General features: G+C 44.1%; 1 protein-coding gene across 5 annotated transcripts; it reads left to right on the forward strand.

Moving 5' to 3' along the window:
* The first annotated feature begins 3,288 nt into the window (after positions 1-3,288).
* nhsa (Nance-Horan syndrome a (congenital cataracts and dental anomalies)) lies at positions 3,289-116,034 on the forward strand. 5 transcript variants are annotated; one of them, XR_011667924.1, is made up of 9 exons: positions 3,289-3,765; positions 32,976-33,128; positions 48,302-48,435; positions 51,017-51,085; positions 68,123-68,300; positions 83,372-83,503; positions 99,343-102,212; positions 103,253-103,373; positions 109,944-110,080. XR_011667924.1 is itself a non-coding variant. In XM_071342242.1 (9 exons), the coding sequence occupies exons 1-9, from the start codon at positions 3,486-3,488 to the stop codon at positions 110,509-110,511; spliced, it is 4,743 nt and encodes a 1,580-aa protein (XP_071198343.1). In that variant the 5' UTR covers positions 3,292-3,485; the 3' UTR covers positions 110,512-116,034. The 5 variants fall into 5 exon arrangements, 4 of the variants coding, with proteins under 4 accessions (XP_071198343.1, XP_071198345.1, XP_071198347.1 ...); XM_071342242.1 differs by having other exon boundaries at positions 3,292-3,765; positions 99,343-102,450; positions 109,944-116,034; XM_071342244.1 differs by having other exon boundaries at positions 3,293-3,765; positions 99,343-102,333; positions 109,944-116,034.
* The last annotated feature ends 28,145 nt before the right edge of the window (positions 116,035-144,179 follow it).

Raw genomic sequence — 144,179 nt, forward strand, 5'->3', positions numbered from 1 at the left:
CGTTACCCATCGCTCCACAAAGGCCGCGGCCCTTGCAGAGCAAGGGGCAACCCTACTTAAGTCTCAGAGCAAGTGACGTAACTGATTGAAATGCTAGTAGCGCGCACCACCGCTAACTAGCTAGCCATTTCACATCCGTTACACTCACCCCCCTTTCAACCTCCTCCTTTTCCGCAGCAACCAGTGATCCGGGTCAACAGCATCAATGTAACAGTATAACTTTACGTCGTCCCCTCGCCCCGACACGGGCGCGAACCAGGGACCCTCTGCACACATCAACAACGGTCGCCCACGAAGCATCGTTACCCATCGCTCCACAAAGGCCACGGCCCTTGCAGAGCAAGGGGCAACACTACATATTGGTTTCAGAGCAAGTGACGTAACTGATTGAAATGCTACTAGCGCGTACCCGCTAACTAGCTAGCCATTTCACATCCGTTACACCAGGTCAACAACCTCTCCCTCAACGTGATCAAGACAAAAGAGATTATCGTGGACTACAGGAAAAGGAGGATCGAGCACTTCCCCATTCTCATCAACGGGGCTGCTGCCGTCCTAAACGAGTTCCTGAAGAAACTCTGCAAAGACAGGAATGTCTCCTATTGTGACAATTTTGACTTCCTGTGGGAGCAACCAAAATGCAAGCTAGTTTAGCCTACTCATAAACCCAGCTCAAACATGAAAAAAAATTGTCCTTCCTCATCATAAACGGCACTGACCGCCACTGATGTACACGGAGGTAAAGTGTCAGTCTCTCCTGGCTCAAAGTTGAGGAGAGATTTACTGCATCACTATTGGTCTTTGTGTGAGGTGATGATGTGTTGAAGATACTGAACTGTCTGTTCAAGCAGTTGGCACACAGTCCAGACACTCATCAGTACAAGACAAGACATGGAACCAGAGGTTTTTTCACAGTCCCCAGGTCAAGAACCGAGGCTGGGAGACAGTATTAAATAGAGCCTTGACTACATGGAACTCTCTGCCACGTCAGGTAACTCAAGGTAGCAATAAAATCAGTAAAAAAAAAAATGGAGGCTATGTGTGACGTTTTAAATGTATATGAGTCCTTGAATAATAATGTTCTGCACTATGTATTGTATTATTTTGGGCTCCCAAGAGGCGCAGCGGTCTAAGGCACTCCCAGCTAGCACAGTGGATCTGTGGCGCAGCGGTCTAAGGCACTCCCGGCTAGCACAGTGGATCTGTGGCGCAGCGGTCTAAGGCACTCCCTTCTAGCACAGTGGATCTGGGGGGCGCAGCGATCTAAGGCACTCCCAGCTAGCACAGTGGATCTGGGGGGGCGCAGCGATCTAAGGCATTCCCAGCTAGCACAGTGGATCTGTGGCGCAGCGGTCTAAGGCACTCCCAGCTAGCACAGTGGATCTGGGGGGGCGCAGCGATCTAAGGCACTCCCAGCTAGCAAAGTGGATCTGGGGGGCGCAGCGGTCTAAGGCACTCCCAGCTAGCACAGTGGATCTGTGGCGCAGCGGTCTAAGGCACTCCCAGCTAGCAAAGTGGATCTGGGGGGCGAAGCGGTCTAAGGTACTCCCAGCTAGCACAGTGGATCTGGGGCGCAGCAGTCTAAGGCACTCCCAGCTAGCACAGTGGATCTGTGGCGCAGCGGTCTAAGGTACTCCCAGCTAGCACAGTGGATCTGTGGCGCAGCGGTCTAAGGTACTCCCAGCTAGCACAGTGGATCTGTGGCGCAGCGGTCTAAGGCACTCCCAGCTAGCAAAGTGGATCTGGGGGGCGAAGCGGTCTAAGGTACTCCCAGCTAGCACAGTGGATCTGGGGCGCAGCAGTCTAAGGCACTCCCAGCTAGCAAAGTGGATCTGGGCGATTCCGGCTGAGAGTCAGACTCGGCCGATGTCATGTAGCCCGAGTCTGGGCCGCCTTCGGCAGTATTACTTATGACTAAAATGTGGAGATTGAGCTTGGCCCGATTCTGGTGTGAGTTATCTGGACCAAATGTATTACCTGGGGCTCGGGCTGATTGGGGCTACTCTGGCAGATGATTACACAGGCTGCTTTATATAATTAACATTCCAATATTTATTTTATCATATTTTCTCATTGTTTCTGTGATCAAATTAACATACAATTAACTTTTCAATTAAATTATTTTAGAGTTCTGTGCAGTATTTTAGTATTTTGATACTTGGTGCAAGGCATTTGATAACCATTAAAAACTTTATGGCTGGAACCTCCCGAGTGGTGCAGCGGTCTAAGACACTGCATCATAGTGTAAACTGCGTTGCTACAGATTCCTGTTTGAGGCTCACGCCAGCCGCGCCCGGGAGACCCATGAGGTGACGCACAATTTGCTCAGCGTCGTTCGAGTGAGGGGAGGGTTTGGCCCGCCGGGATGTCCTTGTCCCATTGCGCTGTAGCGACTCCTGTGCATGAACACTGACATGGTCAGTATGGCGTTTCCTCCGACACAAAATGTTTTTTTGTGGATGGGTATAATTTGTATGTATAAAATGTATAATAGTAATATTTAAAATGAGTAAATCGGGTAATTTTGTATACATTTATTTAAATTTGTATCGGGTCGCTTCTGGGGGGATTCTGGTAAGATGCCGGCAAGTAGGCTGAATTCCGGTAGAGGGAAACGGCCCGATGTACTTGGGCCGATTCTGGGCAGTCATTCATTTTGATTACGGGCCGAGTCCGACACACGATTCCGGGCCGATTCAATTAGTTCCGCCCCCCCGGAAGAGGGCCGCTTCTGGGTCGATTCCTCATTGCTAGCTGGGCTGCATCTCAGTGCTAGAGGTGTCATTACAGACCCTGATTCGAATCCAGGCTGTATCACAACCGGCCATGATTGGGGTCACATAGGGTGGCACACAACTGACCCAGCACCGTTATGGTTTGGCCGGGGTAGGCCGTCATTAACTGACTTGCCTGCCTAGTTAAATAAATATATTGTTTCATGTGGGCCCCTGGAAGAGTAACTGATGCTTCTACACACAGAGAACAGTTTAATACACTTGAACACATAGGCTACAGGCATCTTATGACACTACAACTCTCTATATCAGCCTCTTATATAGCCGTTTAAAGTGATTATTATTATCGAGGAACTCTTCCACACCAAGAATCCTCTGTTGTGGTAATAGTGCACGCACTCAGTCTCGGCGGCGCGCTTGATTGATGCTCCATGGACACAGACAGCCTCGCGCTTCGCTCCGAGTCCAGATCCGGGAAATGAGGGAATTCCGCGCCAGGTTTTGGGGTGATCTTTTTTAAAAGCGCCTCACTTTTAAAGCTCTGAAAAACATCGGTTACTACCTACGGATAGATAGGCAGCTGATGACCAGAGGGGCAGCGGGAGGCGAGCACTCGGTCTGTAGAGAGTGAAATGATGCCTGAAGAACCGCGCAATCAGGGACAGTTGGATTAATGGGGGCAGCTATTGTTTTGAAAAGAATTTATTGGTTCAGGTTTTTGTGTGGATTTCTAATCGGGTCCATGTCAAAATGCCATTTGCAAAACGGATCGTGGAACCCCAGTTACTGTGCAGGCATTCAGTCCCGAAAGAAGAGAGTTTGGTTTTCGAGGATCTGTGTACCGTCAACAATGTGGCTCTGTCCCGGACCCTACGGCAGCTCTCCGACCTGGCCCGGCACGCCTGCTCTCTCTTCCAGGAACTGGAGAGTGATATCGTGTTTACCAACCAACGGGTCCGGGGACTGCAGAGTAAAGTCGGTAAACTTCAGCAGTCTATCTCTGGGTTAGACGCCAAGCAGGAGACAGTACGTGAGTACACCACTTTCTACTACAGCTCAACTTGTTCTCCTTTCAGCCACAGCGTGCCATGTGTTCTCTGCGGTGCTGCGTAGCCAGCACATGGTCTTCTAATATAAGCTACAACTCAGATTGGTGCTATAAATATTGAATCTGAAGCGTTGATACGGAATAGTAGTCAATAGGACACAGTGACTTCCATCATGTTCATGTTGCGACTGTATTGGTTTATTAAAAGCTTGGGTCTACGATATGTCTGTTTTTATGTGTTCATGTGTTTCAATTCTATTCTAAGCGCAATTGGTCGCTAGAGTGGCATGTTGACTGTTTCACGGTTATCATCATTGTAGGCAATGGCACCAGTTTATTGATAACTGGCGTGGTGTAATCGCCATTTCAATGTTTTCATAATCCATACATACTATGCTTTCAATCTAAATGCGACAATGAGGTTAGTTTGCTGTCCTGTATTGGGGTTAGGTCCATGGTAACATAATGAGGGCATGTGAAGGGTTAGAGGGCTGAATTAGGGTTGGGTCCATGGTAACATAATGAGGGCATGTGGAGGGCTGGAGCAGCAGATGGGTCTTTTTGTTTGTTTTGTTTATTGTGGAAGATGCATTTTTCAGTTTAATTGAAGATTAGATTTAAATGTGTTTGATTCATGTTTTGTCAGTAATTTCAGTCCCAACCTATTGCATTTCTTCAGTCCTCATCAACATGTCAATGCAGGATGGAAAAGAAGGGGTGTGAGGGAGTAACCAATCATTTCCCTGATACTGGCACAGCATGATGCTGTTAGCTGGCTACTTTAGTTTCTACACTCTAAATAATTCTGGGTTGTTTGGATGCCCCAACTGCTGGGATGTAGTAGGGTCATGCCTTCATTAAAAAGATCAAGTTTGGGGTGTTTAATGCTGGGTTATTCAGCTATGACGACTCCAACACCATAAAGTTTGCCGATGACACAACGGTGGTAGACCTGATCACAGACAACGATGAGAAAGCCTATAGGGAGGTCAGAGACCTGGCCGTGGGGTGCCAGGACAACAACGTCTGCCTCAATGTGAGCAAGACAAAGGAGATGATTGTGGACTGCAGGAAAAGGAGGCCCGAGCACGCCCCCATTCTCATCGACGGGGCTGTAGTGGAGCAGGTTGAGAGCTTCAAATTCCTTGGTGTCCACATCACCAACAAACTAACATGGTCCAAGCACACCAAGATAGTGGTGAAGCGGGCACGACAAAGCCGATTCCCCCTCAGGAGACTGAAAAGATTTGGCATGGGTCCTCAGATCCTCAAAAAGTTCTACAGCTGCACCATTGAGAGCAGGTTGCATCCCTGCCTGGTATGGCAACTGCTTGGCCTCTGACCGCAAGGCACTACAGAGAGTAGTGTGTAAAGCCCAGTACATCACTGGGACCAAGCATCCTGCCATCCAGGACCTCTATACCAGGTGATCCAAGGAAGGCCCTAAAAATGGTCAGACTCCAGCCACCCTAGTCATACTGTTCTCTCTGCTACCACGCGGCAAGCGGTACCGGAGCGCCAAGTCTAGGTCCTAGACCTGAACAGCTATTAAAATGGCTACCCAGACTATTTGCATAGTCACTTTAATAACTCGACCTACATGTACATATTACCTCAACTAACCGGTGCCCCGCACATTGACTCTGTACCGGTACCCCCTATATATAGAGTAAATGTCATTCTGGTTAATCTGTTCTGTTGTTTCGTTAAGATTGAACACTGACACTTTTGTAGCTTTAAAGGTATACTTCAGGATTGGCAGTGAAGCCAGGTCTACCTACGGTGGCCTCTCTCAATAGCAAGTCATTGCTCACTGAGTCTGTACATAGTCAAAGCTTTCCTTAATTTTGTGTCAGGTATTCTGCCACTGTGTACTCTCTGTTTAGTGCCAAATAGCATTCTAGTTTGCTCAGTTTTTTTGGTAAATTCTTTCCAATGTGTCAAAGTAATTATCGTTTTGTTTTCTCATGATTTGATTGGGTCTAATTGTGTTGCTGTCCTGGGGCTCTGTGGGGTGTGTTTGTGTTTGTGAACAGAGCCCTAGGACCAGCTTGCTTAGGGGACTCTTCTCCAGGTTCATCACTCTGTAGGTGATGGCTTTGGGGTGGAAGGTTTGGGAATCACTTCCTTTTAGGTGGTTGTAGAATTTAACAGCTCTTTTCTGGATTTTGATAATTAGTGGGTATCGGCCTAATTCTGCTCTGCATGCACTAGTTGGTGTTTTACGTTGTACATGGAGGATATTTTTTCAGAATTCTGCATGCAGAGTCTCAATTTGGTGTTTGTCCCATTTTGTGAATTCTTGGTTGGTGAGCGGACCCCAGACCTCACAACCATAAAGGGCAATGGGTTCTATAACTGATTCAAGTATTTTTTTAGCCAGATCTTAATTGGTATGTTGAATTTTATGTTCCTTTTTATGGCATAGGAGGCCCTTCTTGCCTTGTCTCTCAGATCGTTCACAGCTTTGTGGAAGTTACCTGTGGTGCTGATGTTTAGGCCGAGGTAGGTATTATTTTTTTGTGTGCTCTAGGGCAACGGTGACGAGATGGAATTTGTATTTGTTGTCTTGGCAGCTACCCTTTTTTGGAACACCATTATTTGTGTCTTACTAGGATTTACTGTCAGGTCCCAGGTCTGACAGAATCTGTGCAGAAGATCTAGGTGCTGCTGTAGGCCCTCCTTGGTTGGTGACAGAAGCACCAGATCATCAGCAAAAAGTAGACATTTGACTTCAGATTCTAGTAGGGTGAGGCCGGATGCTGCAGACTTCTAGTGCCCTCGCCAATTTGTTGATAAACAGTGCCGGAAAGTATTCAGACCCCTTGACTTTTTCCACATTTTGCTACATTACAGCCTTATTCTAAAAATGATTAAATCAGTCTACACACAATACCCCATGATGACAAGATGACAAGGCAAAACCAGCTTTTTAGAAATTTTAGCAAAATGTATAAAAAAAAAGCGGAAATATCACATTTACATACGTTTTCAGACCCTTTACTCAGTACATTGTTGAAGCACCTTTCGCAGCGATCACAGCATTGAGTCTTCTTGGGTATGACGCTACAAGCTTAGCACCCCTGTATTTGGGGAGTTTCTTCTCTGCAGATCCTCTCAAGCTCTGTCAGGTTGGATGAGGAGCGTCTCTGCACAGCTATTTTCAGGTCTCTCCAGAGATGTTAGATCGGGTTCAAGTCTGGGCTCTGGCTGGGCCACAAGGACATTCAGAGACTTGTACCGAAGCCACTCCTGCGTTGTCTTGGTTGTGTGCTTCGGGTCGGTGTCCTGTTGGAAGGTTAACCTTCGCCACAGTCTGAGGTCCTGAGCGCTCTGGAGCAGGTTTTCGTCAGGGATCTCTCTGGAGCAGGTTTTCGTCAGGGATCTCTCTGGAGCAGGTTTTCGTCAGGGATCTCTCTGGAGCAGGTTTTCGTCAGGGATCTCTCTGGAGCAGGTTTTCGTCAGGGATCTCTCTGGAGCAGGTTTTCGTCAGGGATCTCTCTGGAGCAGGTTTTCGTCAGGGATCTCTCTGGAGCAGGTTTTCGTCAGGGATCTCTCTGGAGCAGGTTTTCGTCAGGGATCTCTCTGGAGCCAAAATGTTATACATTTCTCTACTTTATGCATATTGTTTTTATACAGAATTATCAGATCTTCAACCAAAAGCTACTTTTAGAACGGGAACTAGAAAATCAAACTCTCTTTAACTTGAAATATAAACATTAGCTGGCTAATCACTTGTTGATGAGACCTGTGTTCATTTTCTATAGCCTAATGCCTGCTACAATAAGTTAGTCATTATTAGTGAATGTGCATTATGCATGCTTCTATTTACATTTGTAACAAAGGTTATTTTCATAGTCTGATCATTGATTATTCCCCCAAAAACGCATGTTGAACTATTTTTTATAAAATAATAAAAAAAAAATGTGGGTCTTATGGTTGTTGAAGGCTTATATTTAGCTAAGGTATAATTTTACAAACTTGGAAGTCATTATATTATTGCTGACTGTTTGAAATGCATTGTATTTGATCTTTTAATGGTACAAAGCTTATTTATAGAGAACATAAACATTTTTAGATATATTGTGAATCGCCCATAAGTTAAAAAAAACCAACAAAAACAACAAATGAAATCTGATTTTAGACCATATCACCCAGCTGTACTGGGAGGCTTATTAGAAGTAGACATGAAAGTGATTTTTATGTTTGAGCTGTTAGTGCAGGGTGAGCTGCACACAGCGGACTTCCTACTAGGGCACACCGCCTCAGTGCTAACAGTGTAACTCTGGTTCATAGGCTCATGATTACTGCATACAATAGCTGTAGGATCAACAGAGGAATTCAGGGCAGCAGATGGGCAGGCAGGGTTAGGGAGACCGGGGAGCAGGTGTGCCGGCAGCTAGGGGGGCAGGGGAGCAGCCTACCTGACCCTAACCACTCCCCTGCCTCCCTGACCATGCCTGCTCCTCTGGGATGATGCGGTACCCCACAGATATTCCTCACATGGGAGGGGAAGACCGGGGAGATTAGGAAGAGTAGAGAGGTTGCAGGTGGCAGGGCTTGTTTATGAAAGTGTTTAGTTTATATGTGTAAGGGTTTAGCTGGAGGACATGTTAGTCATTACTGCTACATTCCCGAGGCTCCTGGCAGACGGGTGAGCAGAGCTGCTGCATGGTCCTCCTCCTAGAACCTGGTGTATATCTTCAGGACACAATCTGTAGCAAATAATAATTGGGAGATGAACATGTTTTGTCCAGCAGGTTATGGTTCACCTCATGTATATAACAGACATGACTGTTCCTAATGCATGTTGAAGACCTTTCATACTATCACTTCAGCTCTGTTTGTTCTGTCTCCACGGAGACTGGAACACCTATTTGTTGTTGTTGATTGTTATTTGGGGGGGGGGGCTGTTTGCGCTGATCTTAACTGTTTTGTACATAATGTTTCCCCCATCGTTTCCTATGACTGAAAAGTGCTTCTGGACATCAGAACAGCGATCACTAACCATGATCTGGATGAGGAATTCTACTTCAATAACTCAGGAGACGTGCAGGATATCCTTCTCAACTGGGCCCTGATCCCCGACACTCGGAAGAGACCGTGATATGGAGGCCGATGTGCGGGTACCCTGATGAAACTACAGAGGAGAGTAAATAATCTACCCTCTGTTCTATTGGCCAATGTACTGGAGAACAAACTGGCCTTCTAGGCAGAGTTGCAAAGAAAAAGCCATATCTCAGACTGGACAATAAACATTAAGACGGGCAGAATAATACAGACACTGGACTTGAGGAGCTCTGCCTGGAAGGCCAGCATCACGGAGTCACCTCTTCACTGTTGACGTTGAGACTGGACAGAGGAACTCTGCCTGGAAGGCCAGCATCCCGGAGTCATCTTCACTGTTGACGTTGAGACTGGTGTTTTGCGGGTACTATTTAATGAAGCTGCTAGTAGAGGACTTGTGAGGCGTCTGTTTCTCAAACTAGACACTCTAATGTACTTGTCCTTTTGCTCAGTTGTGCACCGGGGCCTCACACTCCTCTTTCTATTCTGGTTAGAGCCAGTTTGCACTGTTCTGTGAAGGGAGTAGTACACAGCGTTGTACGAGATCTTTAGTTTCGCAAGGAATAGCCTTAATTTCTCAGAACAAGAACAGACTGACGAGTTTCAGGAGAAAGTTATTTGTTTCTAGCAATTTTGAGCCTGTAATCGAACCCACAAATGCTGATGCTCCAGATACTCAACTAGTCTAAAGAAGGCCAGTTCTTCTTTAATCAGAACGACAGTTTTCAGCTGTGCTAACATAATTGCAAAAGGGTTTTCTAATGATCAGTTAGCCTTTATAAAATGATTAACTTGGATTAGCTAACACAACGTGCCATTGGAACACAGGAGTGATGGTTGCTGATAATGGGCCTCTGTACGCCTATGTAGATATTCCATTAAAAATCTGCCGTTTCCAGCTACAATAGTCATTTACAACATTAACAATGTCTACACTGTATTTCTGATCAATTTGATGTTATTTTAATAGGCAAAAAATTTGCTTTTCTTTCAAAAACAGGGACATTTCTAATAAGTGACCCCGAACTTTTGTGTGTGGAAAAAATATATTTTTACACACACACACACACCACTACATTGACACTCTCACACACAGTCCCATACAATATGTTTTATTAAACCTTCATTTAACCAGGTAGGCCAGTTGAACAAGTTCTCATTTACAACTGCGACCTGGCCAAGAAAGTAAAGCACTGCAACGACAAACAACACAGAGTTACACATAAAGGGATAAACAAACGTATAGTCAATAACACAATAGAAATGTACAGTGTGTGCAAATGTAGTAGATTAGGCAGTAAGGCAATATAGAGGAAATAATTACAATGTAGCATTAACACTGGAGTGATTGATGTGCAAGTAGAGATTCTGGGGAGAAAAAAATAAATAACAATATGGGGATGAGGTAGGTGGGTGTGCTATTTACAGATGGGCTGTGTACAGTGATCAGTAAGCTACTCTAACAGCTGATGCTTAAAGTTAGAGGGAGATACAAGGCTTCAGTGATTTCTTTAAAAATATATATATATATTTTTTAGTATTTCGTTCCAGTCATTGGCAGCAGAGAACTGTAAGGAAAGGCGGCCAAAGGAGATGTTGGCTTTGGGGATGACCAGTGAGATATACCTGCTGAGGCGTGGGCTACGGGTGGGTGTTGCTATGGTGACCAGTGAGCTGAGATAAGGCGGGGCTTTACCTAGCAGAGGCTTATCGATGACCTGGAGCCAGTGGGTTTGGTGACGAATATGTAGCGAGGGCCAGCCAACGAGAGCATACAGGTCGTAGTGGTGGATAGTATATGGGGCTTTGGTGACAAAACGGATGGCACTGTGATAGACTGCATCCAATTTGTTGAGTAGAGTGTTGGAGGCTATTTTATAGATGACATCGCCGAAGTCAAGGATCGGTAGGATAGTCAGTTTTACGAGGGTATGTTTGGCAGCATGAGTGAAGGATGCTTTGTTGTGAAATAAGAAGCCAATTCTAGATGTAATTTTAGATTGGAGATGTTTGATGTGAGTCTGGAAGGAGAGTTTACAGTCTAACCAGACACCTAGGTATTTGTAGTTGTCCACATATTTTAAGTCAGAACCGTCCAGAGTGGTGATGCTAGTCAGGCGGGCAGGTGCGGGCAGCAATCGGTTGACGAGCATGCATTTGGTTGTACTAACATTTAAGAGCAGTTGGAGGCCACGGAAGGAGTGTTGTATGGCATTGAAGCTTGTTTGGATGTTTAAGTGTCCAAAGAAGGGCCAGATGTGTACAGAATGGTGTCGTCTGCGTAGAGGTGGATCAGAGAATCTTGAAAATAAAGGAGAGCCGCATACTCTAGGAGCTCAGATGCAAACATGTAATATCCAACGTTTCGACAGCCAAGCTGTCTTCATCAGGGTATAATCACAAACACTGCGGGATGACTCGTTTATATAGTGTCAAAAGACACACAGGTGTCTGTAATCATGGCCAAGAGTGGCCTAATATCATTGGTTAATTCTCAAATAATCAGAGAATCACCAGGATAAAGAGCAACATCGTTGATATATTTACAGAGAAGAGAGTTGGCCCGAGAATTGAACCCTGTGGTACCCCCATAGAGACTGCCAGAGGTTCGTAAAACAGGCCCCCAGATTTGACACACTGAACTCTATCTGAGAAATAGTTAGTGAAACAGGTGAGGCAGTCATTTGAGAAGCCAAGGCTATTGAGTCTGCCGATAAGAATGTGGTGATTGACAGCGTCAAAAGCCTTGGCCAGGTCGATGAATACGGCTGCACAGTATTGTCTTTTATCGATGGCGGTTATGATATCGTTTAGGACCTTGAGCGTGAGGTGCACCCGTGGCCAGTTCTGAAACCAGATTTCATAGCGGAGAAGGTACGTGGGATTCGAAATGTTCAGTGATCTGTTTGTTAACTTGGCTTTCGAAGATTTTAGAAAGGCAGGGCAGGATGGATATACAGTTGAAGTCGGAAGTTTACATACACCTTAGCCAAATACATTTAAACTCAGTTTATCACAATTCCTGACATTTAATCGTAGTAAAAATTCCCTGTCTTAGGTCAGTTAGGATCACCACTTTATTTTAAGAATGTGAAATGTCAGAATAATTGTAGAGATTTATTTATTTCAGCTTTTATTTCCTTGTACTCCCTCTATATAGCTCCACATTGATCTGGTACTCCCTGTATATAGCTCCACATTGATCTGGTTCTGGTACTCCCTGTATATAGCTCCACATTGATCTGGTACTCCCTGTATATAGCTCCACATTGATCTGGTTCTGGTACTCCCTGTATATAGCTCCACATTGATCTGGTACTCCCTGTATATAGCTCCACATTGATCTTGTTCTGGTACTCCCTGTATATAGCTCCACATTGATCTGGTACTTCCTGTATATAGCTCCACATTGATCTTGTACTTCCTGTATATAGCTCCACATTGATCTTGTTCTGGTACTCCCTGTATATAGCTCCACATTGATCTGGTACTTCCTGTATATAGCTCCACATTGATCTTGTACTTCCTGTATATAGCTCCACATTGATCTTGTTCTGGTACTCCCTGTATATAGCTCCACATTGATCTGGTACTTCCTGTATATAGCTCCACATTGATCTTGTTCTGGTACTCCCTGTATATAGCTCCATATTGATCTGGTACTCCCTGTATATAGCTCCACATTGATCTGGTACTCCCTGTATATAGCTCCACATTGATCTTGTTCTGGTACTCCCTGTATATAGCTCCACATTGATCTGGTACTTCCTGTATATAGCTCCACATTGATCTTGTACTTCCTGTATATAGCTCCACATTGATCTTGTTCTGGTACTCCCTGTATATAGCTCCACATTGATCTGGTACTTCCTGTATATAGCTCCACATTGATCTTGTTCTGGTACTCCCTGTATATAGCTCCACATTGATCTGGTACTTCCTGTATATAGCTCCACATTGATCTGGTACTTCCTGTATATAGCTCCACATTGATCTTGTTCTGGTACTCCCTGTATATAGCTCCATATTGATCTGGTACTCCCTGTATATAGCTCCACATTGATCTGGTACTCCCTGTATATAGCTCCACATTGATCTTGTTCTGGTACTCCCTGTATATAGCTCCACATTGATCTGGTACTTCCTGTATATAGCTCCACATTGATCTTGTACTTCCTGTATATAGCTCCACATTGATCTTGTACTTTCTGTATATAGCTCCACATTGATCTGGTACTCCCTGTATATAGCTCCACATTGATCTTGTTCTGGTACTCCCTGTATATAGCTCCATATTGATCTGGTACTCCCTGTATATAGCTCCACATTGATCTTGTTCTGGTACTCCCTGTATATAGCTCCACATTGATCTGGTACTTCCTGTATATAGCTCCACATTGATCTGGTACTCCCTGTATATAGCTCCACATTGATCTGGTACTCCCTGTATATAGCTCCACATTGATCTTGTTCTGGTACTCCCTGTATATAGCTCCACATTGATCTGGTACTTCCTGTATATAGCTCCACATTGATCTGGTACTCCCTGTATATAGCTCCACATTGATCTGGTACTTCCTGTATATAGCTCCACATTGATCTGGTACTTCCTGTATATAGCTCCACATTGATCTTGTTCTGGTACTCCCTGTATATAGCTCCACATTGATCTGGTACTTCCTGTATATAGCTCCACATTGATCTTGTACTTCCTGTATATAGCTCCACATTGATCTTGTACTTCCTGTATATAGCTCCACATTGATCTGGTACTCCCTGTATATAGCTCCACATTGATCTGGTACTTCCTGTATATAAATCAAAATTTATTTGTCACATACACATGGTTAGCAGATGTTAATGCGAGTGTAGCGAAATGCTTGTGCTTCTAGTTCCGACAATGCAGTAATAACCAACAAGTAATCTAACCTAACAATTCCACAACTACTACCTTATACACACAAGTGTAAAGGGATAAAGAATATGTACATAAAGATATATGAATGAGTGATGGTACAGAACGGCATAGGCAAGATGCAGTAGATGGTATAGAGTACAGTATATACATATGAGATGAGTAATGTAGGGTATGTAAACATATTAAGTGGCATTGTTTAAAGTGGCTAGTGGTACATTTTTACATAATTTCCATCAATTCCCATTATTAAAGTGGCTGGAGTTGAGTCAGTATGTTGGCAGCGGCCGCTAAATGTCAGTGGTGGCTGTTTAACAGTCTGATGGCCTTGAGATAGAAGCTGTTTTTCAGTCTCTCGGTCCCTGCTTTGATGCACCTGTACTGACCTCGCCTTCTGGATGATAGCGGGGTGAACAGGCAGTGGCTTGGGTGGTTGTTGTCCTTGATGATCTTTATGGCCTTCCTGTGACATCGGGTGGTGTAGGTGTCCTGGAGGGCAGGTAGTTTGCCCCCGGTGATGCGTTCTGCAGACCTCACTACCCTCTGGAGAGCCTTACGGTTGTGGGCGGAGCAGTTGCCGTACCAGGCGGTGATACAGCCCGACAGGATGCTCTCGATTGTGCATCTGTAGAAGTTTGTGAGTGCTTTTGGTGACAAGCCGAATTTCTTCAGCCTCCTGAGGTTGAAGAGGCGCTGCTGCGCCTTCTTCACAACGCTGTCTGTGTGGGTGGACCAATTCAGTTCGTCCGTGATGTGTACACCGAGGAACTTAAAACTTTCCACCTTCTCCACTACTGACCCGTCAATGTGGATAGGGGGGTGCTCCCTCTGCTGTTTCCTGAAGTCCACAATCATCTCCTTTGTTTTGTTGACGTTGAGTGTGAGGTTATTTTCCTGACATCACACTCCGAGGGCCCTCACCTCCTCCCTGTAGGCCGTCTCGTCGTTGTTGGTAATCAAGCCTACCACTGTAGTGTCATCCGCAAACTTGATGATTGAGTTGGAGGCGTGCATGGCCACGCAGTCGTGGGTGAACAGGGAGTACAGGAGAGGGCTCAGAACGCACCCTTGTGGGGCCCCAGTGTTGAGGATCAGCGGGGTGGAGATGTTGTTACCTACCCTCGCCACCTGGGGGCGGCCCGTCAGGAAGTCCAGGACCCAGTTGCACAGGGCGGGGTCGAGACTCAGGGTCTCGAGCTTGATGAAGAGTTTGGAGGGTACTATGGTGTTAAATGCTGAGCTGTAGTCGATGAACAGCATTCTCACATAGGTATTCCTCTTGTCCAGATGGGTTAGGGCAGTGTGCAGTGTGGTTGCGATTGCGTCGTCTGTGGACCTATTGGGTCGGTAAGCAAATTGGAGTGGGTCTAGGGTGTCCGGTAGGGTGGAGGTGATACGGTCCTTGGCTAGTCTCTCAAAGCACTTCATGATGACGGAAGTGAGTGCTACGGGGCGGTAGTCGTTTAGCTCAGTTACCTTAGCTTTCTTGGGAACAGGAACAATGGTGGCCCTCTTGAAGCATGTGGGAACAGCAGACTGGGATAAGGATTGATTGAATATGTCCGTAAACACACCAGCCAGCTGGTCTGCGCATGCTCTGAGGACGCGGCTGGGAATGCCGTCTGGGCCTGCAGCCTTGCGAGGGTTAACACGTTTAAATGTTTTACTCACCTCGGCTGCAGTGAAGGAGAGCCCGCAGGTTTTGGTAGCGGGCCGTGTCAGTGGCACTCTATTGTCCTCAAAGCGAGCAAAAAAGTTATTTAGCCTGTCTGGGAGCAAGACATCCTGGTCCGCGACGGGGCTGGTTTTCTTTTTGTAATCCGTGATTGACTGTAGACCCTGCCACATACCTCTTGTGTTTGAGCTGTTGAATTGCGACTCTATTTTGTCTCTGTACTGGGACTTAGCTTGTTTGATTGCCTTGCGGAGAGAATAGCTACACTGTTTGTATTCGGTCATGTTTCCGGTCACCTTGCCCTGGTTAAAAGCAGTGGTTCGCGCTTTCAGTTTCACGCGAATGCTGCCGTCAATCCACGGTTTCTGGTTTGGGAATGTTTTAATCGTTGCTGTGGGTACGACATCGTCAATGCACTTTCTAATGAACTCGCTCACCGAATCAGCATATTCGTCAATGTTGTTGTTGGACGCAATGCGGAACATATTCCAATCCGCGTGATCGAAGCAGTCTTGAAGCGTGGAATCAGATTGGTCGGACCAGCGTTGAACAGACCTGAGCGAGGGAGCTTGTTTTAGTTTCTGTTTGTAGGCTGGAAGCAACAAAATGGAGTCGTGGTCAGCTTTTCCGAAAGGAGGGCGGGGGAGGGCCTTATATGCGTCGCGGAAGTTAGTATAACAGTGATCCAAGGTTTTACCAGCCCTGGTAGCACAATCGATATGCTGATAGAATTTAGGGAGTTTTGTTTTCAGATTAGCCTTGTTAAAATCCCCAGCTATGATGAATGCAGCCTCAGGGTGTGTGGTTTCCAGTTTACAAAGAGTCAGATAAAGTTCGTTCAGGGCCATCGATGTGTCTGCTTGGGGGGGAATATATACGGCTGTGATTATAATCGAAGAGAATTCCCTTGGTAGATAATGCGGTCGACATTTGATTGTGAGGAGTTCTAGATCAGGTGAACAGAAGGACTTGAGTTCCTGTATGTTGTTATGATCACACCACGTCTCGTTAATCATAAGGCATACACCCCCGCCCCTCTTCTTACCAGAAAGATGTATGTTTCTGTCAGCGCGATGCGTGAAGAAACCAGCTGGCTGCACCGACTCCGTTAGCGTCTCTTGAGTTAGCCATGTTTCCGTGAAGCAGAGAACGTTACAATCTCTGATGTCTCTCTGGAATGTTACCCGTGCTCGGATTTCATCAACCTTATTGTCAAGAGACTGGACATTGGCGAGTAGTATGCTAGGGAGTGGAGCGCGATGTGCCCGTCTCCGAAGCCTGACCAGGAGAACGCTACTTTTGCCCCTTTTACGGCGTCGCATAGGGTCGCCGGCTGGGATCAGATCCATTGTATTGGGTGGAAGGCAAAACACAGGATCCGCTTCGGGAGAGTCATATTCCTGGTTGTAACGATGGTGAGTTGACGTTGCTCTTATATTCAGTAGTTCCTCCCGACTGTATGTAATGAAACCTAAGATTACCTGGGGTACCAATGTAAGGAATAACACACAAAAAAAACTAAATACTGCATATTTTCCTAGGAACGTGAAGCGAGGCGGCCATCTCGGTCGGCGCCGGAAGAGATCGACACATTGATCTGGTACTGGTACTCCCTGTATATAGCTCCATATTGATCTGGTACTTCCTGTATATAGCTCCACATTGATCTGGTACTGGTACTCCCTGTATATAGCTCCATATTGATCTGGTATTTCCTGTATATAGCTCCACATTGATCTGGTACTTGTCCTCCCTGTATATAGCTCCACATTGATCTGGTACTCCCTGTATATAGCTCCACACTGATCTGGTACTTCCTGTATATAGCTCCACATTGATCTGGTACTCCCTGTATATAGGTCCACATTGATCTGGTACTGGTACTTCCTGTATATAGCTCCACATTGATCTGGAACTCCCTGTATATAGGTCCACATTGATCTGGTACTGGTACTTCCTGTATATAGCTCCACATTGATCTGGTACTCCCTGTATATAGGTCCACATTGATCTGGTACTGGTACTTCCTGTATATAGCTCCACATTGATCTGGTACTCCCTGTATATAGCTCCACATTGATCTGGTACTTCCTGTATATAGCTCCACATTGATCTGGAACTTCCTGTATATAGCTCCTCATTGATCTGGTACTCCCTGTATATAGCTCCACATTGATCTGGAACTTCCTGTATATAGCTCCACATTGATCTGATACTCCCTGTATATAGCTCCACATTGATCTGATACTCCCTGTATATAGCTCCACATTGATCTGGTACTCCCTGTATATAGCTCCACATTGATCTGGTACTCCCTGTATATAGCTCCACATTGATCTGGTACTCCCTGTATATAGCTCCACGTTGATCTGGTACTGGTACTCCCTGTATATAGCTCCACATTGATCTGGTACTCACTGGTACTCCCTGTATATAGCTCCACATTGATCTGGTACTCCCTGTATATAGCTCCACGTTGATCTGGTACTGGTACTCCCTGTATATAGCTCCACATTGATCTGGTACTCCCTGTATATGGCTCCACATTGATCTGGTACTCCCTGTATATAGCTCCATATTGATCTGGTACTGGTCATACGTCATACGCTGGCCCTGGCGCCATACGCCTGCCCCAGCTCAGTCCATGCACTATGCGCCTGTACTATACGCCAGTCCCAGCACTATACGCCAGTCCCAGCACTATACCCTAGCCCCAGCACTATACCCTAGCCCCAGCACTATACCCTAGCCCCAGCACTATACGCCAGTCCCAGCACTATACCCTAGCCCCAGCACTATACCCTAGCCCCAGCACTATACCCTAGCCCCAGCACTATACCCTAGCCCCAGCACTATACCCTAGCCCCAGCACTATACCCCAGACTCTTAGGCCTGGGGCTATGAGCCCAGACTATAGCTGGGCAAGCCTGGTTGTCCAGGCAACCTGACATCTTAGAGAGAAAGACCATTTTAAAGTACATGCTTAGTTTTCAGTCATTAATATCACTTTAGTACAATCAACTGTTTTCTCCAATGAGCAAATAACTTAAGAGCCAAAACAGTATTGCCCTGGACAGTTGAGTTTACATCACTTACCATTGTGTTGCTCATCTAGTTCTGTTTAGTAGAGACACGGTGGGACTAAGAAAAGTGGGACAATAAACGTTTGACTACAGGATATTCTACCTGAGTGAACAGTACCTCAGTGATTCTTCTGTTACCTGATTCTTCTGTTGGAGGGAATGTTTCAAGATGGAGGGGTGATTGTCTGAGAACTTAGCGCTTGAAATTATGCCAGTATTGTACAGCTTATTCTCCAGAGTTATTTTGGCAAACAGAGTCAGACTTTGTGCACCAGCGAGGATCAGGGAAGAATGGTTAAATAACCCCGCTACTCAGCCTGTCGCTAAGAGAACAGAGGTGGGTTTAATGGCCTGTGACGGCTCTGTCCTATGAGATGATAGCTCTGTCCTAGGTAGAGAACAGTATTGTTAAGATGAGCTGGACCTAAGACGGACCTTGACATTGTTTTCATATACTCCGGGGGAAAATGATATCAACCAATGAGTGACTAGTTTTATACCAACTGATTTCCTGAATGTGTTGCTATATAATCTCTAACAGCAGTTCATATTGAGTTAGTGTGTTTTGGTTTATTGCACATCAGAGAAGCATGAAATCTAAAACTGAATGGAGACTGTATCTGCCTTCTAACCAGGACCATCTGTGAGGTGTAAGAGTTAAAGAACAGCCCTGATAAAGAGGCTTTTTGCACCCCAGTCTTCTCTGTGCTTTAATAGAACGCTGTCTACTATTCATTTCATGTTGTGAGATTTACTGTTCTCTGGAGCTTCATTGGGGTTTCAGACATTTGTTTTCCGAGTCACCCAGGAGAATATGTTATTGGAAACGTTTGTTTCCTGATGTTGACTCATTTCTGGGAACTGTGGTACTGTTGACCTGTTGCGTCACAGGGCTGACGGAGGGGCCGGGCCGAGGTCGGCCTCACTCTTTCTCCAGAGAGAACTCCTGCAGTCAAACTCTGAAAAAGATGCTAGTTGGACACAGGCTGCCTTGGAAAGTACCTGGGGGTGTGGTGTTGTGTAGTTAGAGCTACATGTTAGTTCCCCACGTGGGCCTCTGTGGAGAAACAGATAAACCTGGCAGATGTCCCAATATGGTGCTGTGTTCCACCCAAACAGAGCACTGAAATGCTAAAACACTGAGACGGGTTCTTTCATTATTAGCAGGACTTTCATTTTGTTCCAGCCCTCATTATCTCCACAATACCACTGAAGAAGAACTAGACCAGCCCTGTGTCTTTGTTATTATGGTCCTTCTTAACCCCTGGCTACTGCTTGGCCAGACATCTTTATGATTTCATACTGGGTAAAAGGCCTGGATGTTTCAGCTATAGAGATTGTGTCATGAAGATGACAATGGTTCCAACATCTGCTGACTCAGCCGCTTTCCGTCTTTCTCTATACATACTGTAGCGAACAACATATCAAATAGACCGAACAAAAATAGAAACACAACATGCAATCATTTCTAAGATTTACAGTTCATAAAAGGACATCAGTCAATTGAAAGAAAATCATTAGGTCCTAATCTATGGATTCTCACGACTGGGAATACAGATATCTATTTATTCACCAGCCTCAACCCTTTTAGAGTTCCCATCCTTCACCTCAACCCATTTACTCAGCAGCCTCAACCCATTTAGTCAGCAGCCTCAACCTCCTCAACCTATTTGGTCAGCAGCCTCAACCTCCTCAACCCATTTAGCCTCAACCTCCTCAACCCATTTAGCCTCAACCTCCTCAACCCATTTAGTCAGCAGCCTCAACCTCCTCAACCCATTTAGTCAGCAGCAGCCTCAACCTCCTCAACCCATTTAGTCAGCAGCAGCCTCAACCTCCTCAACCCATTTAGTCAGCAGCAGCCTCAACCTCCTCAACCCATTTAGTCAGCAGCAGCCTCAACCTCCTCAACCCATTTAGTCAGCAGCAGCCTCAACCTCCTCAACCCATTTAGTCAGCAGCAGCCTCAACCTCCTCAACCCATTTAGTCAGCAGCAGCCTCAACCTCCTCAACCCATTTAGTCAGCAGCAGCCTCAACCTCCTCAACCCATTTAGTCAGCAGCAGCCTCAACCTCCTCAACCCATTTAGTCAGCAGCAGCCTCAACCTCCTCAACCCATTTAGTCAGCAGCAGCCTCAACCTCCTCAACCCATTTAGTCAGCAGCAGCCTCAACCTCCTCAACCCATTTAGTCAGCAGCAGCCTCAACCTCCTCAACCCATTTAGTCAGCAGCAGCCTCAACCTCCTCAACCCATTTAGTCAGCAGCAGCCTCAACCTCCTCAACCCATTTAGTCAGCAGCAGCAGCCTCAACCCATTCAGCATACATACAGTTGAGGTCGGAAGTTTACATACACCTTAGCCAAATACTTTTAAACTCAGTTTTTCACAATTCCTGACATTTAATCCTAGTAAAAATTCCCTGTCTTAGGTCAGTTAGGATCAACACTTTATTTTAAGAATGTGATATGTCAGAATAATAGTTGAAAGAATTATTTATTTCAGCTTTCATTTCTTTCATCACATTCCCAGTGGGTCAGAAGTTTACATACACTCAATTAGTATTTGGTAGCATTGCCTTTAAATTGTTTAACTTGGGTCAAACATTTTGGGTAGCCTTCCACAATCTTCCCACAATAAGTTGGGTGAATTTTGGCCCATTCCTCCTGACAGAGCTGGTGTCACTGAGTCAGGTTTGTAGGCCTCCTTGCTCGTACACACTTTTTCAGTTCTGCCGACACATTTTCTATAGGATTGAGGTCAGGGCTTTGTGATGGCCACTCCAATACCGTAACTTTGTTGTCCTTAAGCCATTTTGCCACAACTTCGGAAGTATGCTTGGGGTCATTGTCCATTTGGAAGACCCATTTGCGACCAAGCTTTAACTTCCTGACTGATGTCTTAAGATGTTGCTTCAATATATCCACATAATTTTCCTTCCCCATGATGCCATTTTATTTTCCTTCCCTCCTGCAGCAAAGCACCCCACACCATGATGCTGCCACCCCCGTGATGGTGTTCTTTAGAAAAAGTACGATCTTTGTCCCCATGTGCAGTTGCAAACCGTAGTCTTGCTTTTTTATGGCGGTTTTGGAGCAATGGCTTCTTCCTTGCTGAGTGGCCTTTCAGGTTATGTTGATATAGGACTCATTTTACTGTGGATATAGATACTTTTGTACCTGTTTCCTCCAGCATCTTCACAAGGTCCTTTGCTGTTGTTCTGGGATTGATTTACACTTTTCGCGCCAAAGTACGTTCATCTCCAGGAGACAGAACTCGTCTCCTTCCTGAGCGGTATGACGGCTGTGTGGTCCCATGGTGTTTATACTTGCGTACTATTGTTTGTACAGATGAACGTGGTACCTTCAGGCGTTTGGAAATTGCCCCCAAGGATGAACCAGACTTGTGGAGGTCTACAATTGTTTTTCTGAGGTCTTGGCTGATTTCTTTTGATATTCCCATGATGTCAAGCAAAGAGGCACTGCGTTTGAAGGTAGGCCTTGAAATACATATACAGGTACACCGCCAATTGACTCAAATGATGTCAATTAGCCTATCAGAACCTTCTAGAGCCATGATATAATTTTCTTGCATTTTCCAAGCTGTTTAAAGGCACAGTCAACTTAGTGTATGTAAACTTCTGACCACTGGAATTGTGATAGATTATTTCACTTATAATTAATTGTGTCTAAACAATTCTTGGAAAAATGATTTGTGTCATGCACAAAGTAGATGTCCTAACCGACTTGCCAAAACTATAGTTTAACAAGAAATTTGTGGAGTGGTTGAAAAACGAGTTTTAATGACTCCAACCTAAGTGTATGTAAACTTCCAACTTCAACTGTACATATACATATTTTTTTAATGATCAGAACATTAACCATGTGTGTTCACTTGTTTTCTGCTGTTCTGTAGTTGTTTCGACCCAATGATTCATCTGACAAACAAATAACTTTGCGTCCTGCAGGCCCAGGCATGGATCAAAGCTGGCGAGACATTCAATGTCAGCTTCACAGACGAATCAACCGTGGCCCTTGAGCAATATGCTCAAAATTGCAAAAAAAAAATTTTAAGTAAGAAGATCAAGCAAGCCGAGTCCCAAGCATCCGCTCAAACTCCATGTGTGGCAGGATGTTCTGTTATTTTATTCTGTGTATATCAATTTAAAAAATCATGTTTCTAGTCTATTGCATAGTTGCAATGTGTAATCATTGATGTCGCAGGAGTGGAACACTGTTGAAGTGTATAATTGTAATACATACATGCAGACACAGCACCATTCACAGAATGGAGTTTGATACACCTGGATATGACAGAAAGAAAGAAAAAACACTTGCAAAATAGCGATTTTCATAAATTAAACTTTATGACAAAAAATATGCACAATCGTTTGTCTCTACTTTAACTAACATATTCCTCAATTGTACATGTTTTGCTTGACTCGTTATGATGTAATAACTACTTACATTTGCCTCCCCGTAATGTTTTGTCAGCCATCTTTGCTGAAAGCCACAAGGGAGGGGTGGCTCCGCATTAAATTCATCATTGGAACCACTCGACATGATTGGTCATATCAAAACCTTGGGACCCAAATGCATAATGAGTGCTCTAACTGCCCCTTGGGTTGTCTGGAGCGATGAAGCAGTGACGCTGGGTACCTCTAAGTCCCGCGGTGTAAGCTCACAACTTTTAAAGGCGGAACCATTGTACCAGACGAGCTAAATGCCCTTTATACTCGCTTCGAGGGAAGCAACACTGAAGACTGCACGAGAGCACCAGCTATTCTGGATGACTGTATGATAACGCTCTTGGTAGCCGATGTGAGCAAGACCTTTACACAGGTCAACATTCATAAAGCCGTGGAGCCAGATGGATTGCCAGGGCCCCGTAGCACTCACGTCGATAGCCATGAAGTGCCATGAAAGGGTGGTCATGACTCACATCAACATCATCATCCCGGAAACACTAGACCCACTCCAAACCGCCGCCCTAACAGATCCACAGATGACGCAATCTCAATCGCACTCCACACTGCCCTTTCTAACCTGGACAAAAGGAACACCTACGTGAGAATGCTGTTCATTGACTACAGCTCAGCGTTCAACACCATAGTGCCCACTAAGCTAAGGACCCTAGGACTAAACACCTCCTTCTGCAACTGGATCCTGGACTTCCTGACGGGCTGCCCCCAGGTGGGTGCAACAACATGTCTGCCACACTGATCCTCAACACAGGGGTCTCTCAGGGGTGTGCCCTTAGTCCCCACCTGTACTCCCTATTCACCCATGACTGCGTGGCCAAACACGACTCCAACGCCATCATTAATTTTGCTGACGACACAACAGTGGTAGGCCTGATCGACAACTATGAGACACCCTATAGGGAGGTGATCAGAGAACTGGCAGTGTGGTGCCAGGACAACAGCCTCTCCCTCAATGTAAGCAAGACAAAGGAGCTGATCGTGGACTACAGGAGAAGGCGGGCCGAACAGGCCCCCATTAACATAGACAGGGCTGTAGTGGAGCGGGTCAAGAGTTTCAAGTTGGTGTCCACATCACCAACGATCTATCATGGTCCAAACACACCAAGACAGTCGTGAAGTGGGCACGACAAAACCTTTTCCCTCTCAGGAGACTAAAACGATTGGGCATGGGTCCCCAGATCCTCAAAGTTCTACAGCTGCACCATCAAGAGCATCCTGACCGGTTGCATCACCACCTGGTATGGCAACTGCTCGGCATTTGACCGTAAGGCGCTACAGAGGGTAGTGGGTACAGCCCTGTGCATCACTGGGGCCAAGCTTCCTGAAAGCCCATAAAATGGTCAGACATAAAATGGTCAGTCACCCTAGTCATAGACTGTTCTCTCTGCTACCGCACGGCAAGCGGTACCGGAGCGCCAAGTCTAGGACCAAAAGGCTCCTTAACAGCTTCTAACCTGGACATGAAATACAAATACAATAAATGTGCAGCGTACAGTAAAGACCAGCAGTCAATTTATTTAAGAATTGTTTTTAGTTTATTAGGTCTACATTAAAGTATGGTAGCCTACTGTACCTGTTCATTTTCCTGGGCTTTCGAGTTTGGCGTAGAACAGGCATCTGATGGTAGTGTTTGCGAATAGCACTGTTCGTGACCAAAATCCCCAAGTCTACCAGTATTTTTAAAATGTCTCCAGTAGATTTTCCGTTCCTCCGGAATGCCCTAGTCTGCTCAATTAAATGGATAGAGATCCTGGTCATGGTGCTACAGTATAATCAAAGTGAGGACAAACGGCAATCTGCTGTATACTTAAAGCCTATTGTAACCTGAAAGTCACACCTTTCATCACCCCGCCCAAAACTCCACCCTTAACACAGTTACCATTCAAAAACGAGCTGTTAATCAAAAAATAATCACATTGCGACCAAAAAAACCAGACGAAATAGACATCGTTTTCATCAAACCAGCTTCTTTCTATGGTGCTACCCGTTCCAGGGTTAGGACTGTAGCCACCAGCTTCTTTCTATGGTGCTACCCGTTCCAGGGTTAGGACTGTATCCACCAGATTCTTTCTATGGTGCTACCCGTTCCAGGGTTAGGACCGTAACCACGAGAGGACTTGAAAATGAGCCAGAGCTGAGAGGATCACCAAAACTAAAGGTATTTTGGTTTCAAAGCATTTTATATTCAAAAAAAATCGGAGGGATGTAACCTTTCAATGTGTAGGCATACTGTATAATTAACTCGATAATTGTGCACCTAAAATGTGAATGTGTTTTTGCAGAGCTTACAACCATCAGGCAACCATCCGTGGAGATCAGTGGACAAAGGGATGGACAACATCAGACAACCATCAGACAACCATCCGCGGAGATCAGTAGACAAAGGGCTGGACAACATCAGACAACCATCAGACAACCATCCGCGGAGATCAGTAGACAAAGGGCTGGACAACATCATACAACCATCAGACAACCATCCGTGGAGATCAGTGGACAAAGGGCTGGACAACATCATACAACCATCAGACAACCATCAGACAACCATCCGTGGAGATCAGTGGACAAAGGGCTGGACAACATCAGACAACCATCAGACAACCATCCGTGGAGATCAGTGGACAAAGGGCTGGACAACATCATACAACCATCAGACAACCATCCGTGGAGATCAGTGGACAAAGGGCTGGACAACATCATACAACCATCAGACAACCATCAGACAACCATCCGTGGAGATCAGTGGACAAAGGGCTGGGCAACATCAGACAACCATCAGACAACCATCCGCGGAGATCAGTAGACAAAGGGCTGGACAACATCATACAACCATCAGACAACCATCCGTGGAGATCAGTGGACAAAGGGCTGGACAACATCATACAACCATCAGACAACAATCAGACAACCATCCGTGGAGATCAGTGGACAAAGGGCTGGACAACATCAGACAACCATCAGACAACCATCCGCGGAGATCAGTAGACAAAGGGCTGGACAACATCATACAACCATCAGACAACCATCCGTGGAGATCAGTGGACAAAGGGCTGGACAACATCATACAACCATCAGACAACCATCAGACAACCATCCGTGGAGATCAGTGGACAAAGGGCTGGACAACATCATACAACCATCAGACAACCATCCGTGGAGATCAGTGGACAAAGGGCTGGACAACATCAGACAACCATCAGACAACCATCCGCGGAGATCAGTAGACAAAGGGCTGGACAACATCATACAACCATCAGACAACCATCCGTGGAGATCAGTGGACAAAGGGCTGGACAACATCATACAACCGTCAGACAACCATCAGACAACCATCCGTGGAGATCAGTGGACAAAGGGCTGGACAACATCATACAACCATCAGACAACCATCCGTGGAGATCAGTGGACAAAGGGCTGGACAACATCATACAACCATCAGACAACCATCAGACAACCATCCGTGGAGATCAGTGGACAAAGGGCTGGACAACATCAGACAACCATCAGACAACCATCCGCGGAGATCAGTAGACAAAGGGCTGGACAACATCATACAACCATCAGACAACCATCCGTGGAGATCAGTGGACAAAGGGCTGGACAACATCATACAACCATCAGACAACCATCAGACAACCATCCATGGAGATCAGTGGACAAAGGGCTGGACAACATCAGACAACCATCAGACAACCATCCGCGGAGATCAGTAGACAAAGGGCTGGACAACATCATACAACCATCAGACAACCATCCGTGGAGATCAGTGGACAAAGGGCTGGACAACATCATACAACCATCAGACAACCATCCGTGGAGATCAGTGGACAAAGGGCTGGACAACATCAGACAACCATCAGACAACCATCCGCGGAGATCAGTAGACAAAGGGCTGGACAACATCATACAACCATCAGACAACCATCCGTGGAGATCAGTGGACAAAGGGCTGGACAACATCATACAACCATCAGACAACCATCAGACAACCATCCGTGGAGATCAGTGGACAAAGGGCTGGACAACATCAGACAACCATCAGACAACCATCCGCGGAGATCAGTAGACAAAGGGCTGGACAACATCATACAACCATCAGACAACCATCCGTGGAGATCAGTGGACAAAGGGCTGGACAACATCATACAACCATCAGACAACCATCAGACAACCATCCGTGGAGATCAGTGGACAAAGGGCTGGACAACATCATACAACCATCAGACAACCATCCGTGGAGATCAGTGGACAAAGGGCTGGACAACATCAGACAACCATCAGACAACCATCCGCGGAGATCAGTAGACAAAGGGCTGGACAACATCATACAACCATCAGACAACCATCCGTGGAGATCAGTGGACAAAGGGCTGGACAACATCATACAACCATCAGACAACCATCAGACAACCATCCGTGGAGATCAGTGGACAAAGGGCTGGACAACATCAGACAACCATCAGACAACCATCGCGGAGATCAGTAGACAAAGGGCTGGACAACATCATACAACCATCAGACAACCATCCGTGGAGATCAGTGGACAAAGGGCTGGACAACATCATACAACCATCAGACAACCATCCGTGGAGATCAGTGGACAAAGGGCTGGACAACATCAGACAACCATCAGACAACCATCCGCGGAGATCAGTAGACAAAGGGCTGGACAACATCATACAACCATCAGACAACCATCCGTGGAGATCAGTGGACAAAGGGCTGGACAACATCATACAACCATCAGACAACCATCAGACAACCATCCGTGGAGATCAGTGGACAAAGGGCTGGACACCATCAGACAACCATCCGCGGAGATCAGTAGACAAAGGGCTGGACAACATCATACAACCATCCGTGGAGATCAGTGGACAAAGGGCTGGACAACATCATACAACCATCAGACAACCATCAGACAACCATCCGTGGAGATCAGTGGACAAAGGGCTGGACAACATCATACAACCATCAGACAACCATCAGACAACCATCCGTGGAGATCAGTGGACAAAGGGCTGGACAACGGGCCGCACTGAAAAAACACATGGTTGCCAAGAAAGCGGTTTGTTAAGCTAGATTCTTAAAATGTGTACAGCATTTGTGTGTTGGAGTCACTTGTAATTCATAATTGATCTACTGTTTCTATCATAGGCCACTGTAATAGATGGGGGCGGTACCATTCTGCTCATCTGAAGGTGCTCATGGATCAGATTCAAACTTTGAAGACTGATATGAAGTCATTGATGGCAGACCAGCAGATGGAGAAATGTACTGCTGATGTATTGGTCCAGAGCCAGGGGGTATTGGCGGAGAGTCACTCCTCATTAGCGGAGAGTCGGGTGGAGAGTCGGGTGGAGAGTCGGGCGGAGAGTCGGGTGGAGAATGACCCATTGAAAAGGGAGAGGAACCAGATGGAGTCAGAATCCACGCCAGGCACACCTGTGAGCTCTGGAACTCCCCCTCCGGCAGGCAGAGTCAACATACGTGGCGGGTTCATCAGGTCGTCGGTTCACCCTGACATTTCTATTCCTCCTCTGACCACAGAACTTGACCACCTGCTCACCAGGCACAGCAAGGGCCGTCCGGACCGTTATCCTGTTCTGCTATTCCAAGGTTCTGTAACCGAAGAGATACCACGAGTGGGCACAGAATACAAACTGGGATGGATCCCGAGGCAAATGTGGCTTACCAGTGAACCTCCGTGTGTTCATCAATAATACGGTGTCTCAGAAGATACCGTCCATGACTGATGCAACTCCAAAAAGCATTAAAGACCGAGTTAATGAGTACTTGAGGTCACCGAGAAAGTCTGGTCATGGCCTGCTCTCCCTTATGTAAGGAATTGGGCACTTTCACATGTTTACTACAGTATGTACTGTAGGCTATGTTTACTTGTCAGACTGCACAGTAGCCTAATAAACAAATGCAGGTGGCTTATCTTCAAAATGCTTTATTATCCAAATGTAAAAGCATATACTGTACAGTCCTGTATTTCTTCACCAGCATCTTTATGCTTTCGTTAATAAAATGATGATAAAAATACTATTTCAAAATGTCCATAATGAATTACTTGTTCAAATAAGCCACGATATTCTTGAGATGTTGACTGACTATAAGCAAGTGACGTCTGCTTTTTTTGCCCTTTTCTCGCTCACTCTATGTTAAATGAAAACGAAATCTCCAAAATATCGTTACTTTTTAAACAAAGTGATTATTATTAATTAATTTAGAATGCTATAAAAGCCCCTGAGAATATCTAACGGAAAATGCCCTTAGATATTAATTTAGAGTCCTCCAATCCTCTAAATTGATTTTGACGGAGAGTCACACCATTTAAAAATTTTTTCTCGATATACTGTAGGCCCATAGGTGAAATGAGTCTCACTAGTGTTGAGTAATGTCTGTCTAATTCTGTAGTAGACTTCACAACTATGTTGTGTAGATATCATTACTATGTTGTGAAGACATCACAACTATGAAATAACACATGGAATCACATACAGCGCCATATTTTCCATTCTATCAGAAACGGAGGGTTTTTAGTTTTTCATGGAACAGAAACACCATAATATTAATCTAATTATTTAAGCAAGTACCAGTCAAAAGTTTGGACACCTACTCATTCCAGGATTTTCTTTATTTTGACTATTTTCTACATTGTAGAATAATAGCAAAGACATCACAACTATGGAATCGGTTAAGAATAAATTCTTATTTACAAGGACAAATTAATTTATTTCCTTCCTCCCCAACGGGGATTTGAACCTCGGTCTCCCACTTACCCCGCATTCTGTAGTGCAGACATGGCCTGCTCTCCCTTATGTAAGGAATTGGGCACTTTCCCATGTTTACTACAGTATTTATTGTAGCCTAATAAACAAACACATTTTGTTAATAAAATAATCATAAAAAAATACTCTTTCAAAATACAGATGTTGATTTAGTTATGGATCCATAACGAATTTCTATGGGAATAAATATCACTGCTTTTACAGAAATATTGGAACAAAGTTGTCTAAGGCAAACAATTTAGTATCCTCCGATCCTGTAGCCTACTCACTGCTGGTGACACACTTCTGTGTATGGTGCCCCTCTTCCCAGCCGGGGGGGGTATATGGTATTATTCAGTGTTAGCACCCCCCCAGTGCTCCTACATCTTTTGTTTTCCAGTAACTGACCCCGGCCACCTGTCAAATGTGTTGTTATTCAAATATCTGCCTTGTCATGCCCAGCTACACTTCATAAGAAATATGGGTCATCTAAATTGAAGTAGGACCTCTTTCTAATTCTGTGAAATGCAGACTGTGGAGAAACGTCAATGATGCAGAGAAACAAACAGCATGTTGTGGACATAAGGGCCAGTCATAATCTACATGGTCCCATTCTGGGTCAAATCCCTGGAATCAGAGGGGATTGAATTCAAACTGAAATCCCTGCCTTTAATCTGGCTGTGTATACAATAACACAATAACACAGTACAATAGACAATACCTTGGACCAGTTACAATATGAGGATGATTTCATCTTAATACCATGACTTTCTACAGATCCTAATGTTTTGAAAGTCTTGTAACTGAACTTCATACTCCTGAAGTTTACAGCGTAACGCTCAAATGCCCCAGCATTTACCATAGCACGACCAGAATTATTACAGGAAGCTCAGTAACAGCACTTTGAGTAAGCATACATTCTTCTTCTGGGCTTTTCTTGCTTGCTTAAGTGCGTGCATGGCACACCTATCATTTTATATTACTGTACTTACAAAGCTCTGTAGCAGTAGCGTCAGGCTAGCCTGGTTATATACAGCTCTGTAGCAGTAGCGTCAGGCTAGCCTGGTTATATACAGCTCTGTAGCAGTAGCGACAGGCTAGCCTGGTTATATACAGATCTGTAGCAGTAGCGACAGGCTAGCCTGGTTATATACAGCTCTGTAGCAGTAGCGACAGGCTAGCCTGGTTATATACAGATCTGTAGCAGTAGCGACAGGCTAGCCTGGTTATATACAGCTCTGTAGCAGTAGCGACAGGCTAGCCTGGTTATATACAGCTCTGTAGCAGTAGCGTCAGGCTAGCCTGGTTATTTACAGCTCTGTAGCAGTAGCGACAGGCTAGGCTGGTTATATACAGCTCTGTAGCAGTAGCGACAGGCTAGCCTGGTTATATACAGCTCTGTAGCAGTAGCGTCAGGCTAGCCTGGTTATATACAGGTCTGTAGCAGTAGCGACAGACTAGCCTGGTTATATACAGCTCTGTAGCAGTAGCGACAGGCTAGCCTGGTTATTTACAGCTCTGTAGCAGTAGCGTCAGGCTAGCCTGGTTATATACAGCTCTGTAGCAGTAGTGACAGGCTAGCCTGGTTATGTGATGTGATTTAGCTGGTAGACCAGGTCGTGTGGATGTGATTTAGCTGGTAGACCAGGTCGTGTGGATGTGATTTAGCTGGTAGGCCAGGTCGTGTGGATGTGATTTAGCTGGTAGACCAGGTCGTGTGGATGTGATTTAGCTGGTAGACCAGGTCGTGTGGATGTGATTTAGCTGGTAGACCAGGTCGTGTGGATGTGATTTAGCTGGTAGACCAGGTCGTGTGGATGTGATTTAGCTGGTAGACCAGGTCGTGTGGATGTGATTTAGCTGGTGGACCAGGTTGTGTGGATGTGATTTAGCTGGTGGACCAGGTTGTGTGGATGTGATTTAGCTGGTGGACCAGGTCGTGTGGATGTGATTTAGCTGGTGGACCAGGTCGTGTGGATGTGATTTAGCTGGTGGACCAGGTCGTGTGGATGTGATTTAGCTGGTGGACCAGGTCGTGTGGATGTGATTTAGCTGGTGGACCAGGTCGTGTGGATGTGATTTAGCTGGTAGGCCAGGTCGTGTGGATGTGATTTAGCTGGTAGACCAGGTCGTGTGGATGTGATTTAGCTGGTAGGCCAGGTCGTGTGGATGTGATTTAGCTGGTAGACCAGGTCGTGTGGATGTGATTTAGCTGGTGGACCAGGTCGTGTGGATGTGATTTAGCTGGTAGACCAGGTCGTGTGGATGTGATTTAGCTTGTAGACCAGGTCGTGTGGATGTGATTTAGCTTGTAGACCAGGTCGTGTGGATGTGATTTAGCTGGTAGACCAGGTCGTGTGGATGTGATTTAGCTGGTAGACCAGGTCGTGTGGATGTGATTTAGCTTGTAGACCAGGTCGTGTGGATGTGATTTAGCTGGTAGACCAGGTCGTGTGGATGTGATTTAGCTGGTGGACCAGGTTGTGTGGATGTGATTTAGCTTGTGGACCAGGTCGTGTGGATGTGATTTAGCTGGTAGGCCAGGTCGTGTGGATGTGATTTAGCTGGTGGACCAGGTCGTGTGGATGTGATTTAGCTGGTAGGCCAGGTCGTGTGGATGTGATTTAGCTGGTGGACCAGGTTGTGTGGATGTGATTTAGCTTGTGGACCAGGTCGTGTGGATGTGATTTAGCTGGTGGACCAGGTCGTGTGGATGTGATTTAGCTGGTGGACCAGGTCGTGTGGATGTGATTTAGCTGGTAGACCAGGTCGTGTGGATGTGATTTAGCTGGTAGGCCAGGTCGTGTGGATGTGATTTAGCTTGTAGACCAGGTCGTGTGGATGTGATTTAGCTGGTAGACCAGGTCGTGTGGATGTGATTTAGCTTGTAGACCAGGTCGTGTGGATGTGATTTAGCTGGTAGACCAGGTCGTGTGGATGTGATTTAGCTGGTAGACCAGGTCGTGTGGATGTGATTTAGCTTGTAGACCAGGTCGTGTGGATGTGATTTAGCTAGCGTAATCACAACCCTATAGGTCATGCCGAGTTCATTTTATTCTCTGGTAGTCCTTATGTTCACAGAACTCATGGAGCCTTTCACCTCAGATTGGTTTCATACAGATCATTCGGAACCCTGCTCTGCCTAAACACCACCCATCCTCCTGTTCTCATGCATCTCGCTCCTCTCCCCCCTCCACAGCGGTATCAGATCTGGATGTAGAGTGTAAGTTATCAGACCACTACGTGTCTCCATGGCTTCTCCAGAGGAATGTGTTCCTGCCCTCCACCAGACCACCATGTCTCCAGGAGCTGCACCACACCGCAGAGCAGAGCCTCCGGGCCAGCCACAGAGGTACGCACACATGATAACACCCCTGACACACGACAACACACGACAACACCCCCGACACACGACAACACCCCCTGACACGACAACACCCCCGACACACGACAACACCCCCGACACACGACAACACCCCCGAGACACGACAACACCCCCGACACACGACAACACCCCCGACACACGACAACACCCCCGACACACGACAACACCCCCGACACACGACAACACCCCCGACACACGACAACACCCCCGACACACGACAACACCCCCGACACACGACAACACCCCCGACACACGACAACACCCCCGACACACGACAACACCCCCGACACACGACAACACCCCCGACACACGACAACACCCCCGACACACGACAACACCCCCGACACACGACAACACCCCCGACACACGACAACACCCCCGGCACACGACAGCACCCCCGACCCACGACAGCACCCCCGACCCACGACAGTAGATATAGTACAGTAGTGTCGTACAGTATATATAGTACAGTAGTATGGTGACAGTATATATAGTACAGTAGATATAGTACAGGAGTATGGTGACAGTAGATATAGTACAGTAGTAAGGTGACTAGATATAGTACAGTAGTATGGTGACAGTAGATTTAGTACAGTAGTATGGTGACAGTAGATATAGTACAGTAGTATGGTGACAGTAGATATAGTACAGTAGTATGGTGACAGTAGATATAGTACAGTAGATATAGTACAGTAGTATGGTGACAGTAGATATAGTACAGTAGATGTAGTACAGTAGATATAGTACAGTAGTATGGTGACAGTATATATAGTACAGTAGTATGGTGACAGTAGATATAGTACAGTAGATATAGTACAGTAGTATGGTGACAGTAGATATAGTACAGTAGATGTAGTACAGTAGATATAGTACAGTAGTATGGTGACAGTAGATATAGTACAGTAGTATGGTGACAGTAGATATAGTACAGTAGTATGGTGACAGTAGATATAGTACAGTAGTATGGTGACAGTAGATATAGTACAGTAGATGTAGTACAGTAGATATAGTACAGTAGTATGGTGACAGTAGATATAGTACAGTAGATGTAGTACAGTAGATATAGTACAGTAGTATGGTGACAGTAGATATAGTACAGTAGTATGGTGACAGTAGATATAGTACAGTAGATATAGTACAGTAGTATGGTGACAGTAGACATAGTACAGTAGTATGGTGACAGTAGATATAGTACAGTATATATAGTACAGTAGTATAGTACAGTAGATATAGTACAGTAGTATGGTGACAGTAGATATAGTACAGTAGTATGGTGACAGTAGATATAGTACAGTAGATGTAGTACAGTAGATATAGTACAGTAGTATGGTGACAGTAGATATAGTACAGTAGTATGGTGACAGTAGATGTAGTACAGTAGTATGGTGACAGTGGATATAGTACAGTAGATGTAGTACAGTAGTATGGTGACAGTGGATATAGTACAGTAGATATAGTACAGTAGTATGGTGACAGTGGATATAGTACAGTAGTATGGTGATAGTAGATATAGTACAGTAGTATGGTGACAGTAGATATAGTACAGTAGATATAGTACAGTAGTATGGTGACAGTAGATATAGTACAGTAGTATAGTGACAGTAGTATGGTGACAGTAGATATAGTACAGTAGTATGGTGACAGTAGATATAGTACAGTAGTATGGTGACAGTAGATATAGTACAGTAGTATGGTGACAGTAGATATAGTACAGTAGTATGGTGACAGTAGATATAGTACAGTAGTATGGTGACAGTAGATATAGTACAGTAGATGTAGTACAGTAGTATGGTGACAGTAGATATAGTACAGTAGATATAGTACCATAGTATGGTGACAGTAGATATAGTACAGTAGTATGGTGACTAGATATAGTACAGTAGTATGGTGACAGTATATATAGTACAGTAGATATAGTGACAGTAGATATAGTACAGTAGATATAGTGACAGTAGATATAGTGACAGTAGATATAGTACAGTAGTATGGTGACAGTAGATATAGTACAGTAGATATAGTACAGTAGATATAGTACAGTAGATATAGTACAGTAGTATGGTGACAGTAGATATAGTACAGTAGTATGGTGACAGTAGATATAGTACAGTAGATGTAGTACAGTAGATATAGTACAGTAGTATGGTGACAGTAGATATAGTACAGTAGTATGGTGACAGTAGATGTAGTACAGTAGTATGGTGACAGTGGATATAGTACAGTAGATGTAGTACAGTAGTATGGTGACAGTGGATATAGTACAGTAGATATAGTACAGTAGTATGGTGACAGTGGATATAGTACAGTAGTATGGTGATAGTAGATATAGTACAGTAGTATGGTGACAGTAGATATAGTACAGTAGATATAGTACAGTAGTATGGTGACAGTAGATATAGTACAGTAGTATAGTGACAGTAGTATGGTGACAGTAGATATAGTACAGTAGTATGGTGACAGTAGATATAGTACAGTAGTATGGTGACAGTAGATATAGTACAGTAGTATGGTGACAGTAGATATAGTACAGTAGATATAGTACAGTAGTATGGTGACAGTAGATATAGTACAGTAGTATGGTGACAGTAGATATAGTACATTAGTATGGTGACAGTAGATATAGTACAGTAGATATAGTACAGTAGTATGGTGACAGTAGATATAGTACAGTAGTATGGTGACAGTAGATATAGTACAGTAGTATGGTGACAGTAGATATGGTACAGTATATATAGTACAATAGTATGGTGACAGTATATGTAGTACAGTAGTATGGTGACAGTAGATATAGTACAGTAGATATAGTACAGTAGTATAGTACAGTAGATATAGTACGGTAGATATAGTACGGTAGATATAGTACAGTAGTATGGTGACAGTAGATATAGTACTGTAGATAAAGTACAGTAGTATGGTGACAGTAGATATAGTACAGTAGTATGGTGACAGTAGATATAGTACATTAGTATGGTGACAGTAGATATAGTACAGTAGATATAGTACAGTAGTATGGTGACTAGATATAGTACAGTAGTATGGTGACTAGATATAGTACAGTAGTATGGTGACAGTAGATATAGTACAGTAGATATAGTACAGTAGATATAGTACAGTAGTATGGTGACAGTAGATATAGTACAGTAGTATGGTGACAGTAGATATAGTACAGTAGTATGGTGACAGTAGATATAGTACAGTAGATGTAGTACAGTAGTATGGTGACAGTAGATATAGTACAGTAGATATAGTACAGTAGTATGGTGACAGTAGATATAGTACAGTAGTATGGTGACTAGATATAGTACAGTAGTATGGTGACAGTATATATAGTACAGTAGATATAGTGACAGTAGATATAGTACAGTAGATATAGTGACAGTAGATATCGTGACAGTAGATATAGTACAGTAGTATGGTGACAGTAGATATAGTACAGTAGATATAGTACAGTAGATATAGTACAGTAGATATAGTACAGTAGTATGGTGACAGTAGATATAGTACAGTAGTATGGTGACAGTAGATATAGTACAGTAGATGTAGTACAGTAGATATAGTACAGTAGTATGGTGACAGTAGATATAGTACAGTAGTATGGTGACAGTAGATATAGTACAGTAGTGTGGTGACAGTAGATATAGTACAGTAGATATAGTACAGTAGTATGGTGACAGTAGATATAGTACAGTAGTATGGTGACTAGATATAGTACAGTAGTATGGTGACAGTAGATATAGTACAGTAGTATGGTGACAGTAGATATAGTACAGTAGTATGGTGACAGTAGATATAGTACAGTAGTATGGTGACAGTAGATATAGTACATTAGTATGGTGACAGTAGATATAGTACAGTAGATATAGTACAGTAGTATGGTGACAGTAGATATAGTACAGTAGTATGGTGACAGTAGATATAGTACAGTAGTATGGTGACAGTAGATATGGTACAGTATATATAGTACAATAGTATGGTGACAGTATATGTAGTACAGTAGTATGGTGACAGTAGATATAGTACAGTAGATATAGTACAGTAGTATAGTACAGTAGATATAGTACGGTAGATATAGTACAGTAGATATAGTACAGTAGTATGGTGACAGTAGATATAGTACTGTAGATATAGTACAGTAGTATGGTGACAGTAGATATAGTACAGTAGTATGGTGACAGTAGATATAGTACATTAGTATGGTGACAGTAGATATAGTACAGTAGATATATTACAGTAGTATGGTGACTAGATATAGTACAGTAGTATGGTGACTAGATATAGTACAGTAGTATGGTGACAGTAGATATAGTACAGTAGATATAGTACAGTAGATATAGTACAGTAGTATGGTGACAGTAGATATAGTACAGTAGTATGGTGACAGTAGATATAGTACAGTAGTATGGTGACAGTAGATATAGTACAGTAGATGTAGTACAGTAGTATGGTGACAGTAGATATAGTACAGTAGATATAGTACAGTAGTATGGTGACAGTAGATATAGTACAGTAGTATGGTGACTAGATATAGTACAGTAGTATGGTGACAGTATATATAGTACAGTAGATATAGTGACAGTAGATATAGTACAGTAGATATAGTGACAGTAGATATAGTGACAGTAGATATAGTACAGTAGTATGGTGACAGTAGATATAGTACAGTAGATATAGTACAGTAGATATAGTACAGTAGATATAGTACAGTAGATATAGTACAGTAGTATGGTGACAGTAGATATAGTACAGTAGTATGGTGACAGTAGATATAGTACAGTAGTATGGTGACAGTAGATATAGTACAGTAGTATGGTGACAGTAGATATAGTACAGTAGTATGGTGACAGTAGATATAGTACAGTAGATGTAGTACAGTAGATATAGTACAGTAGTATGGTGACAGTATATATAGTACAGTAGTATGGTGACAGTAGATATAGTACAGTAGATATAGTACAGTAGTATGGTGACAGTAGATATAGTACAGTAGATGTAGTACAGTAGATATAGTACAGTAGTATGGTGACAGTAGATATAGTACAGTAGATGTAGTACAGTAGATATAGTACAGTAGTATGGTGACAGTAGATATAGTACAGTAGATGTAGTACAGTAGATATAGTACAGTAGTATGGTGACAGTAGATATAGTACAGTAGTATGGTGACAGTAGATATAGTACAGTAGATATAGTACAGTAGTATGGTGACAGTAGATATAGTACAGTATATATAGTACAGTAGTATAGTACAGTAGATATAGTACAGTAGTATGGTGACAGTAGATATAGTACAGTAGTATGGTGACAGTAGATATAGTACAGTAGATGTAGTACAGTAGATATAGTACAGTAGTATGGTGACAGTAGATATAGTACAGTAGTATGGTGACAGTAGATGTAGTACAGTAGTATGGTGACAGTGGATATAGTACAGTAGATGTAGTACAGTAGTATGGTGACAGTGGATATAGTACAGTAGATATAGTACAGTAGTATGGTGACAGTGGATATAGTACAGTAGTATGGTGATAGTAGATATAGTACAGTAGTATGGTGACAGTAGATATAGTACAGTAGATATAGTACAGTAGTATGGTGACAGTAGATATAGTACAGTAGTATAGTGACAGTAGTATGGTGACAGTAGATATAGTACAGTAGTATGGTGACAGTAGATATAGTACAGTAGTATGGTGACAGTAGATATAGTACAGTAGTATGGTGACAGTAGATATAGTACAGTAGATATAGTACAGTAGTATGGTGACAGTAGATATAGTACAGTAGTATGGTGACAGTAGATATAGTACATTAGTATGGTGACAGTAGATATAGTACAGTAGATATAGTACAGTAGTATAGTACAGTAGATATAGTACGGTAGATATAGTACAGTAGATATAGTACAGTAGTATGGTGACAGTAGATATAGTACTGTAGATATAGTACAGTAGTATGGTGACAGTAGATATAGTACAGTAGTATGGTGACAGTAGATATAGTACATTAGTATGGTGACAGTAGATATAGTACAGTAGATATAGTACAGTAGTATGGTGACTAGATATAGTACAGTAGTATGGTGACTAGATATAGTACAGTAGTATGGTGACAGTAGATATAGTACAGTAGTATGGTGACTAGATATAGTACAGTAGTATGGTGACTAGATATAGTACAGTAGTATGGTGACAGTAGATATAGTACAGTAGATATAGTACAGTAGATATAGTACAGTAGTATGGTGACAGTAGATATAGTACAGTAGTATGGTGACAGTAGATATAGTACAGTAGTATGGTGACAGTAGATATAGTACAGTAGATGTAGTACAGTAGTATGGTGACAGTAGATATAGTACAGTAGATATAGTACAGTAGTATGGTGACAGTAGATATAGTACAGTAGTATGGTGACTAGATATAGTACAGTAGTATGGTGACAGTATATATAGTACAGTAGATATAGTGACAGTAGATATAGTACAGTAGATATAGTGACAGTAGATATAGTGACAGTAGATATAGTACAGTAGTATGGTGACAGTAGATATAGTACAGTAGATATAGTACAGTAGATATAGTACAGTAGATATAGTACAGTAGTATGGTGACAGTAGATATAGTACAGTAGTATGGTGACAGTAGATATAGTACAGTAGATGTAGTACAGTAGATATAGTACAGTAGATATAGTACAGTAGTATGGTGACAGTAGATATAGTACAGTAGTATGGTGACAGTAGATATAGTACAGTAGTGTGGTGACAGTAGATATAGTACAGTAGTATGGTGACAGTAGATATAGTACAGTAGTATGGTGACTAGATATAGTACAGTAGTATGGTGACAGTAGATATAGTACAGTAGTATGGTGACAGTAGATATAGTACAGTAGTATGGTGACAGTAGATATAGTACAGTAGTATGGTGACAGTAGATATAGTACAGTAGATATAGTACAGTAGTATGGTGACAGTAGATATAGTACAGTAGTATGGTGACCGTAGTATGGTGACAGTAGATATAGTACAGTAGTATGGTGACAGTAGATATAGTACAGTAGATATAGTACAGTAGTATGGTGACAGTAGATATAGTACAGTAGTATGGTGACAGTAGATATAGTACAGTAGTATGGTGACAGTAGATATAGTACAGTAGATATAGTACAGTAGATATAGTACAGTAGATATAGTACAGTAGTATGGTGACAGATATAGTACAGTAGTATGGTGACAGTAGATATAGTACAGTAGTATGGTGACAGATATAGTACAGTAGTATGGTGACAGTAGATATAGTACAGTAGTATGGTGACAGTAGATATAGTACAGTAGTATGGTGACAGTAGATATAGTACAGTAGATATAGTACAGTAGATATAGTACAGTAGATATAGTACAGTAGTATGGTGACAGATATAGTACAGTAGTATGGTGACAGTAGATATAGTACAGTAGATATAGAACAGTAGATATAGTACAGTAGTATGGTGACAGTAGATATAGTACAGTAGTATGGTGACAGTAGATATAGTACAGTAGTATGGTGACAGTAGATATAGTACAGTAGATATAGTACAGTAGATATAGTACAGTAGTATGGTGACAGTAGATATAGTACAGTAGTATGGTGACAGTAGATATAGTACAGTAGTATGGTGACAGTAGATATAGTACAGTAGATGTAGTACAGTAGTATGGTGACAGTAGATATAGTACAGTAGATATAGTACAGTAGTATGGTGACAGTAGATATAGTACAGTAGTATTGTGACTAGATATAGTACAGTAGTATGGTGACAGTAGATATAGTACAGTAGATATAGTGACAGTAGATATAGTACAGTAGATATAGTGACAGTAGATATAGTGACAGTAGATATAGTACAGTAGTATGGTGACAGTAGATATAGTACAGTAGATATAGTACAGTAGATATAGTACAGTAGATATAGTACAGTAGTATGGTGACAGTAGATATAGTACAGTAGTATGGTGACAGTAGATATAGTACAGTAGATGTAGTACAGTAGATATAGTACAGTAGATATAGTACAGTATTATGGTGACAGTAGATATAGTACAGTAGTATGGTGACAGTAGATATAGTACAGTAGTGTGGTGACAGTAGATATAGTACAGTAGATATAGTACAGTAGTATGGTGACAGTAGATATAGTACAGTAGTATGGTGACTAGATATAGTACAGTAGTATGGTGACAGTAGATATAGTACAGTAGTATGGTGACAGTAGATATAGTACAGTAGTATGGTGACCGTAGTATGGTGACAGTAGATATAGTACAGTAGTATGGTGACAGTAGATATAGTACAGTAGATATAGTACAGTAGATATAGTACAGTAGTATGGTGACAGTAGATATAGTACAGTAGTATGGTGACAGTAGATATAGTACAGTAGTATGGTGACAGTAGATATAGTACAGTAGATATAGTACAGTAGATATAGTACAGTAGATATAGTACAGTAGTATGGTGACAGATATAGTACAGTAGTATGGTGACAGTAGATATAGTACAGTAGATATAGTACAGTAGTATGGTGACAGATATAGTACAGTAGTATGGTGACAGTAGATATAGTACAGTAGTATGGTGACAGTAGATATAGTACAGTAGTATGGTGACAGTAGATATAGTACAGTAGTATGGTGACAGTAGATATAGTACAGTAGATATAGTACAGTAGATATAGTACAGTAGTATGGTGACAGATATAGTACAGTAGTATGGTGACAGTAGATATAGTACAGTAGATATAGAACAGTAGATATAGTACAGTAGTATGGTGACAGTAGATATAGTACAGTAGTATGGTGACAGTAGATATAGTACAGTAGATATAGTACAGTAGTATGGTGACAGTAGATATAGTACAGTAGATATAGTACAGTAGATATAGTACAGTAGTATGGTGACAGATATAGTACAGGAGTATGGTGACAGTAGATATAGTACAGTAGATATAGAACAGTAGATATAGTACAGTAGTATGGTGACAGTAGATATAGTACAGTAGTATGGTGACAGTAGATATAGTACAGTAGATATAGTACAGTAGTATGGTGACAGTAGATATAGTACAGTAGTATGGTGACAGTAGATATTTATAAAAAATAAAATTATTTATTAAAATTATTTATTAAAATCAATATAATGTTGTACAATTCATCCTTGTACAACAGTGAACATGAGTTCCTCTGTTATAAAGTACTGCGACTCTCCCTCACTGTAATCAAATCGATTCAGACTAATATATATACACACACATACATTCAGATTGACATTTAGAAAACGCTCAGAGAACTCTACAGCAAGGAATTACATAGGGAAATAGAGCTTAAATAAATGAACATGCTTAACATCTTTTTCCCTTGATTTATTTGCAGTAAAAACTTAAATGTAATATGTTTCAATTAAGAAGTAGTAGTATGGTGACAGTAGATATAGTACAGTAGTATGGTGACTAGATATAGTACAGTAGTATGGTGACTAGATATAGTACAGTAGTATGGTGACTACTGGTGACAGTAGATATAGTACAGTAGTGACAGTAGATATAGTGACAGTAGATATAGTACAGTAGTATGGTGACAGTAGATATAGTACAGTAGATATAGTACAGTAGATATAGTACAGTAGATATAGTACAGTAGTATGGTGACAGTAGATATAGTACAGTAGTATGGTGACAGTAGATATAGTACAGTAGATGTAGTACAGTAGATATAGTACAGTAGATATAGTACAGTAGTATGGTGACAGTAGATATAGTACAGTAGTATGGTGACTAGATATAGTACAGTAGTATGGTGACAGTAGATATAGTACAGTAGTATGGTGACAGTAGATATAGTACAGTAGTATGGTGACAGTAGATATAGTACAGTAGTATGGTGACAGTAGATATAGTACAGTAGATATAGTACAGTAGTATGGTGACAGTAGATATAGTACAGTAGTATGGTGACCGTAGTATGGTGACAGTAGATATAGTACAGTAGTATGGTGACAGTAGATATAGTACAGTAGATATAGTACAGTAGATATAGTACAGTAGTATGGTGACAGTAGATATAGTACAGTAGTATGGTGACAGTAGATATAGTACAGTAGTATGGTGACAGTAGATATAGTACAGTAGATATAGTACAGTAGATATAGTACAGTAGATATAGTACAGTAGATATAGTACAGTAGTATGGTGACAGATATAGTACAGTAGATATAGTACAGTAGATATAGTACAGTAGATATAGTACAGTAGTATGGTGACAGTAGATATAGTACAGTAGATATAGTACAGTAGATATAGTACAGTAGATATAGTACAGTAGTATGGTGACAGTAGATATAGTACAGTAGTATGGTGACAGTAGATATAGTACAGTAGATGTAGTACAGTAGATATAGTACAGTAGATATAGTACAGTAGTATGGTGACAGTAGATATAGTACAGTAGTATGGTGACAGTAGATATAGTACAGTAGTGTGGTGACAGTAGATATAGTACAGTAGATATAGTACAGTAGTATGGTGACAGTAGATATAGTACAGTAGTATGGTGACTAGATATAGTACAGTAGTATGGTGACAGTAGATATAGTACAGTAGTATGGTGACAGTAGATATAGTACAGTAGTATGGTGACAGTAGATATAGTACAGTAGTATGGTGACAGTAGATATAGTACAGTAGTATGGTGACCGTAGTATGGTGACAGTAGATATAGTACAGTAGTATGGTGACAGTAGATATAGTACAGTAGATATAGTACAGTAGATATAGTACAGTAGTATGGTGACAGTAGATATAGTACAGTAGTATGGTGACAGTAGATATAGTACAGTAGTATGGTGACAGTAGATATAGTACAGTAGATATAGTACAGTAGATATAGTACAGTAGATATAGTACAGTAGTATGGTGACAGATATAGTACAGTAGTATGGTGACAGTAGATATAGTACAGTAGATATAGTACAGTAGTATGGTGACAGATATAGTACAGTAGTATGGTGACAGTAGATATAGTACAGTAGTATGGTGACAGTAGATATAGTACAGTAGTATGGTGACAGTAGATATAGTACAGTAGTATGGTGACAGTAGATATAGTACAGTAGATATAGTACAGTAGATATAGTACAGTAGTATGGTGACAGATATAGTACAGTAGTATGGTGACAGTAGATATAGTACAGTAGATATAGAACAGTAGATATAGTACAGTAGTATGGTGACAGTAGATATAGTACAGTAGTATGGTGACAGTAGATATAGTACAGTAGATATAGTACAGTAGTATGGTGACAGTAGATATAGTACAGTAGATATAGTACAGTAGATATAGTACAGTAGTATGGTGACAGATATAGTACAGTAGTATGGTGACAGTAGATATAGTACAGTAGATATAGAACAGTAGATATAGTACAGTAGTATGGTGACAGTAGATATAGTACAGTAGTATGGTGACAGTAGATATAGTACAGTAGTATGGTGACAGTAGATATAGTACAGTAGTATGGTGACAGTAGATATTTATAAAAAATAAAATTATTTATTAAAATTATTTATAAAAATCAATATAATGTTGTACAATTCATCCTTGTACAACAGTGAACATGAGTTCCTCTGTTATAAAGTACTGCGACTCTCCCTCACTGTAATCAAATCGATTCAGACTAATATATATACACACACATACATTCAGATTGACATTTAGAAAACGCTCAGAGAACTCTACAGCAAGGAATTACATAGGGAAATAGAGCTTAAATAAATGAACATGCTTAACATCTTTTTCCCTTGATTTATTTGCAGTAAAAACTTAAATGTAATATGTTTCAATTAAGAAGTAGTAGTATGGTGACAGTAGATATAGTACAGTAGTATGGTGACTAGATATAGTACAGTAGTATGGTGACTAGATATAGTACAGTAGTATGGTGACAGTAGATATAGTACAGTAGATATAGTACAGTAGATATAGTACAGTAGTATGGTGACAGTAGATATAGTACAGTAGTATGGTGACAGTAGATATAGTACAGTAGTATGGTGACAGTAGATATAGTACAGTAGATGTAGTACAGTAGTATGGTGACAGTAGATATAGTACAGTAGATATAGTACAGTAGTATGGTGACAGTAGATATAGTACAGTAGTATTGTGACTAGATATAGTACAGTAGTATGGTGACAGTAGATATAGTACAGTAGATATAGTGACAGTAGATATAGTACAGTAGATATAGTGACAGTAGATATAGTGACAGTAGATATAGTACAGTAGTATGGTGACAGTAGATATAGTACAGTAGATATAGTACAGTAGATATAGTACAGTAGATATAGTACAGTAGTATGGTGACAGTAGATATAGTACAGTAGTATGGTGACAGTAGATATAGTACAGTAGATGTAGTACAGTAGATATAGTACAGTAGATATAGTACAGTAGTATGGTGACAGTAGATATAGTACAGTAGTATGGTGACTAGATATAGTACAGTAGTATGGTGACAGTAGATATAGTACAGTAGTATGGTGACAGTAGATATAGTACAGTAGTATGGTGACAGTAGATATAGTACAGTAGTATGGTGACAGTAGATATAGTACAGTAGATATAGTACAGTAGTATGGTGACAGTAGATATAGTACAGTAGTATGGTGACCGTAGTATGGTGACAGTAGATATAGTACAGTAGTATGGTGACAGTAGATATAGTACAGTAGATATAGTACAGTAGATATAGTACAGTAGTATGGTGACAGTAGATATAGTACAGTAGTATGGTGACAGTAGATATAGTACAGTAGTATGGTGACAGTAGATATAGTACAGTAGATATAGTACAGTAGATATAGTACAGTAGATATAGTACAGTAGATATAGTACAGTAGTATGGTGACAGATATAGTACAGTAGTATGGTGACAGTAGATATAGTACAGTAGATATAGTACAGTAGTATGGTGACAGATATAGTACAGTAGTATGGTGACAGTAGATATAGTACAGTAGATATAGTACAGTAGTATGGTGACAGTAGATATAGTACAGTAGTATGGTGACAGTAGATATAGTACAGTAGTATGGTGACAGTAGATATAGTACAGTAGTATGGTGACAGTAGATATAGTACAGTAGTGTGGTGACAGTAGATATAGTACAGTAGATATAGTACAGTAGTATGGTGACAGTAGATATAGTACAGTAGTATGGTGACTAGATATAGTACAGTAGTATGGTGACAGTAGATATAGTACAGTAGTATGGTGACAGTAGATATAGTACAGTAGTATGGTGACAGTAGATATAGTACAGTAGTATGGTGACAGTAGATATAGTACAGTAGATATAGTACAGTAGTATGGTGACAGTAGATATAGTACAGTAGTATGGTGACCGTAGTATGGTGACAGTAGATATAGTACAGTAGTATGGTGACAGTAGATATAGTACAGTAGATATAGTACAGTAGTATGGTGACAGTAGATATAGTACAGTAGTATGGTGACAGTAGATATAGTACAGTAGTATGGTGACAGTAGATATAGTACAGTAGATATAGTACAGTAGATATAGTACAGTAGATATAGTACAGTAGTATGGTGACAGATATAGTACAGTAGTATGGTGACAGTAGATATAGTACAGTAGATATAGTACAGTAGTATGGTGACAGATATAGTACAGTAGTATGGTGACAGTAGATATAGTACAGTAGATATAGTACAGTAGTATGGTGACAGTAGATATAGTACAGTAGTATGGTGACAGTAGTACAGTAGTATGGTGACAGTAGATATAGTACAGTAGATATAGTACAGTAGATATAGTACAGTAGATATAGTACAGTAGATATAGTACAGTAGTATGGTGACAGATATAGTACAGTAGTATGGTGACAGTAGATATAGTACAGTAGATATAGAACAGTAGATATAGTACAGTAGTATGGTGACAGTAGATATAGTACAGTAGTATGGTGACAGTAGATATAGTACAGTAGATATAGTACAGTAGTATGGTGACAGTAGATATAGTACAGTAGATATAGTACAGTAGATATAGTACAGTAGTATGGTGACAGATATAGTACAGTAGTATGGTGACAGTAGATATAGTACAGTAGATATAGAACAGTAGATATAGTACAGTAGTATGGTGACAGTAGATATAGTACAGTAGTATGGTGACAGTAGATATAGTACAGTAGATATAGTACAGTAGTATGGTGACAGTAGATATAGTACAGTAGTATGGTGACAGTAGATATTTATAAAAAATAAAATTATTTATTAAAATTATTTATAAAAATCAATATAATGTTGTACAATTCATCCTTGTACAACAGTGAACATGAGTTCCTCTGTTATAAAGTACTGCGACTCTCCCTCACTGTAATCAAATCGATTCAGACTAATATATATACACACACATACATTCAGATTGACATTTAGAAAACGCTCAGAGAACTCTACAGCAAGGAATTACATAGGGAAATAGAGCTTAAATAAATGAACATGCTTAACATCTTTTTCCCTTGATTTATTTGCAGTAAAAACTTAAATGTAATATGTTTCAATTAAGAAGTAGTAGTATGGTGACAGTAGATATAGTACAGTAGTATGGTGACTAGATATAGTACAGTAGTATGGTGACTAGATATAGTACAGTAGTATGGTGAGATGTGGTACAGGGGTAATGTCACGGGAGATTTATAACATTTACACTTTAGTCATTTACCAGATGGTCTTTCCAGGACAGCCTTCAATACTGCGTTCATTTTAAGATTGCTAGGTGAGACAACCACAGTCAAATATACAGGCTGTGAACATTCCGTTCCAGATAAGCAACAAACCAAAAACCATCCACACTAAAGTCTATGAATTTGAAATCTGAGAACAGTAATATTTTACATACACATGAAGGTACCTATAATCATTTCTGATGGAAAAAAACTAATGGGGAAAAATTGGTGGATTTAGCATTTTGGAAATTCTCTCCACATGTTTTGCTGTTTTCATTGCTGAAATATGTTACTGTGTGTGTGTGTGTGTGTGTGTGTGTGTGTGTGTGTGTGTGTGTGTGTGTGTGTGTGTCAGATTACCAACTGAGGCAGCAAGCGAGCAGCAGAAGAAGACGCAGAGTGACCGTCTCTGTGGCGCCCCCTACGCCCACATACCCCTCACCACACTCTGCCAGGAGGAGACAGCAGAGGGGCCGGAGCCTGACAGCGGTAACACAACTTCCACTCATATGATCAACTACCAACTTATGGATAACAGACATATACTTACAGACAATATCTATGATAAAGCCTCCAGGTGCCACAGCATTTTGAGTCATCTGTTTCCTGTTTCCTAGACTGATGTTCCATCCTCACAGGGACTCAAATCAAATTGTATTTGTCATAATGTGCCAAATGCAAAATGTCACCTTACAGTGAAATGCTGACAAGCCCATAACTAACAATGCAGGTGGTTTTCTTGTGTGGATTTTACCCCCTTTTTCTCGCCAATTTTCAATCATGTCTCATCGCTGCAACTCCCCAATGTGCTCAGGAGAGGCGAAGGTGGAGTCATGCTTCCTCCGAAACATGACCCGCCAAACCGCACTCAACACCCACCTGCTTAACCCGGAAGCCAATGTGTCGGAGGAAACACAGACGCTGGGCCAACTCCCTGGCACAGCCTGGGAATGAACCCGGGTCTGTAGTAACACCTCTTGCGCTGAGATGCAGTGCCTTAGACCTCTGAGATGCAGTTCTAAGAAAAATAAGAGTTAAGAAATTATTTTACTCAGTACTTTGTTGAAGCACCTTGGGCAGCGATTACAGCCTCGAATCTTCTTGGGTATGACGCTACAAGCTTGGCACACCTGTATTTGGGGAGTTTCTCCCATTCTTCTCTACAGATCCTCTCATGTTCTGTCAGGTTGATTGGAGAGCATCGTTGCTGCACAGCTATTTTCAAATCTCTCCAGAGATGTTCGATCAGGTTCAAGTCCGGGCTCTGGCTGGGCCACTCAAGGACATTCAATTACTTGTCCCGAAGCCACTCCTGCGTTGTCTTGGTTGTGTGCTTAGGGTCGTTGTCCAGTTGGAAGGTCAACCTTCGCCCCAGTCTGAGGTCCTGAGTGCTCTGGACTCGTAAAAAAAAAAAATCAAGGATCTCTCTGTACTTTTCTCCGTTTGTCTTTGCCTTGATCCTGACTAGTCTCCCAGTCCCTGCCGCTGAAAAACATCCCCACAGCATGATGCTGCCACCACCATTCTTCACTATAGGGATGGTGCCAGGTTTCCTCCAGACGAGACGCTTGGCATTCAGGCCAAAGAGGTCAATCTTGGTTTCATCAGACCAGAGAATCTTGTTTCTCATGGTCTGAGTCCATTAGGTGCCTTTTGACAAACTCCAAGCGATCTGTCATGTGCCTTTTACTGAGGAGTGGCTTCCGTCTGGCCACTCTACCATAAAGGCCTGATTGGTGGAGTGCTGCAGAGATGGTTGTCCTTCTGGAAGGTTCTCCCATCTCCACAGAGGAACTCTGGAGCTCTGTTAGTGACCATCGGGTTCTTGGTCACCTCCCTGACCAAGGCCCTTCTCCCCCGATTGCTCAGTTTGGCCAGGAGGCCAGCTCTAGGAAGAGTCTTCGTGGTTCCAAACTTCTTCCATTTAAGAATGATGGAGGCCACTGTGTTCTTGGGGACCTTTAACGCTGCAGAAATGTTTTGGTTCCCTTCCCCAGATCTGTGCCTCGACACAATCCTGTCTCGGAGCTCTACGGACAATTCCTTTGACCTCATGGCTTGGTTTTCACTCTGACATGCACTGTCAACTGTAGGACCTTATATAGACAGGTTTATGCCTTTCCAAATAATGTCCAATCAATTGAATTTACCACAGGTGGACTCCAATCAAGTTGTAGAAACATCTCAAGGATGATCAATGGAAACAGGATGCACCTGAGCTCAATTTTGAGTCTCTTAGCAAAGGGTCTGAATACTGATGTAAATCAGGTATTTCTGTTTTTATTTTAAATAAATTTGCAAACATTTCTACAAACCATTTTTTTGCATTGCCATAATGGGGCATTGTGTGTAGATTGAGGGAAATGTTTTATTTAATCCATTTTAGAATAAGGCTGTGACTTAACAAAACGTGGAAACTTTTGCGACTGCACTGTACATGTGTGTTCCACTTTCATCAGTTATTGTGAAAATATATGTTTAACAAAACACAAAAGGTTGTGCATCATTTCTCCTCTCTAGATGCAGCTGTCTGCATGTGTGAAGTCACAATGTATACTATTTCATCCTGACATGCAGCGTTTCTTTGTTCCTTTCCGTTGAGTGGATACTAGTGAATGACAACATATGAATGCATGTCTGTGCCATGTATGTTTCACCTCTCCAGCGGACGGGGAAACCACTCCATGATCAGCAGCTAGAACAGACCAAGGTAACAGGAGGGTTACCCATGTGTTCCATGGGTTTGAACTCTGCGTCCTGTTCAGTTTCTCCTCAGTCATTCATGGGTCTGGGAAATGTCACAATCCTTCATCCTGCAGTTGATCAGAGGTCCTGGGTACCAGTTCTGGCAGCTCTGTAATGTAACTGGTTTATATAGCTCTCCTTCAGGACATAAACACCTGGTGACTGTCTCACCCTCTGTCTACATATCCGCTCCTCTCCGTCTAGCTCCTCTCCATCCTGAGATTTCCTTTGTCTCCATTGTGGTTAAATAACCCTTCAAATGTCTGAGTCTGAATCCATTTATATTTCTTCATCATTCATTCATTTTGTCATCCTCATGTTGTAGTTTGACAGCCTCGCTCCCCGCTCCTCCACCCTCACCGAATGTTGCCACTTCTCTCCCTGGAGCAGAAAGGTATTGGTCCATGTCTCTCATCTCTCCTCTCCTGTCTCTTCCTCTCTCCTTCTCTCCTCTCCTGTCTCTTCCTCTCTCCTTCTCTCCTCTCCTGTCTCTTCCTCTCTCCTTCTCTCCTCTCCTGTCTCTTCCCCTGTCTTCTCCTCTCTCCTTCTCTCTCCTTCTCTCTTCTCCTGTCTCTTCCTCTCTCCTTCTCTCCTCTCCTGTCTCTTCCTCTCTCCTTCTCTCTTCTCCTGTCTCTTCCTCTCTCCTTCTCTCCTCTCCTGTCTCTTCCTCTCTCCTTCTCTCTTCTCCTGTCTCTTCCTCTCTCCTTCTCTCCTCTCCTGTCTCTTCCTCTCTCCTTCTCTCCTCTCCTGTCTCTTCCTCTCTCCTTCTCTCCTCTCCTGTCTCTTCCTCTCTCTCTTCTCTCCTCTCCTGTCTCTTCCTCTCTCCTTCTCTCCTCTCCTGTCTCTTCCTCTCTCCTTCTCTCTTCTCCTGTCTCTTCCTCTCTCCTTCTCTCTTCTCCTGCCTCTTCCTCTCTCCTTCTCTCCTCTCCTGTCTCTTCCTCTCTCCTTCTCTCCTCTCCTGTCTCTTCCTCTCTCCTTCTCTCCTCTCCTGTCTCTTCCTCTCTCCTTCTCTCCTCTCCTGTCTCTTCCTCTCTCCTTCTCTCCTCTCCTGTCTCTTCCTCTCTCCTTCTCTCCTCTCCTGTCTCTTCCTCTCTCCTTCTCTCCTCTCCTGTCTCTTCCTCTCTCCTTCTCTCCTCTCCTGTCTCTTCCTCTCTCCTTCTCTCCTCTCCTGTCTCTTCCTCTCTCCTTCTCTCCTCTCCTGTCTCTTCCTCTCTCCTTCTCTCTTCTCCTGTCTCTTCCTCTCTCCTTCTCTCTTCTCCTGTCTCTTCCTCTCTCCTTCTCTCCTCTCCTGTCTCTTCCTCTCTCCTTCTCTCCTCTCCTGTCTCTTCCTCTCTCCTCTCTACTCTCCTGTCTCTTCCTCTCTCCTTCTCTCCTCTCCTGTCTCTTCCTCTCTCCTTCTCTCCTCTCCTGTCTCTTCCTCTCTCCTTCTCTCCTCTCCTGTCTCTTCCTCTCTCCTTCTCTCCTCTCCTGTCTCTTCCTCTCTCCTTCTCTCCTCTCCTGTCTCTTCCTCTCTCCTTCTCTCCTCTCCTGTCTCTTCCTCTCTCCTTCTCTCCTCTCCTGTCTCTTCCTCTCTCCTTCTCTCCTCTCCTGTCTCTTCCTCTCTCCTTCTCTCCTCTCCTGTCTCTTCCTCTCTCCTTCTCTCCTCTCCTGTCTCTTCCTCTCTCTCTTCTCTCTTCTCCTGTCTCTTCCTCTCTCCTTCTCTCCTCTCCTGTCTCTTCCTCTCTCCTTCTCTCCTCTCCTGTCTCTTCCTCTCTCCTTCTCTCTTCTCCTGTCTCTTCCTCTCTCCTTCTCTCTTCTCCTGTCTCTTCCTCTCTCCTTCTCTCCTCTCCTGTCTCTTCCTCTCTCCTTCTCTCCTCTCCTGTCTCTTCCTCTCTCCTTCTCTCCTCTCCTGTCTCTTCCTCTCTCCTTCTCTCCTCTCCTGTCTCTTCCTCTCTCCTTCTCTCCTCTCCTGTCTCTTCCTCTCTCCTTCTCTCTTCTCCTGTCTCTTCCTCTCTCCTTCTCTCCTCTCCTGTCTCTTCCTCTCTCCTTCTCTCCTCTCTCCTTCTCTCCTCTCCTGTCTCTTCCTCTCTCCTTCTCTCCTATCCTGTCTCTTCCTCTCTCCTTCTCTCCTCTCCTGTCTCTTCCTCTCTCCTTCTCTCCTCTCCTGTCTCTTCCTCTCTCCTTCTCTCCTCTCCTGTCTCTTCCTCTCTCCTTCTCTCCTCTCCTGTCTCTTCCTCTCTCCTTCTCTCCTCTCCTGTCTCTTCCTCTCTCCTTCTCTCCTCTCCTGTCTCTTCCTCTCTCCTTCTCTCCTCTCCTGTCTCTTCTTCTCTCCTTCTCTCCTCTCCTGTCTCTTCCTCTCTCCTTCTCGCTTCTCCTGTCTCTTCCTCTCTCCTTCTCTCTTCTCCTGTCTCTTCCTCTTCTCCTGTCTCTTCCTCTCTCCTTCTCTCCTCTCCTGTCTCTTCCTCTCTCCTTCTCTCCTCTCCTGTCTCTTCTCCTCTCTTCTCTGTGCCTGTTCTGATGTTGTGATGTTCTAACTCTAGAATGCTTCTCAAACATTCTTTCAACATTCCTTTTCTATACTGTTTGTATAGAATCATAAACTGCTGTCTGTAAAAAATCTATCAATCCCCGCTGAGTAATCCTTCTCTTTTACACAGTTGGACCAGTTTAGATGTTCACGGAGCAGACTGTTGTTTTCCTGGTTCCTGTAGGGTCAGAGACAGGCTGTAGAATAATAGTCATTTGACATCTGAGCTGCAGTATGTTTGGAATGTGTGTCGCATTAGAGGGTTCCAACCTGTTAGAGTCCTAGCAGCCTGGGGTTACATAATGACTGGGTTCCATAATGACGGCGTTCTGTCTGTGATTACCCATCATGCCTCAGTACTGCGGTTACCCAGAAATCCCCCCGTTCATCCGTCTCCGAGAGTGGACAGCCAGACCAGTTTTAATACCAAAGAAAACAAAACTTTTTATTGTCTGCCTGTCTCTCGCGCTGTCTCTCACTGTGTCTCGCTGTGTCCTGCTGTGTCTCTCGCTCTGTCTCTCACTGTCTCTCACTGTGTCTCGCTGTGTCTCTCTCTGTGTCTCACTCGCTCTCTGTCCTTATTATTCTAAAAACAAATCAGCTGTAAATGTTCTCTTTGATTTGTTTTACTATTTGGGGAATGTTTCCAAGGAGACGGTTCCTTTTGTTGCATTTTGTGGCCTCTTAAATCTGCTGGGAACTGCCACCCAGAGGAGAGAGCTGCTTTAACTTGGGCATGGGGGTAGTGGAGGGTAAGAATGAGAGGAGGGTAGAGGAGGGTGGGAACCAGTTGAACCCATGTGTACCTCTCTGTTAGGACCTGAAGGTAAGAGCTCTTTAACCAGATTAATTCATTCAGAAATACAGTGTTTCTTTCAGCTTGGATGCCAAAAGCAAAGGGTTTGTTTTCAGCACTGCCAAGCTCCACGGAGAGAAGCAAAGAAAACATTTATGACGTTTAGTTACCAGATTGAAGTTTGGGGAAGCAGGAAGTAAGAGAGTCGTCTGACCCAGTGTTTTTGGTCCAGCCCCAAACCTTTTGATGGTATTTTTTTATTTATTAGTCTGTTTTGAGTTTCCATAACCACACTATGCAGTATTTAAAACAGTTTCCATAACCACACTATGCAGTATTTAAAACAGTTTCCATTTACATTTTACATTTAAGTCATTTAGCAGACGCTCTTATCCAGAGCGACTTACAAATTGGAAAGTTCATACATATTCATCCTGCACTATGCAGTATTTAAAACAGTTTCCATAACCACACTATGCAGTATTTAAAACAGTTTCCATAACCACACGATGCAGTATTTAAAACAGTTTCCATAACCACACTATGCAGTATTTAAAACAGTTTCCATAACCACACGATGCAGTATTTAAAACAGTTTCCATAACCACACGATGCAGTATTTAAAACCGTTTCCATAACCACACTATGCAGTATTTAAAACCGTTTCCATAACCACACTATGCAGTATTTAAAACAGTTTCCATAACCACACTATGCAGTATTTAAAACAGTTTCCATAACCACACGATGCAGTATTTAAAACAGTTTCCATAACTACACTATGCAGTATTTAAAACAGTTTCCATAACCACACTATGCAGTATTTAAAACAGTTTCCATAACCACACTATGCAGTATTTAAAACAGTTTCCATAACCACACTATGCAGTATTTAAAACAGTTTCCATTTACATTTTACATTTAAGTCATTTAGCAGACGCTCTTATCCAGAGCGACTTACAAATTGGAAAGTTCATACATATTCATCCTGCACTATGCAGTATTTAAAACAGTTTCCATAACCACACTATGCAGTATTTAAAACAGTTTCCATAACTACACTATGCAGTATTTAAAACAGTTTCCATAACCACACTATGCAGTATTTAAAACAGTTTCCATAACCCCACTATGCAGTATTTAAAACAGTTTCCATAACCACACTATGCAGTATTTAAAACCGTTTCCATAACCACACTATGCAGTATTTAAAACAGTTTCCATAACCACACGATGCAGTATTTAAAACAGTTTCCATAACCACACTATGCAGTATTTAAAACAGTTTCCATAACCACACTATGCAGTATTTAAAACAGTTTCCATAACCACACTATGCAGTATTTAAAAAAGTTTCCATAACCACACTATGCAGTATTTAAAACAGTTTCCATAACCACACTATGCATTATTTAAAACAGTTTCCATAACCACACTATGCAGTATTTAAAACAGTTTCCATAACCACATTATGCAGTATTTAAAACAGTTTCCATAACCACATTATGCAGTATTTAAAACAGTTTCCATAACTACACTATGCAGTATTTAAAACAGTTTCCATAACTACACTATGCAGTATTTAAAACAGTTTCCATAACCACACTATGCAGTATTTAAAACAGTTTCCATAACCACACTATGCAGTATTTAAAACAGTTTCCATAACCCCACTATGCAGTATTTAAAACAGTTTCCATAACCACACCATGCAGTATTTAAAACAGTTTCCATAACCACACCATACAGTTTCCATAACCACACTATGCAGTATTTAAAACAGTTGCCATAACCACACTATGCAGTATTTAAAACAGTTTCCATAACTACACTATGCAGTATTTAAAACAGTTTCCATAACTACACTATGCAGTATTTAAAACAGTTTCCATAACCACACTATGCAGTATTTAAAACAGTTTCCATAACCACACTATGCAGTATTTAAAACAGTTTCCATAACCACATTATGCAGTATTTAAAACAGTTTCCATAACCACACGATGCAGTATTTAAAACAGTTTCCATAACTACACTATGCAGTATTTAAAACAGTTTCCATAACCACACTATGCAGTATTTAAAACAGTTTCCATAACCACACCATGCAGTATTTAAAACAGTTTCCATAACCACACGATGCAGTATTTAAAACAGTTTCCATAACCACACGATGCAGTATTTAAAACCGTTTCCATAACCACACCATGCAGTATTTAAAACAGTTTCCATAACTACACTATGCAGTATTTAAAACAGTTTCCATAACCACACGATGCAGTATTTAAAACAGTTTCCATAACCACACGATGCAGTATTTAAAACAGTTTCCATAACCACACTATGCAGTATTTAAAACAGTTTCCATAACTACACTATGCAGTATTTAAAACAGTTTCCATAACCACACTATGCAGTATTTAAAACAGTTTCCATAACCACACTATGCAGTATTTAAAACAGTTTCCATAACCACACTATGCAGTATTTAAAACAGTTTCCATAACCACACTATGCAGTATTTAAAACAGTTTCCATAACCACACTATGCAGTATTTAAAACAGTTTCCATAACCACACGATGCAGTATTTAAAACAGTTTCCATAACCACACGATGCAGTATTTAAAACAGTTTCCATAACCACACGATGCAGTATTTAAAACCGTTTCCATAACCACACGATGCAGTATTTAAAACCGTTTCCATAACCACACTATGCAGTATTTAAAACAGTTTCCATAACCACACTATGCAGTATTTAAAACAGTTTCCATAACTACACTATGCAGTATTTAAAACAGGTTCCATAACCACACTATGCAGTATTTAAAACAGTTTCCATAACCACACCATGCAGTATTTAAAACAGTTTCCATAACCACACTATGCAGTATTTAAAACAGTTTCCATAACCACACCATGCAGTATTTAAAACAGTTTCCATAACCACACTATGCAGTATTTAAAACAGTTTCCATAACCACACCATGCAGTATTTAAAACAGTTTCCATAACCACACTATGCAGTATTTAAAACAGTTTCCATAACCACACCATGCAGTATTTAAAACAGTTTCCATAACCACACTATGCAGTATTTAAAACAGTTTCCATAACCACACCATGCAGTATTTAAAACAGTTTCCATAACCACACCATGCAGTATTTAAAACAGTTTCCATAACCACACCATGCAGTATTTAAAACAGTTTCCATAACCACACTATGCAGTATTTAAAACAGTTTCCATAACCACACTATGCAGTATTTAAAACAGTTTCCATAACCACACTATGCAGTATTTAAAACAGTTTCCATAACCACACTATGCAGTATTTAAAACAGTTTCCATAACCACACTATGCAGTATTTAAAACAGTTTCCATAACCACACGATGCAGTATTTAAAACAGTTTCCATAACCACACGATGCAGTATTTAAAACCGTTTCCATAACCACACGATGCAGTATTTAAAACCGTTTCCATAACCACACTATGCAGTATTTAAAACAGTTTCCATAACCACACTATGCAGTATTTAAAACAGTTTCCATAACTACACTATGCAGTATTTAAAACAGGTTCCATAACCACACTATGCAGTATTTAAAACAGTTTCCATAACCACACCATGCAGTATTTAAAACAGTTTCCATAACCACACTATGCAGTATTTAAAACAGTTTCCATAACCACACCATGCAGTATTTAAAACAGTTTCCATAACCACACTATGCAGTATTTAAAACAGTTTCCATAACCACACCATGCAGTATTTAAAACAGTTTCCATAACCACACTATGCAGTATTTAAAACAGTTTCCATAACCACACCATGCAGTATTTAAAACAGTTTCCATAACCACACTATGCAGTATTTAAAACAGTTTCCATAACCACACCATGCAGTATTTAAAACAGTTTCCATAACCACACCATGCAGTATTTAAAACAGTTTCCATAACCACACCATGCAGTATTTAAAACAGTTTCCATAACCACACCATGCAGTATTTAAAACAGTTTCCATAACCACACTATGCAGTATTTAAAACAGTTTCCATAACCACACTATGCAGTATTTAAAACAGTTTCCATAACCACACTATGCAGTATTTAAAACAGTTTCCATAACCACACTATGCAGTATTTAAAATACATGTTTTACTGACACATTTGTATGACTAAAATAAACAGTCCAATATACTGTGCTAGGCAGTAGCAGGCACACTGGAGTGACGTGGTACCTGATTGGATGAGATTTCACAACGTAGTGGACCACGTCCAGTAGCAGGCACACTGGAGTGTCGTGGTACCTGATTGGATGAGATTTCACAACGTAGTGGACCACGTCCCAGATCCTTCTGGCAGCAGCACGGTGCCCCCTGTGGAAGGAAGCTGAACTTTACTACAACTTGATATTTTACCCCGTTTAAAATGGGCCATGTTGAGGTGGTAGAACTGACTAAATGAATTGAGTCATAGAGGTCTTATAACCTATTCCATTCTACAGGTAAATATGCTTGGCTCATGTCTGTTATTTTCATATAGGCTATGCAACTATTTGTAATTTTAAAAAAGCTCCCCATTATTAAATCTGTGAAATGAATTCATTGAGCTTTTATTTGCATGACTGTTTTTCTTCACTCTTCACTTCGCTAAATCTTTGTTCTATTGTTGTTGCATTGTCAAGAGATTAACCTGACAGTTAGCATTGCACTGTGTACTACATGTACATCACGTGTACGTACATGACACATTTACAAACTGGAACTTAGAAGGGAAGGTGCGGACAGCCAGAAAGAAGGAAAACAATAGTGGTATAATATGGGGAGGAGTGTGGTATAGTATGGGGAGGAGTGTGGTATAGTATGGGGAGGAGAGTGGTATAGTATGGGGAGGAGAGTGGTATAATATGGGGAGGAGAGTGGTATAGTATGGGGAGGAGAGTGGTATAGTATGGGGAGGAGAGTGGTATAATATGGGGAGTAGAGTGGTATAATATGGGGAGGAGAGTGGTATAGTATGGGGAGGAGAGTGGTATAGTATGGGGAGGAGAGTGGTATAGTATGGGGAGGAGAGTGGTATAGTATTCGGAGGAGAGTGGTATAGTATGGGGAGTAGAGGAGAGTGGTATAGAATGGGGAGTAGAGGAGAGTGGTATAGTAGAGGAGAGTGGTATAGTATGGGGAGTAGAGGAGAGTGGTATAGAATGGGGAGTAGAGGAGAGTGGTATAGTATGGGGAGTAGAGGAGAGTGGTATAGAATGGGGAGTAGAGGAGAGTGGTATAGTAGAGGGGAGTGGTAGAGGAGAGTGGTAAGGTATGGGGAGTAGAGGAGAGTGGTAGAGGAGAGTGGTATAGTATGGGGAGTAGAGGAGAGTGGTATAGAATGGGGAGTAGAGGAGAGTGGTATAGTATGGGGAGTAGAGAGTGGTATAGTATGGGGAGTAGAGGAGAGTGGTATGAGTAGAAGGTGGTAGTAGAGGAGAGTGGTATATTATGGGGAGTAGAGGAGAGTGGTATAGTATGGGGAGTAGAGGAGAGTGGTATAGTAGAGGGGAGTAGAGGAGAGGTATATTATGGGGAGTAGAGGAGAGTGGTATAGAATGGGGAGTAGAGGAGAGTGGTTTAGTAGAGGAGAGTGGTATAGTATGGGGAGTAGAGGAGAGTGGTATAGTATGGGGAGTAGAGGAGAGTGGTATAGTATGGGAGGAGGAGAGTGGTATAGTATGGGGAGTAGAGGAGAGTGGTATAGTATGGGGAGGAGAGTGGTATAGTATGGGGAGTAGAGGAGAGTGGTATAGTAGAGGGGAGTAGAGTAAAGGTATATTATGGGGAGTAGAGGAGAATGGTATAGTATGGGGAGTAGAGGAGAGTGGTATAGTATGGGGAGGAGAGTGGTATAGTATGGGGAGTAGAGGAGAGTGGTATAGTATGGGGAGGAGAGTGGTATAGTATGGGGAGTAGAGGAGAGTGGTATAGTATGGGGAGGAGAGTGGTATAGTATGGGGAGTAGAGGAGAGTGGTATAGTAGAGGAGAGTGGTATAGTATGGGGAGTAGAGGAGAGTGGTATAGTATGGGGAGTAGAGGAGAGTGGTATAGTATGGGGAGTAGAGGAGAGTGGTATAGTATGGGGAGTAGAGGAGAGTGGTATAGTAGAGGAGAGTGGTATAGTATGGGGAGTAGAGGAGAGTGGTATAGTAGAGGGGAGTAGAGGAGAGTGGTATATTATGGGGAGTAGAGGAGAGTGGTATATTATGGGGAGTAGAGGAGTGTGGTATAGTATGGGGAGTAGAGGAGAGTGGTATAGTATGGGGAGTGGAGGAGAGTGGTATAGTATGGGGAGTAGAGGAGAGTGGTATAGTATGGGGAGTAGAGGAGAGTGGTATAGTATGGAGAGTAGAGGAGAGTGGTATAGTATGGGGAGGAGAGGAGAGTGGTATAGTATGGGGAGGAGAGTGGTATAGTATGGGGAGTAGAGGAGAGTGGTATAGTATGGGGAGTAGAGGAGAGTGGTATAGTAGAGGGGAGTAGAGGAGAGGTATATTATGGGGAGTAGAGGAGAGTGGTATAGTAGAGGGGAGTAGAGGAGAGTGGTATAGTATGGGGAGTAGAGGAGAGTGGTATAGTAGAGGAGAGTGGTATAGTATGGGGAGTAGAGGAGAGTGGTATAGTATGGGGAGGAGAGTGGTATAGTATGGGGAGTAGAGGAGAGTGGTATAGTATGGGGAGGAGAGTGGTATAGTATGGGGAGTAGAGGAGAGTGGTATAGTATGGGGAGTAGAGGAGAGTGGTATAGTAGAGGAGAGTGGTATAGTATGGGGAGTAGAGGAGAGTGGTATAGTATGGGGAGTAGAGGAGAGTGGTATAGTATGGGGAGTAGAGGAGAGTGGTAGAGGAGAGTGGTATAGTATGGGGAGTAGAGGAGAGTGGTATAGTAGAGGGGAGTAGAGGAGAGTGGTATATTATGGGGAGTAGAGGAGAGTGGTATAGTATGGGGAGTAGAGGAGAGTGGTATAGTATGGGGAGTAGAGGAGAGTGGTATAGTATGGGGAGTAGAGGAGAGTGGTATAGTAGAGGGGAGTAGAGGAGAGGTATATTATGGGGAGTAGAGGAGAGTGGTATAGTATGGAGAGTAGAGGAGAGTGGTATAGAATGGGGAGTAGAGGAGAGTGGTATAGTATGGGGAGTGAGTGGAGTATGGGGAGAGGAGAGTGGTATAGTATGGGGAGGAGAGTGGTATAGTATGGGGAGTAGAGGAGAGTGGTATAGTATGGAGAGTAGAGGAGAGTGTTATAGTAGAGGGGAGTAGAGGAGAGGTATATTATGGGGAGTAGAGGAGAGTGGTATAGTATGGGGAGTAGAGGAGAGTGGTATAGTATGGGGAGTAGAGGAGAGTGGTATAGTATGGGGAGTAGAGGAGAGTGGTATAGTATGGGGAGTAGAGGAGAGTGGTATAGTAGAGGGGAGTAGAGGAGAGGTATATTATGGGGAGTAGAGGAGAGTGGTATAGTATGGGGAGTAGAGGAGAGTGGTATAGTATGGGGAGGAGAGTGGTATAGTATGGGGAGTAGAGGAGAGTGGTATAGTATGGGGAGTAGAGGAGAGTGGTATAGTAGAGGGGAGTAGAGGAGAGGTATATTATGGGGAGTAGAGGAGAGTGGTATAGTATGGGGAGTAGAGGAGAGTGGTATAGAATGGGGAGTAGAGGAGAGTGGTATAGTAGAGGAGAGTGGTATAGTATGGGGAGTAGAGGAGAGTGGTATAGTATGGGGAGTAGAGGAGAGTGGTATAGTATGGGGAGTAGAGGAGAGTGGTATAGTATGGGGAGGAGAGTGGTATAGTATGGGGAGTAGAGGAGAGTGGTATAGTAGAGGGGAGTAGAGTAAAGGTATATTATGGGGAGTAGAGGAGAGTGGTATAGTAGAGGGGAGTAGAGGAGAGTGGTATAGTATGGGGAGTAGAGGAGAGTGGTATAGTATGGGGAGGAGAGTGGTATAGTATGGGGAGTAGAGGAGAGTGGTATAGTATGGGGAGGAGAGTGGTATAGTATGGGGAGTAGAGGAGAGTGGTATAGTAGAGGGGAGTAGAGGAGAGTGGTATAGTATGGGGAGTAGAGGAGAGTGGTATAGTATGGGGAGGAGAGTGGTATAGTATGGGGAGTAGAGGAGAGTGGTATAGTATGGGGAGGAGAGTGGTATAGTATGGGGAGTAGAGGAGAGTGGTATAGTATGGGGAGTAGAGGAGAGTGGTATAGTAGAGGAGAGTGGTATAGTATGGGGAGTAGAGGAGAGTGGTATAGTAGAGGGGAGTAGAGGAGAGTGGTATATTATGGGGAGTAGAGGAGAGTGGTATATTATGGGGAGTAGAGGAGTTTGGTATAGTATGGGGAGTAGAGGAGAGTGGTATAGTATGGGGAGTGGAGGAGAGTGGTATAGTATGGGGAGTAGAGGAGAGTGGTATAGTATGGGGAGGAGAGGAGAGTGGTATAGTATGGAGAGTAGAGGAGAGTGGTATAGTATGGGGAGGAGAGGAGAGTGGTATAGTATGGGGGGGAGGAGAGTGGTATAGTATGGGGAGTAGAGGAGAGTGGTATAGTATGGGGAGTAGAGGAGAGTGGTATAGTAGAGGGGAGTAGAGGAGAGGTATATTATGGGGACTAGAGGAGAGTGGTATAGTATGGGGAGTAGAGGAGAGTGGTATAGAATGGGGAGTAGAGGAGAGTGGTATAGTAGAGGAGAGTGGTATAGTATGGGGAGTAGAGGAGAGTGGTATAGTATGGGGAGTAGAGGAGAGTGGTATAGTATGGGGAGGAGAGTGGTATAGTATGGGGAGTAGAGGAGAGTGGTATAGTATGGGGAGGAGAGTGGTATAGTATGGGGAGTAGAGGAGAGTGGTATAGTAGAGGGGAGTAGAGTAAAGGTATATTATGGGGAGTAGAGGAGAGTGGTATAGTAGAGGGGAGTAGAGGAGAGTGGTATAGTATGGGGAGTAGAGGAGAGTGGCATAGTATGGGGAGGAGAGTGGTATAGTATGGGGAGTAGAGGAGAGTGGTATAGTATGGGGAGGAGAGTGGTATAGTATGGGGAGTAGAGGAGAGTGGTATAGTAGAGGAGAGTGGTATAGTATGGGGAGTAGAGGAGAGTGGTATAGTATGGGGAGTAGAGGAGAGTGGTATAGTATGGGGAGTAGAGGAGAGTGGTATAGTATGGGGAGTAGAGGAGAGTGGTATAGTAGAGGAGAGTGGTATAGTATGGGGAGTAGAGGAGAGTGGTATAGTAGAGGGGAGTAGAGGAGAGTGGTATATTATGGGGAGTAGAGGAGAGTGGTATATTATGGGGAGTAGAGGAGTGTGGTATAGTATGGGGAGTAGAGGAGAGTGGTATAGTATGGGGAGTGGAGGAGAGTGGTATAGTATGGGGAGTAGAGGAGAGTGGTATAGTATGGGAAGTAGAGGAGAGTGGTATAGTATGGAGAGTAGAGGAGAGTGGTATAGTATGGGGAGTAGAGGAGAGTGGTATAGTATGGGGAGTAGAGGAGAGTGGTATAGTAGAGGGGAGTAGAGGAGAGGTATATTATGGGGAGTAGAGGAGAGTGGTATAGTAGAGGGGAGTAGAGGAGAGTGGTATAGTATGGGGAGTAGAGGAGAGTGGTATAGTATGGGGAGTAGAGGAGAGTGGTATAGTAGAGGGGAGTAGAGGAGAGGTATATTATGGGGACTAGAGGAGAGTGGTATAGTATGGGGAGTAGAGGAGAGTGGTATAGAATGGGGAGTAGAGGAGAGTGGTATAGTAGAGGAGAGTGGTATAGTATGGGGAGTAGAGGAGAGTGGTATAGTATGGGGAGTAGAGGAGAGTGGTATAGTATGGGGAGGAGAGTGGTATAGTATGGGGAGTAGAGGAGAGTGGTATAGTATGGGGAGGAGAGTGGTATAGTATGGGGAGTAGAGGAGAGTGGTATAGTAGAGGGGAGTAGAGTAAAGGTATATTATGGGGAGTAGAGGAGAGTGGTATAGTAGAGGGGAGTAGAGGAGAGTGGTATAGTATGGGGAGTAGAGGAGAGTGGCATAGTATGGGGAGGAGAGTGGTATAGTATGGGGAGTAGAGGAGAGTGGTATAGTATGGGGAGGAGAGTGGTATAGTATGGGGAGTAGAGGAGAGTGGTATAGTAGAGGAGAGTGGTATAGTATGGGGAGTAGAGGAGAGTGGTATAGTATGGGGAGTAGAGGAGAGTGGTATAGTATGGGGAGTAGAGGAGAGTGGTATAGTATGGGGAGTAGAGGAGAGTGGTATAGTAGAGGAGAGTGGTATAGTATGGGGAGTAGAGGAGAGTGGTATAGTAGAGGGGAGTAGAGGAGAGTGGTATATTATGGGGAGTAGAGGAGAGTGGTATATTATGGGGAGTAGAGGAGTGTGGTATAGTATGGGGAGTAGAGGAGAGTGGTATAGTATGGGGAGTGGAGGAGAGTGGTATAGTATGGGGAGTAGAGGAGAGTGGTATAGTATGGGAAGTAGAGGAGAGTGGTATAGTATGGAGAGTAGAGGAGAGTGGTATAGTATGGGGAGTAGAGGAGAGTGGTATAGTATGGGGAGTAGAGGAGAGTGGTATAGTAGAGGGGAGTAGGGGAGAGGTATATTCTGGGGAGTAGAGGAGAGTGGTATAGTAGAGGGGAGTAGAGGAGAGTGGTATAGTATGGGGAGTAGAGGAGAGTGGTATAGTAGAGGAGAGTGGTATAGTATGGGGAGTAGAGGAGAGTGGTATAGTATGGGGAGGAGAGTGGTATATTATGGGGAGTAGAGGAGAGTGGTATAGTATGGGGAGGAGAGTGGTATAGTATGGGGAGTAGAGGAGAGTGGTATAGTATGGGGAGTAGAGGAGAGTGGTATAGGAGAGTGGTATAGTATGGGGAGTAGAGGAGAGTGGTATAGTATGGGGAGGAGAGTGGTATAGTATGGGGAGTAGAGGAGAGTGGTATAGTATGGGGAGTAGAGGAGAGTGGTATAGTAGAGGAGAGTGGTATAGTATGGGGAGTAGAGGAGAGTGGTATAGTATGGGGAGTAGTGGAGAGTGGTATAGTATGGGGAGTAGAGGAGAGTGGTATAGTAGAGGAGAGTGGTATAGTATGGGGAGTAGAGGAGAGTGGTATAGTAGAGGGGAGTAGAGGAGAGTGGTATATTATGGGGAGTAGAGGAGAGTGGTATAGTATGGGGAGTAGAGGAGTGTGGTATAGTATGGGGAGTAGAGGAGAGTGGTATAGTATGGGGAGTGGAGGAGAGTGGTATAGTATGGGGAGTAGAGGAGAGTGGTATAGTATGGAGAGTAGAAGAGAGTGGTATAGTATGGGGAGGAGAGGAGGGTGGTAGAGGAGAGTGGTATAGTAGAGGGGAGTAGAGGAGAGTGGTATAGTATGGAGAGTAGAGGAGAGTGGTATAGTATGGGGAGGAGAGGAGAGTGGTATAGTATGGGGAGGAGAGGAGAGTGGTAGAGGAGAGTGGTATAGTATGGGGAGTAGAGGAGAGTGGTATAGTATGGGGAGGAGAGTGGTATAGTATGGGGAGTAGAGGAGACTCTTCTGTATGTACCAATGATGTCGCTCTTGCTGCTGGTGATTTTCTGATCCACCTCTACGCAGATGACACCATTCTGTATACATCTGGCCCTTCTTTGGACACTGTGCTAACAAACCTCCAAACGAGCTTCAACGCCATACAACACTCCTTCCGTGGCGTCCAACTGCTCTTAAACTCTAGTAAAACTAAATCGATGCTCTTCAACCGATCACTGCCGGCACCCTCCCGCCCGTCTAGCATGACTACTCTGGAAGATTCTGACTTAGAATATGTGGACAACTACAAATACCTAGGTGTCTGGTTAGACTGTAAACTCTCCTTCCAGACTCACATTAAGCATCTCCAATCCAAAATTAAATCTAGAATCGGCTTCCTATTTCGCAACAAAGCCTCCTTCACTCATGCTGCCAAACACACCCTAGTGAAACTGACTATCCTACCGATCCTTGACTTCGGCGATGTCATTTACAAAATAGCCTCCAACAGTCTACTCAGCAAACTGGATGTAGTCTATCACAGTGTCATCCGTTTTGTCACCAAAGCCCCATATACCACCCACCACTGCGACCTGTATGCTCACGTTGGCTGGCCATCGCTACATATTCGTCGCCAAACCCACTGGCTCCAGGTCATCTATAAGTCTCTGCTAGGTAAAGTCCCGCCTTATCTCTGCTCGCTGGTCACCATAGCAGCACCCACCCGTAGCACGCGCTCCAGCAGGTATATTTCACTGGACATCCCCAAAGCCAACACTTCCTTTGGTCGCCTTGGCGCGGCATGTTAAGGGGAGCGGAGTAGAGCGGGACGTCGTTGTAGAGCGGGACGGAGTAGGGAGTGGCGTGGCACGTCGAAGGGAGTAGAGTAGAATGTTATAGGTACCAATTGGATGTCTCCATCCACAACAACAGCTAGCTGTGGCGTGACCTTACAGCAAGTTCTTAACTGTGTTACACTAATAGTATATAGTATATCTCTCTAGTCACCCCCAAAACCAATTCTTCCTTTGGACGCCTCTCCTTCCAGTTCTCTGCTGCCAATGACTGGAACGAACTACAAAAATCTCTGAAACTGGAAACACTTATCTCCCTCACTAGCTTTAAGCACCAGCTGTCAGAGCAGCTCATAGATTACTGCACCTGTACATAGCCCATCTATAATTTAGCCCAAACAACTACCTCTTTACCTACTGTATTTATTTATTTATTTTGCTCCTTTGCACCCCATTATTTCTGTCTCTACTTTGCGCTTTCTTCCACTGCAAACCAACCATTCCAGTGTTTTTATTTTTTATTTTACTTGCTGTGTTGTATTTACTTCGCCACCATGGCCTTTTTTATATTTTTATTTATTTATACATATATTTGTTTGCCTTCACCTCCCTTATCTCACCTCACTTGCTCACATTGTATATAGACTTATTTTTTTCACTGTATTATTGACTATATGTTTGTTTTACTCCATGTGTAACTATGTGTTGTTGTATGTGCCGAACTGCTTTGCTTTATCTTGGCCAGGTCGCAATTGTAAATGAGAACTTGTTCTCAACTGGCCTACCTGGTTAAATAAAGGTGAAATAAAATACAAATACAAATATTCCAGTCTATGCTAGCAAAACAGTAGCTTAGTATCTGCTTCATCTGACCACTTTTTTATTGACCGAGTCACTGGTAGTTCCTGCTTTAGTTTTTGCTTGTAAGCAGGAATCAGGAGGATATAATGTTGGTCAGATTTGCCAAATGGATGTGTGCCAATATTAGAGTAGTTGGCTAGAACTGTGGTCAGGAGGGAGTTCATGGAGTTCATACCTGGTTAAATAAAGGTTAAATAAATAAATGTAAAAAATAATACACGATCACATATAAACATGTCTGGGATTCCTCTGGTGACCCACCTACCCTCAACACTTCTTATTCATTTCTCCTCTCTCTCTCTCTTATACCATGGTACTGTACTCCTCAACACTACTCATTCATGTCTCCTCTCTCTCTTATACCATGGTACTGTACTCCTCAACACTACTCATTCATGTCTCCTCTCTCTCTCTCTTATACCATGGTACTGTACTCCTCAACACTACTCATTCATGTCTCCTCTCTCTCTTATACCATGGTACTGTACTCCTCAACACTACTCATTCATGTCTCCCCTCTCTCTTATACCATGGTACTGTACTCCTCAACACTACTCATTCATGTCTCCCCTCTCTCTTATACCATGGTACTGTACTCCTCAACACTACTCATTCACGTCTCCTCTCTCTCTCTTATACCATGGTACTGTACTCCTCAACACTACTCATTCATGTCTCCTCTCTCTTATGGCCCTGCATGAAGTTTATATTTTTTGTTTTATAGATAGTTGAAATGTTGTCTTTGTGCATGTTGTAGGATACTTCTAACTGTGATTCATGTTTTTCATTAAATCACTATTATGGATCAATGACAATAATCCTAACCATCTGCATGTAAATCTGCTGTAACCCAGCTACATTAACCTGACCTTAACCATAACCCCTCACCCTAACCTTTACCACCATTTACTGTCTGTTTCAGGCTGCTCCTCCCTCTGAGAGTCTCGGCCAACGACCTGGCCACCCTGTCCCTAACGTTCCCTCCACGCTGGACAAGCAGACTAACTGGTCTAGAGTTCTCCCACTGCCCACACCTCAGGAGAGGATGAAGAGCGACTCACAAGTCATCACATCCTGCGTCATCCCAATTAACGTCACTGGTAAATACCATGCAGCTTCTTACCCCTTTGAATGCGTCCAACATGGCATTCTATTGCTCATATAGTGCACTACTTTTGACCAGGGCCAATGGCACCCTATCTCCTGTATAGTGCACTACTTTTGACCAGGGCCAATGGCACCCTATCTCCTATATAGTGCACTACTTTTGACCAGGGCCAATGGCACCCTATCTCCTATATAGTGCACTACTTTTGACCAGGGCCAATGGCACCCTATCTCCTATATAGTGCACTACTTTTGACCAGGGCCCACTTGACCAGTGTGTTTTCAGAGGTCTCCTCTGTCGCTGCATGTACCACAGCAGCCCTCATCGTTCTAACTGTCCGTCCCTACCTGTCCCTTATACTCAAGGGTGAAAGCTTATTGAAATTCTTATCGGTGGTGACAGTGTTTCCTAGTCTCAGCGCAGTGGGCAGCTGGGAGGAGGTGCTCTTATTCTCCATGGACTTTACAATGTCTCAGAACTTTTTCGAGTTTGTGCTACAGGATGCAAATTTCTGTTTGAAAAAGCTAGCCTTTTCTTTCCTGACTGACTGCGTGTATTGGTTCCTGACTTCCCTGAAAAGTTGCATATCGTGGGGGCTATTCGATGCTAATGCAGTACGCCACAGGATATTTTTGTGCTGGGCAAGGGCAGTCGGGTCTGGAGTGAACCAAGGGCTTTATCTGTTCTTAGTTCTACATTTTCTGAATGGGGCATGCTTATTTAAGATGGCGAGGAAATTACTTTTTAAGAATGACCAGGCATCCTCTACTGATGGGATGAGGTCAATATCCTTCCAGGATACCCAGGTCGATTAGAAAGGCCTGCTCGCAGAAGTGTTTTAGGGAGCGTTTGATAGTGATGAGGGGTGGTCGTTTGACCACGGATGCAGGCAATGAGGCAGTGATCGCTGAGATCCTGATTGAATACAGCAGAGGTGTATTTGGAGGGCAGGTTGGTCAGGATAATATCTATAAGGGTGCCCATGTTTACGGATTTATGGTTGTACCTGTTGGGTTCCTTGATAATTTGTGTGGGATTGAGGGCATCTGGCTTAGATTGTAGGACTGCCGGGGTGTTAAATATCCCAGTTTAGGTCACCTAACAGAACGAACTCTGACGATAGATGGGGGGCAATCAATTCACATATGGTGTCCAGGGCACAGCTGGGAGCTGAGGGGGGTCGGTAGCAGGCGGCAACAGTGAGAGACTTATTTCTGGAGAGATTAATTTTTTAAATTAGAAGCTCGAACTGTTTGGGCATAGACCTGGAAAGTATGACAGAACTTTGCAGGCTGTCTCTGCAGTAGATTGCAACTCTTCCCCCTTTGGCAGTTCTATCTTGAGGGCAAATTTGTACTTGGGTATGGAAATCTCAGAATTTGGTGGCCTTCCTAAGCCAGGATTCAGACACGGCAAGGACATCAGGGTTGGCGGAGTGTGCTAAAGCAGTGAGTAAAACAAACTTAGGGAGGAGGCTTCTAATGTTAACATGCATGAAACCAAGGCTTTTACGGTTACAGAAGGCAACAAATGGGAGTGCCTGGGGACACGCAGGGCCTGGGTTTACCTCCACATCACCCGAGGAACAGAGGAGGAGTAGGATGAGGGTACGGCTGAAGGATATCAGAACTGGTCATCTAGTGCGTTGGGGACAGAGAATTAAAGGAGCAGAATTCTGGGTGTGGTAGAATAGATTCAGGGCATAATGTACAGACGGGTATGGTGGGGTGCGGGTACAGTGGAGGTAAACCCAGGCACCGAGTGATGATAAGAGAGGTTGCATCTCTGGACATCTCTAGAGGTCATCACATTTGTGGGAGGTGGGACAAAGGAGGTATCTGAGGCATGTTGAGTGGGACTAGGGGCTTCGCAGTAAACTAAAACAATGATAACTATCCTAAACAACAGTATACAAGGCATATTGACATTTGAGAGAGACATAAAGTGAGGCATAAAGCAATCACAGGTGTTGATTGGGAGAGCTAGCTAAGACAACAATGGGTAAGACAACAACAGCTAATCAGCTAAGACAACAACAGGTAAAATGGCGATGAATGGGCAGAGAGGGTCAGTTAACTACACACAGGGCCTGAGTTCGAGGCAGGAGCCAACAGATAAACAAAAAATGAATAAACAAAATGGAGTACCGTGATTAATGAACAGTCCAGCAGGCATCAGCTATGTAGCCAAGTGATCATAGGGTCCAGTGAACAGCAATAGATGGAACAGGGAAGCCGCGGGGTAGTCGTTACTATGCTAGCACGCGGGAGACACGGTGTTTAAAGTTAGCAGGCCGGGGTAAGTTGAAGCGTCTGCTCCGACGTCCGGCAAAGGCCGGTTGAGGGCACAGCGGATGGCGTTACGTCGGCAGACCAGTCGTGGTGGTATGGCGGGGCGCCGTGTCGACAAAGGGTCCGGGCCAGATGGCGAGAGAGGTATTGTAGTTGTAGTAATTTAGTTTGCTAGCCGGGAGATGCGCCTGGCTCGCGGCTAACTGGTGCTAGCTTTGGGGCAGGGGCGTTAGCCAGTATAGCCACTCGGTAGCAGTTAGCTAGCAGCGATGATCCGATGCAAAGGTCCACAGCTTGCGGCAAGGATCTGATGGAGAAGTGGATTCTAGCCGTGTTGGGGTAGAGTCCGGGAGGCATCGGCTGAGTAGCCGAGTGATCACAGAGAAGGCTGGGAGGTGGGCCTGGCTCAGGTTTAGCTTCGGGGCTGGGCCACTCGGTGGCAGCTAGCTAGCTGTGATAATCAGCTTCGGGGCTGGGTCACTCGGTGGTAGCTAGCTAGCTGTGATGATCAGCTTCGGGGCTGGGTCACTCGGTGGCAGCTAGCCAGCTGTGATGATCAGGAGTAATGGACCAGGGTTTACGGCAGGAATACGGCATTGTAGTGGAGAAAACAGTCCGATACAGGCAGGCTGGCAAGTATTATCCAGGCTGAAAGCAGCTGGAGTCTGTGCCGAAGTTAAAGGCTGCTAGCAGTGGCTAACAATGACTAAATAGCTGGTAGCTAATTAGCTGGTTAGCTTCTGATGGCTAGCTACTAATGGAGGTTCTGGCTATAAGGTCTAAAAATAGCGGATCCGTGTCACATTAGGTGAAGCGGTTTACCGGAAGGTATATTTAATTTAAAAATGGAAAAGAGATTGAAAATAAATTTGAAATATATACAAAAAAGACGATAAATACAAAAGGAGAAGACGACGAACCACGTCTGCATGTCTACGCCATCTTGGAAGTAAGGCGTTATCGTCTGGTACGGCGTCACGGCAAAATAAATAGTGGGGGTACGCCGTACCAGTAAAACATGAGCCTATCACGATAATTAAAGCAAAATGTAAAGAAATCTGTAGGCTATGTACACCACTTTTTATTTATACAACATGTCAGAGTCATGAAAAATTAGCAAATGGATTTGACAACAGGTGGACAGCCTACGCTCCACAATGCGATGTGGTTCGATGAGAACACTGACATTTTGCCTCCACTGTTTGGAGGCTGGAAAAACGTTGCGAGTTGATGGACGTGCTCGAGTAGCCTAGTTAAGAAGCCCTTTGAAGTGATAGTTTGACAATCAGACGAAACATAATGACTGGTTGTATTTATGCCACAATAAAACGGCATCCTTTCTTTACGACAAGACCCACAGAGATCCTGTTGAATTTATCGGGATTCTATATGGAATTATGTGATTAGGCCCATAAAAAGATTTGGTGCTGTGCTTGCATATAGGAGGTCCCGTATTGGGAGGAAATTAATTATACTTTCACCCCTGATTACACTATCACCATACCGTAATATAGCATCACTACCCTGGTTATACTGTCTCCACCTGTCACCATACCGTAATATAGCATCACTACCCTGGTTATACTGTCTCCACCTGTCACCATACCGTAATATAGCATCACTACCCTGGTTATACTGTCTCCACCTGTCACCATACCGTAATATAGCATCACTACCCTGGTTATACTGTCTCCACCTGTCACCATACCGTAATATAGCATCACTACCCTGGTTATACTGTCTCCACCTGTCACCATACTGTATTATAGCATCACTACCCTGGTTATACTGTCTCCACCTGTCACCATACTGTATTATAGCATCACTACCCTGGTTATACTGTCTCCACCTGTCACCATACTGTATTATAGCATCACTACCCTGGTTATACTGTCTCCACCTGTCACCATACCGTAATATAGCATCACTACCCTGGTTATACTGGCTGTTACTGTCTCCACCTGTCACCATGCTGTATTATAGCATCACTACCCTGGTTATACTGTCTCCACCTGTCACCATACTGTATAATAGCATCACTACCCTGGTTATACTGTCTCCACCTGTCACCATACCGTAATATAGCATCACTACCCTGGTTATACTGTCTCCACCTGTCACCATACTGTATTATAGCATCACTACCCTGGTTATACTGTCTCCACCTGTCACCATACTGTATTATAGCACCACTTCCCTGGTTATACTGTCTGTTACTGTCTCCACCTGTCACCATACCGTAATATAGCATCACTACCCTGGTTATACTGTCTCCACCTGTCACCATGCTGTATTATAGCATCACTACCCCTAGTTATACTGTCTCCACCTGTCACCATACTGTATTGTAGCATCACTACCCTGGTTATACTGGCTACACCTGTCACCATACTGTAATATAGCATCACTACCCTGGTTATACTGTCTCCACCTGTCACCATACTGTAATATAGAATTACTACCCCTGGTTATACTGTCTCCACCTGTCACCATACTGTATAATAGCATCACTACCCTGGTTATACTGTCTCCACCTGTCACCATACCGTAATATAGCATCACTACCCTGGTTATACTGTCTCCACCTGTCACCATACCGTAATATAGCATCACTACCCTGGTTATACTGTCTGTTACTGTCTCCACCTGTCACCATACTGTATTATAGCATCACTACTCCTGGTTATACTGTCTCCACCTGTCACCATACCGTAATATAGCATCACTACCCTTGGTTATACTGTCTCCACCTGTCACCACACTGTATTGTAGCATCACTACCCCTAGTTATACTGTCTCCACCTGCCACCATACTGTAATATAGCATCACTACCCTGGTTATACTGTCTCCACCTGTCACCATACTGTATTATAGCATCACTACCCTGGTTATACTGTCTACACCTGTCACCATACTGTAATATAGCATCACTACCCTGGTTATACTGTCTGTTACTGTCTCCACCTGTTACCATACTGTATAATAGCACCACTACCCTGGTTATACTGTCTACACCTGTCACCATACCGTAATATAGCATCACTACCCTGGTTATACTGTCTCCACCTGTCACCATACTGTAATATAGCATCACTACCCTGGTTATACTGTCTCCACCTGTCACCATACTGTAATATAGCATCACTACCCTGGTTATACTGTCTCCACCTGTCACCATACTGTAATATAGCATCACTACCCCTGGTTATACTGTCTCCACCTGTCACCATACTGTATAATAGCATCACTACCCTGGTTATACTGTCTCCACCTGTCACCATACTGTAATATAGCATCACTACCCCTGGTTATACTGTCTCCACCTGTCACCATACTGTATAATAGCATCACTACCCTGGTTATACTGTCTGTTACTGTCTCCACCTGTCACCATACTGTATTATAGCATCACTACCCTGGTTATACTGTCTCCACCTGTCACCATACTGTATAATAGCATCACTACCCTGGTTATACTGTCTCCACCTGTCACCATGCTGTATTGTAGCATCACTACCCCTGGTTATACTGTCTGTTACTGTCTCCACCTGTCACCATACTGTATTATAGTATCACTACCCTGGTTATACTGTCCACCTGTCACCATGCTGTATTGTAGCATCACTACCCCTGGTTATACTGTCTGTTACTGTCTCCACCTGTCACCATACTGTATTATAGTATCACTACCCTGGTTATACTGTCGCCACCTGTCACCATACCATAATATAGCATCACTACCCTGGTTTTACTGTATCCACCTGTCACCATACTGTATTGTAGCATCACTACCCCTGGTTATACTGTCTGTTACTGTCTCCACCTGTCACCATACCGTAATATAGCATCACTACCCTGGTTTTACTGTATCCACCTGTCACCATACTGTATTGTAGCATCACTACCCCTGGTTGTACTGTCTCTTCCTGTCACCATACTGTATAATAGCATCACTACCCTGGTTATACTGTCTCCACCTGTCACCATGCTGTATTATAGCATCACTACCCTGGTTATACTGTCTCCACCTGTCACCATACTGTATTGTAGCATCACTACCCCTGGTTATACTGTCTCTTCCTGTCACCATACTGTATAATAGCATCACTACCCTGGTTATACTGTCTCCACCTGTTACCATACTGTATTATAGCATCACTACCCCTGGTTATACTGTCTCCACCTGTTACCATAGGTAACAGGTCCTTCAGTTTTATTTGAGAAGACTGTACAACCATCAATATTAATTGTCAGATTCAACAGAAGATCCCTTCGTTTCTTGGACCTAGAACTAGCATCTCTGTTTTGTCCGAATTTAAAAGTAAAACATTTGCCGCCATCCACTTCCTTATGTCTGAAACACAGGCTTCCAGGGAGGGCAATTTTGGGGCTTCACCATGTTTCATCGAAATGTACAGCTGTATGTCATCCGCATAGCAGTGAAAGTTAAAATGATGTTTCCGAATGACGTCACCAAGAGGTAAAATATATAGTGAAAACAATATTGGTCCTAAAACGGATCCTTGAGGAACACCGAAATGTACAGTTGATTTGTCAGAGGACAAACCATCCACAGAGACAAACTGATATCTTTCCGACACATAAGATCTAAACCAGGCCAGAACTTGTCCGTGTAGACCAATTTGGGTTTCCAGTCTCTCCAAAAGAATGTGGTGATCGATGGTGTCAAAAGCAGCACTAAGTTCTAGGAGCACGAGGACAGATGCAGAGCCGTGGTCTGACGCCATTAAAAGGTCATTTACCACCTTCACAAGTGCAGTCTCAGTGCTATGATGGGGTCTAAAACCAGACTGGAGCGTTTCGTATACATTGTTTGTCTTCAGGAAGGCAGTGAGTTTCTGCGTAACAGCTTTTTCAAAAAATGTTGCGAGGAATGGGAGATTTGATATAGGCCTATTAGTTTATATTTTCTGGGTCAAGGTTTGGCTTTTTCAAGAGAGGCTTTTTTACTGCCACTTTTAGTGAGTTTTGTACACATCAGGAGGACAGGGAGACGTTTATTATGTTCAACATAGGAGGGCCAAGCACAGGAAGCAGCTCTTTCAGTAAGTTGGAATAGGGTCCAGTATGCAGCTTGAAGGTTTAGAGGCCATGATTACTTTCATCAATGTGTCAAGAGATATAGTATTAAAAAACTTGAGTGTCTCCTTTGATCCTAGGTCCTGGCAGAGTTGTGCAGACTCAGAACAACTGAGCTTTGGAGGAATACACAGATTTAAAGAGGACTCCGTAATTTGCTTTCTAATTATCTTTTCGTCAAAGAAGTTGATGAATTTATCACTGCTGAAGTGAAAGCCATCCTCTCTTGGGGAATGCTGCTGTTTAGTTAGCTTTGCTACAATATCCAAAATAAATTTGAATTGTTCTTATTCTCCTCAATTAAGTTGGAAAAATAGGATGATGGAGCAGCAGTGAGGGCTCTTCGATACTGCACGGTACTGTCTTTCCAAGCTAGTCGGAAGACTTCCAGTTTGGTGTGGCGCCATTTTCGCTCCAATATTCTGGAAGCTTTCTTCATAGCTCAGGTATTTTCTGTGTACCAGGGAGCGAGTTTCTTGTGACAAATGTTTTTAGGGGTGTGACTGCATCTAGGGTATTACGCAATGTTAAATTTAGTTCCTCAGTTAGGTGGTTAACCGATTTTTGTCCTCTGACATCCGTGGGCAGGTGGAGGGAGTCTGGAAGGGCATCTAGAAATCTCTGGGTTGTCTGAGAATTTATAGCACGTCTTTTGATGATCCTTGGTTGGGGTCTGAGCAGATTATTTGTTGCGATTGCAAACGTAATAAGATGGTGGTCCGATAGTCCATGATTATGAGGAAAAACATTAATAAGAGCCACAATATTTATTCCGTGGGACAAAAGTAGGTCCAGAGTATGACTGTGGCAGTGAGTAGATCCAGAGACATGTTGGACAAAACCCACTGAGTCGATGATGGCTCCAAAAGCCTTTTAGAGTGGGGCTGTGGACTTTTCCGTGTGAATATTATTCTATCCATGCAGCTTCTGAGCAACAAAGCATGAAATACATGAACAGCGTAGCACAATGCTAGACACAATGTCCCAACGGGCAATTCATGTTAGAACCAGCCAGGGTTGGTTTGTTTAAGTCATGTTAGAACCAGGCAGGGCCTCCTGGCTGTCTGTTGGTCTGTTTAAGTCATGTTAGATCCAGGCAGGGCCTCCTGGCTGTCTGTTGGTCTGTTTAAGTCATGTTAGAACCAGGCAGGGCCTCCTGGCTGTCTGTTTAAGTCATGTTAGAACCAGCCAGGGCCTCCTGGCTGTTTGTTTAAGTCATGTTAGAACCAGGCAGGGCCTCCTGGCTGTCTGTTGGTCTGTTTAAGTCATGTTAGAACCAGGCAGGGCCTCCTGGCTGTCTGTTGGTCTGTTTAAGTCATGTTAGATCCAGGCAGGGCCTCCTGGCTGTCTGTTGGTCTGTTTAAGTCATGTTAGATCCAGGCAGGGCCTCCTGGCTGTCTGTTGGTCTGTTTAAGTCATGTTAGATCCAGGCAGGGCCTCCTGGCTGTCTGTTGGTCTGTTTAAGTCATGTTAGAACCAGGCAGGGCCTCCTGGCTGTCTGTTTAAGTTAGGGTTAAAAGCTGTCTGTTTGTGCCAGTGAGGGGAAGATACTGCTTCATGAATGCCAATTAGTCCCATTGGAATAGTTAAAAGGCCTGTTGAGATTTATTTACTGTGAGTTGCATAGAGTCTCAGAGATCTGGAGCCAACAGGGGCTGAGTCAGAGTGTTGAGACAGAAACTGAACATTGTGAGCAAAGAGCTGTAATAATGTGGAGCTGAAAGAAGTCTCTAGTCACGAAGTAGAGAGAGAAACACCACAACTAGAGACACGGAGGGAGACACAGAGACACGAAGGGAGACACGGAGGGAGACACGGAGGTTGACTGGGAGACACGGAGAGAGACACGGAGGTAGACTGGGAGACACGGAGGTAGACTGGGAGACACGGAGGTAGACTGGGAGACACGGAGGTAGACTGGGAGACACGGAGGGAGACACGGAGGTTGACTGGGAGACACGGAGGTTGACTGGGAGACACGGAGAGAGACACAGAGGTTGACTGGGAGACACGGAGAGAGACACGGAGAGAGACACAGAGGTTGACTGGGAGACACGGAGAGAGACACGGAGGTTGACTGGGAGACACGGAGAGAGACACGGAGGTTGACTGGGAGACACGGAGAGAGACACGGAGGTAGACTGGGAGACACGGAGAGAGACACGGAGGTTGACTGGGAGACACGGAGAGAGACACGGAGGTAGACTGGGAACACTGAGGTAGACTGGGTGACACGGGGGGAGAGACACGGAGAGAGACCTAGATACGCAGAGAGCGGCAGCATAGTCAGTCAGGCTGCCATCAGTTAGGATCACAGATAGGATCACTATCTGCATTCTATTACAGAACTACTGCATTCTGTTCCGGAATTCTCTACATCAGTTTGTGTCCTCAGTTTGTAAACCTGCATGATACTGTAAAATGTGGATGGCAGCTTTGCTATAGATGGCATTAACATGAATCTTTTTTCTGGGTGACCTAAATATTGACTGGCTTTCGTCAAGCTGCCCACTCAAGAAAAAGCTTCAAACTGTAACCAGTACCTGCAACCTGGTTCAGGTTATCAGTCAACCTACCAGGGTAGTTACAAACAGCACAGGAATGAAATAATCCACATGTATTGATCACATCTTTACTAATGCTGCAGAACTCTGCTCTAAAGCAGTATCCAGATCCATCAGATGTAGTGATCACATATAGTAGCCATAACCAGGAAAACCAAAGTTCCAAAGGCTGGATCTAATATAGTGTATAAGAGGTCATACAATACGTTTTGTAGTGATTCTTATGTTGAAGATCTACAGTATTCAGACCACTTGACTTTTCCCCAATGTTGTTACGTTACAGGCTAATTCTAAAATGGATTGAATTGTGTTTGGGTTTTTTTCATCAATCTACACACAATTCCCCATAATGACAAAGCGAAAACAGGTATTATACATTTTTGCAAATGTAAAAAATTACCAAAGTATTCAGACCCTTTATTCAGTACTTTGTTGAAGCACCTTTGGCAACGATTACAGCCTCAAGTCTTGGGTATGACGCTACAAGCTTGGCACACCTGTATTTGGGGAGTTTCTTCCGTTCTTCTCAGCAGATCTTCTCAAGTTCTGTCAGGGTGGATGGGGAGCGTTGCTGCACAGCTATTTTCTCCAGAGATGTTCGATCAGGTTCAAGTCCGGGCTCTGGCTGGGCTACTCAAGGACATTCAGAGACTTGTCCCGAAGCCACTCCTGCGTCGTCTTGGCTGTGTGCTTCGGGTCGTTGTCCTGTTTGAAGGTGAACCTTCGCCCCAGTCTGAGGTCCTGAAAATATAGATGGCAGGAGCGTGAAACTGTAGATGGCAGGAGTGTGAATCTGTAGATGGCAGGAGTGTGAATCTGTAGATGGCAGGAGTGTGAATCTGTAGATGGCAGGAGTGTGAATCTGTAGATGGCAGGAGTGTGAATCTGTAGATGGCAGGAGTGTGAATCTGTAGATGGCAGGAGCGTGAATCTGTAGATGGCAGGAGATGGCAGGAGTGTGAATCTGTAGATGGCAGGAGTGTGAATCTGTAGATGGCAGGAGCGTGAATCTGTAGATGGCAGGAGCGTGAATCTGTAGATGGCAGGAGTGTGAATCTGTAGATGGCAGGAGCGTGAAACTGTAGATGGCAGGAGATGGCAGGAGTGTGAATCTGTAGATGGCAGGAGCGTGAATCTGTAGATGGCAGGAGATGGCAGGAGTGTGAATCTGTAGATGGCAGGAGATGGCAGGAGCGTGAATCTGTAGATGGCAGGAGCGTGAAACTTTGGGGATGGTGTTCTCAGGGTGATGAGAGGTGTTGGGTTTGCGCCAGACATAGCGTTTTCCTTGATGGCCAAAAAGCTCAATTTTAGTCTTATCTGACCAGAGTACCTTCTTCCATATGTTTGGGGAGTCTCCCACATGCCTTTTGGCGAACACCAAATGTGTTTTCTTTGTTTTTTCTTTCAGCAATGGCTTTTTTCTGGCCACTCTTCCATAAAGCCCAGCTCTGTGGAGTATACGGCTTAAAGTGGTCCTATGGACAGATACTCCAATCTCCGCTGTGGAGCTTGGCAGCTCCTTCAGGGTTATCTTTGGTCTCTTTGTTGCCTCTCTGATTAATGCCCTCCATGCCTGGTCTGTGAGTTTTGGTGGGTGGTCCTCTCTTGGCAGGTTTGTTGTGGTGCCATATTCTTTCAATTTTTTTTATAATGGATTTAATGGTGCTCTGTGGGATGTTCAAAGTTTCTGATATTTTTTTATAAACCAGCCCTGAAATGTCCTTCTCCACAACTTTGTCCCTGACCTGTTTGGAGAGCTCCTTGGTCTTCATGATGCCACTTGCTTGGTGGTGTTGCAGACCCTGGGGCTTTTCAGAACAGGTGTGTGTATATATAGATACAGCTTGTACACCTTGTATCCTCTGCTTGTCTGACCTTCCCTCTTGTTCACTGTGGAAATATTAGTTAAGCTATAACTACAATAGCTTCTAGCTATAACTACAATAGCTTCTAGCTATAACTACAATAGTTTCTAGCTATAACTACAATAGCTTCTAGCTATAACTACTATAGCTTCTAGCTATAACTAGTATAGCTTCTAGCTATAACTAAAATAGTTTCTAGCTATAACTACAATAGCTTCTAGCTATAACTACTATAGCTTCTAGCTATAACTACTATAGCTTCTAGCTATAACTACTATAGCTTCTAGCTATAACTACAATAGCTTCTAGCTATAACTACTATAGCTTCTAGCTATAACTACTATAGCTTCTAGCTATAACTACTATAGCTTCTAGCTATAATTACAATAGCTTCTAGCTATAACTACAATAGCGTCTAGCTATAACTACTATAGCGTCTAGCTATAACTACTATAGCTTCTAGCTATAACTACTATAGCTTCAAGCTATAACTACAATAGCTTCGAGCTATAACTACTATAGCTTCGAGCTATAACTACTATAGCTTCGAGCTATAACTACAATAGCTTCGAGCTATAACTACAATAGCTTCTAGCTATAACTACTATAGCTTCTAGCTATAACTACTATAGCGTCTAGCTATAACTACTATAGCTTCTAGCTATAACTACAATAGCTTCTAGCTATAACTACTATAGCTTCTAGCTATAACTACTATAGCTTCTAGCTATAACTACTATAACTACTATAGCTTAGCTTCTAGCTATAACTATTATAGCTTCTAGCTATAATTACTATAGCTTCTAGCTATAACTACAATAGCTTCTAGCTATAACTACTATAGCTTCTTAGCTTCTAGCTATAACTACTATAGCTTCTAGCTATAACTACTATAGCTTCTAGCTATAATTACAATAGCTTCGAGCTATAACTACTATAGCTTCTAGCTATAACTACTATAGCTTCTAGCTATAATTACAATAGCTTCTAGCTATAACTACAATAGCTTCTAGCTATAACTACTATAGCTTCTAGCTATAACTACTATAGCTTCTAGCTATAATTACAATAGCTTCTAGCTATAACTACTATAGCTTCTAGCTATAACTACTATAGCTTCTAGCTATAACTACAATAGCTTCTAGCTATAACTACTACAGCTTCTAGCTATAACTACTATAGCTTCTAGATATAACTACTATAGCTTCTAGCTATAATTACTATAGCTTCTAGATATAACTACTATAGCTTCTAGATATAACTACTATAGCGTCTAGCTATAACTACTATAGCTTCTAGCTATAACTACTATAGCTTCTAGCTATAACTACTATAGCTTCTAGATATAACTACTATAGCTTCTAGATATAACTACTATAGCCTCTAGCTATAACTACTATAGCTTCTAGCTATAACTACTATAGCTTCTAGCTATAACTACTATAGCTTCTAGCTATAACTACAATAGCTTCTAGCTATAACTACAATAGCTTCTAGCTATAACTACTATAGCTTCTAGCTATAACTACTATAGCTTCTAGCTATAACTACAATAGCTTCTAGCTATAACTACTATACCTTCTAGCTATAACTACTATAGCTTCTAGCTATAACTACTATAGCTTCTAGCTATAACTACAATAGCTTCTAGCTATAACTACAATAGCTTCTAGCTATAACTACTATAGCTTCAAGCTATAACTACTATAGCTTCTAGCTATAACTACTATAGCTTCTAGCTATAACTACTATAGCTTCTAGATATAACTACTATAGCTTCTAGATATAACTACTATAGCTTCTAGCTATAACTACTATAGCTTCTAGCTATAACTACTATAGCTTCTAGCTATAATTACAATAGCTTCTAGCTATAACTACAATAGCTTCTAGCTATAACTACTATAGCTTCAAGCTATAACTACTATAGCTTCTAGCTATAACTACTATAGCTTCTAGCTATAACTACTATAGCTTCTAGATATAACTACTATAGCTTCTAGATATAACTACTATAGCTTCTAGCTATAACTACTATAGCTTCTAGCTATAACTACTATAGCTTCTAGATATAACTACTATAGCTTCTAGCTATAACTACTATAGCTTCTAGATATAACTACTATAGCTTCTAGCTATAACTACAATAGCTTCTAGCTATAACTACTATACCTTCTAGCTATAACTACTATAGCTTCTAGCTATAACTACTATTGCTTCTAGCTATAACTACTATAGCTTCTAGCTATAACTACAATAGCTTCTAGCTATAACTACAATAGCTTCTAGCTATAACTACTATAGCTTCAAGCTATAACTACTATAGCTTCTAGCTATAACTACTATAGCTTCTAGCTATAACTACTATAGCTTCTAGATATAACTACTATAGCTTCTAGATATAACTACTATAGCTTCTAGCTATACCTACTATAGCTTCTAGCTATAACTACTATAGCTTCTAGCTATAACTACAATAGCTTCTAGCTATAACTACAATAGCTTCTAGCTATAACTACTATAGCTTCAAGCTATAACTACTATAGCTTCTAGCTATAACTACTATAGCTTCTAGATATAACTACTATAGCTTCTAGATATAACTACTATAGCTTCTAGATATAACTACTATAGCTTCTAGCTATAACTACTATAGCTTCTAGCTATAACTACTATAGCTTCTAGCTATAACTACTATAGCTTCTAGATATAACTACTATAGCTTCTAGATATAACTACTATAGCTTCTAGCTATAACTACAATAGCTTCTAGCTATAACTACTATAGCTTCTAGCTATAACTACTATACCTTCTAGCTATAACTACTATAGCTTCTAGCTATAACTACTATAGCTTCTAGCTATAACTACTATAGCTTCTAGCTATAACTACAATAGCTTCTAGCTATAACTACTATAGCTTCAAGCTATAACTACTATAGCTTCTAGCTATAACTACTATAGCTTCTAGCTATAACTACTATAGATTCTAGCTATAACTACTATAGCTTCTAGATATAACTACTATAGCTTCTAGATATAACTACTATAGCTTCTAGCTATAACTACTATAACTACTATAGCTTCTAGCTATAACTACTATAGCTTCTAGCTATAATTACAATAGCTTCTAGCTATAACTACAATAGCTTCTAGCTATAACTACTATAGCTGTTGATCTCTGCTGTCACTGACATACAAAGGTTTCTCACACGTCTTGTGTCTGCGCTGTTCTGCAGGGGTTCAGTTCCACAGAGACGCTAGTGTGCACTGCTCGCTGATCCACTCTCAGTCCGTGCTTCAGAGGAGGAGGAAGCTGAGGAGACGGAAGACTGTCATCGGGATTCCTAGAAGTGTGCAGCAGGACCTAGGTATGTTTAACCTTAGACCTAACCTTGAACCCTACGACCTGTCCTATTTATATACCTAGGTATGACTAATTTTAGCCCTAACCTTAAACCCAAACATTTGACATTTCAGTCATTTAGCAGATGCTGTTTTCCAGAGCGACTTAGTCTTAAGATAGCTACATATCATAGTCATAGTAAGTACATTTTTCCTCAAAGTAGTTATCAGCAAAGTCAGAGCTAGAAGGGCGGGGGGGGGGTCAAGTGCAAGTGTTGGTTCAGGATTATTATTATTTTTATTTGGATGGGTCGAGGTGAAGAGGGGAATTATTTCAGATACTGTTTGAAGAGGTAGGGTTTCAGGTGCTTTAAGAAGATGGGCAGGCTCTCTGTTGTCCTAGCTTCAGGGGGAAACTGGTTCCTCCAGTGGGATTCCAGGACAGAGAACAGCTTGGACTGGACTGAGCGGGAGCTGCCCTTCCGTAGGGGTGGGAAGACCAAGAGACCTGAGGTGGCAGAATGAAGTGCTCGGGTTGGGGTGTAGGGTTTGAGCATAGCCTGAAGGTAGGGAAGGGCAGGCCTTCCCCGGGAGGAAGAGCAGTTCCGTCTTCCTGAGCTTGAGGTGGTGGGCTGACATCAGAGCGGAGATACCTGCCAGGCACACAGAGATGCTGTCACCTGGATGTCAGAAGGGGGAAGGAGAAAAGTAGTTGAGTGTCATACGCATAGCAATGATAGGAGAGACCATGTGAGGATATGACGGAGCCGAGTGACTTGGTGTATAGAGGAGAGGGCCTAGAACTGAGCCCTGGGGACACCAGCAGTGACAGTATGTGAAACCGTGGATGGATGGCGGCATTCGCGCAAAACTGAAAGCATCCACCGCATATAACCATGGACAGAGATCTGGGAATATGTCTGAATATAAACAGTGTAGCTATTCCCTCCAAGGCAATCAAACAAGCAAAATGCCAGTACAAGGACAAGGTGGAGTCGCATTTCAACGGCTCAGACACGAGACGTATGTGGCAGGGTCTACAGGAAATCACGGACTACAAAAAGAAATTCAGCCACGTTACGGACCCTGCCACACTTCCAGACAAACTAAACACCTTTGTTGCTTTGAGGATAATACAGTGCCACCGTCCGCTAACAAGGACTACGTGGCTGGTGTGAGTAAAACATTTAAACTTGTTAACCGTTGCATGGCTGCTGGCCCAGATGGTATCCCTAGCCGCGTCCTCAAAGCATGCACAGACCAGCTGGCTGGTGTGTTTACGGACATATTCAAGCGAGCGCCCCGTAGCACTCACTTCTGTCATCATGAAGTGCTTTGAGAAAGTAGTCAACAATCATATCACCTCTCTTACCGGCCACCCTAGACCCACTTCAGTTTGCTTACCACCCCAACAGGTTCACAGATGACACAATCGCCATCACACGGCACACTGCCCTAACCCATCTGGACAAGAGGAATACCTATGTAAGAATGCTGTTCATTAACTACAGCTCAGCATTCAACACCATAGTACCATCCAAACTCATCATTAAGCTGGAGACCCTGGGTCTCAACCCGCCCTGTGCAATTGGGTCCTGGACTTTCTGACGGGCTGCCCCCAGGTGGGGAAGGTAGGAAACAACATCTCCACCCGGCTGATCCTCAACACTGGGGCCCCACAAGGGTGCGTTCTCAGCCCTCTCCTGTACTCCCTGTTCACCCATGACTGCGTGGCCATGCACGCCTCCAACTCAATCATCAAGTTTGCAGACAACACAGCAGTAGTGGGCTTGATTACCAACAACGACAAAACCGCCTACAAGGAGGAGGTGAGGGCACTCGGAGTGTGGTGTCAGGAAAACAACCTCTCACTCAATGTCAACAAAACAAAGGAGATGATCGTGGACTTCAGGAAACAGCAGAGGGAGCTACCCCCTATCCACATTGAAGGGACAGCAGTGGAGAAGGTGGAAAGTTGAAGTTCCTCGGCTTACACGTCACAGACAAACTGAAATGGTCCACTCACACAGACAGTGTAGTGAAGAAGGCACCACAGCGCCTCTTCAACCTCAGGAGGCTGAAGAAATTTGGCTTATCACCCAAAACCCTGACAAACCTTTACAGATGCACAATCGAAAGCATCCTGTCGGGCTGTATCACAGCCTGGTACGGCAACTACACAGGTGAAGATATGCATGTTGTCCATGTCTCACGCCTTAAAACCTCTTTGGGCAAGGCGTGCCGCTAGCGACCCACCCCGACAACATCTGGTGAAATTGCAGAGCGCCAAATTCAAATTTCATAAATAGTAATAATAAACATTCATGAAAATACAAGTGTTATACATTGGTTAAAAGATTAACTTCTTGTTAATCCAGCCGCTTTGTCAGATTTCAAAAAGGCTTTACGGTGAAAGCATAACATGCGATTATCTGAGGACAGCGCCCCGCACACAAAAGCATACAAACATTTTCCAACCAAGCAAAGGAGTCACGAAAGTCAGAAATAGCAATAAAATAAATCACTTACCTTTGAAGATCTTCATCTGGTTGCAATCACAAGGGTCCCAGCTACATAACAAATGGTCCTTTTGTTCGATAAAGTCCTTCTTTATATCCCAAAAACTCTGTTTTGTTGGCGCGTTTTGTTCAGTAATCCACTGGCTCAAAGGCGGTCAAAACATGCAGAAGAAAACATCCTAATAGTACCGGTAAAGTTCGTTGAAACATGTCAAACGATGTTTATAACTAATCCTCAGGGTGTCAGTTATCTAAATAATCGATAATATTTCAACTTGACAATAGCGTATTCAATAGAAAGGAAAAAGAACGAAGGGCGTGCACACAGTCACGCTCCCAAACCAGTACTGCATGATTCCATAGACCCCTGGCCAAAAGGTATTTTTCTTCGTAGTTTTTCAGAAAACAAGCCTGAAACCATGTCTAAAGACTGTTGACATCTAGTGGAAGCCATAGGAACTGCAATCTGGGCCCTAACCCATTACATAGTCAATAGGCTTTCAATGGAAAACCACTCGCATCAAAAAAATCCCATTTCCTGGATGGATTTTCCTCGGGTTTTCACCTGCCATATTAGTTGTTATACTCACAGACATTATTTTAACAGTTTTAGAAACTTCAAAGTGTTTTCTATCCAAATCTATCAATTATATGCATATCCTAGCTTCTGGGCCTGAGTAACAGGCAGTTTACTTTGGGCACGCTTGTCATCCAAATTTCAAAATACTGCCCCCTAGCCCAAAAAAGTTAAGGCCTGTTACCCCCTCGGCTGAGGAATTGGAGGAGATTGAGCGCCGCAAAGTCCTGGATATCTTTGAAGAGGCAAGTGATGAGACTTTTCTCAGATTCCCATACCCAGAAGTCTAATGCCTTAAGCCCTGCTGAAGAGCAGCGGGAGTGCCACAAAGTCAATAATATTTTTGTAGAGGCTTTTCTCGGTTTCCCAGACCAGATGTGCCTTCCAGGGCAATGGTCGGCTTTTTCCAGGGGAGGGTGTGTGTGACGGCCCTGAATCAATATTTTCTCTGGTAATGCAATTGAAGGCATCACACAGTGCATGTGGTGGGCTATGTGGAGAGATGGGTGAAGTGACCTACCTGGCACCCCTAACAAACAATAACCTCAAAACCGTTACAGCACCTTCGCCCAACCGTCCCGGTGGAGGGACACCGATCCCTTAGAAGTTTTAATTTGCATATGGTGCAGCAGACCTTCATGGTGCTTTGAGGGTGAAATGCATTTTTAGGAAGTCAGGGACAGGTGGGTTGAAGATTTTTATTGAAATTAAGTTATTGAAATGACAAGGTTGTAGACCGAACAGTCCTGTTTACTGTAGTTTTAGCATAACTTACCTATTGGCATGAAGACCTACTTCAATATAAAGTATATCCGTCAGTCATTCATTCATGTCATCACACCGCATACAAGTCATCCATGTCTTTAAAAACAATTAAGCATTTTAGTTATAAAACGAAATCACAAAGGGCGCCTTGAATAATGACACAAAGAATAAACCGCAACATGTCAGCTTAAGCGATTTAATTCTTGAATGCATTTAACTGGTTACAAACAAATCATGAATCCCATATAGTCTGTTCTAACAAAATGTTTTAAAGTCTCTAGTACAGCCAATTATACAAATTAGTATAGTATTTGTTGTGCTGTTTATACGGTTAGAAATGTGGCTTCATTAAATGGATTCATTTTATGGTGTTTCTATTCCAAGAAAAACGACAGGTTACTGTAAAATGGCAATGTGTAGGCCTTAGGGTTTCCATTAGGAAAATATGGCGCTGTGCAACGTGACCGGTCGGGAGTAGGCATAGGCTACTAAGCGACTGCAAGTGAAGAGCTAAACAATAATTCTAACATTTCTACAGCCTAATTGGCTCACCAATACCTTTGGGTGTTTAATTAAACAACAATGTGATGCCTTCAATTGCATTAGCCTACTTTATTCCAATAGTAATTTGTTATGGATCCATCCAGATGTGGTTAGAAAACAGTGCATGTGGTGGGCTATGTGGAGCAATGGGTGAGGTGACATGCCTCGCAAACACCCATTAATACATTTAAAGTCCATAAACGAGGTGAAAGTCTATTGTCCTGCTGATAGCCCACCAAGGGTGGATGGCTTCTTTTGTATTCCAAATTATTGGAAAGGCTGGTAAACCAATCCACCTGGAGCACAGCCTTGTTACCTACAGAACAATGCACTTTCACTCCATTCTGCCAGACTCTCTGCCACTCCATTCTGTCAGACTCTCTACCACTCCATTCTGTCAGACTCTCTACCACTCCATTCTGTCAGACTCTCTACCACTCCATTCTGTCAGACTCTCTACCACTCCATTCTGCCTGACTCTCTACCACTCCATTCTGTCAGACTCTCTACCACTCCATTCTGTCAGACTCTCTACCACTCCATTCTGTCAGACTCTCTACCACTCCATTCTGACTGACTCTCTGCCACTCCATTCTGCCTGACTCTCTACCACTCCATTCTGCCTGACTCTCTACCACTCCATTCTGCCTGACTCTCTACCACTCCATTCTGCCTGACTCTACCGCTCCATTCAGCCTGACTCTCTACCACTCCATTCTGCCTGACTCTCTACCACTCCATTCTGCCTGACTCTCTGCCACTCCATTCTGCCTGACTCTCTGCCACTCCATTCTGCCTGACTCTCTGCCACTCCATTCTGCCTGACTCTCTACCGCTCCATTCAGCCTGACTCTCTGCCACTCCATTCTGCCTGACTCTACCGCTCCATTCAGCCTGACTCTCTGCCACTCCATTCTGCCTGACTCTCTGCCGCTCCATTCTGCCTGACTCTCTACCGCTCCATTCTGCCTGACTCTCTGCCACTCCATTCAGCCTGACTCTCTGCCACTCCATTCTGCCTGACTCTCTGCCGCTCCATTCTGCCTGACTCTCTACCGCTCCATTCTGCCTGACTCTCTGCCACTCCATTCTGCCTGACTCTCTGCCACTCCATTCTGTCAGACTCTCTACCACTCCATTCTGTCAGACTCTCTACCACTCCATTCTGTCAGACTCTCTACCACTCCATTCTGCCAGACTCTCTGCCACTCCATTCTGTCAGACTCTCTACCACTCCATTCTGCCTGACTCTCTGCCACTCCATTCTGTCAGACTCTCTACCACTCCATTCTGTCAGACTCTCTACCACTCCATTCTGCCAGACTCTCTGCCACTCCATTCTGCCAGACTCTCTGCCACTCCATTCTGTCAGACTCTCTACCACTCCATTCTGTCAGACTCTCTACCACTCCATTCTGCCAGACTCTCTGCCACTCCATTCTGTCAGACTCTCTACCACTCCATTCTGTCAGACTCTCTACCACTCCATTCTGCCAGACTCTCTACCACTCCATTCTGTCAGACTCTCTGCCACTCCATTCTGCCTGACTCTCTGCCACTCCATTCTGCCTGACTCTCTGCCACTCCATTCTGCCTGACTCTCTACCACTCCATTCTGCCTGACTCTCTACCACTCCATTCTGCCTGACTCTCTGCCACTCCATTCTGTCAGACTCTCTGCCACTCCATTCTGTCAGACTCTCTACCACTCCATTCTGCCTGACTCTCTATTCTGTCAGACTCTCTGCCACTCCATTATGCCTGATTCTCTACCACTCCATTCTGTCAGACTCTCTACCACTCCATTCTGCCTGACTCTCTACCACTCCATTCTGCCTGACTCTCTACCGCTCCATTCTGCCTGACTCTCTGCCACTCCATTCTGCCTGACTCTCTACCACTCCATTCTGCCTGACTCTCTACCACTCCATTCTGTCAGACTCTCTACCACTCCATTCTGCCAGACTCTCTGCCACTCCATTCTGTCAGACTCTCTACCACTCCATTCTGTCAGACTCTCTACCACTCCATTCTGCCAGACTCTCTACCACTCCATTCTGTCAGACTCTCTGCCACTCCATTCTGCCTGACTCTCTGCCACTCCAACTGCCTGACTCTCTGCCACTCCATTCTGCCTGACTCTCTACCGCTCCATTCAGCCTGACTCTCTAGCGCTCCATTCTGCCTGATTCTCTGCCGCTCCATTCTGCCTGACTCTCTACTGAATCATTCTGCCTGACTCTCTACCGCTCCATTCTGCCTGACTCTCTACTGAATCATTCTGCCTGACTCTCTACCGCTCCATTCTGCCTGACTCTCTACTGAATCATTCTGCCTGACTCTCTACCACTCCATTCTGCCTGACTCTCTGCCGCTCCATTCTGCCTGACTCTCTACCGCTCCATTCTGCCTGACTCTCTACCGCTCCATTCTGCCTGACTCTCTGCCGCTCCATTCTGCCCGACTCTCTGCCGCTCCATTCTGCCTGACTCTCTACCACTCCATTCTGCCTGACTCTCTGCCACTCCATTCTGCCAGACTCTCTACCACTCCATTCTGCCTGACTCTCTGCCCGCTCCATTCTGTCAGACTCTCTGCCGCTCCATTCTGTCAGACTCTCTACCGCTCCATTTTGCCTGACTCTCTGCCGCTCCATTCTGCCAGACTCTCTGCCGCTCCATTCTGTCAGACTCTCTGCCACTCCATTCTGCCTGACTCTCTACCACTCCATTCTGCCTGACTCTCTACCACTCCATTCTGCCTGACTCTCTGCCACTCCATTCTGCCTGACTCTCTGCCACTCCATTCTGCCTGACTCTGCCACTCCATTCTGCCTGACTCTCTACCACTCCATTCTGCCTGACTCTCTACCACTCCATTCTGCCTGACTCTCTGCCACTCCATTCTGCCTGACTCTCTACCACTCCATTCTTTCTGACTCTCTGCCACTCCATTCTGCCTGACTCTCTACCACTCCATTCTGCCTGACTCTCTACCACTCCATTCTGCCTGACTCTCTGCCACTCCATTCTGCCTGACTCTCTACCACTCCATTCTTTCTGACTCTCTGCCACTCCATTCTGCCTGACTCTCTGCCACTCCATTCTGCCTGACTCTCTACCACTCCATTCTGCCTGACTCTCTACCACTCCATTCTGCCTGACTCTCTGCCACTCCATTCTGCCTGACTCTCTACCACTCCATTCTTTCTGACTCTCTGCCACTCCATTCTGCCTGACTCTCTACCACTCCATTCTGCCTGACTCTCTACCACTCCATTCTGCCTGACTCTCTGCCACTCCATTCTGCCTGACTCTCTGCCACTCCATTCTGCCTGACTCTCTGCCACTCCATTCTGCCTGACTCTCTGCCACTCCATTCTGCCTGACTCTCTACCACTCCATTCTGCCTGACTCTCTGCCACTCCATTCTGCCTGACTCTCTACCACTCCATTCTTTCTGACTCTCTGCCACTCCATTCTGCCTGACTCTCTGCCACTCCATTCTGTCTTTCTATTGTTGTTATCTCTTCGGTAACATTCCACAAAGAAATGTAATACATAAACACATACATTAAATAGCTCTGGTCTGGGAAATATGTGAAACCTCTTTTTATTTATCTGTGCTTAGTAGCCAAGGTTATATGGCTGCGCCATTAACTTGTTATTTTAGCAGACATGTATTTTAAGAATATAATGGAATATAACAGACCATTTTCGTTTCTCTTAGAATTGAAACCTTACTAAAACTGTTAAACCTTAGTGTAACATCAGTTTTAGTAAGTAATAAGCTACGGACCAGTTACAGCTTCTTCTGAAAAAGTAGAAACAAAAGTAGATTTTTATGAGTGTGCACGCGGGACAGATCAATTCTTACACTATTCTTACACTACCTTCTTCATCATCATTCAGTTCATTCCAGTTAAATTATAAAACATTTTGTCACCCCTGTTCAACAACTCCAAATCGCTTTTGCATGTGCTCCAAAGGGATAACCTAAAATAACATAATATAGGTTAATTAAATAATCGAAAGGAACATTTTCATGATTTATTAGTCTAGTGGATATAAGTATTTTAGACACACAGTGGAAAGTATTCAGACCGTTGGCTTGTTCCACATTTTGTTTCGTCACAGCCTTATTCTAAAATTGATCAAATAAATGTTTTCCTCAGCAATCAACACACAATACAGCATAATGACAAAGCGAAAACAGGTGTTTAGAATCTTTTTGCATATATATATATATAAAAAAGAGACCTGATTTACAGTATTCAGACCCTTCGCTATGAGACTCGTATTTGAGCTCAGGTGCATCCTGTTTCAATTAATCATCCTTGAGATGTTTCCACATCTTGATTGGACATGAAAGGCACACACCTGTTTATATTTAGGCCCCACAGTTGACAATACATGTCAGACAAATACCAAGCCATGAGGTCGAAGGAATTGTCCATAGAGCTCCGAGACAGGGTTGTGTCGAGGCACAGATCTGGGGAAGGGTACCAAAACATTTCGGCAGCATTGAAGGTCCCCAAGAACACAGTGGCCTCCATCATTCTTAAATGGAAGAAGTTTGGAACCACCAAGACTCTTCCTAGAGCTGGCCGTCCGGCCAAATTGAGCAATCGGGGGAGAAGGGCCTTGGTTAGGGAGGTGACCAAGAACCTTGATGGTCACTCTGACAGGGCTCTAGAGTTTCTCTGTGAAGATGGGAGAACCTTCCAGAAGGACAACCATCTCTGCAGCACTCCACCAATCAGGCCTTTATGGTTGAGTGGCCAGACGGAAGCCACTCCTCAGTAAAAGTGCAGAGATCCTTGATGAAAACATGCTCCAGAGCGCTCAGGACCTCAGACTGTGGCGAAGGTTAACCTTCCAACAGGACAACGACCCTCAGCACACAGCCAAGACAACGCAGGAGTGGCTTTGGGACAAGTCTCTGAATGTCCTGAGTGGCCCAGCCAGAGCCCGGACTTGAACCAGATCGAACATATCTGGACACAACTGAAAATAGCTGTGCAGCGACGCTCCCCATCCAACCTGACAGCTTGAGCGGATCTGCAGAGAAGAGTGGGAGAAACTCCCCAAATACAGGTGTACCAAGCTTGTTGAGTCATACCCAAGAAGACTCGAGGCTGTAATCACTGCCAAAGGTGCTTCCATAAAGTACTGAGTAAAAGGTCTGAATACTTACAGTGGGGAGAACAAGTATTTGATACACTGACAATTTTGCAGGTTTTCCTACTTACAAAGCATGTAGAGGTCTGTAATTTTTATCATAGGTACACTTCAACTGTGAGAGAAGGAATCTAAAACAAAAATCCAGAAAATCACATTGTATGATTTTTAATTAATTAATTTGCATTTTATTGCATGACATAAGTATTTGATACATCAGAAAAGCAGAACTGAATATTTGGTACAGAAACCTTAGTTTGCAATTACAGAGATCATACGTTTCCTGTAGTTCTTGACCAGGTTTGCACACACTGCAGCAGGGATTTTGGCCCACTCCTCCATACAGACCTTCTCCAGATCCTTCAGGTTTCGGGACTGTCGCTGGGCAATACGGACTTTCGGCTCCCTCCAAAGATTTTCTATTGGGTTCAGGTCTGGAGACTGGCTAGGCCACTCCAGGACCTTGAGATGCTTCTTACGGAGCCACTCCTTAGTTGCCCTGGCTGTGTGTTTCGGGTCGTTGTCATGCTGGAAGACCCAGCCACGACCCATCTTCAATGCTCTTACTGAGGGAAGGAGGTTGTTGGTCAAGATCTCGCGATACATGGCCCCATCCATCCTCCCTTCAATACGGTGCAGTCGTCCTGTCCCCTTTGCAGAAAAGCATCCCCAAAGAATGATGTTTCCACCTCCATGCTTCACGGTTGGGATGGTGTTCTTGGGGTTGTACTCATCCTTCTATTCCTCCAAACACGGCGAGTGGAGTTTAGAGCAAAAAGCTCTATTTTTGTCTCATCAGACCACATGACCTTCTCCCATTCCTCCTCTGGATCATCCAGATGGTCATTGGCAAACTTCAGACGGGCCTGGACATGCGCTGGCTTGAGCAGGGGGACCTTGCGTGCGCTGCAGGATTTTAATCCATGACGGCGTAGTGTGTTACTAATGGTTTTCTTTGAGACTGTGGTCCCAGCTCTCTTCAGGTCATTGACCAGGTCCTGCCGTGTAGTTCTGGGCTGATCCCTCACATTCCTCATGATCATTGATGCCCCACGAGGTGAGATCTTGCATGGAGCCCCAGACCGAGGGTGATTGACCGTCATCTTGAACTTCTTCCATTTTCTAATAATTGTGCCAACAGTTGTTGCCTTCTCACCAAGCTGCTTGGCTATTGTCCTGTAGCCCATCCCAGCCTTGTACAGGTCTACAATTTATCCCTGATGTCCTTACACAGCTCTCTGGTCTTGGCCATTGTGGAGAGGTTGGAGTCTGTTTGATTGAGTGTGTGGACAGGTGTCTTTTATACAGGTAACGAGTTCAAACAGGTGCAGTTAATACAGGTAATGAGTGGAGAACAGGAGGGCTTCTTAAAGAAAAACTAACAGGTCTGTGAGAGCCGGAATTCTTACTGGTTGGTAGGTGATCAAATACTTATGTCATGCAATAAAATGCAAATTAATTACTTAAAAATCATACAATGTGATTTTCTGGATTTTTGTTTTAGATTCCGTCTCTCACAGTTGAAGTGTACCTATGATAAAAATGACAGACCTCTACATGCTTTGTAAGTAGGAAAACCTGCAAAATCGGCAGTGTATCAAATACTTGTTCTCCCCACTGTATGTAAACGTGATATTTCATTATATATATTTTAGCAAAAATGTCTAAACCTGTTTTTGCATTCTCATTATGTATAGATTGATGAGGGGGGGGGGGGGGGTAAGGCTGTAACTTAACAAAATGTGGAAAAGTGTAGTCTGAGTACTTTCTGAATGCAATGTGTCATGTGACCCTCATGTTAGGCCTCATGTAAAATCCTTGTCTCAAGTGCAAGAGATACTGTTGCATGACAAACAGGTGCTGTTAGATTACAATATCATGTTATCTGCCTGTTTGGAGCAGTGTCAACAACATACATGAGAAGTAATACCAGTCTGTTCTAATGAAACAACATTGTAAAGCCTTTACTATAGAAACGTTTAACAGCCGGATTTGTCTAACTGTTTTATCTGGCATTTTGCTGTTGACTTTATAATGCTAAAGGTTGAGGTAAAGGTTGAGGTTAAAGACCCTTTCTGATTGTCTTCAGCACACGTGACCTGTTTCAGGAAGCTGTATGTTGCAGGTCACTACTTCACAGGAGAGCTGCCTGAACAGCTCTTTTTAATCAAAATGCTTTTTTTTTGGTCAGAAATGCCTTCTCAAACATGTGCCTTAATAACAAACTTGTATGCTATCTGTAAATGCGAATAAAATTGTAAAATTACGAGCCTAGTTGGTTTAGCCACAGAAAAAGTCAGCAACCTTCCCACTAGCCATGATTGAGTTTGGATTGGTTTGCCATATCGCACGCTTCTGTCTATTTGAGCTGGTCAGTATGTCTAGGTAATGTGTTCAATTTTTTTATTGCGTAGTAAAACTGCATAAGTATTGCTTTCCACTTTCTGGAGGACTCAGTTTTGAAATCAGTGGAATTAGAGTATGATAGCTAAGGAGATGGAGAAAACACCTGTCTCTTGATTACATCTTCAAACTAAGGGCAACCATGGCATCCGACAGGAGATGCGTCTATCCATGAATGATGTATAAGATAGTCTAGCTAGCTACGTTTTCAGATATTGGTTAGCTACCTGCAGATTCATGCAGGGTAGTAACGTCATGAGTTGGGATTATGGTTAATTTTTTTAGCTAGCTACATGTTAGCTAGCTACAAAAGACTCCACTATGCAAATAACTATGTTGGGTGCGTTTGTAAATTCAGTCTGGCCTCCTGTCTAATTCTGACCCTGTCTTCCTGTGTCTAACTCTGACCCTCTCCTCCTGTCTTCCGGTGTCTCTTCCTGCGTCTGTCTCTGACCCGGTGTCTCCTCCTGCGTCTGTCTCTGACCCAGTGTCTCCTCCTGCGTCTGTCTCTGACCCGGTGTCTCCTCCTGTCTTCCTGTGTCTCTGACCCGGTGTCTCCTCCTCCTGCGTCTGTCTCTGACCCGGTGTCTCCTCCTGCGTCTGTCTCTGACCCGGTGTCTCCTCCTGCGTCTGTCTCTGACCCGGTGTCGTCGTCTCCTGTTTATAACTCTGACCCGGTGTCTCCTGCTGCGTCTTACTCTGACCCGGTGTTGTCGTCTCCTGTTTATAACTCTGACCCTCTCCTCCTGCGTTTGACTCTTACCCGGTGTCTCTTCCTGCGTCTGACTCTGACCCGGTGTTGTCGTCTCCTGTTTATAACTCTGACCCTCTCCTCCTGCGTTTGACTCTTACCCGGTGTCTCTTCCTGCGTCTGACTCTGACCCGGTGTTGTCGTCTCCTGTTTATAACTCTGACCCTCTCCTCCTGCGTCTGACTCTGACCCGGTGTCTCCTCCTGCGTTTGACTCTGACCCGGTGTCTCCTCCTGCGTCTAACTCTGACCCGGTGTCTCTTCCTGTGTCTAACTCTGACCCTCTCCTCCTGTCTTCCTGTGTCTCTGACCCAGTGTCTCCTCCTGCGTCTGACTCTGACCCGGTGTCTCCTCCTGTCTTCCTGTGTCTCTGACCCGGTGTCTCCTCCTGCGTCTGTCTCTGACCCGGTGTCTCCTCCTGTGTCTGACTCTGACCCGGTGTCATCTCCTGTGTCTAACTCTGACCCACTCCTCCTGTGTCTAACTCTGACCCTGTCTTCCTGTGTCTCTGACCCGGTGTCTCCTCCTGTGTCTGACTCTGACCCGGTGTCTCCTCCTGTGTCTGACTCTGACCCGGTGTCTCCTCCTGCGTCTGATTCTGACCCGGTGTCGTCGTCTCCTGTTTATAACTCTGACCCGGTGTCTCCTGCTGCGTCTTACTCTGACCCGGTGTTGTCGTCTCCTGTTTATAACTCTGACCCTCTCCTCCTGCGTTTGACTCTTACCCGGTGTCTCTTCCTGCGTCTGACTCTGACCCGGTGTTGTCGTCTCCTGTTTATAACTCTGACCCTCTCCTCCTGCGTTTGACTCTTACCCGGTGTCTCTTCCTGCGTCTGACTCTGACCCGGTGTTGTCGTCTCCTGTTTATAACTCTGACCCTCTCCTCCTGCGTCTGACTCTGACCCGGTGTCTCCTCCTGCGTTTGACTCTGACCCGGTGTCTCCTCCTGCGTCTAACTCTGACCCGGTGTCTCTTCCTGTGTCTAACTCTGACCCTCTCCTCCTGTCTTCCTGTGTCTCTGACCCAGTGTCTCCTCCTGCGTCTGACTCTGACCCGGTGTCTCCTCCTGTCTTCCTGTGTCTCTGACCCGGTGTCTCCTCCTGCGTCTGTCTCTGACCCGGTGTCTCCTCCTGTGTCTGACTCTGACCCGGTGTCATCTCCTGTGTCTAACTCTGACCCACTCCTCCTGTGTCTAACTCTGACCCTGTCTTCCTGTGTCTCTGACCCGGTGTCTCCTCCTGTGTCTGACTCTGACCCGGTGTCTCCTCCTGTGTCTGATTCTGACCCGGTGTCTCCTCCTGCGTCTGACTCTGACCCGGTGTCTCCTCCTGTGTCTGATTCTGACCCGGTGTCTCCTCCTGCGTCTGATTCTGACCCGGTGTCTCCTCCTGTGTCTGACTCTGACCCGGTGTCTCCTCCTGCGTCTGATTCTGACCCGGTGTCTCCTCCTGTGTCTGACTCTGACCCGGTGTCTCCTCCTGTGTCTGATTCTGACCCGGTGTCTCCTCCTGCGTCTGATTCTGACCCGGTGTCTCCTCCTGTGTCTGACTCTGACCCGGTGTCTCCTCCTGTGTCTGACTCTGACCCGGTGTCTCCTCCTGTGTCTGACTCTGACCCGGTGTCTCCTCCTGTGTCTGACTCTGACCCGGTGTCTCCTCCTGTGTCTGACTCTGACCCGGTGTCTCCTCCTGTGTCTGACTCTGACCCGGTGTCTCCTCCTGTGTCTGACTCTGACCCGGTGTCTCCTCCTGTGTCTGACTCTGACCCGGTGTCTCCTCCTGTGTCTGACTCTGACCCGGTGTCTCCTCCTGCGTCTGATTCTGACCCGGTGTCTCCTCCTGTGTCTGATTCTGACCCGGTGTCTCCTCCTGTGTCTGATTCTGACCCGGTGTCTCCTCCTGCGTCTGATTCTGACCCGGTGTCTCCTCCTGCGTCTGACTCTGACCCGGTGTCTCCTCCTGTGTCTGATTCTGACCCGGTGTCTCCTCCTGCGTCTGATTCTGACCCGGTGTCTCCTCCTGTGTCTGACTCTGACCCGGTGTCTCCTCCTGCGTCTGATTCTGACCCGGTGTCTCCTCCTGTGTCTGACTCTGACCCGGTGTCTCCTCCTGTGTCTGATTCTGACCCGGTGTCTCCTCCTGCGTCTGATTCTGACCCGGTGTCTCCTCCTGTGTCTGACTCTGACCCGGTGTCTCCTCCTGTGTCTGACTCTGACCCGGTGTCTCCTCCTGTGTCTGACTCTGACCCGGTGTCTCCTCCTGTGTCTGACTCTGACCCGGTGTCTCCTCCTGTGTCTGACTCTGACCCGGTGTCTCCTCCTGTGTCTGACTCTGACCCGGTGTCTCCTCCTGTGTCTGACTCTGACCCGGTGTCTCCTCCTGTGTCTGACTCTGACCCGGTGTCTCCTCCTGTGTCTGACTCTGACCCGGTGTCTCCTCCTGCGTCTGATTCTGACCCGGTGTCTCCTCCTGTGTCTGATTCTGACCCGGTGTCTCCTCCTGTGTCTGATTCTGACCCGGTGTCTCCTCCTGCGTCTGATTCTGACCCGGTGTCTCCTCCTGTGTCTGATTCTGACCCGGTGTCTCCTCCTGTGTCTGACTCTGACCCGGTGTCTCCTCCTGTGTCTGATTCTGACCCGGTGTCTCCTCCTGCGTCTGATTCTGACCCGGTGTCTCCTCCTGCGTCTGATTCTGACCCGGTGTCTCCTCCTGTGTCTGATTCTGACCCGGTGTCTCCTCCTGCGTCTGATTCTGACCCGGTGTCTCCTCCTGTGTCTGATTCTGACCCGGTGTCTCCTCCTGTGTCTGACTCTGACCCGGTGTCTCCTCCTGTGTCTGATTCTGACCCGGTGTCTCCTCCTGCGTCTGATTCTGACCCGGTGTCTCCTCCTGCGTCTGATTCTGACCCGGTGTCTCCTCCTGCGTCTGATTCTGACCCGGTGTCTCCTCCTGTGTCTGACTCTGACCCGGTGTCTCCTCCTGTGTCTGACTCTGACCCGGTGTCTCCTCCTGCGTCTGATTCTGACCCGGTGTCTCCTCCTGCGTCTGATTCTGACCCGGTGTTGTCGTCTCCTGCGTCGGACCCTGACCCCTCTTCCTGTTTATAATTCTGACCCTCTCCTCCTCCAGATTCTGATGAGTCTCCGGGCGCCAGAGAGCGGACAGTGGTTGTCCGATGCAACACTGCTCTCTGTAGCGAGGACCTGTGCAGTCGTCTGAACACCAAGAAGGACTCTGGCTGCCAGACTGAAGACTTCCTGGTCTGCACGCCGTCCCACTGGAGGGTCCAGTACCAGCGTGGTCAGCAGGGGGTCAGCTCCGCCCCCGTCCCGCTGTCCCTCTCCACCGGAAACATCTCCTCTCTACTGGACACTTCGGAACGCAACAACGCCATGTTCTCCTCTTCGCTGGGGGTACGCCTGCGGTCACGCAGCCAGCCAAGGGAGGGGAGGAGACTGATTGAGGTTCACCACCACAGTGAGGAGGAGGAAGAGGAGCTGTCTCCCTCCGAGACTGATGACTTCCTGTCTGGGTTGGGGGAGCTGAAGGAGAAGGGGGAGGAAAGTGCAGATGACCAGTCCCAGCCAGACCACCCACTGGCCAGCCTGAAGTACCAGCAGCGCACTGGCAGCCCCTGGCTTGACAGGAGCCAATCCCACCTCCCCAGGAAGGTTGAAATGGGGAGCTGTGAGATGTCCTCCAGCTCAGATACCTTCTCCAGTCCGCTCCACTCTACATCCACCAGGCAGGTTGTTGGGTGTCAGATGGACCATAAAGACGACCACCAATCTTCTAGTGGGAACTGGAGCGGCAGCAGCTCAACATGCCCTTCCCACACCTCTGAGACCCTCCCCACGGCGGCCTCCCCCCAGCTCACTGGCTCCTCCCACTGTGACTCGGAGCTGTCGCTGAACACCGGCCCCCACGCTACAGATGACCCTGTCCCCATCCTCATCCTGGACCCATACCAGACCGACCGGCAGCTGGACGATGCAGGGGTCAGCACGGCTAGTGATGGGGAGTGGAGTTACCCCCACCCTGACGCCAGGCTCCATGACTTCAGCCCTGAGCGCTCCAGAGAGGGGGAGGGGAGTCTGGGGTACCCCAGCTTTACCAGCATGGCTACCTGTGAGAGCTTCACTACAGACAAGCCTCCGTCTGAGAAGGCTGACACTGTGTCATACTACTCCATAGATAATGAAGGATACTACACCTCTATGCACTTTGACTGTGGTCTGAAAGGGAGCAAGAGCTTCATGTATAACTACTCTGACTGTGAACAGGAGCACATGACTCTGGGGAGACGCTGTCTGACATTGAGGAAACCTAAGGCCAAGCCCTCTGCCCCCAGACGCAGCTCCTCACTAAGGAAGATCAGCGGGGGGGGGAATTCTCCTGACGACACCGAACCAAAGAACCGCAGCGGGCAGCAAAGAAAGTCGTGTTCCAGAGAGAGGAGGTTACAGCTAGACCTAGAGGGCTCCCTGGGCCACCCTAACCTCCCTCACCCCGACCCTGCTCTGGGCCACCTGGAGGACCCTGTTCTGGGAGGGGAGGGGGGCCTGGGGGGGTTAGGGTTGGAGCAAGACCCTCTGGAGCCCCTAGCGGCCCTCGAGACCTGGCGGATGGAGGACACCGAGGAGATGCCGGGCTCCGGCCTGTTTGGTTCCTCTGACAGAGGCTCATATAAAGATGAGGGAGCTGTCCAGTCAGACTATGCAGATCTCTGGCTTGTGAATGACTTGAAGTCAAACACTGACCCCTATCGCTCTCTGTCTAACTCGTCCACTGCTACCGGTACAACTGTTATAGAATGCATAAAGTCTCAGGAGTGTTCAGAGTCCCAGACCTCCCAGTCAGGCTCCACCCCCTCACTGCCATCAGTAGAAGGGGACTTCAAGATGTCCTCCCTGCCCTCAGTAGAAGGGGACTTCAAGATGTCCTCCCTGCCCTCAGTAGAAGGGGACTTCAAGATGTCCTCCCTGCCCTCAGTAGAAGGGGACTTCAAGATGTCCTCCCTGCCCTCAGTAGAAGGGGACTTCAAGATGTCCTCTCCAGAGAGGCTGGCCTGCTTAGTGTCACCATCTAGTGGCTACTCCAGCCAATCCGGCACACCCACCTCTTCCTTTCCCTGCGCCTTCTTCCCCAGTCCCCTGTCACCCACCAATCAGAAGAAGAAGCCAAAGATTCCAGAGAGGAAGTCATCTCTGTCCGTCACCACCAGAGATCTGGAGCTGCCAGTCATCCCCCCCAGCCACCAGGACCTCCGTGCCCTTCACAGCGCTAACCCTACCAGCCCTCCTCCAGTCTCTACCAAGCCCCCAGGCCACAGGAACCAGCTCTACCTCCTGCAGCAAAGCAAGCAGACGGCAGCAGCATCGGCCAAGGCTGAGGCCAGAGCGGTAACCGAGACCTCCAGCAGTCTTCCCATGACCATCACCCCCACCGTGCTGCACTCAGTCCAGCTGAGGTCTGTGGGGAAGCAAGGAGAGGGGAGCCCTGACCGGCCCGGCCCAGATGTTGCCACCAGACCCAAGAGTCCCACTGTGAACATCAGCCCCCCTTCCAGCAGCAGGTCCCCTGAGTCTACAACCAAGAAGCATCCAGCCTACAACTCCCAGGTTCCCCCCTCTCAACAGTACTGTGAGTCACTGTTGGCCCCCAGTGAAGGCCCTGTTGCTAGGGACCCAGCAGGTCACAGTAGCGTGAGGTACAGGCAGGACAGACACCCTGCTGAAGCCCAGTGGAGTACCACCACCTTCAGACAGCCTGTAGACCAAACACTGGCAGACCAGGAGAGACTACCAGACCAGGAGAGACTACCAGACCAGGAGAGACTACCAGACCAGGAGACACTGGCAGAAGAGGACCATACCATCAGAGACCAACACCAGCCTCTCCTAGACCAACACCAGCCGCTTACAGACCAGCAGTCCCTGCTAGACCAGGAGGTCTGCCAGAGGGGGGCTGAGACCACAAGAGCGACCCCAGGTCAGGAGGTAGAGGAACAGAAAGCTCTATTCCCTGGGAGTAGCAGCAGTCTGGAGGAAGAACAGTACCGACCACTACCACCTGAGCCATCTGAACTACAGAGACCTGAAGACCTTTCAATGTTTCCTGGTCAGCACAGCTTAGCCACAACATCAGAGAGTCTAGACAAAGTGCCTGTTAAAAGTGATCAGTCTGAAACATTGCAAGCTTATCCAATCAGCAAAGTGGCTGGCAGAGAAGAGGAGTGTAAGTCTTCAGGAGTTCCAACCATTAGTGTCTCTCAGGATAGCAGCAGGGATTAGAGGAAGGGTCCACCTCCACACCAGGGTCACCCCAGAAACACACTACCCCCAGACACTTCCCCCAGACACACACACACTGCCCCCAGACACCCCGTACGCAAAGACTGCCCCAGACTACCCCGTACGCAGAGACTGCCCCAGACTCCCCGTACGCAGAGACTGTCCCAGACTACCCCGTACGCAGAGACTGCCCCAGACTACCCCGTACGCAGAGACTGCCCCAGACTACCTCGTACGCAGAGACTGTCCCAGACTACCCCGTACGCAGAGACTGCCCCAGACTACCCCGTACGCAGAGACTGCCCCAGACTACCCCGTACGCAGAGACTGCCCCAGACTACCCCGTACGCAGAGACTGCCCCAGACTACCCCGTACGCAGAGACTGCCCCAGACTACCCCGTACGCAGAGACTGCCCCAGACTACCCCGTACGCAGAGACTCTCCCAGACTACCCCGTACGCAGAGACTGCCCCAGACTACCCCGTACGCAGAGACTGCCCCAGACTACCCCGTACGCAGAGACTGCCCCAGACTACCCCGTACGCAGAGACTGCCCCAGACTTCCCAAACACAGAGCAGGGCTACTGCAGTAAAGTTGAAACATCAGACAGCTGTTCAACTGTTGCTGTCATTGACTAGAAATCTTTTTAAAATAGTCTAGGCGCTAGCTTAAATTAAGGATTGTGAGGTGCCTTTAAACCAAATCAAGCTTTGTCTTGTACATTAACCCAGCCCTGTTTTCCAGATTCCAGACCCAGTGACAACTCTATCTTTCCTCTGAGTGAGGAGACCAAGGCTGAGGGTGAGGTCTTCCTGTCGCCCACCAAGGCTTGCACTACAGAGGAGCTGTTTGCCATGATACACAGGTGGGTTTCTGGTGATACACAGGTGATTTCTGGTCACTAAGCTAATAACCTTGTTTTGCCAGAAAGAAACACAGGCGCTCTAACTTTTACAAATGTAACCCTGTTATCCATAACCCCTGTTCTGTTATCCATAACCCCTGTTCTGTTATCCATAACCCCTGTTCTGTTATCCATAACCCCTGTTCTGTTATCCATAACCCCTGTTCTGTTACCCATAACCCCTGTTCTGTTACCCATAACCCCTGTTCTGTTATCCATAACCCCTGTTCTGTTATCCATAACCCCTGTTCTGTTATCCATAACCCCCGTTCTGTTATCCATAACCCCTGTTCTGTTATCCATAACCCCTGTTCTGTTATCCATAACCCCTGTTCTGTTATCCATAACCCCTGTTCTGTTATCCATAACCCCCGTTCTGTTATCCATAACCCCTGTTCTGTTATCCATAACCCCTGTTCTGTTATCCATAACCCCTGTTCTGTTATCCATAACCCCTGTTCTGTTATCCATAACCCCTGTTCTGTTATCCATAACCCCTGTTCTGTTATCCATAACCCCTGTTCTGTTATCCATAACCCCTGTTCTGTTATCCATAACCCCTGTTCTGTTATCCATAACCCCTGTTCTGTTATCCATAACCCCTGTTCTGTTACCCATAACCCCTGTTCTGTTATCCATAACCCCTGTTCTGTTATCCATAACCCCTGTTCTGTTATCCATAACCCCTGTTCTGTTATCCATAACCCCTGTTCTGTTATCCATAACCCCTGTTCTGTTATCCATAACCCCTGTTCTGTTATCCATAACCCCTGTTCTGTTATCCATAACCCCTGTTCTGTTATCCATAACCCCTGTTCTGTTATCCATAACCCCTGTTCTGTTATCCATAACCCCTGTTCTGTTATCCATAACCCCTGTTCTGTTACCCATAACCCCTGTTCTGTTATCCATAACCCCTGTTCTGTTACCCATAACCCCTGTTCTGTTACCCATAACCCCTGTTCTGTTACCCATAACCCCTGTTCTGTTATCCATAACCCCTGTTCTGTTATCCATAACCCCTGTTCTGTTATCCATAACCCCTGTTCTGTTACCCATAACCCCTGTTCTGTTACCCATAACCCCTGTTCTGTTACCCATAACCCCTGTTCTGTTATCCATAACCCCTGTTCTGTTATCCATAACCCCTGTTCTGTTATCCATAACCCCTGTTCTGTTATCCATAACCCCTGTTCTGTTATCCATAACCCCTGTTCTGTTATCCATAACCCCTGTTCTGTTATCCATAACCCCTGTTCTGTTATCCATAACCCCTGTTCTGTTATCCATAACCCCTGTTCTGTTATCCATAACCCCCGTTCTGTTATCCATAACCCCTGTTCTGTTATCCATAACCCCTGTTCTGTTATCCATAACCCCTGTTCTGTTATCCATAACCCCTGTTCTGTTATCCATAACCCCTGTTCTGTTATCCATAACCCCTGTTCTGTTATCCATAACCCCAGTTCTGTTATCCATAACCTCTGTTCTGTTATCCATAACCCCTGTTCTGTTATCCATAACCCCTGTTCTGTTATCCATAACCCCTGTTCTGTTATCCATAACCCCAGTTCTGTTATCCATAACCCCTGTTCTGTTATCCATAACCCCTGTTCTGTTATCCATAACCCCAGTTCTGTTATCCATAACCCCTGTTCTGTTACCCATAACCCCTGTTCTGTTATCCATAACCCCTGTTCTGTTATCCATAACCCCTGTTCTGTTACCCATAACCCCTGTTCTGTTATCCATAACCCCTGTTCTGTTATCCATAACCCCTGTTCTGTTATCCATAACCCCTGTTCTGTTATCCATAACCCCAGTTCTGTTATCCATAACCCCTGTTCTGTTATCCATAACCCCTGTTCTGTTATCCATAACCCCTGTTCTGTTATCCATAACCCCTGTTCTGTTATCCATAACCCCTGTTCTGTTATCCATAACCCCTGTTCTGTTATCCATAACCCCTGTTCTGTTATCCATAACCCCAGTTCTGTTATCCATAACCCCTGTTCTGTTATCCATAACCCCTGTTCTGTTATCCATAACCCCTGTTCTGTTATCCATAACCCCTGTTCTGTTATCCATAACCCCTGTTCTGTTATCCATAACCCCTGTTCTGTTATCCATAACCCCAGTTCTGTTATCCATAACCCCTGTTCTGTTACCCATAACCCCTGTTCTGTTATCCATAACCCCTGTTCTGTTACCCATAACCCCTGTTCTGTTATCCATAACCCCTGTTCTGTTATCCATAACCCCTGTTCTGTTATCCATAACCCCTGTTCTGTTATCCATAACCCCTGTTCTGTTATCCATAACCCCAGTTCTGTTATCCATAACCCCTGTTCTGTTATCCATAACCCCAGTTATGTTATCCATAACCCCTGTTCTGTTATCCATAACCCCAGTTCTGTTATCCATAACCCCAGTTCTGTTACCCATAACCCCTGTTCTGTTATCCATACCCCAGTTCTGTTACCCATAACCCCTGTTCTGTTATCCATAACCCCTGTTCTGTTATCCATAACCCCAGTTCTGTTATCCATAACCCCTGTTCTGTTACCCATAACCCCTGTTCTGTTATCCATAACCCCTGTTCTGTTATCCATAACCCCTGTTCTGTTATCCATAACCCCTGTTCTGTTATCCATAACCCCTGTTCTGTTATCCATAACCCCTGTTCTGTTATCCATAACCCCAGTTCTGTTATCCATAACCCCTGTTCTGTTATCCATAACCCCTGTTCTGTTATCCATAACCCCTGTTCTGTTATCCATAACCCCTGTTCTGTTATCCATAACCCCTGTTCTGTTATCCATAACCCCTGTTCTGTTATCCATAACCCCTGTTCTGTTATCCATAACCCCAGTTCTGTTATCCATAACCCCTGTTCTGTTATCCATAACCCCTGTTCTGTTATCCATAACCCCTGTTCTGTTATCCATAACCCCTGTTCTGTTACCCATAACCCCTGTTCTGTTATCCATAACCCCTGTTCTGTTATCCATAACCCCTGTTCTGTTATCCATAACCCCTGTTCTGTTATCCATAACCCCTGTTCTGTTATCCATAACCCCTGTTCTGTTATCCATAACCCCTGTTCTGTTATCCATAACCCCTGTTCTGTTATCCATAACCCCTGTTCTGTTATCCATAACCCCTGTTCTGTTATCCATAACCCCTGTTCTGTTATCCATAACCCCTGTTCTGTTATCCATAACCCCTGTTCTGTTATCCATAACCCCCGTTCTGTTATCCATAACCCCTGTTCTGTTATCCATAACCCCTGTTCTGTTATCCATAACCCCCGTTCTGTTATCCATAACCCCTGTTCTGTTATCCATAACCCCTGTTCTGTTATCCATAACCCCCGTTCTGTTATCCATAACCCCCGTTCTGTTATCCATAACCCCAGTTCTGTTATCCATAACCCCAGTTCTGTTATCCATAACCCCCGTTCTGTTATCCATAACCCCCGTTCTGTTATCCATAACCCCCGTTCTGTTATCCATAACCCATGTTCTGTTATCCATAACGCCCGTTCTGTTATCCATAACCCCTGTTCTGTTATCCATAACCCCCGTTCTGTTATCCATAACCCCTGTTCTGTTACCCATAACCCCTGTTCTGTTATCCATAACCCCTGTTCTGTTATCCATAACCCCTGTTCTGTTATCCATAACCCCAGTTCTGTTATCCATAACCCCTGTTCTGTTATCCATAACCCCTGTTCTGTTATCCATAACCCCTGTTCTGTTATCCATAACGCCTGTTCTGTTATCCATAACCCCTGTTCTGTTATCCATAACCCCCGTTCTGTTATCATAACCCCCGTTCTGTTATCCATAACCCCTGTTCTGTTATCCATAACCCCTGTTCTGTTATCCATAACCCCCGTTCTGTTATCCATAACCCCCGTTCTGTTATCCATAACCCCCGTTCTGTTATCCATAACCCCTGTTCTGTTATCCATAACGCCTGTTCTGTTATCCATAACCCCTGTTCTGTTATCCATAACCCCCGTTCTGTTATCCATAACCCCTGTTCTGTTATCCATAACCCCTGTTCTGTTATCCATAACCCCCGTTCTGTTATCCATAACCCCCGTTCTGTTATCCATAACCCCCGTTCTGTTATCCATAACCCCCGTTCTGTTATCCATAACCCCTGTTCTGTTATCCATAACCCCAGTTCTGTTATCCATAACCCCTGTTCTGTTATCCATACCCCAGTTCTGTTATCCATAACCCCTGTTCTGTTATCCATAACCCCAGTTCTGTTATCCATAACCCCTGTTCTGTTATCCATAACCCCTGTTCTGTTATCCATAACCCCAGTTCTGTTATCCATAACCCCAGTTCTGTTATCCATAACCCCTGTTCTGTTATCCATAACCCCTGTTCTGTTATCCATAACCCCTGTTCTGTTATCCATAACCCCTGTTCTGTTATCCATAACCCCTGTTCTGTTATCCATAACCCCTGTTCTGTTATCCATAACCCCTGTTCTGTTATCCATAACCCCTGTTCTGTTATCCATAACCCCAGTTCTGTTATCCATAACCCCAGTTCTGTTATCCATAACCCCAGTTCTGTTATCCATAACCCCAGTTCTGTTATCCATAACCCCAGTTCTGTTATCCATAACCCCAGTTCTGTTATCCATAACCCCTGTTCTGTTATCCATAACCCCTGTTCTGTTATCCATAACCCCAGTTCTGTTATCCATAACCCCTGTTCTGTTATCCATAACCCCTGTTCTGTTATCCATAACCCCTGTTCTGTTATCCATAACCCCTGTTCTGTTACCCATAACCCCTGTTCTGTTATCCATAACCCCTGTTCTGTTATCCATAACCCCTGTTCTGTTATCCATAACCCCTGTTCTGTTATCCATAACCCCTGTTCTGTTATCCATAACCCCTGTTCTGTTATCCATAACCCCAGTTCTGTTATCCTTAACCCCTGTTCTGTTATCCATAACCCCAGTTCTGTTATCCATAACCCCAGTTCTGTTATCCATAACCCCTGTTCTGTTATCCATAACCCCCGTTCTGTTATCCATAACGCCTGTTCTGTTATCCATAACCCCTGTTCTGTTATCCATAACCCCCGTTCTGTTATCCATAACCCCTGTTCTGTTATCCATAACCCCTGTTCTGTTATCCATAACCCCTGTTCTGTTATCCATAACCCCAGTTCTGTTATCCATAACCCCAGTTCTGTTATCCATAACCCCTGTTCTGTTATCCATAACCCCTGTTCTGTTATCCATAACCCCTGTTCTGTTATCCATAACGCCTGTTCTGTTATCCATAACCCCTGTTCTGTTATCCATAACCCCCGTTCTGTTATCCATAACCCCTGTTCTGTTATCCATAACCCCTGTTCTGTTATCCATAACCCCCGTTCTGTTATCCATAACCCCCGTTCTGTTATCCATAACCCCCGTTCTGTTATCCATAACCCCTGTTCTGTTATCCATAACCCCTGTTCTGTTATCCATACCCCAGTTCTGTTATCCATAACCCCTGTTCTGTTATCCATAACCCCTGTTCTGTTATCCATAACCCCTGTTCTGTTATCCATAACCCCTGTTCTGTTATCCATAACCACTGTTCTGTTATCCATAACCCCTGTTCTGTTATCCATAACCCCTGTTCTGTTATCCATAACCCCTGTTCTGTTATCCATAACCCCTGTTCTGTTATCCATAACCCCTGTTCTGTTATCCATAACCCCTGTTCTGTTACCCATAACCCCTGTTCTGTTATCCATAACCCCTGTTCTGTTATCCATACCCCAGTTCTGTTATCCATAACCCCTGTTCTGTTATCCATAACCCCTGTTCTGTTATCCATAACCCCTGTTCTGTTATCCATAACCCCTGTTCTGTTATCCATAACCCCTGTTCTGTTATCCATAACCCCTGTTCTGTTATCCATAACCCCTGTTCTGTTATCCATAACCCCCGTTCTGTTATCCATAACCCCCGTTCTGTTATCCATAACCCCCGTTCTGTTATCCATAACCCCTGTTCTGTTATCCATAACCCCCGTTCTGTTATCCATAACCCCTGTTCTGTTATCCATAACCCTAACCCCCTAACTGTTACACCCAGTCCGAACTACTGTTCTGTTACACCCAGTCCGAACTACTGTTCTGTTACACCCAGTTCTAACTACTGTTCTGTTACACCCAGTCCGACCTACTGTTCTGTTACACCCAGTCCGAACTACTGTTCTGTTACACCCAGTCCGTCCTACTGTTCTGTTACACCCAGTCCGAACTACTGTTCTGTTACACCCAGTCCTAACTACTGTTCTGTTACACCCAGTCCTAACTACTGTTCTGTTACACCCAGTCCTAACTACTGTTCTGTTACACCCAGTCCTAACTACTGTTCTGTTACACCCAGTCCTAACTACTGTTCTGTTACACCCAGTCCTAACTACTGTTCTGTTACACCCAGTCCTAACTACTGTTCTGTTAAACCCAGTCCTAACCACTGTTCCACTGTCCTTCATAGATCCAGGAGGAAAGTTCTAGGTAGGAACGATTCTGGAGAGTTAAGTGCCCGGAGCCGTCTGTGTGCTGCGTCTGGGAGCACCTCACCTTGTACCCCAGTCACCCCACCTGGCAACACTGTGACTTCTCTGGTGAACCCCAGCACCCCAACCACCCCCACGGGCCCCCAGAAGGCCCCGGGGCCCATCTACCGCAGCCTGAAGAAGTCCAGCACCTCCCACGAGGAGTTTAAACTTTTACTCCTGAAGAAAGGCAGCCGGTCAGATTCCAGCTATCGCATGTCAGCCACAGAGATCTTGAAGAGCCCCATCGGCACCAATACCCCTGGAGACCCCCTTGCTGAGAAGCCCCTCTCCCCCCCGCCAGGCACGGAGAAGCTCCCCAGCCCCTTCACAGAGGGCTTCTCTCCTAAAGGCCTGTCCACTGCAGCCTGTCCCAGACAGAACCGATCCCGCATCCCTCCTCCACCCACCAGCAGCCGCTACAGCATCCGCAGCAGGCAGTACCCAGCCCCCATGCAGGCCATCTCAGAGGGCGAGACGGAGAACTCAGACAGGAGCCACTCCTAACATACAGCACCTTCCACCTTTCAGAAATGTAAAACAGAGGAACATCTTAAGGTTTTAGAATAGATAGTAGAGAACAACTGGACCAGACTGACTTAGAACATTTTAACTGTGTCTAACTATTTATAATACAGTATGTATTTCTGTTTTTAGCTTTTGGTATTGAAGGAAAACCGAGAGACTTCAGAACAGAAATGAGAGAGAAACCTCTGTAGCTATGTTCTTTAGAATAATGTTTTTTAAACTGTTAGGAAAGTCAACTGGAATATGTACTGTGCTATGTGAAGGCTGTTTTTATATCAAGGCAACTTTGTGTTGTAGCTCTACAGAAAACACATGGCTATCTTCCATTGTAACCCTTAACCGTAAACCGTAACCCTTAACCCTTTTATGATATTGCTGGAAAATGCCACATGTATAGAATATATCGATATGAGATTTACAGTATAATATATTCACTTTTCACTAATGGTGTAAAAGTTGTGAAATACCTTAGAGTAACACAGTATGAGTCATAATACCCATAAAGCCTGGCAGTCAAACAGGGAAATGGTTCCAATCGTTTTTCCACCATTCATTTTCCCATAGAAACATGTAAAATAAGGGCTGTGTTTCGTGGCCGTATTTCTATTACAGCATATTGGATGACTGTCATTCATATTCCATTCACCCAGTTCAATGTAACAGTGATAGGTTTAGGTTACTGTCATTCATATTCCATTCACCCAGTTCAATGTAACAGTGATAGGTTTAGGTTACTGTCATTCATATTCACCCAGTTCAATGTAACAGTGATAGGTTTAGGTTACTGTCATTCATATTCACCCAGCTCAATGTAACAGTGATAGGTTTAGGTTACTGTCATTCATATTCACCCAGTTCAATGTAACAGTGATAGGTTTAGGTTACTGTCATTCATATTCACCCAGTTCAATGTAACAGTGATAGGTTTAGGTTACTGTCATTCATATTCACCCAGTTCAATGTAACAGTGATAGGTTTAGGTTACTGTCATTCATATTCACCCAGTTCAATGTAACAGTGATAGGTTTAGGTTACTGTCATTCATATTCACCCAGTTCAATGTAACAGTGATAGGTTTAGGTTACTGTCATTCATATTCACCCAGTTCAATGTAACAGTGATAGGTTTAGGTTACTGTCATTCATATTCACCCAGTTCAATGTAACAGTGATAGGTTTAGGTTACTATCATTCATATTCACCCAGTTCAATGTAACAGTGATAGGTTTAGGTTACTGTCATTCATATTCACCCAGTTCAATGTAACAGTGATAGGTTTAGGTTACTGTCATTCATATTCACCCAGTTCAATGTAACAGTGATAGGTTTAGGTTACTGTCATTCATATTCACCCAGTTCAATGTAACAGTGATAGGTTTAGGTTACTGTCATTCATATTCACCCAGTTCAATGTAACAGTGATAGGTTTAGGTTACTGTCATTCATATTCACCCAGTTCAATGTAACAGTGATAGGTTTAGGTTACTGTCATTCATATTCACCCAGTTCAATGTAACAGTGATAGGTTTAGGTTACTGTCATTCATATTCACCCAGTTCAATGTAACAGTGATAGGTTTAGGTTACTGTCATTCATATTCACCCAGCTCAATGTAACAGTGATAGGTTTAGGTTACTGTCATTCATATTCCATTCACCCAGTTCAATGTAACATCCATAGGTTTAGGTTACTGTCATTCATATTCACCCAGCTCAATGTAACAGTGATAGGTTTAGGTTACTGTCATTCATATTCCATTCACCCAGTTCAATGTAACAGTGATAGGTTTAGGTTACTGTCATTCATATTCACCCAGTTCAATGTAACAGTGATAGGTTTAGGTTACTGTCATTCATATTCACCCAGTTCAATGTAACAGTGATAGGTTTAGGTTACTGTCATTCATATTCACCCAGTTCAATGTAACAGTGATAGGTTTAGGTTACTGTCATTCATATTCACCCAGTTCAATGTAACAGTGATAGGTTTAGGTTACTGTCATTCATATTCACCCAGTTCAATGTAACATCCATAGGTTTAGGTTACTGTCATTCATATTCACCCAGTTCAATGTAACAGTGATAGGTTTAGGTTACTGTCATTCATATTCACCCAGTTCAATGTAACAGTGATAGGTTTAGGTTACTGTCATTCATATTCACCCAGTTCAATGTAACAGTGATAGGTTTAGGTTACTGTCATTCATATTCACCCAGTTCAATGTAACAGTGATAGGTTTAGGTTACTGTCATTCATATTCACCCAGTTCAATGTAACAGTGATAGGTTTAGGTTACTGTCATTCATATTCACCCAGTTCAATGTAACAGTGATAGGTTTAGGTTACTGTCATTCATATTCACCCAGTTCAATGTAACAGTGATAGGTTTAGGTTACTGTCATTCATATTCCATTCACCCAGTTCAATGTAACAGTGATAGGTTTAGGTTACTGTCATTCATATTCACCCAGTTCAATGTAACAGTGATAGGTTTAGGTTACTGTCATTCATATTCACCCAGTTCAATGTAACAGTGATAGGTTTAGGTTACTGTCATTCATATTCCATTCACCCAGTTAAATGTTACAGTGATAGGTTTAGGTTACTGTCATTCATATTCACCCAGTTCAGTGTAACAGTGATAGGTTTAGGTTACTGTCATTCATATTCACCCAGTTCAATGTAACATCCATAGGTTTAGGTTACTGTCATTCATATTCACCCAGTTCAATGTAACAGTGATAGGTTTAGGTTACTGTCATTCATATTCACCCAGTTCAATGTAACATCCATAGGTTTAGGTTACTGTCATTCATATTCACCCAGTTCAATGTAACATCCATAGGTTTAGGTTACTGTCATTCATATTCACCCAGTTCAATGTAACATCCATAGGTTTAGGTTACTGTCATTCATATTCACCCAGTTCAATGTAACATCCATAGGTTTAGGTTACTGTCATTCATATTCACCCAGTTCAATGTAACAGTGATAGGTTTAGGTTACTGTCATTCATATTCACCCAGTTCAATGTAACAGTGATAGGTTTAGGTTACTGTCATTCATATTCCATTCACCCAGTTCAATGTAACAGTGATAGGTTTAGGCTACTACATGATACTGTGATTTCCCCAATACCCATCATGAGGTTGCTACAACCTAGCCTATGAATGAGTTTTCAATGTAGGTGCACGCAGGTTGTGAGAAAAATATGAGATGACAGTGACACATGGACAGACAGTTACACATTCAATACCGCCTTGCACACTCCTGCCTGCATCTCTCTAGTGTAATCATTAGTCCAACAGTTGCAAACAAGAGTTTCTATTGGACAAATTCATGTATTTTATCCCCGTTTTGTTCGCTTCCGTTTTAAAGAAAGGTTTTTCAACAGAATCGGCAGAATGAATACATCCCTGATCACGCATAAACAGTTCACTTTCATAGCAGCCACGTTGTATTCATTCTAACCTCTATGCACTCTCCTCTCACCTTTTCCCTTCGCTTGTGGACTTCAATGAACAACACATCAGCTGTATGTGACCAAGCGGAAAAACATTTCCAAGCCAAACCATGTCATAACTGCTACACACGGCCTGCATCGTTGTCCCCATATTAGCTAAAGTAATGTCCTAGTCAACTTAGCTAATATAACTAATGCGTTAGTAAACCCACTACAATCATGCAGTAACGTTAGTGTATAGTCAGTAATCAGTTAGACCGGCGGCCCCGGTTAGTAAACCCGCTACAATCATGCAGTAACGTTACAGTGTTTAGTCAGTAATCAGTTAGACCGGCGGCCCCGGTTAGTAAACCCGCTACAATCATGCAGTAACGTTACAGTGTTTAGTCAGTAATCAGTTAGACCGGCGGCCCCGGTTAGTAAACCCGCTACAATCATGCAGTAACGTTACAGTGTTTAGTCAGTAATCAGTTAGACCGGCGGCCCCGGTGGTAATAAATGAATAATACCTAAAGCTTACCTTGACTTGAGGTCCAGTGTTGTGTTGGATAATCATAGCCAGCTAGCCAACATAGCATCCCTCTGTTTGAGCCGGGTGTTTGAGTAAATAAACTAGCCAGCTACATTTACTAGCTAAGTGGAACTAAGAACAAATGTATTTGTTGAAAACCTTTCTCTCGGAGTCAACTACTCACCACATTTTATGCACTGCAGCGCTAACTAGCTGTAGCTTATGCTTTCAGTACTAGATTAATTCTCTGATCCTTTGATTGGCTGGACAACATGTCAGTTCATGCTGCAAGAGCTCTGGTAGGTTGAAGGACGTTCTCCGGAAGTTGTCATAACTGTGTAAGTCTATGGAAGGGGGTGAGAACCAAGAGCCTCCTAGGTTTTGTATTGAAGTCAATATACCAAGAGTAGGACGGAAGCTAGCTGACCTCCGGCTACACCATGGTGCTACCCTACAGAATACTATTGAGGCTACTGTAGACCTTCATTGCAAAACTGTGTTTTAATCAATTATTTTTCTTGATGATGTTTTACAATTTTTTTATATAATTCACTGAGGAGGATGGTCCTCCCCTTCCTCCTCTGAGGAGCCTCCACTGGTTGTAGGCTGTACTGGCGTGATGTTTTGATAAACGTGTAAATCTCTTTAGGACAAGGTGACTTTAATCAATATATTGGCATGTATTTACCCCCTTATTATTATCTGACCATGCTGGTAATTTATGAACATTTGAACATCTTGGCCATGTTCTGTTATAATCTCCACCCGGCACAGCCAGAAGAGGACTGGCCACCCCTCAGAGCCTGGTTCCTCTCTAGGTTTCTTCCTAGGTTCTGGCCTTTCTCGGGAGTTTTTCCTAGCCACCGTGCTTCTACACCTGCATTGCTTGCTGTTTGGGGTTTTAGGCTGGGTTTCTGTACAGCACTTTGAGATATCAGCTGATGTAAGAAGGGCTATATAAATTGATTTGATTTAAAATGAAATGCTAATTACAATAGCTACTAATGTGGCTATCATAAAGAACAACAAATGCCTTGATGATCTGGACGAGACAACCGAATCGAGGCAAAGAATCTCTGGATTAACTATTTAATGTTAGCTAAATGTAGTAATGAATACATTGGCTAAATTTGGCTTGTGCAAGTTTTACATTGACACAATAGCTGTTAGCAAAGCTGTCAGCTGGAGGTGACGTGCAGGGATTTGTAGTCTTGCATGACGTCTACTTTGATGCTGATTAGCGTTTTGTAATCTGAGAGTAAATAAATGTGAATATATTGATAAATCACCCTGTCCTAGAGAGATTTCCACGGTTATCAAAACATCACGCCAGAGTAAGCCTACACGAAACACAGCCCTTATTTTAAGGGTTTCTAAAATCCCATATGGGAAAAATGTATGGTGGGAAAACGATTGGAACCATTTCCCTGTTTGACCACTAGGATTGATGGGTATTATGACACTGCCACTGTGGGACTCTATTAAGTCTATGGCATATGTCTTGCTTTTTAATAAATATTATTCCTCTACTATAAATCTCATAAATAGTAGCCTAGTCCACATTTCCTCTTGTTCAGCAGAATACAGTACTACTGTAGTACAGTCTGTAGTACTATATATATAATATGTGTGTGTGTATATACATATATACATACATACGTGTACATTTATACATAGATGCGTATCTATGTACGTATATATGTATACGTGTGTGTGTGTGTATATATGTATGTGTGTGTGTATATATGTATGTGTGTGTGTATATATGTGTGTATATGTATCTATGTACGTATATTTGTATACGTGTGTGTGTGTGTGTGTACAAAACATCAGGAACACCTTCCTAATATTGAGTTGCACCCCTTTTGCCATCAGAACAGCCTCAATTCCTTGGGGCTCTACAAGGTGTTGAAAGCGTTCCTCAGGGATGCATGTCCATGTTGACTACAATGCTTCGCATAGTTGTTAAGTTGACTGGATGTCTATTGGACCGTTCTTGATATACACAGGAGACTGTTGAGTGTGAAAAACCCAGCAGCGTTGCAGTTCTTGACACACTCAAACTGGTGAACCTGGTACCTGCTACCATATCCCCGTTCAAAGGCACTTAAATATTTAGTCTTGCCCATTCACCCTCTGAATGGCACACAATCCATGTCTCAATTGTCTCAGGTTAAAGAAGGATTTTTAAGCATTGTCTCCTCCCCTTCAACTACATTGAGGTGAATGTGACATCAATACGTTTTTTTTACCTGGATTCACCTGGTCAGTCTGTCATGGGAAGAGCAGTTGTTTCTAATGTTTTGTACACTCAGTTTATATTCTAGTTACATTAATACAGTGCCTTAAGTATTCAGACCCCTTCACTTTTTCCACATAATTGTTAGGTTACAGCCTTATTCTACAATGTATTAAATCATTTTCTCCTTCTCAATCTACACATAATACTCCATAATGACAAAGAAAAAAAAAAGTTGAAATTCTGCTAATTTATATACACCGAAGTGCACAATTATTGTTAAACCTGAATGTTTAACAATGGAAAAGTGAGTTGTCTGTCTCAGGGAAATATGTGTGCTGAATTATTAGGCAACTAAATTACCAAAATAATTTCTCCCAACTCACTTGTTTATTGTACATTTTTTGAGTAAGTGTAACAAATAAGTAACACAATGACAAATACAATTTTTGGCCTTTCATAATTATTCAGTGACCAATATAGCCACCCTTCTTTTCAATTACTGTCATGAGCCTTCCGACCATGGAGTCTGTCAGATGATTCATCTGTTCACGATCACCTTTCGCTGAAGCAGCAACTACAGCCTCCCAAATGCTGTTGTATTGTCTTCCCTCACTGTAAATCTCACGTTTGAGAAGGGCCCACAAGTTCCCAATAGGATCTAAGTCAGGTGAGGAAGGGGGCCAGGTCATTATTGGGGCATCTTTGAGGCCCTTGCTGGCTAGCCAAGCAGTGGAGTACTTGGATGCATGTGATGGAGCATTGTCCTGCATGAAGATCATGGCCTTCCTGAATGCTGAGGACTTCTTCCTGTACCACTGCTTGAAGAAAGAATGTTCCAGAAACTGGCAGTTGGTTTGGGAGTTGAGTTTCAGTCCGTCTTCAACCCGAATAGGTCAAACTACCATCTATCCATCTGGTCCATCAAGAGTCACTCTCAATAGACCTGTCCATAAAACCTTTGAAGAAATCTGTTTTCAGGTAATTCTTTGCCCAATCTTGACACTTCAACTTGTGAATCTTTTGGTCAGTAATGGTAGTCAGCTGATGCTTAAAGTTAGTGAGGGAGATACAAGACACCAGCTTCAGTGATTTTTTTTGCAAATCGTTCCAGTCATAGGGAGCAGAGAACTAGAAGGAAAGGAGGTGTTGGCTTTGGGGATGTCCAGTGAAATATACCTGCTGGAGCGCGTGCTACGGGTGGGTGCTGCTATGGTGACCAGTGAAATATACCTGCTGGAGCGCGTGCTACGGGTGGATGTTGCTATGGTGACCAGTGAGCTGAGATAAGGCGGGGCTTTACCTAGCAAAGACTTATAGATGGAGCCAGTGGGTTTGGCGACGAATATGTAGTGAGGGCCAGCCAACGAGAGCATACAGGTCGCAGTGGTGGGTAATATATGGGGCTTTGGTGACAAAACGGATGGCACTGTGATAGACTGCATCCAGTTTGCTGAGTAGACTGTTGGGGGCTATTTTGTAAATTACATCGCCGAAGTCAAGGATCGGTAGGATAGTCTGTTTTACGAGGGGATGTTTGGCAGCATGAGTGAAGGAGGCTTTGTTGCGAAATAGGAAGCCGATTTTAGATTTAATTTTGGATTGGAAATGTTTAATGTGAGTCTGGAAGGAGAGTTTACACTCCCCATAGAGACTGCCAGAGGTCCGGACAACAGGCCCTCCGATTTGGCACACTGAACTCTATCTGAGAAGTAGTTGGTGAACCAGGTGAGGCACTCATTTGAGAAACCAAGGCTATTGAGCCTGCCGATAACAATGCGATGATTGACAGAGTAGAAAGCCTTGGCCAGGTCGATGAAGACGGCTGCACAGTACTATCTTATCGATGGCGGTTATGATATTGTTTAAGACCTTGAGCTTGGCTGAGGTTCACCCATGACCAGCTCGGAAACCAGATTGCATAGTGGAGAAGGTAAGGTGGGATTCGAAATAGTCGGTGATCTGTTTGTTAACTTGGCTTTCGAAGATTTTAGAAAGGCAGGGCAGGATGGATATAGGTCTATAACAGTTTGAGTCTAGAGTGTCTCCCCCTTTGAAGAGGGGGATGATCGCGGCAGCTTACCAATCTTTGGGGATCTCAGACGATACGAAAGAGAGGTTGAGAATAGGTTAGTAATAGGGGTTGCAACAATTTCGGTGGATAATTTTAGAAAGAGAGGGTCCAGATTGTCTAGGCCAGCTGATTTGTAGGGATCCAGATTTTGCCGCTCTTTCAGAACATAAACTGTCTGGATTTGGGTGAAGGAGAAGCGGGTTGGGGGGGGGCTTGGGCAAGTTGCTGTAGGGGGTGCTGAGCTGTTGGCCGGGGTAGAGGTAGTAAGGTGGAAAGTATGGCCAGCCGTAGAAAAATGCTTATTGAAATTATCGTAGATTTATTGGTGGTGACAGTGTTTCCTATCCTCAGTGCAGTGGGCAGCTGGGAGGAGGTGCTCTTATTCTCCATGGACTTTACAGTGTAACATAACTTTTTGGAATTAGTGCTACAGGATGCAAATATATGTTTGAAAAAGCTAGCCTTTGCTTTCCTAACTGACTGTATATTCAAATCAAATCAAATTTATTTATATAGCCCTTCGTACATCAGCTGATATCTCAAAGTCCTGTACAGAAACCCAGCCTAAAACCCCAAACAGCAAGCAATGCAGGTGTAGAAGCACGGTGGCTAGGAAAAACTCCCTAGAAAGGCCAAAACCTAGGAAGAAACCTAGAGAGGAACCAGGCTATGAGGGGTGGCCAGTCCTCTTCTGGCTGTGCCGGGTGGAGATTATAACAGAACATGGCCAAGATGTTCAAATGTTCATAAATGACCAGCATGGTCAAATAATAATAATCACAGTAGTTATTGAGGGTGCAGCAAGTCAGCACCTCAGGAGTAAATGTCAGTTGGCTTTTTTAGCACGTCCGGTGAACAGGTCAGGGTTCCATAGCCGCAGGCAGAACAGTTGAAACTGGAGCAGCAGCAAGGCCAGGTGGACTGGGGACAGCAAGGAGTCATCATGCCAGGTAGTCCTGACGCATGGTCCTATGGCTCAGGTCCTCCGAGAGAGAGAAAGAAAGAGAGGAGAGAATTAGAGAGAGCATACTTAAATATTGGTTCCTGACTTCCCTGAAAAGTTGCATATCGCAGGGGCTATTCGATGCTAATGCAGTACGCCACAGGATGTTTTTGTGCTGGTCAAGGGCAGTCAAGTCTGGGGTGAACCAAGGGCTATATCTGTTCTTAGTTCTAAATTTTTTGAATGGGGCATGCTCATTTAAGATGGCGAGGAAAGCACTTTTGAAGAGCAACCAGGCATCCTCTATTGCCGGGATGAGGTCAATATCCTTCCAGGATACCAGGGCCAGGTCGATTAGAAAGGCCTGCTTGCTGAAATGTTTTAGGGAGCGTTTGACAGTGATGAGGGATGGTCGTTTGACAGCGGACCCATCACGCACGCAGGCAATGAGGCAGTGATCGCTGAGATCCTGGTTGAAGACAGCAGAGGTGTATTTAGAGGGCAAGTTAGTCAGGATGATATCTAAGAGGGTGCCCATGGTTACGGATTTGGGGTTGTACCTGGTGGGTTCCTTGATCATTTGTGTAAGAATGAGGGCATCTAGCTTAGATTGTAGGACGGCCGGGGTGTTAAGCATGTCCCAGTTTAGGTCACCTTACAGTACGAACTGTGAAGCTAGATGGGTGCAATCAATTCACATGTTGTCTCCAGGGCACAGCTGGGGGCAGAAGGGGGTCTATAGCAAGAGGCAACAGTGAGAGACTTGTTTCTGGAAAGGTGGATATTTAAAAGTAGAAGCTCGAATTGTTTGGGCACAGACCTGGATAGTATGACAGAACTCTGCAGGCTGTCTCTGCAGTAGATTGCAATTCCACCCCCTTTGGCAGTTCTATCTTGTCGGAAGATGTTATAGTTAGGGATGAACATTTCAGGGTTTTTGGTGGCCTTCCTAAACCAGGATTCAGACACGGCAAGGACATCAGGGTTGGCAGACTGTGCTAAAGCAGTGAATAAAACAAACTTAGGGAGGAGGCTTCTAATGTTAACATGCATGAAACCAAGGCTTTTACGGTTACAGAAGTCAACAAATGATAGCCCGCGGAAGAATAGATTCAAGGTATAATGTACAGACAAAGGTATGTTAGGATGTGAGTACAGTGGAGGTAAACCTAGGCATTCAGTGACGATTAGAGGTTTTGTCTCTAGTGGCACCAGTTAAACCAGGTGAGGTCTCAGCATGTGTGGGGGGTGGAACAAAAGGGCTAGCTAAGGCATATTGAGCAGGGCTGGGGGCTCTACAGTGAAATAAGACAATCACTAACCAAAACAGCAATAGACAAGGCATATTGACATTAGGGAGAGGAATGTGTAGCCGAGTGATCATAGGGTCCAATGGGTAGCAGTAGATGAGTCAGGGAGCCAAATTCAGTAGTCGCTGCTACGCTAGGCGAGCTGGAGACACTGCGATTCAAACAGCTAGCAGGCCGGGGATAGCAGATGGGCATCCGGCGACGTCGCAACGGAAGAGCCTGTTGAGACCACCTCGGACAGTTACGTCAGTCGTGATGGATCGGCGCGGCTCCGTGTCGGCAGTAAAGGGTCTGGGCCAATTGCCAAAAGAGGTATTGTAGCCCAAGAATTGGCTGGTGGACCTCTTTGGCTAGCCGGAATATGGGCCTAGCTCTAGGCTAGCTCCAGGCTAACAGGTGCTTGCTTCAGGACGGAGACGTTAGCCAGGAGTAGCCACTCGGATAGCAGCTAGCTATCTGCAATGATCCGGTGTAAAGGTTCAGAGCTTGTTGTAGGAATCCAGAGATGTGGTAGAGAAAAAGCAGTCCGATATGCTCTGGGTTGATATCGCGCTGTGCAGACTGGCAGGAACTGACCGGGTTGAGGCTGGCTGATGTCTGAGTTAACAGTGAGGACCGCTAGCAGTGGCTTACTGACTAGTAGCTAGTTAGCTGGCTAGGTTCTGAAGGGGGTTCTGGTTCTAAAGTATAAAAATAGCAGATCTGTACCACATTGGGTGAGGCAGGTTGCAGGAGAGTTTATTCAGTCCGTAGATGGAAAGTGAGATTAAAATATACACCAAATATATACGAAGAAACCGATATATACATGGGACAGGACGGGACAAGACAGACACACGTCCGACTGCTACGCCATCTTGAATAATAATACCACTGACCACAACAACACAACTATTAACCACAGCTACTGACCACAGCTAGTGACCACAACAACACAACTATTAACCACAGCTACTGACCACAGCTAGTGACCACAACCACACAACTATTAACCACAGCTACTGACCACAGCTAGTGACCACAACCACACAACTATTAACCACAGCTACTGACCACAGCTAGTGACCACAACCACACAACTATTAACCACAGCTACTGACCACAAGTAATGAGCAAAACTGCTGACCGTAACTACACAAGTATTGACCCCACAACTACTGAACGCAAGACAACCACTGACCAAATCTACTGACCATAAATACGGACAACATCTACTGAGCACAACCACACAACCACTGACAACAATTATAGACCACAACTGCTGAGCACAACCACACAACTACTGACCACAATCACTCACCATACGCACACAACTATTGACCACACCTACTGACCACAACCACACAACTACTGACCACCATCACTCCCCACAAGCACACAACTACTGACCATAATCACAGAACTGACCACATACTGACCTAAATTACTGACCAGATGACTACTGACCACAACCACACAACTACTCACCATAACTACTCACCACAATTACTGACCACAACTACAGACCACAACCACACAACTACTGACCACAACCACACAATTACTGACCATACACATACTGACCAAAACTACTGACCAACAACACACAACTTCTGACTACAACCACACAACTATTAACCACATCTAGTGACTACAACCACACAACTACTGAGCACTACTACACAACTTCTGACCACACATCTAATTAATATAACTACTGACAACACAACCACACAACTCCTGAACACAGCTACTGATCTAACCTACCTGACCACTACCACACAACTACCAATCAAAACCACACAGCTACTTACCAAAACTACTCTCCACATCCACACAGCTACTGACCACAACCACACAGCTACTGCCCACAACTACCAATCTAAACCACACAACTACTTACCAAAACTACTATCCACGTCCACACAGCTACTGACCACAACCACACAGCTACTGACCACAGCTACTGACAACTACTAACCTCAACTACTTACCAAAACTATTGACCATAACCACACAACTACTGACCACATCTAGTGACTACTACCACACACCTATTGACCACAACCACACAACTAATGATGACATGAATACTGACAACAACCCTGAAAAATCTGACAACAACTACTGACCACAACCACAGAAATATTGACCATGAAATACTGAACCACACAACTACTGACCAAAACCACACAACTATTGACCACAACTGACCACAACTACTGACCACATCTAGTGACTACAACCACACAACTACTGAGCACTACTACACAACTACTGACGACATGATAACTGACCACAACCACACAACCACACAACTACTGACCACAACCACAGAAATATTGACCACAAAATACTAAACCCCACAACTACTGACCAAACATCTAATTAACTGACCAAACATCTAATTAACTGACCACAATGATTGACCACAACTACTGACCACAACTACTGACCACAATTACTGACCACATCAACACAGCTACTTTCCACAGCTACTTTCCACAGATAACTGACCAAGCATCTAATTAACATAACTACTGACCACAACTACTGACCACAGCCAAGTATTTACCATACCTACTGACCACAACCACACAACGATTGACCACAACTACTGACCACAATTACTGATCACATCAACACAGCTACTTACCACACCTACTGACCACAACCACACAACTAATGACCACAACCACACAACTAATGACCACAACCACACAGCTACTGACCTCATCTACTGACAACAAGTACTGAGAAAAACTATTGACCATAACCACGCACCTATTAACCACCACCAAACAACTACTGACCACAACCACACAATTACTGACCACAACTACTGACCACAACCACACAACAATTGACCACAACCACATAACTACTGACCACAACCACATAACTAATGACCACAACCACACAGCTACTGACCTCATCTACTGACCACAAGTACTGAGCAAAACTATTGACCATAACCACGCACCTACTAACCACCACCAAACAACTTCTGACCACAACCACACAATTACTGACCACAACCACGCATTAATGACCACAACTACTGACCACAACCACACAATTACTGACCACAACCACACAGCTACTGACCACAGCTACTGACAACTACTAACCTCAACTACTTACCAAAACTATTGACCATAACCACACAACTACTGACCACATCTAGTGACTACTACCACACACCTATTGACCACAACCACACAACTAATGATGACATGAATACTGACAACAACCCTGAAAAATCTGACAACAACTACTGACCACAACCACAGAAATATTGACCATGAAATACTGAACCACACAACTACTGACCAAAACCACACAACTATTGACCACAACTGACCACAACTACTGACCACATCTAGTGACTACAACCACACAACTACTGAGCACTACTACACAACTACTGACGACATGATAACTGACCACAACCACACAACCACACAACTACTGACCACAACCACAGAAATATTGACCACAAAATACTAAACCCCACAACTACTGACCAAACATCTAATTAACTGACCAAACATCTAATTAACTGACCACAATGATTGACCACAACTACTGACCACAACTACTGACCACAATTACTGACCACATCAACACAGCTACTTTCCACAGCTACTTTCCACAGATAACTGACCAAGCATCTAATTAACATAACTACTGACCACAACTACTGACCACAGCCAAGTATTTACCATACCTACTGACCACAACCACACAACGATTGACCACAACTACTGACCACAATTACTGATCACATCAACACAGCTACTTACCACACCTACTGACCACAACCACACAACTAATGACCACAACCACACAACTAATGACCACAACCACACAGCTACTGACCTCATCTACTGACAACAAGTACTGAGAAAAACTATTGACCATAACCACGCACCTATTAACCACCACCAAACAACTACTGACCACAACCACACAATTACTGACCACAACTACTGACCACAACCACACAACAATTGACCACAACCACATAACTACTGACCACAACCACATAACTAATGACCACAACCACACAGCTACTGACCTCATCTACTGACCACAAGTACTGAGCAAAACTATTGACCATAACCACGCACCTACTAACCACCACCAAACAACTTCTGACCACAACCACACAATTACTGACCACAACCACGCATTAATGACCACAACTACTGACCACAACCACACAATTACTGACCACAACCACGCATTAATGGGCACAACTACTGACCACAACTACTGACCACAACCACGCATTAATGACCACAACTACTGACCACCTCTACTGACTGCACAACTACTGACCCAACCTAACTGAATACCACCACACAACTACTGACCACAACGACTGACCAAAACCACCCAACTACTGACCACACTGACTGACCATACTACTGACCCACACAACTACTGACCACGACTGACCTCAACCACTCAACTACTGACTACCCAACTGCTGACCACAATTACACAACTCCTGACCACAACTACCAATCAAAACCACACAATTATTTATCAAAACTGCTCTCCACATCCACTGACCACAACCACACAGCTACTGACCACAATTACTGACAACTACTGACCACAACCCCACAACTACTGACCTCAACTACTGAGCAAACCTATTGACCACAACTACTGACCATAACCATACAATTACTGACCACACCACTAATACACCACACAAGTACTGACCACAACCACACTACTGAACACAATTACTGACCACACAACTACTGAGCACAATTACTGACCACAACCACACAAGTACCGACCATAACGACATAACTATTGACCACATAACTACTGAACCACACAGCTACTGACTGAAAAACACACCTCTACTGACCACAATTACTGACAACAACCACTCCCTACAAACTACTGACAACAATCACACAGCTAATGTCCACAACTACTGACCAAAATGAATGACCCTAACTACCGACGACAACTACTGACCTCAACTACCAACCAAAACTACTGACCACAGCCACACAGCAACTGACCACAACTACTGACCTCAACTACCAAACAAAACTACTGACCGCAGCCACACAGCAACTGACCACAGCTACTGACAACTACTGACCTCAACTACCAAACAAAACTACTGACCACAGCCACACAGCAACTGACCACAACTACTGACAGCTACTGACCTCAACTACTGGATTGTAAACTGTCATGGTCTAAACATATTGATACAACAGTAGCTAAGATGGGAAGAAGTCTGTCCATAATAAAGCGTTACTCTGCCTTTTTAACAACAAGGCAGGTCCTACCGGCTTTTGTTTTGTCACACCTGGACTACTGTTCAGTCGTGTTGTCAGGTGTCACAAAAAGAGAGACCTCTGAAAATGACATATGGCTCAGAACAGAGCACCAAGGCTGGACCTTAAATGTACACGGAGAGCTAACATTAATATGTACACCACCGTTCAAAAGTTTGGCGTCACTTAGAAATGTCCCTGTTTTTGAAAGAAAAGCACATTTTATGTCCATTAAAATAACATAAAATTGATCAGAAATACAGTGTAGACATTGTTAATGTTGTAAATGACTATTATAGCTGGAAACGGCATATTTTTTATGAAATATGTACATAGGCGTACAGAGGCCCATTATCAGCAACCATCACTCGTGTTCCAACGGCACGTTGTGTTTGCTAATCCAAGTTTATCATTTTAAAAGGCTAATTGATCAAACCATTTTGCAATTATGTTAGCACAGCTGAAAACTGTTGTCCTGATTAAAGAAGCAATAAAACCGGCTGTCTTTAGACTAGTTGAGTATCTGGAGCATCAGCATTTGTGGGTTCAATTACAGGCTCAAAATGGCCAGAAACAAACACCTTTCTTCTGAAACTCGTCAGTGTGTTCTTGTTCTGAGAATCGAAGGCTATTCCATGCGAGAAATTGCCAAGAAACTGAAGATCTCGTACAATGCTGTGTACTACTCCCTTCACAGAACAGCGCAAACTGTCTAAAACCAGAATAGAAAAAGGAGTGGGAGGCCCCGGTGCACAACTGAGCAAGAGGACAAGTACATTAGAGTGTCTAGTTTGAGAAACTGAGGCCTCACAAGTCCTCAACTGGCAGCTTCATTAAATAGTACCCGCAAAACACCAGTCTCAATGCCAACAGTGAAGAGGCGACTCCGGGATGCTGGCCTTCTAGGCAGAGTTCCTCTGTCCAGTGTCTGTGTTATGTTGCCCATCTTAATCTTTTATTTTTATTGGCCAGTCTGAGATATGGCTTTTTCTTTGCAGCATCCCGGAGTCGCCTCTTCACTGTTGGCGTTGAGACTGGTGTTTTGTGGGTAATATTTAAGAAGTTTCAAGAAGTTTCTCCTCTGTAATTTGGCCTTCACATGAGTCTTTCTGTACAGCTGTTAATTTCACATTATTTATAGAAAAAACATCCAACCCGTTTTAAAATAAGGCTGTAATATAACAATGTCAATATATAATCTCAGCTCTGTTAAAACTACACTATAGACACAAAAGTATGTGGACACCCCTTTAAATTTGTGGATTCGGCTATTTCAGCCACACCTGTTGCTGACGGGTGTATAAAATCGAGCACCAAGCCGTGCAATCTCCATAGACAAACATTGACAGTAGAATGGCCTTACTGAAAAGCTCAGTGACTTTCAACATGGCGCTGTCATAGGATTCCACCGTTCCAACAAGTCAGTTCGGCAAATTTCTGCCTTGCTAGAGCTGCCCCGGTCAACTATAAGTGCTGTTATTGTGAAGTGGAAACGTCTAGGAGCAACAACCTAGGCCACACAAGCTCACAGAACGGGACCGCAGAGTGCTGAATTGCTTAGCGCGTAAAAATCGTCTGTCCTCGCCAACTACGAGCCAGGCCTAATCGCCCAACATCAGTGCCCAGCCTCACTAATGTGCTTGTGGCTGAATGGAATCAAGTCCCCACAGCAATGTTCCAACATCTAGTGGAAAGCCTTCCCAGAAGAGTGGAGGCTGTTATAAGAGCAAAGGGGGGGCCAACTCCATATTAATGCCCATGATTTTGGAACGAGATGTTGGACGAGCAGCTGTCCACATACTGTTGGTCATGTAGTGTCTGTGTATTCTCCATCATCCCTATTTGTAGTGTTCAGTGGATGACCTCGACATTTTCGCTCTTTTTTCCCCTCCTGTGTAGTAATATCAGATCAAGGTCTTGCTGTTCAAGCTCTAGCACTTGAAATTCAAAAGGAGACGTTTACGTCTGTGGCTAAAAAGTAGTGTCGTTAAGCATATAACACCAGACTAGCCTGACATGTAGCTAGCATTTATAAACAGGCATATAACACCAGACTAGCCTGACATGTAGCTAGCATTTATAAACAGGCATAGAACACCAGACTAGCCTGACATGTAGCTAGCATTTATAAACAGGCATATAACACCAGACTAGCCTGACATGTAGCTAGCATTTATAAACAGGCATATAACACCAGACTAGCCTGACATGTAGCTAGCATTTATAAACAGGCATATAACACCAGACTAGCCTGACATGTAGCTAGCATTTATAAACAGGTATATAACACCAGACTAGCCTGACATGTAGGTAGCATTTATAAACAAGTATATAACACCAGACTAGCCTGACATGTAGCTAGCATTTATAAACAGGTATATAACACCAGACTAGCCTGACATGTAGCTAGCATTTATAAACAGGCATAGAACACCAGACTAGCCTGACATGTAGCTAGCATTTATAAACAGGTATATAACACCAGACTAGCCTGACATGTAGCTAGCATTTATAAACAGGCATATAACACCAGACTAGCCTGACATGTAGCTAGCATTTATAAACAGGCATAGAACACCAGACTAGCCTGACAAGTAGCTAGCATTTATAAACAGGCATATAACACCAGACTAGCCTGACATGTAGCTAGCATTTATAAACAGGCATAGAACACCAGACTAGCCTGACATGTAGCTAGCATTTATAAACAGGTATATAACGCCAGACTAGCCTGACATGTAGCTAGCATTTATAAACAGGTATATAACACCAGACTAGGCTGACATGTAGCTAGCATTTATAAACAGGCATATAACACCAGACTAGCCTGACATGTAGCTAGCATTTATAAACAGGTATATAACACCAGACTAGCCTGACATGTAGCTAGCATTTATAAACAGGCATATAACACCAGACTAGGCTGACATGTAGCTAGCATTTATAAACAGGCATAGAACACCAGACTAGCCTGACATGTAGCTAGCATTTATAAACAGGCATATAACACCAGACTAGCCTGACATGTAGCTACCATTTATAAACAGGTATATAACGCCAGACTAGCCTGACATGTAGCTAGCATTTATAAACAGGTATATAACACCAGACTAGCCTGACATGTAGCTAGCATTTATAAACAGGTATATAACACCAGACTAGCCTGACATGTAGCTAGCATTTATAAACAGGCATAGAACACCAGACTAGCCTGACATGTAGCTAGCATTTATAAACAGGTATATAACACCAGACTAGCCTGACATGTAGCTAGCATTTATAAACAGGCATATAACACCAGACTAGCCTGACATGTAGCTAGCATTTATAAACAGGCATAGAACACCAGACTAGCCTGACATGTAGCTAGCATTTATAAACAGGCATATAACACCAGACTAGCCTGACATGTAGCTAGCATTTATAAACAGGCATAGAACACCAGACTAGCCTGACATGTAGCTAGCATTTATAAACAGGTATATAACGCCAGACTAGCCTGACATGTAGCTAGCATTTATAAACAGGTATATAACACCAGACTAGGCTGACATGTAGCTAGCATTTATAAACAGGCATATAACACCAGACTAGCCTGACATGTAGCTAGCATTTATAAACAGGCATAGAACACCAGACTAGCCTGACATGTAGCTAGCATTTATAAACAGGTATATAACACCAGACTAGCCTGACATGTAGCTAGCATTTATAAACAGGTATATAACGCCAGACTAGCCTGACATGTAGCTAGCATTTATAAACAGGTATATAACACCAGACTAGCCTGACATGTAGCTAGCATTTATAAACAGGCATATACCACCAGACTAGCCTGACATGTAGCTAGCATTTATAAACAGGCATAGAACACCAGACTAGCCTGACATGTAGCTAGCATTTATAAACAGGCATAGAACACCAGACTAGCCTGACATGTAGCTAGCATTTATAAACAGGTATATAACACCAGACTAGCCTGACATGTAGCTAGCATTTATAAACAGGTATATAACACCAGACTAGCCTGACATGTAGCTAGCATTTATAAACAGGCATATAACACCAGACTAGGCTGACATGTAGCTAGCATTTATAAACAGGCATAGAACACCAGACTAGCCTGACATGTAGCTAGCATTTATAAACAGGCATATAACACCAGACTAGCCTGACATGTAGCTAGCATTTATAAACAGGCATAGAACACCAGACTAGCCTGACATGTAGCTAGCATTTATAAACAGGCATAGAACACCAGACTAGCCTGACATGTAGCTAGCATTTGTAAACAGGTATATAACACCAGACTAGCCTGACATGTAGCTAGCATTTATAAACAGGCATATAACACCAGACTAGCCTGACATGTAGCTAGCATTTATAAACAGGTATATAACACCAGACTAGCCTGACATGTAGCTACCATTTATAAACAGGTATATAACACCAGACTAGCCTGACATGTAGCTACCATTTATAAAAAGGCATAGAACACCAGACTAGCCTGACATGTAGCTAGCATTTATAAACAGGCATATAATACCAGACTAGCCTGACATGTAGCTAGCATTTATAAACAGGCATAGAACACCAGACTAGCCTGACATGTAGCCAGCATTTATAAACAGGTATATAATGCCAGACTAGCCTGACATGTAGCTAGCATTTATAAACAGGTATATAACACCAGACTAGGCTGACATGTAGCTAGCATTTATAAACAGGCATATAACACCAGACTAGCCTGACATGTAGCTAGCATTTATAAACAGGCATAGAACACCAGACTAGCCTGACATGTAGCTAGCATTTATAAACAGGTATATAACACCAGACTAGCCTGACATGTAGCTAGCATTTATAAACAGGTATATAACGCCAGACTAGCCTGACATGTAGCTACCATTTATAAAAAGGCATAGAACACCAGACAAGCCTGACATGTAGCTAGCATTTATAAACAGGCATATAATACCAGACTAGCCTGACATGTAGCTAGCATTTATAAACAGGCATAGAACACCAGACTAGCCTGACATGTAGCTAGCTTTTATAAACAGGTATATAATGCCAGACTAGCCTGACATGTAGCTAGCATTTATAAACAGGTATATAACACCAGACTAGGCTGACATGTAGCTAGCATTTATAAACAGGCATATAACACCAGACTAGCCTGACATGTAGCTAGCATTTATAAACAGGCATAGAACACCAGACTAGCCTGACATGTAGCTAGCATTTATAAACAGGTATATAACACCAGACTAGCCTGACATGTAGCTAGCATTTATAAACAGGTATATAACGCCAGACTAGCCTGACATGTAGCTAGCATTTATAAACAGGTATATAACACCAGACTAGCCTGACATGTAGCTAGCATTTATAAACAGGTATAAAACACCAGACTAGCCTGACATGTAGCTAGCATTTATAAACAGGCATATAACACAAGACTAGCCTGACATGTAGCTAGCATTTATAAACAGGCATAGAACACCAGACTAGCCTGACATGTAGCTAGCATTTATAAACAGGCATAGAACACCAGACTAGCCTGACATGTAGCTAGCATTTATAAACAGGCATAGAACACCAGACTAGCCTGACATGTAGCTAGCATATATAAACAGGCATAGAACACCAGACTAGCTTGACATGTAGCTAGCATTTATAAACAGGTATATAACACCAGACTAGCCTGACATGTAGCTAGCATTTATAAACAGGTATATAACACCAGACTAGCCTGACATGTAGCTAGCATTTATAAACAGGCATATAACACCAGACTAGCCTGACATGTAGCTAGCATTTATAAACAGGCATAGAACACCAGACTAGCCTGACATGTAGCTAGCATTTATAAACAGGCATATAACACCAGACTAGCCTGACATGTAGCTAGCATTTATAAACAGGCATAGAACACCAGACTAGCCTGACATGTAGCTAGCATTTATAAACAGGCATAGAACACCAGACTAGCCTGACATGTAGCTAGCATTTGTAAACAGGTATATAACACCAGACTAGCCTGACATGTAGCTAGCATTTGTAAACAGGTATATAACACCAGACTAGCCTGACATGTAGCTAGCATTTATAAACAGGCATATAACACCAGACTAGCCTGACATGTAGCTAGCATTTATAAACAGGTATATAACACCAGACTAGCCTGACATGTAGCTACCATTTATAAAAAGGCATAGAACACCAGACTAGCCTGACATGTAGCTAGCATTTATAAAAACAGCCATATAACACCAGACTAGCCTGACATGTAGCTTGAATTTGTAAACAGGCATATAACACCGATATCCACTACACAAGGCCCCTCTTGCTTGGTAAGCTACTCTGGCTCCCCCTAGTGGATATCCAATACACAAGGCCCCTCTTGCTTGGTAAGCTACTCTGGCTCCCCCTAGTGGATATCCAATACACAAGGCCCCTCTTGCTTGGTAAGCTACTCTGGCTCCCCCTAGTGGATATCCAATACACAAGGCTCCTCTTGCTTGGTACGCTACTCTGGCTCCCCCTAGTGGATATACACTACACAAGGCCCCTCTGCTTGGTAAGCTACTCTGGCTCCCCTAGTGGATATCCACTACACAAGGCCCCTCTTGCTTGGTAAGCTACTCTGGCTCCCCCTAGTGGATATCCACTACACAAGGCCCCTCTTGCTTGGTAAGCTACTCTGGCTCCCCCTAGTGGATATCCAATACACAAGGCCCCTCTTGCTTGGTAAGCTACTCTGGCTCCCCCTAGTGGATATCCAATACACAAGGCCCCTCTTGCTTGGTAAGCTACTCTGGCTCCCCCTAGTGGATATCCACTACACAAGGCCCCTCTTGCTTGGTAAGCTACTCTGGCTCCCCCTAGTGGATATCCAATACACAAGGCCCCTCTTGCTTGGTAAGCTACTCTGGCTCCCCCTAGTGGATATCCAATACACAAGGCTCCTCTTGCTTAATACGCTACTCTGGCTCCCCCTAGTGGATATCCACTACACAAGGCCCCTCTTCCTTGGTAAGCTACTCTGGCTCCCCCTAGTGGATATCCAATACACAAGGCCCCTCTTGCTTGGTAAGCTACTCTGGCTCCCCCTAGTGGATATTTACTACACAAGGCCCCTCTGCTTGGTAAGCTACTCTGGCTCCCCCTAGTGGATATCCACTACACAAGGCCCCTCTTGCTTGGTAAGCTACTCTGGCTCCCCCTAGTGGATATTTACTACACAAGGCCCCTCTTGCTTGGTAAGCTACTTCAGCTCCCCCTAGTGGATATCCAATACACAAGGCCCCTCTTGCTTGGTAAGCTACTCTGGCTCCCCCTAGTGGATATTTACTACACAAGGCCCCTCTTGCTTGGTAAGCTACTCTGGCTCCCCCTAGTGGATATCCACTACACAAGGCCCCTCTGCTTGGTAAACTACTCTGGCTCCCCCTAGTGGATATCCAATACACAAGGTCCCTCTTGCTTGGTAAACTACTCTGGCTCCCCCTAGTGGATATCCACTACACAAGACCCCTCTTGCTTGGTACGCTACTCTGGCTCCCCCTAGTGGATATCCAATACACAAGGCCCCTCTTGCTTGGTAAGCTACTCTGGCTCCCCCTAGTGGATATTTACTACACAAGGCCCCTCTTGCTTGGTAAGCTACTCTGGCTCCCCCTAGTGGATATCCACTACACAAGGCCCCTCTGCTTGGTAAGCTACTCTGGCTCCCCCTAGTGGATATCCACTACACAAGGCCCCTCTTGCTTGGTAAGCTTCTCTGGCTCCCCCTAGTGGATATCCACTACACAAGGCCCCTCTTGCTTGGTACGCTACTCTGGCTCCCCTAGTGAATATCCAATACACAAGACCCCTCTTGCTTGGTAAGCTACTCTGGCTCCCCTAGTGAATATCCAATACACAAGGCCCCTCTTGCTTGGTAAGCTGCTCTGGCTCCCCTTAGTGGATATACACTACACAAGGCCCCTCTTGCTTGGTAGGCTACTCTGGCTCCCCATAGTGGATATCCAATACACAAGGCCCCTCTTGCTTGGTAAGCTACTCTGGCTCCCCCTAGTGGATATACACTACACATGGCCCCTCTTTGCTTGGTACGCTACTCTGGCTCCCCCTAGTGGATATCCACTACACAAGGCCCCTCTTGCTTGGTAAGCTACTTCAGCTCCCCCTAGTGGATATTCACTACACAAGGCCCCTCTTGCTTGGTAAGCTACTCTGGCTCCCCCTAGTGGATATCCAATACACAAGGCCCCTCTTGCTTGGTAAGCTACTCTGGCTCCCCTTAGTGGATATCCACTACACAAGGCCCCTCTTGCTTGGTAAGCTACTCTGGCTCCCCTTAGTGGATATCCACTACACAAGGCCCCTCTTGCTTGGTAAGCTACTCTGGCTCCCCCTAGTGGATATCCAATACACAAGGCCCCTCTTGCTTGGTAAGCTACTCTGGCTCCCCTAGTGGATATACACTACACAAGGCCCTTCTTGCTTGGTAAGCTACTCTGGCTCCCCCTAGTGGATATCCACTACACAAGGCCCCTCTTGCTTGGTAAGCTACTCTGGCTCCCCCTAGTGGATATCCACTACACAAGGCTCCTCTTGCTTGGTAAGCTACTCTGGCTCCCCCTAGTGGATATCCACTACACAAGGCCCCTCTTGCTTGGTAAGCTACTCTGGCTCCCCTAGTGGATATCCAATACACAAGGCTCCTCTTGCTTGGTAAGCTACTCTGGCTCCCCCTAGTGGATATCCACTACACAAGGCCCCTCTTGCTTGGTAAGCTACTCTGGCTCCCCCTAGTGGATATCCACTACACAAGGCTCCTCTTGCTTGGTAAGCTACTCTGGCTCCCCCTAGTGGATATCCACTACACAAGGCTCCTCTTGCTTGGTAAGCTACTCTGGCTCCCCCTAGTGGATATCCACTACACAAGGCCCCTCTTGCTTGGTAAGCTACTCTGGCTCCCCCTAGTGGATATCCACTACACAAGGCTCCTCTTGCTTGGTAAGCTACTCTGGCTCCTCCTAGTGGATATCCACTACACAAGGCCCCTCTTGCTTGGTAAGCTACTTCAGCTCCCCCTAGTGGATATCCAATACACAAGGCTCCTCTTGCTTGGTAAGCTACTCTGGCTCCCCTAGTGGATATCCACTACACAAGGCCCCTCTTGCTTGGTAAGCTACTCTGGCTCCCCCTAGTGGATATCCACTACACAAAGCCCCTCTGCTTGGTAAGCTACTCTGGCTCCCCTAGTGGATATTTACTACACAAGGCCCCTCTTTGCTTGGTAAGCTACTCTGGCTCCCCCTAGTGGATATACACTACACAAGGCCCCTCTTGCTTGGTAAGCTACTCTGGCTCCCCTAGTGGATATTTACTACACAAGGCCCCTCTTTGCTTGGTAAGCTACTCTGGCTCCCCCTAGTGGATATCCACTACACAAGGCCCCTCTTGCTTGGTAAGCTACTCTGGCTCCCCCTAGTGGATATCCACTACACAAGGCCCCTCTTGCTTGGTAAGCTACTCTGGCTCCCCTAGTGGATATTTACTACACAAGGCCCATCTTTGCTTGGTAAGCTACTCTGGCTCCCCTAGTGGATATTTACTACACAAGGCCCCTCTTTGCTTGGTAAGCTACTCTGGCTCCCCCTAGTGGATATTCACTACACAAGGCCCCTCTTGCTTGGTAAACTACTCTGGCTCCCCTAGTGGATATCCACTACACAAGGCCCCTCTTGCTTGGTAAGCTACTCTGGCTCCCCCTAGTGGATATCCACTACACAAGGCCCCTCTTGCTTGGTAAGCTACTCTGGCTCCCCCTAGTGGATATTTACTAGACAAGGCCCCTCTTTGCTTGGTAAGCTACTCTGGCTCCCCCTAGTTGATATCCACTACACAAGGCCCCTCTTGCTTGGTAAGCTACTCTGGCTCCCCTAGTGGATATTTACTACACAAGGCCCCTCTTTGCTTGGTAAGCTACTCTGGCTCCCCCTAGTGGATATACACTACACAAGGCCCCTCTTGCTTGGTAAACTACTCTGGCTCCCCTAGTGGATATCCACTACACAAGGCCCCTCTTGCTTGGTAAGCTACTCTGGCTCCCCCTAGTGGATATTCACTACACAAGGCCCCTCTTGCTTGGTACGCTACTCTGGCTCCCCCTAGTGGATATCCACTACACAAGGCCCCTCTTGCTTGGTACGCTACTCTGGCTCCCCCTAGTGGATATCCAATACACAAGGCCCCTCTTGCTTGGTAAGCTACTCTGGCTCCCCTAGTGGATATCCAATACACAAGGCCCCTCTTGCTTGGTAAGCTACTCTGGCTCCCCCTAGTGGATATTCACTACACAAGGCCCCTCTTGCTTGGTAAGCTACTCTGGCTCCCCCTAGTGGATATTCACTACACAAGGCCCCTCTTGCTTGGTAAGCTACTCTGGCTCCCCTAGTGGATATCCACTACACAAGGCCCCTCTTGCTTGGTAAGCTACTCTGGCTCCCCCTAGTGGATATACACTACACAAGGCCCCTCTTGCTTGGTACGCTACTCTGGCTCCCCCTAGTGGATATCCACTACAAAATGGACTTCCTCTCTGGGCGGAACACAACGAAAAGAGTCCATGCTTCCCCCACCAAAAACAACTCCACCCATGTGCACGCACTCTCTAACGTTAACAGAACTGCGGGAAAGCAGTGTTCCGGTGTCCTAGCTAGCTAATGGTGTAGCTCCCGCCTCCCCCCTGTGTACCGGAGTCCTAACTAGCTAGCTAGTGCACAGTGTCCTTCAACCCCGCCTGCCGAGCACCTTCCCTCGCCTTAACGTTAACAGAACTGCGGGAAAGCAATGCACGGCAGGCAGAAACGACGGACACTGTCTTCTTCTTCTGTGGATTTTTATATGGCGGTTGGCAACGAACTGTAAAGGTACATTACCACCTCCAATTGGACTGGAATGTCGCCCTCGACTCCCACCTCTGTACCAGAGTTCCACTGTAGCTTAAAAATTCACCAATGGAAGTATATGCAGGAACCCCCACATGTGAATTGCGGTCCCCAGTCACACCTTTCTCTAGCTTTAACCTCTACTTCATCACCATCCCTGATCCGGGAGCATCCTCATCAGTAAAAAAGCTGACTAGCATAGCCTAGCATAGCGCCACAAGTAAATACTAGCATATAAATATCATGAAATCACAAGTCCAATACAACAAATGAAAGATACACATCTTGTGAATCCAGCCATCATTTCCGATTTTTAAAATGTTTTACAGCGAAAACACAATATGTATGTCTATTAGCTAACCACAATAGCAAAAGACTCGCATATTTATTATATTTTCACCATTGTTTTACCGCATAGGTAGCTATCACAAAACCGACCAAATAGAGATATAATTAGTCACTAACCAAGAAACAACTTCATCAGATGACAGTCTTATAACATGTTATACAATAAATCTATGTTTTGTTCGAAAATGTGCATATTTGAGGTATAAATCATAGTTTTACATTGCAGCTACAATCACAAATAGCACCGAAGCAGCAAGAATAATTACAGAGAGCAACGTGAAATACCTAAATACTCATCATAAAACATTTATGAAAAATACATGGTGTACAGCAAATGAAAGATAAACATCTTGTGAATCCAGCCAATATTTCAGATTTTTTAAGTGTTTTACAGCGAAAACACAATATAGCATTATATTAGCTTACCACAATAGCCAAACACACAACCGCATTCATTCACCGCTAAGGTAGCGATCGCAAAAAAACAAAAGATATAAAATTAATCACTAACCTTGACCAACTTCATCAGATGACAGTCCTATAACATCAGGTTATACAATACACTTATGTTTTGTTCGAAAATGTGCATATTTTGAGCTGCAAACCGTGGTTATACATCGTGAATATGTAGCATCGATTCACCAGAATCTCCGGAGAAATTTTGGACAGTCACCTAATCTAATCAAAGAACTCATCATAAACTTTACTAAAAAATACATGTTGGACAGCAAATGAAAGATACACTAGTTCTTAATGCAATCGCCGTGTTAGATTTTTAAAAATAACTTTACCATAACAAACAGCTTACGTTATAGCGAGACAGCGCCCGCAAAAAGGAAGGAAAATACGACTAAACATTTTCCACAGAAATACGAAATAACATCATAAATGGTTCTTACTTTTGCTGAGCTTCCATCAGAATCTTGTACAAGGAGTCCTTTGTCCAGAATAAATCGTTGTTTGGTTTTAGAATGTCCTCTTCTCCTGTCGAATTAGCAACCTTAGCTAGCCAAGTGGCGCGAAGATGTCCATCTTCACCTAACGCAGAGAACGGAAAACTCCAAAACTCCCGATAAACGTTGAATAATCTGATAAAACTATATTGAAAAAACATACTTTACGATGATATTATCACATGTATCAAATAAAATCAAAGCCGGAGATATTAGCCGTCTATACCGAACACTTTTCAGAAGCCAATGCTGATGTCCTTCCCGCGCCTTCGAAGACAATGAAATTGTGGTCACGTCATTCCAAGAGCTCTTGTTCGACCTCAGATCAAGCTAGACACCCCATTCCACCTCCCACTGCCTGTTGACATCTAGTGGAAGGCGTATGAAGTGCATCTATATCCATAGATTTCAAGCAAATTAATAGGAAGGCCCTGGAACAGAGCCTCAATTTCAGATTTTTCACTTCCTGTCAGGAAGTTTGCTGCAAAATGAGTTCTGTTTTACTCACAGATATAATTCAAACGGTTTTAGAAACTTGAGAGTGTTTTCTATCCAATAGTAATAATAATATGCATATTGTACGATCTAGAATAGAGTACGAGGCAGTTTAATTTGGGCACGATTTTTTACAAAGTGAAAACAGCGCCCCCATATTGACAAGAAGTTTTAATGGTGTGCCACTAAAAATAAAATAAAAATGTCCACCAGCATTTTTGGATTTTCGGACAACTTCCGGATGTTGCACACCGTGTTCAGCCAATCAGGTTGCAGCAGTCTGTTGTTAACTCCTGGCTGAACACTGGGCGCAACATCAGGAAGTAGCATTAGCCACTCTAGCATGGTGGAGGAAAATTGTGTTTTGTTCTTCTGGACACAGCCTAGACGATAGTGGAGATCTAGCGCCCACTAGTGGTTGCCTAGGATAGCCTAGCACCTGTATAGGAATGGATGATGATAATGGAGATCTGTTAGTCTTTTTTCTGGGTAAGTCTCTAAGAGCTTTGCAAACCTGGATTGTACAGTATTTGCCCATTATTATTTATTTTTGTATTTTTCAAGCTCTGTCAAGTTGGTTGTTCATCACTGCTAGATAGCCATTTTCAAGTCTTGCCATAGATTTCAGTCAAAACTGTAACTAGGCCACTCAGGAACATTCAATGTAGTCTTGGTATGTAACTCCAGTGTATATTTGGCTTTGTGTTTTAGGTTATTGTCCTGCTGAAAGGTGGATTTGTTTCCCAGTGCTAGAAAGCAGACTGAACCAGGTTTTCCTCTAAGATTTTGCCTGTGTTTAGCTCCATTCCTTTTCTTGTTTTTGTAAATAAAACCCCTTAATGTTGACAAGCATACCCATAACATGATGCAGCCACCACCATTCTTGAAAATATGTAGGGTGACACTCACTGATGTGTTGTGTTGAGTTTGCCCCAAACATAATGCTTTGTATTAAGGACAAAAAGTTAATTTCTTTAGCACATTAATTGCAGTATTACCAGTGGTGGAAAAAGTACACAATTGTAATACTTGAGTAAAAGTAAAGATACCTTGATAGAAAATGAGTATTTGTCACGCCCTGGCCTGAGTTATCTTTGTTTTCTTTATTATTTTAGTTAGGTCAGGGTGTGACATGGGGGATGTTTGTGTGTTTTTGTCTCGTCTAGGGTGTGTGTATTGTCTAGGGGGTTTTGTAGAGTTCATGGGGTTGTGTTCAGTGTAGGTGTTTATGTAAGTCTATGGTTGCCTGGATTGGTTCTCAATTAGAGACAGCTGTCTATCGTTGTCTCTGATTGGGAGCCATATTTAGGCAGCCATAGGCATTAGGTAGGTTTGTAGGTAATTGTCTATGTGTAAGTTGCCAGTGTCTGCACTTTCGTTTGTATAGCTTCACGTTCGTCTGTTTGTTGTTTTGATTAGTTTGTATTAGTGTTCGTGTTCGTTTCTTCTTCTATTATTCGTCAGTTACTTGATGTGGAATAGCATTCCATGTAGTCATGGCTCTATGTAGTACTGTGTGCTTCCCATAGTCTGTTCTGGACTTGGGGACTGTGAAGAGACCTCTGATGGCATGTCTTGTGGGGTATGCATGGGTGTCTGAGCTGTGCTCTAGTAGTTTAAAAACAGACAGCTCGGTGCATTCAGCATGTCAACACTTTTTACAAAAACAAGTAGTGATGAAGTCAATCTCTCCTCCACTTTGAGCCAGGAGAGCTTGACATGCATATTATTAATATTAGCTCTCTGTGGACATCCAAGGGCCAGCCGTGCTGCCCTGTTCTGAACCAATTGCAATCTTCCTAAGTCCTTTTTTGTGGCACCTGACCACACGACTGAACAGTAGTCAAGGTGCGACAAAACTAGGGCCTGTAGGATAGTGTTGTTAAGAAGGCAGAGCATCGCTTTATTATAGACAGACTTCTCCCCATCTTAGCTACTACTGCATCAATATGTTTTGACCATGACAGTTTACAATCTAGTGTTATTCCAAGCAGTTTAGTCATCTCAACTTGTTCAATTTCCACATCATTTATTACAAGATTTAGTTGAGGTTTAGGGTTTAGTGAGTGTTTTGTTCCAAATACAATGCTTTTAGTTTTATTCCTTGCCAACCACTCTGAAACTAACTGCACTTCTTTGTTAAGTGTTGCAGTCATTTCAGTTGCTGTAGTAGCTGATGTGTATAGTGTTGAGTCATCCGCATACATAGAAACTTTGGCTTTACTCAGTCAGTGGCATATCGTTAGTAAAAATTGAAAAGAGCAAGGGGTCTAAACAGATACCCTGGGGAATTCCTGATTCTAACTGGATTATATTTGATAGGCGTCCATTAAAGAACACCCTCTGTGTTCTGTTAGACAAATAACTCTTTATCCACATTATAGCAGGGTGTGTAAAGCCATAACACATTATAGCAGGGGGTGTAAAGCCATAACACATACATTTTTCCAGCAGCAGACTATGATCAATAATGTCAAAAGCTGCACTGAAGTCTAACAAAACAGCCCCCACAATCATTTTATCATCAATTTCTCTCAGCCAATCATCAGTCATTTGTGTAAGTACTGTGCTTGTTGAGTGTCCTTCCTTATAAGCATGCTGAAATTCTGTTGTCAATTTGTTTACTGTAAAATAGCATTGTATCTGGTCAAACACAATTTTTCCCAGAAGTTTACTAAGGGTTGGTAACAGGCTGATTGGTCGGCATTTGAGCCAGTAAAGGGGGCTTTGCTATTCTTGGGTAGTGGAATGACTTCAGCTTCCCTCCAGGCCTGAGGGCACACACTCTCTAGTAGGCTTAAATTGAAGATGTGTCAAATAGGAGTGAAAGTCACCCAGTAATATACTACCTGAGTAAGTCTAAAATGATTTGGTTTGAAATACATTTACTTTTGATAATTAAGTTTAATTGCTAAAATATACTTAAGAATCAAAAGTAAAAGTCTAAATATTTTTCAATACCTTATATAAAGCAAAACAGACAGCACCATTTTCTTGTTTTGTTAATTTATGTGTAGCCAGGGGCACACTCCAACACTCAAACATCATTTACAAACTATTTAGTGCGTCCACCAGATCAGAGGCAGTAGGGATGACCAGGGATGTTCTCTTGATAAGTGTGTGAATTGGACCATTTTCCTGTCAAAATGTACTTTTGGGTGTCAGGGAAATGTATGGAGTAAAAAGTACATTATTTTCTTTAGGAATGTAGTGAAGTAAAAGTTGTCAAAAATATAAATAGTAAATTCAAGTTCTACTAAGCTTACATATGTGGTTGTTTTAAGATAGTGAAACCAAGGAACATTTGGCTATTGTAAGGGGTGCAGTACAATCAATAAATAGGTACATAACCCGACGCACACCACACAATACGTGCACAAGCATTTACAATAAACAATACCGGACAAGGACATGGGGGGAACAGAGGGTTAAATACACAACATGTAATTGATGGAATTGAAACCAGGTGTGTGGGAAGACAAGACAAAACAAATGGAAAATGAAAGGTGGATCGGCGATGGCTAGAAGACCTGTGACATCCACCGCCGAACGTTGCCCGAACATGGAGAGGGACCGACTTTGGAGGAAGTCGTGACAGTGCGTAAACAAGGCCTCCGCAGTCTGTAGGGCCTTAGTGAGACCGGGCAGAGGGAGGAGACGACAGGACTTCGAGAACCGATCCACAACGACCAGGATCGCGGTGTTACCCTGTGAGGGGGGAGATTGGTTAGAAAATCCACCGACAGGTGCGACCAAGGCTGTTGTGGAACGGTAAGGGGTGTAGCTTCCCTCTGGGCAGGTGCCTAGGAGCCTTACACTGGGCACACACTGAGCTGGAGGAAACACAAACCCTCACGTCCTTAGCCAAGGTAGGCCACCAGTACCTCCCGCTCAAACAGCGCACTGTCCGACCGATCCCAGGATGACCAGAGGAGAGTGACGTGTGGGCCCAATAGATCACCCGGTCACGAACAGCAGACGGGATGTACAGATGCCCAGCGGGACACTGGGCGGGAGCGGGCTCTGCACGTAACACCTGCTCAATGTCGGCGTCCAGCTCCGACACTACCGGCGCCACCAAGCAGGAGGCGGGGAGTATGGGAGCGGGATCCATGGGCCGCTCCTCTGTGTCATACAGCCGGGACAATGCGTCTGCCTTAACATTCTGGGAGCCTAGTCTGTAGGAAAGGGTAAACACAAAACGGGTGAAAAACATGGCCCACCTTGCCTGTTGAGGGTTCAGTCTCCTCGCTGCCCGGATGTACTCCAGATTGCGGTGGTCAGTCCAGATGAGGAAAGGGTGTTTAGCCCCTTCAAGCCAATGTCTCCACGCCTTCAGAGCCTTGACTACAGCCAACAGCTCCCGGTCCCCCACATCATAGTTCGCTCCTTCGAGAAGAAGGCACAAGGGCGGAGCTTCGGTGGCGTAACCGAAGCGCTGAGAGAGCACAGTTCCTATCCCAGCCTCGGACGCGTCCACCTCCACTATGAACGCCAAAGAGGGATACGGATGGGCCAGCACGGGAGCCGAGGAAAACAGAGCCCTCAGGTGACCAAAAGCCCTGTCCGCCTCAGCCGACCACTGCAATCGCACCGGGCCCCCCTTCAGCTGTGAGGTAATGGGAGCCGCTACCTGACCAAAACCCCGGATAAACCTTCGGTAGTAGTTGGCAAACCCTAAGAACAGCTGCACCTCCTTTACCGTGGTGGGAGTCGGCCAATTACGCACGGCTGAAATGCAGTCACTCTCCATCTCCACCCCTGAGGTGGAAATGCGGTACCCTAGGAAGGAGATGGACTGCTGGAAGAACAGGCACTTCTCAGCCTTGACATACAGGTCATGCTCCAACAGGCGACCAAGCACCCTGCGCACCAGGGACACGTGCTCTGTGCGTGTAGCGGAGTATATCAAAATGTCATCAATATCCACCACTACACCCTGCCCGTGCAGGTCCTTGAAAATCTCGTCTACAAAGGCCTGGAAGACTGATGGCGCATTCATCAACCCGTATGTCATGACGAGGTACTCATAGTGCCCTGAGGTGGTACTGAAA

The sequence above is a fragment of the Salvelinus alpinus genome, chromosome 15 (genome assembly GCF_045679555.1).
Source record: "Salvelinus alpinus chromosome 15, SLU_Salpinus.1, whole genome shotgun sequence".
NCBI lineage: Eukaryota > Metazoa > Chordata > Actinopteri > Salmoniformes > Salmonidae > Salvelinus > Salvelinus alpinus.

Bases quoted from the DNA above. Each gene is read 5' to 3' on its own strand.
- nhsa (XM_071342242.1), top strand. From the start codon at position 3,486: ATGCCATTTGCAAAACGGATCGTGGAACCCCAGTTACTGTGCAGGCAT. The intron at 48,436-51,016 runs GTAACACAACTT...CTCATGTTGTAG, and splicing joins GGGGCCGGAGCCTGACAGCG to TTTGACAGCCTCGCTCCCCG. The intron at 83,504-99,342 runs GTATGTTTAACC...CTCCTCCTCCAG, and splicing joins AAGTGTGCAGCAGGACCTAG to ATTCTGATGAGTCTCCGGGC.